The sequence below is a fragment of the Camellia sinensis genome, chromosome 9 (assembly GCF_055761805.1).
Source record: "Camellia sinensis isolate YWXY chromosome 9, ASM5576180v1, whole genome shotgun sequence".
Taxonomy (NCBI): domain Eukaryota; kingdom Viridiplantae; phylum Streptophyta; class Magnoliopsida; order Ericales; family Theaceae; genus Camellia; species Camellia sinensis.
The window spans coordinates 18,664,877-18,809,055 of record NC_138969.1 but is presented as its reverse complement, the minus strand read 5'-3'; the positions used below and the strand labels follow the sequence as shown (position 1 = coordinate 18,809,055).

Below are 144,179 nucleotides of genomic sequence, written 5' to 3'. Positions count from 1 at the left end.
AAATTGAGAAAAATCAATCTACATCCATCTGCTTAGTTAGCGGATACAAATTGAGCAAGTCGTGTAGATTGGCAGATGGATGCGAAACAATTAAGTAGTTCGGGCCTTAGTGTTTGGGGCATATTTTCGAATTGCTTTCCAATAATTCTCTTTACTATTTTGGGCCTTATTTGGTACGAATTTTTTTATTCTTCATTTCTTATAATAAAAATAAAAATTCAACTTTCATTTTTCATAATTAAATAGCTAATGTAATTACTAAATAAAAGGTATTTTTTTAACACAAAAAGCGTAACATTATTTTCTTAAGGGTGTTGGCAGATTGGGTTGGGTTAGGTAGCCTCTCATCAACCATCTGTCCAAACTTAGGCAGATTGAGAGAAATACATCCGCATTGATTCATTTGGACCATTGAAACCATCCATTTTTTGACGGAGTAATTCAGGTCATTCGATTTTAACAGGTGGATGAATGCTTGCCCAACCATACTTCTCATACCCCATCTTGTATAATCTAAACTAGGCAATACTTTCTCCACTTTTTATTTTTTATCAATGAAATTTTTTTACTAATGAAAATATGGACAGGAAAAGCAGAAGAAGGGCCAAGGCACCCAAGCCATGTTGCGCTAATAACTTTACCAAAAAGACAAGTTAGCAAAGATGTCAATGGATAAAACCACAACAACAAAAACCATCAAGGCAAAGTTCAAAAATCAAAAACAAAACAACAGAGCAGAGCAACCAAAAATCAAACCCATACTATCTCATAAATAATCCTGAAATAACCGCAAAGTTGATAACGATAACCAGGGACGGATCCAGGATTATGAGTTTGGGGGGGCCCAAGTACGTTTTGTTGGAAATGGTTTGGAAAAATTCTGGGTAAACCATAATTTTTTTCCAACTTTGGTCTATTTTTTAGGTGGGTCTCGTGCGTCGATTTTCGTGGGTCAAAGTGGTAACGTGTTCTATGACGCGTTGTGATTCACGTGGTATATTTGGTTTCTCAAAACCATTACCGAGTGAATGGGAAATTGAAGCCAAAGTATGCTCCATGAAAATGGAGTTTTGGTGGAAAATCCTTAAAAGTTTGAATAAGGTTTGTCCCACATTGATTTGGTGGGAAGTTTTGAATGGGTTTATAAGGCATGGGTTTGGTACTTGGGGTGTGCCCCAAGGGGTACCAAAGTGTTTTAGAGAGGGAGGTTATGGGCAAAATGGCTAGACTCATTGGACCAAAAATCACTACACACGCACACTGCCACCGTTCGTCCGGGCGGGCTGGACTTGGGCGTGGGTGCGTGGTGTGAGGTTGGGTTGGGCTTGTCCGGCCCAATACCTATCTTTTCATTTGGATTAGTACTCCAATTTCGTACTCCATCTTTTGCTATAAATCTCTGCATTTTGCTGCATTCATTTTCTTGTAAGAAAGAGTGTAAACACTTAGTGTGTTCGTAAGGCAAACAATTTGTAGTGCTACTATTGTTTGTAATTGTTCATTTCATCCTGGGAGATAGACGTCCACATTCTGAAAGCATCGTAGAGAGGACGAATCTGTCTTAAGGATACAGTGTCAAACACTGGACTTGATCAGATTATTAATTCGAAGAAATTAATCAAGTAAGTTGCTTAATTTATTATTCTGTTTTATTTGTCTATTTAAATCAGATTTGAATTTTGTTTTGGTAACAAATAAAATCTGTTTTTATTCATTTATTTTTATTTCGAGTTTGATTTTTGTAATCAAACAAATTCTCTCATTTCCTTTATTTCTTTATATTCTGGTTGTTGTTTAGTACACAACAGAATTTAATCTATTTAAATACAGTGAAGATTGTCTAACAATCTTAAGACAGAATCATTTTTGGTATATTCATTGTATTTAATTTTCTGTGATTTCATAAAGACATATTCTGGTTGGAAAAACAAATAGTGATTTATGCTATTTGACAGATAGTAGTAATATACTGTCTCTTTTCTTTGACAACTAGTAGTAATATACCGGTGTCATTAACAATTGCAAAATATTAATTTGTATTACAGAAAATTATTGTGGTATTTTATTTTTCTAGTTTAAGTAACAAGGAACATAAAATTATTTTGTGTAATAATTTATTTTTTGGTTTTAGTAACTAGAAAATTAATTTGTGTTTTAATTTTTTCTGATTTTTGTAATCAGAGATTATGGCTACTGCAACTGAAACTGCAACCGGAAGTGGTACTCCGATTGTTATACCAACACCGGTCCCTGTCCAGAATCATGTTCATGTACCAATAAATCATGGAGAAAAATAGGAAAAATTTAATGGTACTGAGTTTAAGAGATGGCAGCATAAGATGCTATTCTATCTTACAACTCTTAATTTGGCCGGTTTCTCCATAAAGAGGCTCCAGCACTTAAAGAGGGTGAAAGTGATCGGCAAGTTGTTGTCGCTGTAGATGCTTGGAAACATTTAGATTTCCTGTGCAGAAACTACATCCTCAATGGCCTTGACAACATGCTGTATAATGTTTACAGTCCTCTGAAGTCAGCAAAAGAATTGTGGGATTCTTTGGAGAAGAAATACAAGACAGAGGATGCCAGCACGAAGAAATTTGTTGTCGGTAAATTTCTGGACTTTGTTATGATAGACTCCCAAACGGTAATTTCTCAAGTTAAAAGTTTTCAAATAATTTTGCATGATATTCATTCAGAAGGTATGTCTCTTAGCGAGTCTTTCCAAGTCGCTGCTTTAGTGGAAAAGTTACCACCGGCTTGGAAAGATTTTAAAAATTATTTAAAACATAAACGCAAAGAGATGACCATGGATGAATTAATTGTAAGATTGAGAATTGAGGAAGATAACCGAAAGGCTGAAAAGAGGAATGAAAAAAATCCTATTGAGTCCAAGGCTAATGTGATTGAACAAGTTCATAAACCACATAACAAAAAGAGGAAGTTTACTGGAGATGGTCATAAATAAGGCGATAGCAACAAGAAGTTCAAAGGAAAATGCTATAACTGTGGCAAAACTGGACATCGAGCTTCTGACTGTCGCCTCCCGAAGAAGGATCATAGAAGTACAAGCAAGAAGAATACCAATCAGGCCAATGTAACTGAATTAGATTACATCTCTGATGGAGTGAATGACATCAACCTCTCTGTTGTGGTGTCTGAGGCTAATTTAGTTGGAAATCCCAAAGAGTGGTGGGTTGACACTGGAGCAACTCGTCATATTTGTGCAGACAAGAAAATGTTCACTACCTACAATGAGGCTACAAATGGTGAACAACTTTTCATGAGAAATTCTTCTACTTCTACTGTGGCTGGACAAGGGAAAGTGATCTTGAAGATGACATCAGGGAAAGAACTGACCCTCAACAACGTACTGCATGTACCTGACATCTGGAAGAATTTAGTTTCTGGTTCTTTGTTAAGTAAAAATGGTTTTAGGCTTGTTTTTTAGTCTGATAAATTTGTATTAATAAAGAGTGGTATGTATGTTGATAAGGGATACATGAGTGATGGTCTTTTCAAACTAAATGTAATGACAGTTGTACCAAAAGTTGCTATGAACAAGAATAACACATCTTTTGCTTATATTCTTGAGTCGAATTTATGACGTGGTAGATTAGGACATATGAATTTTTATGCTTTGCGTAAATTAATTGGTTTAGATTATATATCAAAGTTTGAAATTAATCCTAATCATAAATGTGAAGTTTGTGTAGAAGCGAAACTAACTAAGGCTCCATTTAAATCGGTTGAAAGGAAAATCGAACCTCTAGAATTAATTCATACTGATGTATGTGATCTAAAATTTGTTCAAACTAGAGGAGGCAAAATGTATTTCATAACATTTATCGATAATTGCATAAGATATTGTTATGTTTATTTACTTAGAAGTAAAGATGAAGCCTTAGAAATGTTTAAACTCTACAAAACAGAAGTTGAAAATCAACTTGGTAAAACCATTAAAATGGTTAATATGATGCACCATTAAATGAATTTTGTGCACAACATGTCATTATTCATCAAACTACAGCCCCTTATTCTCCACAGCAAAATAGAATTGCCGAAAGGAAGAATAGAACCCTAAAAGAAATGATGAATGCCATGTTACTAAGTTCAGGCTTATCACAGAACTTCTGGGGGGAAGCAATATTGTCAGCTAATTATGTTCTTAACAGAATACCCCATAAGAAAACTAACAGCACTCCTTATGAATTGTGGAAAGGTCGACCGCCTTCCTTTAAATACTTAAAAGTGTGGGGGTGTTTGGCAAAGGTTGAAGTTCCTGTTCCTAAAAAGACTAAGATTGGACCAAAAACAGTAGATTGTGTGTTTATTGGTTATGCTTAGAATAGTAGTGCATATCGGTTTCTGACTTATAAATCAAAAATACCTAATATAAATGTGAACACTATTATAGAGTCAAAGAATACTGTATTTTTTGAACATGTCTTTCCTTACAAGAAAGGACAGGAATTAAGTTCACTGAAAAGAACTTATGATTATACACAAAGTCAAGAGACTAATGACAATCAAACACAAGAGACTAGTAATGGTCACGACCAACAGGATTTAACTGATGATGAACTAAGACGAAGTAAGAGAGCGAGAACATCAAAATCCTTTGGTTCAGATTTTCTGACATACCTGTTAAAAAATGAACCTCAAAGCTTTAAGGCAGCAATGACCGGTCCTAAAGCACCTTTGTGAAAGAGGCTATTAATCATGAAATTGAATCCATTATACAAAATCATACTTGGGAATTGGTGGATCTTCTACCAGGTTCTAAATCTCTTGGATATAAATGGATATTCAAGAGAAAAATGAAAGCAGATGGTTCAATTGACAAGTATAAAGCAAGACTTGTAGTTAAAGGTTACAGACAAAAGGTAGGTCTGGACTATTTTGACACATATTCTCCTGTGACAAGAATAACATCCATTCGCATGCTTATTGCTATAGCAGCGTTGTTTAATTTAGAAATACATCAAATGGATGTTAAGACAGCTTTCTTAAACGGTGATCTAAATAAAGAGATCTATATGGAGCAACCCGAAGGGTTTGTAGTATCAGGGCAAGAAAAAAAAGTTTGTCGGCTTGTAAAATCCCTTTATGGATTAAAACAAGCACCTAAGCAATGGGATGAAAAATTTGATCATGCAATACTTACTAATGGGTTTAAGATAAACGAATGTGACAAATGCGTCTATATTAAAAACACTGACCAAGGATATGTCATAGTTTGTCTTTGTGTGAATAACATGCTTATCATTGGAAGCAGTCAAAACATGATCAAGTCAACTAAGCAAATGCTTAACAAAAGATTTGATATAAAAGATATGAGGGTCGCATGGGGGTCGTAGATGTTATATTAGGAATGAAAATTACTAAAATATCTGACGGATATGCATTATCTCGATCTCATTATATTGAGAAAATTCTTGATAAATTTATTAAGGATGATTTGAATGTAACTAGAACACCTGTAGACATCAGTCTTTATTTATCAAAAAATAAAGGTGATGCAGTGTCTCAGTTAAAATACTCCCAAATTATTGGAAGTCTGATGTACCTAATGAATTGTACTCGCCCTGATATAGCTTATGCTATCAGTAAATTGAGTAGGTACACTAGTAACCTCGGAGAAGACCATTGGAAAGCGATCATTCGGGTTCTTGGATATCTAAGATTCACCCGTGATCATGGTTTGAAATTTACTCGATATCCAGCAGTACTTGAAGGTTATTGTGATGCAAATTGGATATCAGATACTAAAGATTCAAAATCCACAAGTGGATATATCTTTACTCTGGGAGGCGCTGCTGTTTCTTGAAAATCTACGAAACAAACATGCATCGCACAATCCACAATGGAATCCGAGTTCATTGCTTTAGACAAAGCAAGAAAAGAAGCAGAATGGCTTCGTCACTTCTTAGAAGACATTCCAATGTGGCCAAAACCTGTGCCAGCTATTTGCATTCATTGTGATAGTCAATCTGCAATAGGCAGGGCACAAAATCATATATATAATGGCAAGTCACGACATATTCACCGTCGACATAATACCGTAAGGCAATTGTTGTCAAATGGAATAATCTCAATAGATTATATAAAATCTAAAGAGAATATTGCGGATCCGTTAACCAAAGGTTTGACAAAAGAGCTAGTGTATAATTCATCGAAAGGGAATGGATTAAAGCCTATTACATAAGAGTCGTCATAATGGTAACCCTACTTATATGACTGGAGATCCCAATAACTAAGTTTAAAGGGACAACTAAGTTATGTATGGCTCGTCAGAAATCACCAAGGGATTAAGAGTTCCTACCCATTCCTATGGTGAGAGTGATATCTGCAGCATATGTTGTCTGCAGGGACATAAGGATAAGCTTTGCTTTTAATGATTACTTATATTTTGATTAAGGCATAAAATCAAGACGAGTATAAAGAGATACTCACAATAAGAATCACCTATATGAGTGTTGAACTGGGGCTGGTTCTATGAGAATGATGAGACTAAATTCTCTAGAAACACTCATGAAAACCAAGAGCGTTTAAGGCCAAAATGAACACAACAGTGAGAACCACGATGTGTTAGAAGATATTTTGTGTGAAATCTATGGTCTTGGCTTACACAAACGGCTGAACAATTCAAGGCATCACGTCCATTGGTTAGCTAGTAAGTCCGATAGGTTATCACTAGAGAAGGTTGAAGGCCGAAAGCTATCTATCCTGATGCAAGATATTTTCGACTTATACTCTTTCGATAAAGTCTGCATATTGTTCCATTTCCGTTGTCATCAAATTCCATTCATGTGGGGGATTGTTGAAAATGGTTTGGAAAAATTCTGGGTAAACTAGAATTTTTTTCCAACTTTGGTATATTTTTTAGGTGGGCCCCGTGTGTCGATTTTCGCGGGTCAAAGTGGTAACGCGCTCTATGCGGTGTTGTGATTCACGTGGTATATTTGGTTGCTTAAAACTATTACCGAGTGAATGGGAAATTGAAGCCAAAGTATGCTCCATGGAAATGGAGTTTTGGTGAAAAATCCTTAAAGGTTTGAATAAGGCTTGTTCCACATTGATTTGATGGGAAGTTTTGAATGGGTTTATAAGGCACGGGTTTGGTACTTAGGGTGTGCCCCAAGGGGTACCCAAATATTTTAGAGATGGAGGTTATAGGCAAAATGGGCTAGACTCATTGGACCCAAAAATCACCACACACGCGCGCGCGGGCCACTGCCATAAACTGGTCCGGTTTTTTCTGTACACCCAAACAGGTCCCTTCCTTTTTTTGAACCCAACAGATTTAAATCCGTTTAAATTCAAAACCAAACAGGTTTTAACCTGTCCAAACAGTGCCTATCTGTTTAAATTGAACAGGTTTTGCACCTGTTTAATTTAAAACTAACAGCCACAATTTTGCCTATAAATAGACTAGCCCCCCATTTGGATTAGTACTCCAATTTTCGTACTCCATCTTCTGCTATAAATCTCTGTATTTTGCTACATTGATTTTCTTGTAAAAAAGAGTGTAAACACTTAGTGTGTTCGTAAGGAAAACAATTTGTAGTGCTGCTATTGTTTGTAGTTGATCATTTCATCGTGGGAGATAGACGTCCACATTCTGAAAGCACTGTGGAGATAACGAATCTGTCTTAAGGACACAGTGTCAAACACTGGACTTGATCAGATTATTAATTCGAAGAAATTAATCAAGTAAGTTGTTTAATTTATTATTCTGTTTTATTTGTTTATTTAAATCAGATTTTAATTTTGTTTTGGTAACAAAATAAAATCTGTTTTTATTCATTTATTTTTATTTCGAGTTTGATTTTTGTAATCAAACAAATTCTCTCCTTTCATTTATTTCTTTATATTCTGGTTGTTATTTAGTACACAACAGAATTTAATCTATTTAAATACAGTGAAGATTGTCTAACACGTTTAACCTCTAACCAATAAAATTTGAAGTTCAATACCAATTTCTACTAACATGAAAAAATACGATAAAATATTGAACTATATATTCCTTGTTAACATAGTTGAGTACCAAAAGATGATCATACAATTGAGAATAATTTTTTGCCCATATTCACTTACAAAAAATAGTAACTATTTCTACATGCATTTATTTACTAAAATTAGGCATCTTCAATTGAGCTCGACGCTCTTTCATAATATCAAAAGCATGAATGATAGAGACTACATCAAACCCTCAAGCAATGTCTTTTTCAATGTACGTAATCAAGTAACTAGCCAGAAAACTATCTTCCATCATATTCCTAAACGTCATAAAATATATGGCAGCACAAAATAACATTTAGATTTTTATCCAAATTCTTAGAGGAAATCAACAAATCATAACCTAAAAGTCTATTCAATTATCAAGAAATCACACAATACAGTACTTACCATTTACAATAAATCATAGTATTAAAAAAAAATTCACAATATTTAGTTAACAATTGTACCAATAACAATTATCAGATATTCATCGCAACTCCTGGCTTCTCCACCCTATACCAGCCTCTCTGCCACAATTTCACCCAAAAAAACAACCAGCTTGTATTGGCCCCACATTGTCATTAAATTATTATTTATTTTTAAAAAAATTCAAAATCAATTGCTAACCCAAATAATGTTAGAGGTGGTGGGTTCTGATGTGTGTGTTGAAAGAGTGTGTGTGTATTTATTTTTTCGATTGACATAGTAAAATAAAAGAGTGTTTGGAGAGAGGAGCGAAATCTATTGACAGTGGGGGTGTAATTGTGGGTCATGTGATGTAGGAAGTTGGGGATTTGGGTTGTCAAGTTTGGGATACCAAAACTGAAACTTGGGTTGAGGATTTCTAGTTGTCTGCAGGCTTATGGGTGACCAATAACAACCAATAACAAATTAATGGCAAATTAATTGCATTATTCAGTCTAAAATCACAATCAATCATAATATTTAGTCTAAAAACAGAATAATCACATTGAAGCTGAAGGGATATCAGATAACTTACCAGTGAGAGTCAACGGTTCCACCGTCCACGCCGACCAGCTCTAACGAAGTCCGACAACAAAGCTTCTCCGTTTCTTCCCTCATCTTTTTGCTCATCTTCTCTCTTTCGAATCGCAACAAGTCTCTCAGATCAGTTGTGTACTTTTCTTTTTTTAATCTTAGTGCTTTGTTCGAACAAACTTCTCCAGTAAGCCTTATAGTTTATATATTTGTAAAAGTTTCATATTTTACACTTTGACCCATTAAAGTTTCTAAAATTTTGCTTTTATCTTGACCTAATTTAAAAAATACACATACATAAAATTTAAAATAGATTATTATTATGTTAACTAATTCAAAAAAAAAAAAAATCCAAATAGTTTAAAAAATAGGGGGGCTACTCTATATAATTTTGAAATTATCTAAAAAAAAATTGGGGATGCGAACTCCTCTAATTTTAAATTATTTTAAAATTTCTAATGTAATATATGATATTTTTCAATTTTTTGGGGGTGCGGCCGCCCCCTCCGCCCCCTAGATCCATCCTTGACGGTGGCACAATCTTATATATTAGTCAATAAAAAATTATAAATAAAAGTAGTTGGATATCTCTAGTCTCTTAATAAAAGAATCATAGACACAATAATTTACTTTATAAATATTTCACTCTCTGGGAGTAGAATTTACAATTATGGAAAGCATTTATGAAAAAAACCAGTACATGTCTAAGAAAAAATTATTATTATTTAGCAATATCAACATACCCAATATTTATTTATTTTGGTAAACCAAGAACAATTATATTAAATAGATAAAACCCTCCAGATTACAATATTCTGGGGGTAAACTACCCCACTAGCATCATCAAATATTTGTGTTGCAATACAAGAAGGAGAAAAAGGATAAACAAAAATTCTTTCTATAGAGTTGTTTCTTTGATTAGCAAGAATAGCAGCACAATCATTTGCTTCCCGAAAGATGTGATTAATTGTTCTCACCTCAAGGTATTGCATGAGGTAGTTGCAATTAGGGATAATATTGTTAAGTTGATAATGTTCATTTGTGTCCCCCAAAAATGAGGAGCTTCAAAAGTGGAGTATCAATTTCAATTTTTAGATTAACATTGTTCCTCTCCGCAAGATTAAACACATCTCTTATAGCCCAGAATTCTGCTTCAAATACTAGAAGAAAATCCAATGTTCATACTAAAGCGTGCAACCCAAAGCCCCAACTGGGCTCTAATAATCCCACCCGCAAACGCGAAGCCTCGATCACCCATCTGTGTTTAATTTGAAAAATCCTCTTTTAAAATGTGTTCGCTTAGGGGATTTGAGAAAAAAATTTAAAAAATAAAAGAAAAATGCGTGTAAAATTAAGTAAAATATAAGTATATTTTATTCATATTTTTCCTTTTCCTTTTCAAATTTCTTTCCAAAATTTTCAACTAAATACAACCTTAATGCTATGTTTGGTGGGAGATTTGACGAGGAATTTGGAAAGGGAAATGAAAAAGGTAAGTAAAATATGAATAAAATATACTTATTAATTCACTTAGTTTCACACACGTTTTTTCTTTCTCTTTTCAAATTCCTCTCCAAATCTCCTAATTAGATACAGCATAAGTGAAACCCATCCCCCAGCAGTACCTATAGCAACGCTATTAGTACTTTAAATTGTTATACTGTTAATAAAAATATTAGAAACTTCAAATACTAGAAGAAATCCAATGTTCATACTAAAGCGTGCAAGCCTGGATCACCCCATCTTTGTTTAATCTGAAAAATCCCCTTTTAAAATGTGTTTGCTTAGGGGATTTGAGAAAAAAAATTAAAAAAATAAAAAGGAAAATGTGTGTGAAATTAAGTAAAATATAAATATATTTTATTCATATTTTTCCTTTCCTTTTTTAAATTTCTTTCCAAATTTTCCAACCAAATACAACCTTAAGAGAAACCCAACCCCCAACAGTACCTATAGCAACTCTATTGGTACTTCAAATTGTTATACTGTTAATAAAAATATTAGAAACTTCAAATGAATTATTAAACAAAAGGATAAATTACAAATAGACTCTCTGAGATTTGCTTAAAATACGAATTGTCCCCTGTGATTTAGAAAATTACCAATATCTCCCTGTCAGAATTTTTTATTTAATAGAATTAATTGAAAAAGTAAAATTTCTAACCGTTCATCTATACAATAATAAAATTATCTGAATTATTAATTGAAATAAAATTTTAACATTATTAAAAACTGTTAATTAACTTGATAATTTATTAATAAAATGACCTATTTGTTATGAAATTAGAAACCTTATGGGGCATAATGTAATTTCTAGAATCACAGAGGGTAATTTGTAATTTAAGTAAACCTCAGGGAGTGTGTTTGTAATTTACCCAAAACAAAAATGATATAAATTTTAAAAGTTTTATTAAATTTTTGATTAAACGTCTTACATTTATACCCATACGAGATATTTGATAAAATTTCTAAGTCTCTAGCATTACTCATTATTAAATACTCATGAGTGTGAGACCCATATTATATCGGGTCCACATAGATCCCACACCTAAATGAGTATTATATAAATATTTGATAATTTATTTGAAATTCTTAATATTGCTCTCTTTTTAGCTTGATTGAGCGATTATGTTGATTACTTTGATTTTAAAAACTTGATTGGTCTTGAATGGATGTGATCTCAAAACAGGAGAAGCTCTCTTCTATATTTTATCTCTCCATACTTTTTTATATTCTTTTTATAAGTTTCAATCTGAACTCGCATCGATGATCTAAACTGTCTATCTTGTAGGCCCCACAATAAAGGTTATCTATGCAAAAAATCAACTTTATCAGAAAATTGTAAATACAAAAATAAATTGATTTTGTTTTATAAAATGAATGGTAAATATAATTAAATTTAAACCATCTATTTTATAAAACAAAATGCGATTTGTTCCTATGTTTCTAGTTGTCTGATGAAACTAATTTTTTTGCATGGATGACCTTCATTGCGGGGCTTAAGAGATAGACGATTTGAATCATTAGTATGAAGAGATGAGTTATGGAGGGAAGTTTATCTCAAAATAATAAAGCAAAAAAAATATGATTTGTATTTAGAGAGATAAGTAAAGCTATAATTCTCATAAGGTAAACTACTAATAGGTCCTAATAGTTGAATTTAATTCCCATCAAGTCCTATTAAAAATAAGTCGTAGTAAAATCGTCCTTAAATATAATTTTTTTGTGACAATTTTTTATATATATCGCTAAAAATTGACAATTATTGACTTTTTTTTTGTCACGATTTTTATAAATTGTTGTTAAAATTTACAATTAGTGACGTTTTTCTATGAAATTTTTTTCAAACTGTCACTGAAACTGAAAGTTAAAAATCAGTAACGTTTTTTTTTAAACTGTCACTAAAAATTATAATTATTAACATTTTTTTATGTCAATTTTTAAACTGTCACTGAAAATTAACAATTAGTGACATTTTTTAATAGTATTTGATGAAAAATGCCATTAATTCTCACAGAATCTATTAGACAATAAGTTCACCTATTAGGACCCACAGTAAGTCCTCCTTTGCATATTTTGGCAAGTAAATGATTTTTTTTTTCCTTTTTAAATTATTACTCAAATTCATTATTCAAATACTACAAGGCCATGTTTATTTAGACAAGCTGAATAAAGGGGGATTATAATCCATTGAACTATTAATCGTGAGATATATAATTCCTGGACTATCTGGTTGAAAATGGTATGTATTTCATATTTATTTTCTCATGTGATTAGATATCTAGAAACGACTATTCTATTGAATCTAATGTTTGATTGGAATATTATGAAGAATGATAAATACTCAATAGACTATTTTACAATTTTCAATTGTTTACTAAATAATAACAATACTAAATCTATCTTTAATATTTAATTTTTTTTTGCTAGATTAAATAAAAATTTATTTAATTTATTATTTTAATTAAATAAATAACACATCAATAAAAAATTATGTTAATAAAAAAATCTAATGAAATTAAATAAAATATTTAAAAAATTAAAATAAAAAATCTATAAAGATTTATTAAAAAAGTTAAATAAATAAACATCAATAAAAATTAAATTATTTTATTTTTTAATTGAAATTTTTATGTTTTAGTTTATTTTACTAAATAAATACGAAATCAAATTCTTGAAGAGCAAATGTGTTATTTTATAATTTAATCTCATGGGATTTCAATTCCACTATTTCTATCCCACATCACCCTAGGACATAATAGTCCAATACTTTTAATCCGTCAGATAAATTCTTAACTAAACAATGGACTCTATAGTAGATTTGACATGGCGTCTAATCCTCCCAAATAAACAGTCCAAATTTATTTTTATAATCTCTTGGTGATTCTCGTAACCTTTCATCTTTATTTGAACTAACAGTTCCGTTTTGTAGCTCAAATTTATTTTGGCCCGAGTGGCTCGACTGCCCAAAACGAGACGTCGTTTTGGGTAGTTTTTTTTTTTTTTTTTTCCCATTTCTCTCTGCAAATGACGAAGGAGGAGGAGGAGAGAAGAGGGAGCTGTGTGAGAAAAAGAGCGCATATCATCAACAACATATCATCAACAACAACAACAACAACAACAACAGACAGAACAGAGAGAGATAAATCTATACACATCATCAACAACACACACACACACACACACAGATAGATCTATACACACACAGAGAGAACATAGAGAGAGATAGATATAGACACACACACACAGAGAACAAAGAGAGAGAGAGAGAGAGAGATCTATACACACACACACACACACAGACATACACAGATCTGTGTATCCATAGATTTGTTGATGATGGTGCCGGTGATGGTCTCTTCTCTGTTCTTCTCTACGTTCCCTCTTCCTCTCTCTTCTCTCTCTTTCTCTTTCTCTTATTCTCTCTTCTCTCTCTTTCTCCCTCTGTTTCAGAATATAAGAGGGAAAAAAAACTGCCCAAAACGACGTCATTTTGAGCAATTGAGCCACTTGGGCCAAAAAAATTTCAAGCTACGAAGGATTATTCTTGAACTAATCTCTTGGTGATTCTTGTAACCTATTATCTTTATTTCAACCGTTAACTAATAATTATGATCTTTTGATAATTCGAGTAACCTTTCATCCTTACATCACTTTATGATTTTCCTTATTGTTATAATCTTTTGATAATTTTTGTAACCTTTCATCTTTACTTCACTTTATCATTAGCAATGGAGAATGGCTACTATCACTTCTGTGAGGCGAATAGGGTTCACTTTGGGTCATAACTCAATGATATGAATTATTCACTTTTTAAGATATGTTAAGTAAAATATTTTTGATAAAAAAATTATGTTAATTGAAAATTAATAATTACAATTTTTATAATAATATTCTAATTCTAAATCTACTTAAAATTTTATATTAAAAGATGAGCAATTCAAATCATTGTAAGACCTAGAGTAGATCCACTCCTATCTCAGTCGTCACCCTTCATCGGTTATGAGAATTGAGAGGTCTTCACAAGGGTGCAAGTTGTATGTGAACGAGAATATAAAACTGAAATGATCTTAGAGATACACCTTTGATTGCTTCCTAAAGTTCTAATTCTCTATATTGAGTGGTACTACATGCACCAATTAGTGTATTAATTAGTGTACCAACCCTAGTTTCGACATTAGTATTAACTTCACTTATTATACAAATTACAAATACCAAAAATATCTTAAATTATGCCACATCATCAATTGGTACACTAATTAGTGCACTAATTGATGCATATAGCATTAGTCCTTTACATTTATAAATGAAAGATTTGATAATTAATGCCACATTAATTCCAAATTTAAAATTTTCCCTTAAAATTTTAGGGCGTTTTCAATAATGTATTAGACAAATAAATATTCATAATTGTAGAAAAACATAATTCCATACACTAAATTTAAAAAAAAATATATTTTCCATTTTAAATGTTTTTTTTGTAAATACATAGGAGAGTAATTATATTATGAAAAATATTTATATCATCAAACAGATCACTAGCCCATAATAGTTAGAAAATCATTGTTATATATAAATGAAAATCTTAATAATCAGTGATACATTGATTTAATTTCCCTAAGTTTAAGATTTCAACTCAATTTTTGAAAAGTTTATGAGGTTTGGGGCTAAAATAGCCACAAAAAACAAAATAAGCTATTTTAGCCACAACAATCAAAACATCACATTCAACCTATAATCATTACACTCTTCTCTCACAAAAAAGTCAAAAAGCCAAAAAGCCAAAAAGCCATTCCCAAACCCAGCTTTTTAGCCTAGGCTAAAATAGCCAAAAAAGCCAACCCACTTCCCAAACGGAGTCTAAATAAGGAAAAATATATTATTATTCATAATTAAAAATTAGACCTAATAATTTGACACTCTATTAAAATGTTTAAGTTAACTCTCTATTTCTCATTTATTCTTTAATTATTAATTAATCATTTCATGGACACATTACTAGATGTGGAAAGTGTCTACAAATTAAATTGGGTAAATTACACTTTGCCCCTCTAAAGTTTCACCTATTTCCCAATTTGGTCCTTTAAGTTTAATTTGTCTTACTTTGGCCCTTCATGTTTGCAATCTTTCACACTTTGGCCCTTTAAGTTAATTTTTCCCACTTTGATCCTTCATGTTTGTAATCCATCCCACTTTAGCCCTTAATATTTGCAATATATCCCACTTTATTCATACCATCCAAAAAACTAACAGAATCTGCCATATCACTAACACATCAGCTCCATGTGTGATATAAAAAATTCACTAAAAATGCTGTGGGGACCGAATATTAGGAGACGTAAATAGGCCGAATAATTAGACCAGGAGAGTCGAATTATATATATCGCATTTGGCCCTATTCGGCCAAATAGCCGGCGGAGTAAAGGGCCGAGTGGAAAGCGGTTTGCAGTTAAAGAAGCCGAATAGTCAATTATACAACGAATCAAAAGTGGGCCCAACCCCGAGGCCGAAGAAAGAAAAGATATAAATAGAAGAACATTAGCCAGAAAGAGATATGTGAGAACCATTATGCTTAACTTAAAATACAAGTAATCCAGAGTGTAGAGACTGACTTGCCCGTCGGAGTGCTAATTCCGGCACCCCCGACCGGAGTATTTATTCATTTTCAGGTGATTAGCTGAGGATCATGAGCGCTCTCCAGGATCAGAAGAGTATTTCCAAACCACTTCCCCACAATTGGCGCCGTCTGTGGGAATACTCAAGCACATCTATGGCGGGGGTGGTGGAAGATCCTCAGGCAGTCACTGTCGACCCTACACCGCAAAATGAAACCACTCCAAGCAACATGCTTGGGCTAGAGAATATTACCGCAAGAAGGGCCTTGAACTTCGGTTCACCCTCGACATCAGCACAAGAGGCAATGCAAGCGATTATGGAGCAAGCAAAGCAAAACGAACAGAGGTTGGAGAACATGATCGCTGAGAACGAACGTCTCCGTCAGGACTTGGCCTTGGAAGTAGCGAAGTCCAAACAAGCTGTACGCCAAGATCTGAAACGACCCCTGAGGGTAGGTGGTCGACGACCTCAAGCCCAACAACAGGACACTGACAGTGACTCTGACTCATTGTCTTCGGAGCCCAAAAAGAAGGGTCGACTCGAAGCTACCAGTTCCTTTGAAGAGAGTGTACGTATAAGGCATAAGCAAAAGAGAAACAGTTCAGACGAAGAAGACCAGCATGATCCCTTTGTATGACGGATTGCGAGGGCGGTCTTGCCCAAAAAGTTCAAAGTTTCGTCGTTCACTCTCTATGATGGAAAATCAGAGTTTGGGACCATTGGCTGTCAGGTGGTATTATAAACTGGAGCCGGCTTTGATCAAAAGCTTTCATCAATTACAGAAATCCTTCAGGGCCAGATTCATCACCAACGAGGTCTTGCCGAAACAAGCTGACTCTCTCTGGACAATGCAGATCCAGCCAGGAGAAACACTAAGAGCGTATTCGGCACGCTACTGGGAGTGCTTTAATCTTGTTGATGACGCTTGCAACGACTCCATGGCCATCACCGCCTTCAAAATGGGTTTGCATCCTGACAGTGCTCTCCGCAGCTCCTTGACTAGAAAACCCTCCAAAACAGTCTGGTCGTTGATGAAGAAAGTTTAGGAATACTGCAAAGTAGAGGATGACGCCTTGCGGGTTAAAGCCGAAAACGTGGCCAACAAAATGGCCCCTTCTAAAATTGCTCAGCCAATAAGTTCTGTACCACCTCAAAGCCCCAAACCGCGACATCGGGCTAAACGAGATAAGAGACGGGATTCTCGCCGATCAAGCGACCAATGCTTCCACCAAGCAAGTGAACAACTACAAGTCGATAGCAGGCGCACAAGGCGTGCCGACAAGAAATATACGAAGTTGACAGAGCTGATCAGTGCGGTTATGTCCAAAATCCAACACCTTCCGTTCTTCAAATAACCATCAAAAATCGTGGGACCTCCCAACATACGAAGACAGGATAGGCGGTGCGAGTATCATAAGGATCATGGCCATGATACTGAGAGTTGTTATGCATTGAGGGATCACCTGGAGGAATTGGTACAAAATGGTTGGCTACAACAATACGTCCGAAAAGGCAACCCAACTAAAGCAATAGCCTTAAGACAGGATTCACCTCCGCTCGGCGTGATCCACATGATATATAGCCTGCCAGCGACATCCGCGGTGCATATGATTCAGTCGAATCCCAACCCTCAGAATCAATTCACTCCGGCTAAACGGCACCATGAAGCTGTAAACATTGCTTTTGATGATTCAGATTTGGCCGGAGTGACACTTTCGCACATTGATCCCTTGGTAATTGAGTTACGTGTAAACCAGTTCACCATTGAGTGCGTACTCATTGACCCAGGGAGCACATCAAAAGTTATGTATTACAAGACATTCATCAAACTCGACTTCTCTGAATCGGACCATTCTCCGGCTCCTTATCCACTATTCGGCTTCAACGCCAATCCAGAATACTCGTTGGGAAAAATTGCACTACCCGTTCAAGCGGGCTCCCGAACAATGGATGTAGAGTTCTTGGTCGTCAAGCTGCCATCGTCGTATAATCTCGTCATGGGGCGATCTTGGTTGCATACTATGCAGGCCGTACCAAGCACCTATCATCAGCTGCTACGCTTCCTGACGGAACGCGGCATTGAGCAAATCCGTGGCTCCCAGAAATCGGCACAAGCATGTTATCTCCTTGCTTAAAAAACACCAAAGGAGTTGCAAGTGAACTCTATTGAGGCGACGGATCGGGAGAGCCTCAATGATGTTGGGCGGCTCCCTAATGAAAAGGCCACGGAAGCCCTAGATCGAGTTGAAATCAACGGAAACCCAGACAGGTTCTTCATGGTCGGCGCCTCCGTGAATCAAGCCGACAGACAGCAGTTAATTTCCTTCCTGCTCGGTAACCTTGATGTATTTGTGTGGACTCCATATGAGATGTCGAGTGTAGATCCGTCTGTTTCGCAGCACTGTTTAAATGTTGACCCTAAGTGCAAGCCGATCATTCAGAAAAGTCGGCGATCAGCCGCAGAGCACACTGCCACCGTCGTTGAAGAGGTTGACCGATTGCTTGATGCCGGGACAATCAGGGAAGTGACCTACCCTACATGGCTCTCAAATACTATGGTTGTGAAGAAGAAAAATAGGACTTGGCGAGTCTGCGTCGATTTCACGGACCTAAACAAAGCCTGCCCCAAAGATTATTTTTTTCTCCCCAAGAGAGACCAACTTGTAGATGTTACGGCACGTCATCAGCGTATGAGCTTCCTCAATGCCTACAGAGGTTACCATCAAATTGCCATGCATCTTGAGGACCAAGACAAAACTGCATTCCTCACCCCAAGAGGAACCTATTGCTATAAGGTTATGCCTTTTAGGCTGAAGAATGTAGGGACAACTTACCAGAGACTAGTCACCACCATGTTCAACGAGCAACTCGGCCACACTATGAAAGTGTACATTGACGATATGGTGGTCAAGTCCAAGGAAGAGCAGAATCATATAGCCGATCTAGAAGAGACATTCGGCATTCTACGCAAATATGGAATGAAGCTGAACGCTTCTAAATGTGCGTTTGAGATCAGCTTTGGAAAATTCTTGGGTTACATTGTCAACCACCGAGAAATCGAAGCCAACCCAAGGCAAATCACAGTAATCCTGGAACTCGACTCCCCTCGATCGGTCAAAGAGGTTCAGAAGTTAATGGGGATGGCCGCTGCACTCAACAAGTTCATCAGTCGTTCCACGGACCGCTGCCGACAATTCTTTCATACACTATGGCAGGGTAAGGCTTTTGAATGGTCCGCCGAGTGCAAATCTGCTTTCAATGGCCTCAAGACCTACCTCCGATCAGTTCCACTTTTGACAACGCCTTCGGCAGGTGACCCGCTCATTTTGTATCTGGCAGTTTCCGACCGGGCCGTCAGTGCCGTACTGATAAAGGAAGAGTTGAGAGAGCAGCGACCAATGTATTATGTGAGCAAGGTAATGGTTGACGCCGAAACACGCTACCTTCCGTTGGAAAATCTCATTCTAGCCCTCGTCATGGCAGCGAGAAAGCTGATGCATTACTTTCAGGGGCATACCATCGGGGTGCTAACGGATCACCCTCTTCGGTCGGTACTCCGTAGTGCGGAAGCATCAGGGCGTGTTTCAAAGTGGGCTCTTGAACTCGGCCAGTACGATATTCAGTTTCTGCCTAGAACCTTCATCAAGGGACAGGTGATTGCCGACTTTGTGGCCGAATTCACTGGGGGTCTTGCCGACTTCACGTCTGATGAAATTCGACCTAAGCCAAGCTGGAAAATTTATGTTGGGGACATTTGGCAGTTGTACTGTGATGGATCATCCAATCAATCGGGCAGCGGAGCTAGAGTAGTAATCATGGCTCCCGACGGTGCAATAATTGAGCAGGCCGTCAAACTCGGCTTCGAAACAACAAATAACGAGGTCGAATACAAAGTCCTTCTGGCCGATTTGCAGAATGCACATCTTTTGGGTGCTTGGCGTTTGCTGGTATTTTGTGATTCAAAACTGGTGATCAATCAACTAAAGGGGGAGTACGCGGCCAAAAATGACCATATGGTGGCTTACATGAAATCAGCTAGCGCCTTGCTAGCAAAATTTGACCATCATGAATTGAATCAGATAACACGTGATCAGAACACATGTAGACGCCCTAGCTTGCCTAGCCTCCGCCATTAATTCAGAGATTAAATGGAACATCGAAGTAGGTTTCATCCCGAAGCTGAGCATTGGCCCTTCGGAGGAAATCCAGATCAATGTCATAGAGTCAGGATCAAGTTGGATGGACCCCATTGCTGCATTCTTGTCTTCCGAACAGCTCCCAGCGGACAAGAAAGAAGCGCACAAGCTGCGAAACAAAGCCCTGCGATACTACTTGGATCCACAAGGAAAGGAAAGCTTTATAAAAAATCCCTTTCTGGTCCATACCTGAAATGTGTACACCCGGACAAAGTCGAAGAGTTTTTGACTGAAATACATGAAGGTAGTTGTGGTGCCCATTCTGGCGGGCGCTCTCTGGTCCATTGAGCTATAACACAGGGGTATTATTGGCCGACAATGAGAACTGATGCCGAATGCTATGTGAAAAAATATGAACAGTGCCAGAAGTTCTCTCCGTTAGCTCATCTGCCTGCTGAAGAGTTAAGCTCTATCACCAGTCCCTCGCCATTTGCCCAGTGGGGACTTGATATCGTAGGACCATTGCCGAGGGTCCTAGGGAACAAGCGATACTTGATCGTCGCAACAGATGTGACAACACTCACCTATGATTAGTGCTAATCAATGATTAAGCATGATAAGTGATTGATCGGAATGAAATTCTGAACTGATTGCATGAGCGTATTGTTTAAACGCATTTCTATCTGTTTGATTACTTAATTGATCTGTTCATGTTTTAATTTTGAATTGCAAATTGAAGGCCTTATCGGCGGTCGAATCTAAAATTGATTAGTGTTTTGTGCTAATTAGAATTTATGGGATTTTATGGTAAGTTTAATTAAAATTCAACTTGGTATGATTAAATTAGAATTTATAAAGCTATATTGCATAAGTTGGTTTTAATTTCAATATTGCCCTTGAGTGGGCTCATTTGTTGCTCATCATACATACACGTTGATGCATCATTTCCTTCATCACCATTTGAGACCAAAACCGAAAGAGAGAGAGAGAATTGGGAGAACATTGGTTTCATTGAGAATTTAGCTTGGAGACTTAGAAGAATTGAAGGGAATTTGCATATTTGAGCTTCCACATCTAGAATTCAAGACATAAGGTAGAGAATTCATCTTCTTATTTGTACATTTGAGTTGTTCTTGCTTGGTTCATGGGATTATTGGAGGTTAGAGTCAAATTATGGTTTAGAGGGTTGAATTGTGAGCTAATTCATGCATGCATGTCCTTATATTGAAGTTTTGAGGATGTTTTCATGGAAATTCCTACATGCATGTTTACATTTTGGTTGAAGTCCATGGATTCATCATGTTTTTCCATCAAATTGCCAATTTAATCTTGATTTGAAGTGTTGGAATTTAAAGGAGATCTTGCATATTGTGTTTATGTTTTGTTCTTGGAATTTGGGTTGAAATTGTATTCAATTGTCTCACTTTTGGGCCTTGATTTTATCAATTGATCTTCAAAACATGTCATATTGTTGTTTTCAAGTGTTTTCCAGAAAATGGGCCCAAGAGGTTGAGTTTTGAGGTGTTGAATTCTTGGTTTGAGCTTTAGAGGCAAATCTGGAAAGCCCAGATTTTGCCTTCCACGCTCGAGCGAAGGATTCCACGCTCGAGCGACCATCCCTTGTTCAGAGCTCCGCTCGAGCGATGGAATGCTAGCTCGAGTGTAGATTGCAAGCTCTCAGGTTTTTGGTGCACGCTCGAGCGAGAGAACCTATGCTCGAGTGAGGACTGTGTCTTACGCTCGAGCGAGCATTGATCGGGGATTTTTAACATCCAGCACTGTTTGCATTTTTACAGACCGCTCGAGCGAGGAAGTCCACGCTCGAGCGACCCCATTGTTTTGACAAGCTCGCTCGAGCGAAGAAAGCCATGCTCGAGCGAGACCCCTATTTTCTAAAAATTTTGAAAAGTGTTTTAAAGTGCATCTTTGCATCCTCATTTCATCCTAGGCATTCCTAGGCCTAGTTTAAGGCATCTTAATGAGGATATTGATGTAGAACCACATCGAGTCAAGATAGGGACTAAGTTGTTGATTCCCAAGTGTGTAACTTAGTGTGTGTTCGTTCTGTAACTGTGTAGGGTTGTCATCCGAGGACGCTCATTAGCTGCTTATAGCCTAGTGCTCTATGAGTAACAATGTTGTAAAGATATGTTCAATTATGATTATTTTCTGAATGATCAACTGTTCTGCTTATTGAAACGTTATCTTTTAATGAATGAATGTTTGTCCTATTTATAAACTATGTTCGTGGCATCTATAGCAATTTACTGTTACTGTACTGTTACTGCTACTGTCACAGAGATCTCTGTCGATTCCAATATTTGGAACCAATACTGTATACTGTTATGATGGCCATCAATTGACTGCTTGGACTGTTAAGACCTACTGTACTGTTTGTTATTGGATGTACCACATATAACTGATATGACTGGTTTATTACTGAAAGGACATTCATTCTTAACCTCTTTACACAGCTGTTATTCACTAGGTTTTAGCTTACTGTTTATATTTATATGTATGTGTTCAGGCACCGGATCGATGCTAGGAGCGTCGGGTTAGCTCTCGTTTTGTCAAGCCAACCATTGTGCCTCACTGCGAAGTTCCAAGTCATCTCAAGCTAAGGCTGTTTTGGGGTGTCCCAGTTTCCCCTTCTGTCTCTGTTTGTAATAAACGTTGTGGACTTGTACTGTACAGTTATGGTGAAGGGATTAGGTCCCTAACCTGAATGTTTTTATGTATCTGATTGTATATATGTTTCTGATTATGAATGTGGCTTGTTTATGAAAGCCTCTTCGCATTCAAATTGTCACAGCTCATTTGACATCTTTTATTTACTGTTTTGGCTTCCGCCAGCCCCTTTCTCTGTATTTCTGTCATTTCTGTTACGCAGGCCTTTGGTAATCACGGATTACTGGCTGGTTGCTGTCGCGACCCAAACCCGCCCCTATAGGTTTAGTACCGTAACAGGCCAATAATCCGAGATTACCGAAGGCCTGCTTAACAGTAAAACAGTACTACAGAGCACAGGGGCTGGTGGAAGCCAAAACAGTAATTAAAAGATGTCCAATGAGCTGTGACAGTCTGTATGCAAAAAGACTTCTCATACATGTTCACATTCAAACCATAACAATATGTATATACATCATATACAGATATTCTGGTTAGGGACCAAATCCCTACCATGACAGTACAGTACAGATACACATATCATTCAGTCTATATAGTGTTACAAAACCAAATACAAAAAAAAAAAAAAAGAAAAGACTAAAACACCCCAAAAAGCCCTAGCTTGAAGGACTTGGAACCTCGCAGTGAGGCACGGTGGTTGGCTTGACAAAAAGGGAGTTTAGCCCGACGCTCCTAGCAACGGTCTGGTGCCTGTACACCTACATATATATATGAGCAGTGAGCTAAAACCCAGTGAATAACATATGCATAAAGAGGTTAAGAATGAATGTTCTTTCAGTATTGAAAACAGTCATTTATCAGTATATCAGTCATTCAGTTTGTGGCTCATAATTCATGCCATAACAGTCATTAAGAAACTATAATAGTCATATGTGGTACATCCAATAGCAAAACAGTACAGTAGGTCTTAACAGACCGAACAGTCAGTTGATGGCCATCATATCAATAAACAGTAGTAGTTCCAAACATAGGAACCGACAGAGATCTCTGTGACAGTAGCAGTACCGTGCAGTAATACTAAATTGCTATGGATGCCACGAATACAGTTCACAAATTGGACAAACATTCATTCAGTAAGAAATATCATTTCAGAAAGCAGTACAGTTGTTCATTCAGAAAATATTCATGATTGAACATATCTTTACAACATTGTTACTCACAGAGTTCTGGTCTACAGATAAGCTAGAGCGTCCTCGGATGCCAACCGTACACAGTTACAGAACGAACACACACTAAGCTACACAGTTGGGAAACAATAACTTAATCCCTAATTTGCCTCGGTGTGGTTCTACATCAATATCCTTATTAAGATGCCTTAAACTAGGCCTAAGAATGCCTAGGATGGAATGAGGATGCAAAGATGCACTTTAAAACACTTTTCAAAATTTTCAGAAAACAGGGGTCTCGCTCGAGCGTGGCTTTCTACGCTCGAGCAGACATGCAGACAAAGGGGCTCCACTCGAGCGTGACTTCTCGAGCAGACTGTAAGCTATAGTAAAAAATACTAGATGCACAAAAATCACGCTCAACGGGCGCTCGATCCACGCTCAAGCGTGAGACACAAGTCCTCGCTCGAGTGTGAACTCTCTCGCTTGAGCGGACTGTGAACACATGCAAAGTACTGGATACATGCATTTCACGCTCGAGCGCCACTTTCCTCGCTCGAGCGGACGGCATGAACACAAGGCGTACACTCGAGCGTAGAGTTCCTCGCTCGAGCATGAGTCCAAAATCTAGAATTTCCAGATTTGAACCTCAAGCTCAAAAATAACTTTAAATGTATCAAATTCGATCCTTTTGGGCTAATTTTCTGGAAAACACTTGTAAACTCATAATATGACATGTTTCAAAGATCAATTTGAGAAATCAAAGCCCAAAGGTAGTTCAATTAAACACAAATTCATTTTAAACTTTAAGAACATGATCAAACATAACATGCATGTGTTCTAATGAGTTCAAAGCTTCTAATAAATGCTCCAATGAGCCAATTCCCTAAAAAAAAAGATGATTTCATGATCTAAAATCAAGATATGGACATGCATGTAACAAATTTCATGAAAACAACCTCAAAATGCTAGAACATGTACATGCATGCATTATTTAAGCTTCAATTCAACAATCTAAACCAAAACTTGACTTTAAGACTCTAACCTTCCAAGGACCATGCAAGAACTAACTTAACTCACAATTAAGAAGACAAATTCCATACCTAGGTTCCTCAATTACAAGAGTGAGAGCTTAATTATGCAATTAACCTTCAATTTCTTCAAGTCTCCAAGTCAAGTTTGATGAATTCAAGCCTATCCTCCTACTCTCTCTCTCTCAATCGGTTTGTCTCTCAAAATGGCTGAGCAAGAGGTATGTCTAAGTGTATTCAAGCCTCAAGGTGTTGGAGAAAGTGGCCCACTAAGCATGGCAATTTGGTGAATAAGTCCAACTCTTGTAAATTAGCATTATTTAATCTAATTTAAACATACCAAATCACATTTCAATTAAATATACCATAAAATTACATAAATTCTAGTCAACACATAACACTAATCATTTTCAGATTCGGCCGCCGGTAAGGCCTTCAATTTGTAGTTTAAAACATAAAACATGAATAGATAATTTAGCAGTCAAACAGATAGACATGCATTTAAACTAATACACTCAATCAATCAGTCAGAATTTCAGTCAATCAGTCACTTAACATGCTTAATCCTAGATTAGCACTAAACAGTGGTGAGGGTTGTCACAGTTGCGATGCTTAAACCCATAGGGGCGGGTTTGGGTCGTGACAACAGATTACTTCATAAAATGGGTCGAAGCTTAGGCATTAACGCACATTCGAGATACTGATGTTAAGCGCTTTGTATGGAGAAATATCATAATACAATTCGGCATTCCAAGAGCACTTATCTCAGACAACGGCACCCAGTTTGATTGCGGCGTCTACCAAGAGCTATGCAACAAGTATGGTATCCGGCTTTATTTTTCCACACCGGCTTACCCCCAAAGCAATGGTCAAGCCGAAGCCTCTAACAAATCCATCTTGGACGGCATCAAGAAAAGGCTGGAGAAAGCTAAAGGCAAATGGGTCGAAGAATTGCCGAGTGTATTGTGGGCTCATCGAACTATGCCGAGGCGATCCACTGGAGAAACGCCGTTTGCTTTGTGCTTTGGAACCCAGGCGATCATACCCCTGGAGATCAGCCACCCAACCCTGAAATCGTGAGTTTTTGATATGGGCCGAAACGACATGATGCTGGTTTTGGATTTGATTCTGATCGAGAAACGAAGAGACCGTGCCCTTGCGTCCATGACACGATACCAGCAACAACTCTTTAAGTCGTACAATCAACATGTCCAGCTGCGCCGCTACACACCAGGAGAGTTGGTCCTGAAGAAAGTACTTCCAGCTACCAAGAAACCGGCTGATGGAAAATTGGGTCCTAACTGGGACGGCCCCTATCAGGTTGATTCGATCGCGAGAGTAGGGGCATATCGGCTCAAAGACATGTCCGGAAGGAGTCTATCACGGCCTTGGAATTCAACGCACTTGCGAAAATTTTATCATTAAACCCAACATGTGGGGAATGATACTAGTTTTGAATGGTTCACCATGTACACAGTCCGCTTTTGTAATGCAAAGATTCCTGTTTACATACTGTAAAATCCAGTTGCAAAGTGTTTCGATAAAGCCTCTAGATTCGGAGCGCCCTTCGTGGATATCATGATTGGCCAAATAAAGTCTCCAGATTCGGAGCCCCATCGGCGCATGACGCCATTGGGCCGATAAAGCCTCCGGATTCAGAGCGCCCTTCGTGGATATCACGATTGGCCAAGATTTAAGTCTCCAGATTCGGAGCCTCATCCGTACATGGCACTTTTGGGCCGATTAAGACTCCGAATTCAGAGCGTCCTTCGTGGATATCTCGACTGGCCAAAATAGTCTCCCAAATTCGGAGCCCCGTCTACGCATGGTGCCTTTGGACCGATTAGTCCTCCAGATTCAGAACGTCGTTTAGGCATAACACTTATGGGCCGAATAATACTCCAGATTCGAAGCGCCCTTCGCGACGAAGGTTAAAGTGGAATGCTCCGTTAAGTTGCGCCGGCAAAAACCATTTACACATCGAAGCATATAGACATTCAAAATGAAGTGCTTATTTAACTTGGGCCGGAGCAACAGCATAAACAAATTAAGACATTCGAAATAAGATGCCTAATTAAGCATGTAAAAATTCAAAATGAACCACAAACATTTAAAATAAAACATTTTATTCAATTAGACAGTAATTACATAATCTTGCACGCAATCTGCGTTCGAACATTACAATATTTATTTTTATACGGCGTCTCCTTCGTCATCACTCTTCTCGACTTCGAAGGCGGAAAATGGAAAATGATCGCGTTGGTATAGCGGCAACGCCGAATCAACGCCTGCTGCTCGGAGAGCCTCCGCGGCTTGAAATGCCTTGATCCAACCATGCTAAAATCCACGATTTTCACATCGACAAACTTCCTCGGCGAGCTTTTCCCTGGTCTTCTCTATCCCAACCTTTCGGTCATCGTGAAAGCCTTTTTCATAACCCATAGTCCTCACATTTTTTACGGCAAACATGCTTGTCATATCTCGGTCGGCAATCGCGTGACTTAACTGCCGTTGGGTCACTCTCTCCTCCATGATCGGGTTAGACTGACCTGCCGCATGCGCCTCGGTGGTTTGAGCCTTCCTAAGCTCCCTAAGCTCACGCTCGGCCTTCTCCGCGCGAGCCTCCAAACTTCAAATTCGTTCGTCTTTCTTCTCTATCTCTCGTCACACGGCACGCAGGCGCATGCCGACTTCATAAGCGGTATACAGCCCTTTCACCGCCCCATGGATGTCTTTTCGAAATACTTCGAAATCCTGTCGACCAACCATCGACTGCTGGACTTCCGGTGGAAAGATCTGTCGAGCGAACTCGACTGCTACACCTAGGTCGTTGACGATAGAATCCGCCTCCGTCATTGGTTTATTCCCCACGAAAACTACAAAACTCAACGATCGCGGTGTCTCGTCAGGTTCGTTTCTCGGTCGCGGTCGCGGGAAGCTTCCCCGTTGTTGTTTTTCTTTTCGGGGTGATCTGTTTCGACGACTTGGGGGCTGACGTTTTTCCCGTTCCCTGGACGTCCTCCCTCCCGTGCGCGTAGGCTCACTGCCGCGATTCATTGTAGTGTCTAGCTCAGCCAATGTTCGTCCCTCTCCTCTGCTATTGAAAAACAGTCTATTTGACATTTGCACTTGTCTAAAGCTAGTTCAGATTAAGTCTGAATGCGATAAGTGGAACCACTAGCGCGAAGAACTCACCCCATTTATTCCTAATGTATGCAGCGCACCCGAGGCGACTTCATTAATGCTAAACTCCAAAAGCCCGATGCCGATCAGATTACTCCATGAATTAACAGCATTCGGCTTCGGAGCTCATGCACTGGCTGGGGTAAAGGCATATTTATTAATCTGATCGGCCAAATACCTAAGCCTGACGCCGTTCGATTCATGCCACAGCCACTCCATGAACTAACAGCATTCGGCTTTAGAGCTCATGCACTGGCTGGGGCAAGTGCAGATTTATTAATCTGATCGGCCAAATACCTAAGCTTGACGCCGATCGATTCATGCCACAGCCACTCCATGAACTAACAGTATTCGGCTTTGGAGCTCATGCACTGGCTGGGACAAGGGTAGATTTATTAATCTGATCGGCCAAATACCTAAGCCTGACGCCGATCGATTCACGCCACAGCCACTCCATGAACAATATTCGGCTTAGGCAAGGGTAAAATTAGTAAACTGCCTAGCTATCTAATCGGCAAGTATACGCGAATGTTTTATCCAAAGTACAAAGGAAATTAAGCAAAAACTGTACAAAGGAAATTTAATAGCAAAGTACATTCATCAATAGCAAAAAACAATATCATTCATCAATAGCAAAGTACAAAGAAAATTTTCATTAGTGAATTGGGCACAAACTGTAGCCATTTTACATGTGAAAACTACTAAATAAAAAGCTACAAGTTTGCAGGCAAATGCGTAGCAAAAACTTAAAAACTACAGCCATACAGAAAAACTACTAAACAAAAAGCTGTAGCATTACATTCAAAATCTTTAAACAAAAATAACTACTGTCGCCCTAATCAATCCTCGGAGTCAGACTTCAACGGCTCAACATCCACTTTCTCGTATGGAATCGGCATAGCCAATGTCACATTAGCAGTAGCAAGGGTTTTGAGCCAGCCGTGTTTGAATCCCTGATTCTCGAATTTGGGGACTTCTTCCACATAATTGGCAAGGGCAGCTCCTTGCCCAGCCTCATACGCCTTCGAAGCCTCAAAATCGGCTACTTCCTTCGTCTTCTTTGATTCTGCCAAGTCTGCCTCAAGTTTGGCGATCGCCTCTTGCGCTAACTTCAGCGCAGCTTCGCTCACATTCGCCTTCTGCTCGGCAGCCAATCTGAGCTGGTTTGCATTTCTGGCCCTCTCCATCTCAGCCTCGGCCCTTACAGCTTCCATTTTTGCCCTCGCCACTTCGAACTCGGCCCGACTCCTTTGGCCATCAACTTCAGATTGTAAACGGCCAATTCGTTCGATGAAGTCGTGCTGGCGACGACTTATCTCAGCAATCCTTCCGATCGTCTGCAAAACAGGAGATTAAAACCAAAATATATGCATAAAAGGGAAATATATGCATAAAAGGTAAACCAAGATATTTACTAGAAGAGTCGATTGAGCGGCTAACGCTATTGCCAAAAGGTCTGGTTCCGAGTGAAAAGTCGCCTTGTCAAACGACAATGAAACTGATGAAGCCATACTCAGCGCCACGGCTGGATCTTTCATAGCCAACGCGTCAGAGGAGATCGACATATTTTTTATCTTTGGTTGAACCACAAAAGGAATAACTGTATCCGACTCCTCTAGACGCGGCTGTTTGTCGGCAGGGTCTTCTCCAGAGCCGGCCTCAAACTCGGCAGGACATTTCTCCGCCCTTCGTTCTTCCTGGCTTGCCAGCACGATCGGCTCCGACTCGGCATCTCGTGTCTGAACTGTCTCCTCAATCACAGGCAGGGGAGGCTCAACATCGGTGACGGGTGGCACTTCGGATCGAATGGCCTCTGCTCTTCGCCGCGCGGCCATTCATTCGGCATTGGCCTTTTTGGCGAGTTGTGTGAGCGACAACTCGGCCATATCTTTAGGGTACGCGCCGAGAAGGTCTTCTAATCCAATAAAAACGTCGTCGTAAACTTTTTCTCTCCCCAAGGTGGACGGAGGGTTGGCTGAACTGAGGTTGGCTTCCTCAAAGGCTACCCTTAAAGCCTCGTCTACTTCGGCCTTGGACTGGCCTGATTCTTCAGCGACCTCAACTTCCGCACTCTCCGAATTGGATCCTTCGAAACCCATTTGGTGAAAGTTTTTGAATTTGGTTAAAATAGCCGTAAGAAACTCTTCACCCTTCGGAATCGGGATGTTTTCTGCTGCCGAGAAAGTCGTGTACGTCGGCTCGTATCGAAGAAGAATATGGGCTGCTCTCCCTTGTTTCTGAAGGCTTGGACAGCCAAAGTATTTCAACGCGACTTTGATCTCTGAAAGAACGCCGTCATCGGTCGAGGTCGAGACTTTCTTCAAATCGTTCCCTGCACAAACCGAACCATGAGATCTCAAAAATGAAGCTCTATAAATAAAATAAAATAAAATAAATAAATAAATAACTAAATAAATAATAAACGCAAAAAACTATACGGCCACCTGGTTCGCCCCTCCGTCTAGGAATAGGATCAAGGCGATCCTCGCCTTCACCGAATTCCCAGTTACCTTGGACAACGACCATAACATCGTCAACTCGCTTGCTAGAGCTGAAAAGCATAGTCACTAGTTGATGGTCGATGTCCTTGGCCCTAAGGAAATAGCGTCCATGCCGACCAGAAGACTTGGCTAAGGCATAACAATGCCGAATAGCAGGAATGTCGAGGTTGATCCTAAGGCGACGGTTTAGCTCTATTATCCCCATTACGATTCTAAAAAGTTGACATTGGGTTGGGATGGGACTAGACCCCAATGGCGAAGGACAGCCCTAACGAATGGATGAAGCGGGAAACAGATTCCGCCCTCTGCAATTGATAGGAGAGGAAAGACGATTGTGCTTTCATCACCCCTCTCCATATCGAGAGTGCCGTCTGTCACAAGCGACAGACGAACATCATCAGGGATAGAAAAATGGCGTCGAAAGCCAGAGATTCGATCCGCGGAGAGAAGGTCTTTCAGATGCTTTGCCATTACGATCAGCCTATAGGAATGTAATAAACTAAAGGCAAACTAGGAAAAGGGACTCAAAGCAAAGAGGAAGCAGAGAGGGAGAAAACTTACAAGAGACGGAGAGGACAATGAAGGATGGAAGTTGCAGAGGTGAGTCGGAAGGCAATCCAAAAACTCTTAAACGTGCAAAATGTGTGTTCGAAAAGACGACAAGATTTTAAATCACAATAAATGGAAGCGTACGAAGAGGTGGGAAGTTGAAATGGTAACTGAGAGGCGTGTGCTCTGACATCTGCATCGAAATGAGGTTAACTGCCGAATTTCGGCTCTGACTTTTCGAGTTCGAAACCAAGCACTCCAGCTAACTGTCGTTAGTGAAGTGCTTGGGGGGCAATTGTGGGAGCCGAATATTAGGAGACGTAAATAGGTTGAATAATTGGACCAGGAGAGTCGAATTATGTATATCACATTCGGCCCTATTCGGCCAAATAGCCGGCGGAGTAAGAGGCCGAGTGGAAAGCGATTTGCAGTTAAAAAAGCCGAATAGTCAGTTATACGGTGAATCGAAAGTGGGCCCAACCCCGAGGCCCAAGAAAGAAAAGATATAAATAGAAGAACATCAGCTAGAAAGAGGTATGTGAGAACCATTATGCTTAACTTAAAATACAAGTAATCCAGAGTGTAGAGACTGACTTGCCCGCCAGAGTGCTAATTCTGGCACCCCCGACCGGAGTGTTTATTCTTTTTCAGGTGATTAGCTGAGGATCACGAGCGCTCTCCAAGATCATAAGAGTATTTCTAAACCACTTCCCCATAATGCAAAAAATAAAAAATAGAAAACAAAAAAATTGGAATTCTTTTTAGTCTTTAGTGAACTTTTTTTTTTCAAATTTATTTATAAACATTATTACATTATAGATGCATCTAGATTAGATGTAGCTAAAAACATAAAAACAAATTTAACTAAAAAAGGAAAAAAAAATTACTAAAGACGAAAAAAAATGAAAATATACTGACTCAAACACTTGTATTGTCAATTCTGAAATGAAAAATTTACTATCATTTTTTTTCGTCTTTAGTGAACTTTTTCTCTTTTTAGTTAAATTTATTTTTATTTTTTTAGCTGCATTTAATCTAGACGCATCTATAATGTAATAATGTCTATGAATAAATTTGAAAAAAAAAAAGGTTTACTAAAGACTAAAAAACAATTCCAATTTTTTTTGTTTTTTATTTTTTATTTTTTGCATATTAGTGAATTTTTTAAATCACATATTGAGCTGATGTGTTAGTGATGTAACAAATTCTGTTGCTTTTTTGAATGGAAGTTAGTTTAGGAGTAAAGTGGGAATGATTGCAAACATGAAGGCTAAAGTGAAAAGGATTCGAAACACGAAAAGTCAAAGTAGGAAAAATCAAACTTAAAATACCAAAGTGAGAAGGATTGCAAACATAAAGGACCAAAGTAGGAATAATTGTAAATATAAAGAGGCAAAGAGAAAATAAAATTTAAAAAGCCCAAAATAAGAAATAAGTAAAACTTTAAGGGACAAAGAGTAATTTACTCAATTAAATTTGTATATCATTTTCGTAAAGGGAAACACTAACATACTGATTTTAGAGCAAATGATGTGTATTTTCCTATTTTATAAACTTAAAAATAGAAAACAATTGAATCCATACGTTTTGAATTCCAACCAAAACACGAGTAAAATTTCAACATAATTATGTCATCATTGACCCATAATGTTACCATCCACTCTTAATATAACCATAAGGAAATTATTCAATACTCTTAAAATATGTTTAAATGGTATTTTAATATTTTATTTAATTGAGAGATTTAAAAAAAAAAATTAGAAATTTTTTTTTTTTGTATAAAATTAGATAAAATATAAGTATATTTTATACATATTTTACCTTTTGTTTTCTTTTTTTTTTCAAATCATTTTTTAAATTTTCTAACTAAACACAGCATAAATGATCAGTTATTGATTTAAATGGTAGAACTCATCACTTTTATATTGGACTTTTAAAAAATAAAATGTTAAATATAAATTAAATAATATTACATGTACTAATTAATGTATTAACTAATATATCAATTGATAATATTACAAAATTCAATTTATTAATGAAATAAAAGCAATACTGCTAGAGTATTGAATAATTACTCGAAAAGTAAACCTCACGCCAAACCATAAAATGTTTATATATATGGTTTGCACATAACCAACAATAGTACTCTCAAATCTTTCCCATACCCAGAACAAAACAAAAAAGCAAACAATGGAGGAAACTTCACCATCACCTTTTTTTCTTCTTCTTCTTCTTCTTCTTCTACTTCCTCTATCAATGGCAGCGTCAGACTATGACACTTTTGTTCAATGTCTCTCAAACCAATCAATCCCACAAAACCAAATCTCCACCATAGTCTATGCTCAAAACAACCCATCATTCACCACCATCCTCCAATCCTACATTCGAAATCGCCGCTTCGCCACCGCCGCCACCCCAAAACCACTCATCATCATCACCCCCCTCTACGAAACCCATGTTCAGGCCGCCGTTCTCTGCTCCAAACTCACCGGAAAACAGCTCAAAATCCGCAGTGGCGGCCACGACTACGACGGCCTCTCCTACGTCTCCGCCGCCGGCGTCCCCTTCATCATCCTTGACACGTTCAACCTCCGCTCCATCTCTCTCGACACCACCACCAACACCGCCTGGGTCCAATCCGGAGCCACCCTTGGCGAACTCTACTTCAAAATCGCATCGATCAGCAAAACCCACGGTTTCCCCGCCGGAGCTTGCTCCACCGTCGCCGTCGGCGGCCACCTCGGCTGCGGCGGCTACGGCAACATGTTGCGAAAGTACGGGTTATCGGTCGATAACGTGCTCGATGCTCGAATTGTCGATGTTAATGGCCGGGTTTTGGATCGGAAAGCAATGGGTGAGGACTTGTTTTGGGCGGTGGCTGGTGGCGGCGCCGCCAGCTTTGCGGTGGTGCTGTCCTATAAAATTAGGCTTGTTCCAGTGCCCGAAACTGTAACGGTTTTCCGGGTTGAGAAGACATTGGAACAGAATGCGACAGACATTGTTTATCGATGGCAATTCGTGGCGAACAATACTGATAATGATTTATTTGTTAGGCTTCTTATACAACCAATTGTTAACAAACAAACCGGTAAGAAAACAATTAGAACATCCTTCATTTCATTGTTTCTTGGTGATTCAAATAGACTCATGACGGTGATGAACAGAGACTTTCCTGAATTGGGTTTGCAAAAACAGGATTGTATGGAAATGAGTTGGATTCAATCTGTGCTTTACTGGGCAAATTTCGACCCAAACAACTCCACAAATGTGTTGCTAGATAGAACCTATGCGGCTACATTTTCGAAAAGAAAATCAGATTATCTCCAAACTCCGATTTCCAAAGTCGGGTTGGAATCGATTTGGAACAAGATGATGGAATTGGGAAAAACTGGATTTGTGTTCAACCCATATGGAGGGAGAATGGGTGAAATCCCGGCGGCCGCGACACCGTTCCCTCACCGGGCCGGGAACATATTCAAAATCCAGTACTCATTGAATTGGGATGAGGAAGGTGTTGCGGCGGAGAACCAAAATTTGAATCAAGTTAGAGAGCTATACAGTTTCATGACTCCATTTGTGTCAAAGTTCCCTAGAGAATCATTTCTGTGCTACAGAGATGTTGATATTGGAATCACACAGAATGGGAAGGATAGTTACAGTGAAGGTAAGGTGTTTGGGGAGAAGTATTTTAAGGGTAATTTTGATAGGTTGGTGAAAGTGAAGACCATGGTTGATCCACAGAATTTCTTCAGAAATGAACAGAGCATCCCTCCATTTTCATCTAAGAAGTGATCATGAGAGGAATGTAGAGATGGCGAGAGAGATTGGCGTGTCTCAGTTTTAGTTTCATGCTAATTGCTTTGATTATACCAATCAGTAAAAGTTTTATTCATTGTTGTGCTACCTAAATGCATGGCAATAATTTAACATTTATAAATGAAAGATTTAAAATTTAAATGAGAGGTCTTCACAAGGGTGCAAGTTGTATGTGAATGAGAATATAAGCATTTCCCTAAACTAAAATGAATTTAAAGATACACCTTTGATTGCTTTATGAAGTCCTAATCTATATTAGATATTAAGAAAAATGAGATTTTTTAATAAGAGGAGTTGTGAAACTCTAAACTTTCGTACTTCTTTTTAGAATTCTTATTTTTTAAATAATTAAAAAAACGTCAATAGGTTTACTTTTATTGAATTATTAAAAAATCTTATTATGTCTTGATTTACACATTTCAAAAAGAAACTTAATTAATCCATTTATAAATTTAAATTTAAATTTAGAAATTTGAAAATGAAAGTTAACTAATCAGTTTTAAAATTTCTTAAAAAATATTCTAGCTCTTATTGAATCATTTAAAAAAAAAAATCATATTATATCTTAATTTACAAAATTCAAATGAAAGTTAATTAATTAATTTATAAATTTAAATTTAGAAATTTGAAAAGGAAAATTAACTAATCAGTTTTTAAAAAAAAATTAAAAAAATCTCAGAGTTTATTGAATCATTTAAAAAAAAATTGTTATGTCTTGATTTACACATTTCAAAAAGAAATTTAATTAATCTATTCAAAAAATTTAAATTTAGAAATTTGAAAATTATCAGTTTTTTAAATTTAGATTTTTGTACCACTAAAATATATGAATCAATTCACATCTTCCATAGTTTATTTCTCTTAATGTTTAATTTTTTAAATATTTAAAAAAATCTTTTATTAACTAACTTTTATTCCCTTATAATGTGATTGATGATCCCTTTTAAGAATTTACTTATCCCATCAAATATTATATAGGTTTTTTTTAGACAGTGTGTATATCAATACAATAAAGAATCTAAACTTCCTTTCAAACATTGATGATGTAGCTGGTTCATGGTTTTGGGTAGATATTTTGAAAGAAAAAATAAAAAGGTCTTTGAAATTAGGTAAAATGTTTTTACATTTTATTCACATTTCACCTATCTTTTTCTTTTTTCATTCCAATTTTCAACTCAAATCCATGAATCAAACATTAACATAAAGTTTGGTTCATATTTTCCATACTGAAATTTTGAATTAATATTACTTTTTAAAATTGTGTTTTACAAACCCTTATTACACATGTCTTTCCATATAATAATGATTGAAATTTATTTTAGTTACTATATCAAAAATTAATTATAAAGTCAATGAAAATATATAGGTCTTAAAATTTTGAAGTAAAAATTTTATGTCGGAATTTGTTAAAACGTAATTTTCTTAATATTTACAATTTTTTTTTTATTGATTGATAAAGATTTTTTTTATTTTATTTTTTATTTTTATGATATTGAAGTATTAGAATATGATGTATTATATCTTAAGCCAATAATCATTGGAAAAAAATCGATTTGAAATAAATTTTCTAGACTCATTTTTAATATTTAATTCAATATTGGAACCTCCAAAATAACTCATACCAGTCACAAATTGATAAATACAATTTTTAATGATTATGTGAAGGTCGCATTAGCATACATATAAATGAAATGTATTTATATTTTATTGTAAATATAATCTTGTAATTTATTCTTTAATTTTTACTAATTAAATTATAACATGCAATTTTTTATTAAGAATTTAGAACACACAATTAAATTAATGACATAATAATAAAAATCTTCTCTTATATGTAACTCTAATAAAAATAAATAAAATTTAATTGATTATAAACTATTTTTACTACTTAATTTAAATAAAATTTATATTATTATTTTAATTTAAAAACTAATTTTTGATTATTTATTTACGCACAACTAATACGCTAGTAGTAAGGTTGTATATAAATATTCACTTTAAAGGCCCAATACTTCAGCTTAAAAAGCCCACCGCTTTTGGCCCAAAGTCTTTGCCTTCCAAAAAGCCCAATCAAGGTACAACCCACCACCTTATGGAAATTCCAGTAACTTGATGACTATCAGCTGGCCATGGCCCAAAAATTCATTTATTTCAAGGCTTGACAAATAAACAAGTTAAAGGCCCACAATTTATTTTATTTTTTTTAGAGTTAATTACAATTTATCTCCTGTAGTTTGATCCAAAAACATATTACCTCATTCTAATTTAGAAATATATACTTAACTCCTTTGAAATTTGGAGTGAAATGTAAAAACTAATCTGTTAACCATATTTGTAAAATATCTATATTACCTTAATTTTTTACTCAAATTTTCTTTTATATGCCATTACAACTTCAAAACCAGAATTTTCACTTTCTTTCCTTCTTTTTTTCTTTCCTTCTCTTGTCCTTTCTGGTTTCTTCACCTGCTACCTCATGGCCAACACCTTTTTCAAGCTAAAAGAATCAATTCAAAAAGAATTTTTCTCAAGTAGACACCCATTGATTTTTTTTTTTTTTCTTTTTCTTGAAATAGAACTTAGAGAAAATCTTGTCCATCGTCCAAAACCCAAAACAAAAATTCAAGCCATATTGTATATCATAATCAAAAAAAAATTTCAAATTAAAACCATAGACGCATACATATACTCTTAAATATATATATATATATATATATATAATAATTGAAACAATCCACTCATTATTTCTTTGGCTACATCACCAGCCATTTATGTTCTTTCCCTATCTCTATTTCTTTTTCTTCTTATTGTTATGTTTTTCCTTTTTTTTTCATGAAAGTAGCCATGGCTGTCCCCCAACCAAACCAAGCAGAAAGACCACACATGCCCATATATATGAATTGGGATCCTCCCCTTCATTTTGGTCCTTCATTCCCTCCTTGTAAGGCCTTCGGGCCCACTTTGAGGCCCAATTTTGATAATCCGAACCGTTCATATTTTTAGATTTATTTAGTATATCATACCTGTAAAAAATCAAGTTGATCGGATATCAGAAAGTATGTGTTCGAAAAACTATTTATTAAAAAATAGTTTGTAGTCCCAAGTGCGTCTCTTCTGCAACCATACTGAAAATTAAAGAAAAATGAGAGGGAAGAGATAATGGGTAGTGACAAGAAAAAATAGAAGGGAAGGGTGGAGTGGGTTGACTGATGCTGTACAGCATTAACAGGCGGTAAAAAATAGAATAATATTAGGGATTATAAAAAAATATCATAAAATATTTTATGAAAAAATTTTATTCTTTAATCAGTATATGGTGTTTTCTTATATGTGTAATCTAACGATAAAAAATCTTTCATGATCATTTTCATAATACGTGGCATTACTCTAAGAAAATAAATTAAAAATTAAAAATGTCGGTTATCAATCTAATTTGGGCCCAATATTTGCCACACTCGTTTAAGTGAACACGTGCGGTTGTTAACTTGGACAGAATCCGTTACTTTACACTTTATTTCAAACAACAAGGAGATTAACGACTCGTTTAGTAATTTTTTAATTTTTTAATTAGAAGGTGGTATAAAAAAAATTAATTAATGTGTTTGGTTTGAGTTTTTTAGATTAAGTTTTTTGAAAATTAAGTTTTTTGATTTTCGAATTTTTTTGTTTTTAGTGAATATTTTTACATTTTAAACATTTTTTTTTACTTTTTTAGATGCACCTTACTTAGATGTATCTAAAAAGTAAAAAATTTGTGAAAAAATATTTTAAAAAATTAATAAATACATAAAAATACAAAAAATGTACATAATTTTCTTTTTTTTTGTACTTTTAGTATTTAGTGAATTTTTAAAAAATTTTTTCACAATTTTTTTACTTTTTAGGTATAATTATGTTAGTCATGTCTAAAAAGTAAAAAAAATTACTTAAAATATTAAAAAAATTCAGTAAAATAAAAAAACACGGAAAATAAGAAAGTAGAATTTTTGGAAAAATAGAACCAAATATAGTGGTGGAATAATTTTTTAGCTTTTTACGAAAAGATGTGCAAAAAGTAAAGAGAAAATAGAATCTTTGACTTTTTGATATGAATTGTTGACTTTTTAATTTTTTTAGTGATTTTTTAACTTTTTAGCTAAAAAAACCACTTGCCAACCGAGGCCTAAGGGTATATTTTTAACTATGAGGTGATATTGTGTTTTTCGACCAAATTACAAGGAGGTAAAATATAATTATTTATTTATTTATTTATTTTTCCAATCAATAGAGGTAAATTATTAATTATAAATGTAAGAAGCATCATATCTAATTAGAAAATGAAAATATCTATTTATATATTATATAAGAAAAATGGTGCTTTTAGTGATGAATCTTGTGAGAGTTTCAATATCTCATAGTAATTTTCTTAATTTTCTTAATCTTAAATAATTAAGAAAATCTCCATTGGCTAGCTTTTATTTGATAATCCCACATCGGAAAAAAAGGAAAAAAAATGAGTTGTTTTATTCATATAAAGAGAATCTTATACTCCCAGCCCGTTTAGTGAGGAGCCTTGTGAGAGTTTCAATATCTCATACTAATTTTCTTGATTTTATTAATTTTAAACAATTAAGAAAATCTTCATTGGTTAAGTTTTATTTGATAATTCCATATCGGGAAAAGAAGGAAAAAAAAATTATTTTACTCATATAAAATGAATCTTATACTCCCATCCCATTTAATATTGTAGTGTTGTGCATGTTTCAATTCAATATAGTTTAAATTTTAAAAATTTTAATTAATTAATTAATTATGACCTAGCCGATTAGGCTAAATCATTCTTGATTTGATTGATTTGTTGGTTTAACCGCGATTTTAGCAATTTTATCAAAATATATTGATTAGATTTGTTTGGTTCGAAATAAACTTAAAGAATGAAAGACTGAATCTTATGCTGTCATTTATATAAGTAAAATTAGATTTTTAGTGAGAAGCCTTATATATCTCATACTCATTTTTTTTCTTAATATTAAACAATTAAGAAAATCCACGTTGGCTAGCTTTTATTTAACTTTTATTTTACAATCTCACATAGTTTTGATTTTAAAAATAATTTTGTATGAGATTTTGAAACTTTCATAATATTTAACTTTAAAATAATTACAATCTCAGATTGAGAAAAGAAAGAAAAAGTGAATTGTTTCACTTATATAAAGTGTTACAATCCTACGTCGAGAAAAGAAATAACAAGTGAGCTGTTTCATTTATATAAAATGAATCTTATAAAGGGAGTTTTAAGGGAGAAGCTTTCTAAAAGCTCCAAACCCTCATTTTAAAATTATTGAATTTTCTTAATTTTAAACAATTAAGAAAATTTTCATTGGTTAGATTTTATTTACCCTTTATTTAACAATCCCAAATCGAAAAAAAAAGAAAAAAAAAACGAGGAGAAAGTGAATTGTTTCATTTACATAAAGTGAATCTTATGTTCCAATTTATATAAATTATTGAAATTTCTTAATTTTAAACAATTAAGAAAATCTCCATTGGTTAGCTTCCATTTAATTTTCATTCAACAATCCTACATCGGAAAAACAAGGAAAAAGTGAATATAAATTATTGAAATTTCTTAATTTTAAACAATTAAGAAAATCTCCATAGGTTAGCTTCCATTTAACTTTTATTTTACAATCCCACATTGGGAAAAGAAGGAAAAAGTGAATTGTTTCACTTATATAAAGTGAATCTTATGCGTCCATTTATATAAGCCAAAGAATATTTTTAGTGGGAAACCTTATAATCAATACCATTTTTTTCTCTTAATTTTAAACAATTAAGAAAATCACTATTAATTAGCTTCCATTTAACTTTTATTTTATAATCCTACATAGACTTTTATTTTAATTATCAATATCTATAAAATATCATCACCTGGTCTCATCCAACACATCAACCCCCTACTATCAACAATTACCTCTAGTCACTGACAACAACCTTCGACCTTCAGCAACTACCTCTAACCTTCAGTAACTCTGGCCACCATTTTTTATTACTAGCAATTACCTCTAACTTCATGCAACTTTCGTTAATATTTTTCTGACCATTTTTCAACCAAAAAAAAGGCTCATCTCCACCACATTACTACTGCTACCACCTCCTTAGTTCTAATAGTAACAAGAGAGAGAGAGAGAGAGAGTAAAGTTTTACTAGAAAATAGTTTACATTAATCTTCACCATTATAGATCAATATAAAATCAACAAAAGAATTAAAGATACATTCAGTGATAATTTTCACTAAATGTATTAGTGATAAATTTATCACTAAGTGATTTGTAAAAAATTACAGACGCCAATTCACTCCTTTACATTCACACTTACAGTCACTTACTCACAAGACACTCGCATCCTACATACATATACAAAACCAAAGATTGATAAATTTATCATTGAAGAATAAATTAGCAGCAGATCTGATTTAAAAATAAAGACACAGAGAAAATGAGGAGGGGTAAGATCTAAAAAAACCACTGTTGCTTGGAGTCATTTAGAATCGATTTTACCATTGAAACAACTTTTTTTCTTTCTTCTTTTTTTTGAACGGGAAAATTGAAACAAATAGATTGGTATAGATCTAGAACTAGATCGGTGAATTAGCAATGGTCAAGTGGAGATCGGAGATGTAGAGTGTAAATCGGTGATGGTGGAGATAGTTGGTGAACGGTGGCGGTAGATTGGCGATGGTAAAGTACAAATCGTTGGTGGTGGTAGTGAATGGTGAATTGAAGATGATGGTGACGGTGGTGGGTCGACGACGACGGTGGTGGTGATTGGTGGACGATGATGGTGGTGGTGGTCGGCGATGATAACAATTGTGGTGGGAGTATAAGGCTCTTGGAAAAATATTGTAGAGAGAGAAGATCAAAGGATCATGGGAAAAAGGAGAATATTAGAGTTTATTGGTGAATACAAAAGATATGTAGGAACTATAAGTAATTAAGGTCATTAAATGAGACTGGATAGTAATTATCTTAGGTTTAAAAAATATATATATTTAAAAGACCTTTAGGGTTTTAGTCCAATTCCGTTTGGGTCGATGGTTTGTGGCTAAAATAGTCACAAAAGACAAAATAGGCTATTTTAGTCACAGCAAACAAAACATCACATTCAACCCATAATTATTACACTCTTCTCTCAAAAAAAAGTCAAAAAAGTCAAAAGTCCTTTCCAAACTAAGCTTTTTAGCCCAGACTAAAATAACTAAAAAATTCAAAAAGCTAAAAAGCCAACCCACTTCCCAAACCAACCCAAAGAATCAAATCCCATACAGCCATTTTATTGAACTCCAAATTCCAGCAACTGAAGCTACTGTGCACTGAAAAATATTCTCTTCAAAGGCCCAATATTTCAGATTAAAAGGCCCACCACTTTGGGGTCGAAGTGTTTTCTTTACAAAAAGCCCAATAAAAGTACCACCACCCACCACTACATCGGAATTCCACTAAGTTGATGATTATCAGCTATAGCCATGGCCCAAAAATTTACCCTCTCATGGTTTCGGTTTAAGGATAGAGAGAGAGATTTAGAAAAGAAAAATAAAAAATATGTAAAATTAGATGAAAATTAGATATATTTTATTTATATTTTACTATTCTTTTCTTTTTTTCCTTTCTAAATTCCTCTCAAATCTTTGAATCAAGTATAGCTTCAAAGTTTTGTTTTTATTCATTAACAATTTAAAGATCCACAGTTTTTTTTTTGGTTAGTTAGTAAAAGATTAATTATAAATAGAAGAAACATCGGTCTTGCTTGGTTTATTTTTGAGAAATATAAATTAATGAGTGTTTTTATTTTTGAGATTAATTACAAATATAAAATAATTTGACAAAAATATAGATTAAAAAAATATTTTTAAATTTTCAAATATTATTTCTAACCTCACAAAAGATAAAAATATGTCAAAATAATGAGTGTTTTTTATTTTTTTTAAAAAAATTTCATTAAATAAAATTTTAATTTAAAAAAAAATTCTTAAACAAACTTTTAAAAATCAAACTAAACATGACATCTTATCTAATTCAACAATTAAAATCTAACCATAACTAAAAAGTCGATGGCTATCCCATCCAATAACAATCATAAAAAATAACTCAAACTTCCAAGACGGACCAAGTCCAACCATCACCACAAAAATTACGTACAGCCCTGATAAGTCCAATAACTACCACAAAAATTACGTAGTTGACTCTCTCTATTATTAAAGTTATGATTAGATCTTAAATTTTTGCAGAGAAAAATGAAACGAGAAGGACAAAGTGATAAAATTTTAGTTTTTAAATAGATTTTAATAATTAAATTTAATTTTTATCAAATTTTATTGAAAATAAATTCTAATATAATCAGTTCTAAAAATAATTTTTTATAACGATTTTTTACACATGTTGCTAAGGCCCCGTTTGTTTTAGGCTATAGGGAGGGTATTGGGACCAGTAATACCAAGGTATTACTAATGCCCTTGTTTGTTTGCAGAGATAGCCTTGGGACTATTAGTCCCTTGGTATTACTAATACCCTTAGAAGGGGGATTAGTAAGGAGGAGGTAGAGATGGTATTAGAAAATAGTGAGGGGATTAGAAATTTTTTTTATTTTTTATATATTGGGAATTTTTTTTTTCAATACAATGTTTAATTTTTTATATTTTTATATTTTTATATTTTTTTATTATTTTATATAAAAATAATTTAACAATTTTTCATTATTGATCCCCTCACTATCAATCCCTCCATTCTATCTCCCAAAACAAACGGGGCCTAAAAATTGACAATTAGTGATTTTTTTTGTCACGATTTTTAAAAATTGTTTCTAAAATTTACAATTAGTGACGTTTTTCTGTGAATTTTTTTTTCAATCTGTCACATAAAGTTGAAAATTAATGACTTTTTTTTGACGATTTTTTTATACTGTTGCTAAAACTTATAATTAGCAATATTTTTTGTGATAATTTTCAAACTGTACTTGAAAATTAACAATTAGAAACTTTTGTTTAATGGTGTTTGTTGGAAAAATACCATTAATTCTCACAGGATCTATTAGATAATAAGCCCATTTATTACTTTCTTCTATTAATTATATCTCAAATCCAAAATTAAAACACAACTAAACAAATGAAAAAATATTACACTTCTTGTTCTATAAATCCGATTCAAGCTGGTAAACTTTATTGGACATGAACCAATAAGTTTATTGGAAAAAAAGAATAGATCATAAAAAAGTAATTCCACGTGTAGTCACAAACTAAAGTATATAGTATAGATTATGAATCTGATCCACACACTTCATTTTCTGCTCACTCTTTGGAATGCTCTTTCTAACTCGTAATTATTTAGGCCAACATAATAAAATGTAAATCATACTTCTTTTGCCCAAGATTTCCTAATCACCATTCTTTGGATGGAATGCTTTGTTCATTCCTAAAGAAATTGCCAGGATCAACCTTGCTCTTTACTTGCACCAATCTATCGAAGTTGTTGTTGAAATATTTGGAGCCCCAAATGCTTGCTTGTGCATAGCTTGTGTTTCCCAATTTGTTGTTCACTCCCACGTCAAGATCTCTATAGTTCATATATGCAGCTCTTGGAAACTTTGAAACATAGGGAGCCATGTAACTATAATGCCTTCTGATCCAACTTATATGCCTTTTGGAAGCTTCTTCTCCCTCTTCTAGCCAATACACCAAGTGTTGGATTTGGTAAATATTCCCAACCCTATGTGGGAAAGGAATTGAAGACTCAGAAATCTCATCCATTTTTCCACCATATGGGCTAAAGATCATCTGAGCCGTCTCTGCCTCTTCTTCATAAAACTTTTTCCAAATCTTCTCCCACCCGGTCACTGGAATGGGCTCCTTCACATAGTCTGATTTTGCTTTGAAGTACAACACAGATGTTTGAGTCCTATTCAACAAGACTTCAAGGGGTTCTCCATTGGTAAAACCATGGAAATAGAGGATCGATTTGATCCAGCTCATTTCAGTGCAGTCTTGTTTGGTCAATCCCAACTCAGGGAAGCTTTCTTGCATCAATGGGATGAGCTTGTCAACTCCACCAAGGTACAAAGACTGGAATGTAGCCTGGATTGTTTTTTTCTTCCCATCTTGGCTAGAATTCACTCTCCTTACGAAGGCTCTAATGAATAATTCTTGAGGGAACTTGTGGGCAATGTATTGCCACTTATGAACAAGATTGGTTGCATTGTGCTCTAAAGTCCTATCAAGTGTGAAAACAGTGACAGTTGATGGAACAACCACCAACTTTACTTTCCATGATAGAATGACTCCAAAACTAGCCCCTCCACCTCCTCTAATAGCCCAAAAAAGGTCTTCACCCATGGATTTTCTGTCAAGAATGTTGCCATTAATATCGATAATGCGAGCATCAATGACATTATCAGCAGCAAGGCCATACTTTCGCAACAATGCACCGTACCCTCCCCCACTAAAGTGTCCACCAACACCAACAGTAGGACAAACACTGGCAGGAAAAGCTAGGGTTTTACTTTTCTCAGCAATTCTATAATAAAGTTCCCCAATAAGAGCGCCAGATTCAACCCAAGCAGTGTTGGTTTCAGCATTGATAGTGATGGAACGGAGGTTTCTAAGATCAACAATGACAAAAGGGACCTCAGAAACATAAGAAAGACCCTCATAGTCATGCCCACCACTTCTAACCCTAATTTGTAGTCCATGATTTTTGGAACAACAGATAGTTGCTTGGATTTGCGATTCGTGCAGTGGTGTGATAATGACTAGAGGTTTTGGTGTTGATGGTTCTGTGAATCTCAAATTTTGTATTGAGAATTGCAAGATAGATAAATATGAAGAGTTGTTTGGAGTGTAAATTAGTTTTGAGATTGAGGTTGTGTTTGGAGAGTGAAGGGAAAGACATTGGAGAAAATCTTCATGAGTACGAGCCCATGAAGTTGAAAAAAGAAGAACAAAAACAAGAGAAAGCAACAAGGTGGTGGTAGTTTTCATCTTTGTTGTTTTCTAGAGTTCGCGAATAATAAGAGGACACAAGTTTTGCTATGTATAGTTAGCTAGTTGCCATGAAAACTAAGATAACGTGAACCCCTGGAGTGTTCATCTTATCGTTTCAGAATTTTGTGCCATATATATGACTTTTCTAACCACTGCGTCATGGCTTTCCTCATCAAATTGGGCCGCATAAAATTCCAAGCTAGCCAAATACGAAGCAACCTTCTTTGCATGCATTTGAGAATTAAAATTAAATAATATGTGTGGTCCAAATTTTGCCTAGAAATATCAATGTATAATCCAAATTCATTCTATGCATTACCTTACAAAACGCTAATTAAATCTCAATCACATTGTTCAACTCTAGATAAAATGCTTAACAAACATTTTGGGTGAATAGCTTTATTGATTGAAATTTGACCAATATTACAATTACAACAGTTTTCTTATGAAATCTTATACATGTTCCCCCCCCCCCCAAAAAAAAAAAAAAAACACATAATCGATACGTTGCTATATAGCTTAAGACCCCCACCCCCAGTGACTCCCAGTAACCCCTAGTGCCACGGGTCACTGGGGGTGGGGATCTAAAACTTTATTCTTTTATGAAAATATAGAACTACTATTTGATTAGTTTCATGGAAAATATTATATTGAGAGAAGTTAAATATTAAGCTTCCGTTTGGGACATGAGTTGATTTTTTAACTTTTTGACTTTTTAACTATTTTAGTTTGGGATTAAAAAATCTTGTTTGAGATATAGGCTTTAGAATATATATATATATATATACAGTGGCGGAGCCAAAAAATTAAATTAGAGGGGTACTTATTAATTATAATATCAAAAATTTTTACAAAAATATTTTACGCAAGTTTTTACGATTGATTTCGAGAAATATCAAAAAAATAATGTTATTTATAACTAGTGTATCATGCACAATATAAAAAAATATGGATATAAGTCTTAAAATAAATTATAGGGTAAATTACAAATACACCCTCTGAGATTTGATTAAAATACGAATCGCCCTCTGTGATTTTGGAAATTACATTCCACTCCCTGGGGTTTATAATTTCATAACAAATAGCTCATTTTATTGATGAATCATCAAGTCAATTAGCAGTTTTTAATGATATTAGAAATATGTCTCAATTAATAATTTAGGTAATTTTATTATTTTATAGAAGATCAATTATGAATTCATTTTTTTAGTTAATTCTGTTAAATAAAAAATACTAACAAAGAGGTATTTGTAATTTTTCAAACAACAGGGGCAATTTATATTTTAAGTAAACTCATGGGGTGTATTTGTAATTTATCCTAAATTATAAATTATTTTTTCGCACAAAATTTGATTAAAAATTCAATATAATGGTAATACCATGTCATCATTAGTATGTGATACAACCAAATAATAGTAAATAAACACATATAGAGTGAACCTCCATGTCAAATGTAACTAGCAATACAATAAATTTCATATTTTTATAGTGACAACACCGTTACATTCAAAAAAATTTGTAAAATTTTCATAAATATTATGATTTATAGTAGTCTCTTCATTTTCAATCAAAACAACCATAATTGTTCTTATAATTTTTAAAATGTCATTGATAATTCACTCTAATAATATTTTTATTTAAAATATTTGTAAAAAAAAAAAAACCTTAAAATCCAGGGGGCATGTGACCCCCCTGGTCCACAAGTACCTCCGCCACTATATATATATATATATTTTTTTTGTGAGAGAAAATAAAATGATTATGAGTTGAATGTGACATTTTGTTCTATTTGACTAAAATAGCAAATTTTATCCTATATAGCTATTTTAGCCCAAAGTAGTATCCCAAACATAGCCTAATTAACAACTTTAACCATCTTATACTTGTCAAAATGCTTTAAAAAATGTTCCAAAACATTAGGCATACTGTAGTAATCCATGTACTTCTAATTATGATAATTTTACTCTTTAATTTTGTATTTTAATTCAAATGCGTCCAAATCCTAACTAACCATCATGAGAATTTTTAATGAAAAATGGTCACATGCTCCTCATTTTAATCTAAAATTATATGGGTCTTTTTGACTATTTTGAATGAAGTGCCCTTAAGCTAAACTATAAAGAGGTAAAACGGATTTTGTCTTAATTTTTTTTTTTTATAGTTTTTTTTAATAAAATAATTAACCAATATTTTTTTGGATGGACCCAAGACATAAAAATCATGGCACATGCATACCTCTTTTAAGACTCAGGATATTAAGATTGAGATTATGAGTTTAAACTTGAGATTATGATTCTCTCCATTCCTAAATTATAATAGAAGATGCCTATTACATTATCTAAAGATTTGTAATGATTCTTTCTAAATTTAAAATATTGATAAATTCTTATTATTATCTTACCACTCTTATATGATGTAATGGACATCTTTCATTACAACTATGTAATGGAGAGGATCTTAGTCCTTAAACTTGAGAGGGCAATTATGTTGGGTTAAACATTATTGAAATGATAGGTTTGTGTCAATCAATACTTCTCATTAGGGTTGCTCGTGGATCGGGTGGCCTCTCATCCGTCGTCCGTCCGAACTTAGGTGAATTGGAAAAAATCAATCCATATCCATCCGCTTAGTTAGCGGATACGGATTGAGCAGGCTGCGTGGATTGGCAAATGAATGCAGAACAATTTAGCAGTTTGGGCTTTCGTGTTTGGGGCCTTTTTTCGAATTGATTTCCAATAATTCTCTTTACTATTTTGGGCCTTATTTGGTCCGAATTTTTTTTATTCTTCATTTCTTATAATAAAAATAAAAATTTAACTTTCATTTTTCATAAATAGCTAATATAATTACTAAATAAAAAGTATTTTTTGACACAAAAAGCATAACATTGTTTTCTTAAGGGCGTTGGCAGATCAGATTGGATTAGGTAGCTTCTCATCCACAATCTGTTCAAACTTAGATGGATTGAGAGACATACATCCGCATTGGCCCGTTTGGACCATCGAAACCATTCATTTTTTGACGGATTAGTTTAGGTCATTTGATTTTAAGTGGTGGATGAATGCTTGCCCAACCATACTTCTCATACCCTATCTTGTATAATCTAAACTGGGCATACTTTCTCTTCTTTTTATTTTTTATTTTTTATTTTATCAATGAATTTTTTTTACTAATCAAAATATGGATAGGAAAAGCAGAAGACGGGCCAAGGCACCCAAGCTAGGGGTGTAATTTTGGCCCGCGGCCCGTGGGTGGCCCGAGGTGGGCCCAGCCCATTTAGGCTCGAGCCCAAGCCCAGCTTGAGGCCTTGGGCCAAGGCCTGGGCCATCGTTTTAAAGCCCGGCTCGGCCCATGGGTCCGCCTTGTGGCCTGGCCCATCGCCCCGGTCAAGACTTACCCAAAAGCTCAGCCCGTCCGGCTTACCCGAGGCCCAGTGTTATTTTTAATGGAAAATAATAAAATTTTGATAAAAAAAATTATAAAAAAATAAAAAAATTTGTTTAAGCCCTCCCAAAGCCCGAGCTCAGGCCCAAGCTCAGGGGCCCCGCCCACTGGCCCGCCCAAAGCCCAAATACCCCTGGGCTTGGGCTTGGGCTTAGTTTTCTGGTCCGTGAGCCAGCCTGGCCCGATTTTTTGACAGGAGCCCACAAGGCTCAACATAGGCCGGGTCGGGCCAAAATTACACACCTAACCCAAGCCATATTGGCCTAATAACTTTACCAAAAGGACAAGTTGGCAAAGATGTCAACAGATAAAACCACAACAATAAAAACCATCAAGGCAAAATTCAAAAATCAAAAACAAAACAACAGAGCAGAGCATCCAAAAATCAAACCCGTACTATCTCATAAATAATCTTGAAATAACCGCAAAGTTGATTAATAATGGTAACACAATCTTATATAATAGTCAATAAAAAATTATAAATAAAATTAGTTTGATAGCTCTAGTCTCTTAATAAAAGAATCATAGACACAATAATCTACTTTATAAATATTTCACTCTCATGGAGTGGAATTCACCATTATGGAGAGCATTTATGAAAAAAACCAGTACATGTCCGAGAAAAATTATTATTATTATTTAGCAATATCAATATACCTAATATTTATTTATTTATTTTTGGTTTTGGTAAACCAAGAACAATTATATTAAATAGATAAAACCTTCAAGATTACAATATTCTAGGGTAAACTACCCCTCTAGCATCTTCAAATATTTGTGCTGCAATACAAGAAAGAGAAAATCGATAAACAAAAATTCTTTCTATAGAGTTGTTTATTTGATTAGCAAGAATATCTGCACAATCATTTGCTTCCCGAAAGATGTGATTAATTGTTCTCACCCCAAGGTATTGCATGAGGAAGTTACAATTGGAGATAAAATTGTTAAGTTGATAATGTTCATTTGTGTCCCCCAAAAATGAGGAGCTTCACAAGTATCAATTTCAACTTTTAGATTAACATTGTTCCTCTCCAATGCAAGATTAGGCACATCTCTTATAGCCTAGAATTCTGCTTCAAATATGTGCGGGGGTGATTTCCGCACTATGAAGAAGGGTTGAATTTCGTGGATGAACACCGTGCTCCAGGAATTGAAGATCTGTACAGAGTAACAAACGGTGAGGCTGCCCGACCGGGGTTTGGTCGGAAACCCCTCCGATGGTAAAGTCAGGGACTCAGGGAGAGGAAAAAGAGAGAATACAAAGAGTATATGTGTTGAGTGTGTCCATTTTCGGATCCCTTCTGAGTGAATAGTGTTCACCTTTTATAGGAGAAGGTTGTTTGTCGTTCAAGTCCTTCTCTCTCCGCCATCTGTCCAACGTGTCTTATTCGTGGTCGTCTCCTATTAGAGGAGGACGACCACTCCGCCTGACACTCGGGTGCAGGTCTGTTTTGTTTGTCTCATTAGCGGACATCTCTCATTGGAAGAGGACGACCACTCCGCCTACCATTCAGACGCAGGTCTGTCATATATGCTCCTTGTCCCTCTGCACCTCCATGTCTCCACGTTATGTTCATACAAAGGGAGAGGAGCAGAGTTGTTTGTCTCTAGTGGACCCAAGAAAGATCTTCAGTGAATTGGCCTTCTCTAAGTTGGTCTGCTCTTGAACGGTTGTCCAACCAGGAGGTCCAACATGTTGCTCAACCCACTTCGGAGTGGTTCTGTCCATCCAGAAGGTCCAATATGTTGCTCAACCCACTTCGGAGTGGTTCTGTCCATCCAGAAGGTCCAATATGTTGCTCAACCCACTTCGGAGTGGTTCTGTCCATCTAGAAGGTCCACCATGTTGCTCGACCCACTTTGGAGTGACGCTCGTACATTGGGCCGAACTCCTATGATTGTCTTACTTCGGAGCAAGTGTTGGCCATAGGGCCGAGGTCTGACCTAGCTCCACCTTGGAGTGAGTATTGCATTGGGCCTAACACCAAGACTTGATTAATTTTCACCCACTTCATTTGCCCCCTGGCTTGCGCTTACGTTTGGCGAAGCGGAAGCCAATTCTGTCACCAACTTCGAAGTTTGGGTGATCACAACTTAATTTGAGCTCCATGAGTTGGATTAAAAATTATTGTTCAGTCTAACGTATGCGTCTGCCCAATGTTTTGTAGCTCGGTTGTGCCCCCAAACTAAATGTGTTTTCACTAGCCTCGTAATTGTCTAGCTTGGTGTTTTTTTTTTTTCTCAGTCGGCTGAGCGTCATTGCTTGACTTGAAAAAAATATATATGCAGAATAGTATATATATATATATATATATTTTTGCAGTGTTCGTTGATTGGGCCGAGCAACACAACGACGCTTCAAAGCAGGCCAAGTGTGCTTTATCACAGCTTTGTTCTAATTTGAAAGACATTCGCTATCTTTTTGCTCGGTCCTACTTGTAAGAGATAAATTGGTGTTGGTCTCAATGCTTGGTCGACCAAGTCCTGCCCCTCCACTCTGCTCGGTCTCGAAGCATAGCTTGCTAACATTGCTTGGTCATGCGGATCATGCACCATTTTCTTATTTGGACATGATTAACACGTCCATTTGTTCAGCTCGTTTCTTCATATATTAGTCGGTCGTTTTACCTTCAGCTTAAGGATTGTCCGTCACTTAGTTAGTTGGCCGTAGCAGCTTGTTTGCATAATTTTTGTTTTTCAACACCGAGTTGCTTGATCGGCCCTAGCAACTTTGGCGTTGCGAGTTTGCATTTTTTAATTCGGTTTCTCTACCACCAAGCTACTGTCAATGTTAGCACCTCTTATCTTGAGAGTTGTCTAGCACATAGTCGTTATAGTCTTGGTATCGACTTCGATAATATTGACTCTCGTCGGGCACTGCACTCCTTCGACATTTGCTTGTTGTTTGTAGTGTATTTATTTGGTAGAATGTTGCACTTCCAACTTTGTTTGTTGTCAATCTTTTGGTTGTTTACTCGAGCTATGAAACTTGGTCTTGCTTAGCTAGTTTTGACTTGCTTCCTTTGCTCGGTCCATTTTGGAGTGGATGTTAGGCATCCAATCAGCCACTATTGCTTGGTCCACTTTGGAGTGAGCATTGAGCGTCCGACCAACTTTCATTGCTCAGCCTTTGTTGCTCGGCCTAGGCATTGGGTGTCTGACCAACTTCTGCTGCTCGGCCCAGTCGTTGGGTGTCCGACCAACTTTTGTTACTCGGCCCAAGCGTTGGGCGTCTGACCAACTTCTACTGCTTAGCCCAGGCATTGGACGTCCGATCAACTTTTGTTGCTTGGCCCAAGCGTCGGGCGTCCAACCAACTTCTATTACTCGGCCCAGGCATTGGGCGTCCAACCAACTTTTGTTGCTCGGTCCACTTCAAAGTGAGCATTAGGTGTCCGGCTAACTTTCGTTGCTCGGCCCACTTCGGAATGGGTGTTGGGCATCCAATTAACATCCATTGCTCGACGCGCTTAAGAGTAGGCATTGGGTACCCAACCAACCGTTGTTACTCGGTCGAAGCGTTGGGCGTCTGACCAACTTCTATTGCTCGGCCCAGGCATTGGGCGTTCGACAAACTTTTATTGCTCGGCCCAGGCATTGGGCGTCCGACAAACTTTTGTTGCTCGGTCTACTTTAGAGTGAGCATTGGGCGTCCGACCAACTTCCGTTGCTCGGCCCACTTCAAAATGGGTGTTGGGCGTCCAATTAACTTCTGTTGCTCGGCCCAAGCTTTAGGCGTCTAACTAACTTCTATTGCTCGGCCCAAGCATTGGGCGTTTGACCAACTTCTATTGCTCGGCCCAAGCGTTGGGCGTTTGACCAACTTTTGCTGCTCGGCCTACTTCGAAGTGGACGTTCGGAGTCCAACCAACCTCTATTGCTTAGCTCGCTTCAAAGTGGGCGTTGGGCATCCAACCAACCTCTATTGTTCATCCCTCTTTGTAGCTCTTCCACTTCGTATCACCTTCGTTAGGCTGAGGTCCTTTTGTAATGAAACTTTAAGTTAATAAAGTATCTTCGAAATTTGCCAAGTGTTGGACTTGTAACTCGAACTTTCAATTTCTTCATGTTTATGTTGTTTGCCCCCAGCCGAGCAACAAGGATGTAGCCTTACATTGTTCGTTGTTCGACTAGACTTCGCCTTATGCCTTTGAAAAGTTAAGTTGCTTTTCCAGTCGAGCAATAATAGGGAAACCTTGCAATATTTCCCGTTTGGCCTTAATTGAATTAGTTGTCTTGCCCCCAATCGATCATCATTGTTCGGCCGTTACTTGACTCGGTTACACCTCTGTTTATCCCACTTTGGAGTGGAGAGCAAGCTTTGACCTAGCTTCTGTTCAGACTTCATTGTAGAGGGCTCGGTTTAACCTAGCTCTTGTTCGGTCCACTTCGGAGTGGCATTTGTTCGGCACACTTTGGAGTAGACGGCTAGGTTGAACCTATCTTCTTTTTGGCCTACGTTGGGTGGCCTCTATTCAACCCACCTCTTAGTGAAGGACTAGCTTCGATCTAACTTCTGTTTGGCACACTTCAGAGTGGCTTTCGTTCGTCGCACTTCGGGGTGGACAGTTAGGTTTAACCTAGCTTCTATTCGGCCTATATCGGAGTGGCCTTTGTTCGGCCCACATCGAACTGGTCAACTAGGATCAACCTAGACCTTTGTTAGGCCCACACTAAGGTGGTCGGCTGGGATCGGTCCAGACCTTTGTTAGGCCCACGTCAAGGTGGTCGACTGGGATCAGCCCAGACCTTTATTAGGCCCACGTCAAGGTGGTCGACTGGGATCAGTCCAGTCCTTTGTTAGGCCCACGTCAAGGTAGTCGACTGGGATCAGCCCAGACCTTTGTTAGGCCCACACTAAGGTGGTCGGCTGGGATCGATCCAGACCTTTGTTAGGCCCACGTCAAGGTGGTCGACTGGGATCAGCCCAGACCTTTGTTAGGCCCACGTCAAGGTGGTCGACTGGGATCAGCCCAGACCTTTGTTAGGTCCACACTAAGGGGGTTGGCTGGGATCGGCCTAGACCTTTGTTAGGCCCACATTAATGTAGTCGGCTGGGATTAACCCAAACTTATGTTTTGGTTGTACCATACCCTTGTTTGTTGTTTTCTCCATCAATGGAGTCTTTCCTTCCAATAAATGGAACAACTCAATTGCGAGGATATGGTAGAGCTTCACCACATCTAAACTTTGTTTCGTCAATACAGATCTCATATTTCAGAAGACTCAGGAGCATCTATCCTTTGTCATTCGTCTTCTCCATCATTGGAGTTCTTCCGTCTAGTCGGTGGGACAACTGAATAGTATTGATACAAATCTAGTATTTTGACACTGTTAGGATTATTGGTTTTTTATCATTCGTCTTCTCCAATTGGAGTCATTCCGTCTAGATGATGAGACGAGTCAGTAGCAATGATGCGGTGGTGTTCCATCGTATTTGGACTTTGTTCTTCGATGCAGATCTGGTCCTCCAACACTTTCATAAAATATAGTCCTTTATCGATCATCATCTCTTTCATCGGAGTCCTTTAGAATGAGGCATTAGAACGACTAAACAATAGTACAGTGGTGTACGTCGTGTCTAGACTTCATCTGTCGGTGCAGATCTGGTCTCTCTATATCCATTAGTGCAGATCTAGTTTTCCGGCACTCTTCGAAGTGTTAATTTGTTATCCTTTGTCTTCTCTGTCAACAAAGTCCTTTTCCACAGTGGCAACAAAGGTATCTCTTTCGTTCCCCTCACCAGAGCTTGTCATAGAACAGTGTGGTACTCTCTCCCTTTAGTCGCGGTTGTCTCTATCAAGGGAGCTATGTTGGGGTGACTCGCCGACGATGACATGACGTTGCTTTACTACATCGGTGCTCTATTCGTTAAGGTCTGCAAGGTCTTCATGCCTTCTAGGGAATGCTGGACCATTATCTTTGGTTCTCTCTGTCATTGGAGTCCTCTCTGCTAGCCCAGAATGGGGTGTATCTTCGATTCCCATCGTCGGAGGTCGTCACGAAGAAAACAGTGGTTTTCCCACAGACGGCGCCAATTGTGCGGGGGTGATTTCCGCACTATGAAGAAGGGTTGAACTTCGTGGATGAACACCGTGCTCCAGGAATTGAAGATCTGCACAGAGTAACAAACGGTAAGGCTGCCCGACCGGGGTTTGGTCGGAAACCCCTCCGATGGTAAAGTCAGGGACTCAGGGAGAGGAAAAAGAGAGAATACAAAGAGTATATGTGTTGAGTGTGTCCATTTTCGGATCCCTTCTGAGTGAATAGTGTTCACCTTTTATAGGAGAAGGTTGTTTGTCGTTCAAGTCCTTCTCTCTCCGCCATTTATCCAATGTGTCTTATTCGTGGTCGTTTCCTATTGGAGGAGGATGACCACTCCGCCTGACACTCGGGTGTAGGTCTGTTTTGTTTGTCTCATTAGCGGACATCTCTCATTGGAAGAGGACGACCACTCCGCCTGCCATTCAGACGCAGGTCTGTCATATATGCTCCTTGTCCCTCTGCACCTCCATGTCTCCACGTTATGTTCATACAGAGGGAGAGGAGCAGAGTTGTTTGTCTCTAGTGGACCCAAGAAAGATCTTCAGTGAATTGGCCTTCTCTAAGCTGGTCTGCTCTAGAACAGTTGTCCAACCAGGAGGTCCAACATGTTGCTCAACCCACTTCGGAGTGGTTCTGTCCATCCAGAAGGTCCAATATGTTGCTCAACCCACTTCGGAGTGGTTCTGTCCATCCAGAAGGTCCAATATGTTGCTCAACCCACTTCGGAGTGGTTCTGTCCATCCAGAAGGTCCACCATGTTGCTCGACCCACTTTGGAGTGACGCTCGTACATTGGGCCGAACTCCTATGATTGTCTTACTTCGGAGCAAGTGTTGGCCATAGGGCCGAGGTCCGACCTAGCTCCACCTTGGAGTGAGTATTGCATTGGGCCTAACACCAAGACTTGATTAATTTTCACCCACTTCAAAATACTAGAAGAAAATCCAATGTTCATACTAAAGCATGCAACCCAAAGCCCCAACTGGGCTCTAACAATCCCACCCGCAAATGCAAAGCCTGGATCGCCCCATCTGTGTTTAATTTGAAAAATCCTCTTTTAAAATGTGTTTGGTTAGGGGATTTGAGAAAAAAATTTAAAAAATAAAAGAAAAATGTGTGTGAAATTAAGTAAAATATAAGTGTATTTTATTCATATTTTTCATTTCCCTTTTCAAATTTCTTTCTAAATTTTCCAACCAAATACAACCTTAAGAGAAACCCAACCCACAACAGTACCTATAGCAACTCTATTGGTACTTCAAATTGTTATATTGTTAATAAAAATATTAGAAACTTCAAATGATTTATTAAACAAAAGGATAAATTACAAATATGTCTCATGAAGTTTGCTTAAAATACGAATTGCCTCATGTGGTTTGAAAAATTACAAATACCTCCCTGTTAGAATTTTTTATTCAATAGAATTAATTGAAAAAGTAAAATTTCTAACTGTTCACCTATACAATAATAAAATTATCTGAATTATTAATTGAAATAAAATTTTAACATTATTAAAAATTGTTAATTAACTTGATGATTTATTAATAAAATGACCTATTTGTTATGAAATTAAAAACCTTATGAGACATAATGTAATTTCTAGAATCACAGGGAGTAATTTGTAATTTAAGTAAATCTCAGGAGATGTGTTTGTAATTTACCCAAAACAAAAATGATAGAATTTTAAATGTTTTATTAAATTTTTTATTAAACGTCTCACGTTTACACCCATATGAGATATTTGATAAAATTTCCAAGTCTCTAGCATTACTAATTATTAAATACTCATATGAGTGTGAGACCCATATTATATAAGGTCCACATAGATCCCACACTTAAATGAGTATTACGTAAAAATTTGATAATTTATTTGAAATTCTTAATATTGCTCTCTTTTTAGCTTGATTTTGCGATTATGTTGATTACTTTGATCTTAAAAACTTGATTGGTCTTCCTGTAGCAGTAGTAGGGGGTAATTTGTACTTTCCGAATCTCTCTCGATACATGTCATCTTCCTGTACCTTTAATTTCATGCTGTTAATGAAATTTTTCTTTGCCGATCAAAAAAAAAAAAAAAAACTTGATTGGTCTTGAATGGATGTGATCTCAAAACGGGATAAGCTCTCCTCTAAATTTTATCTCTCCATACTTCTCCATATTCTTTTTATAAGTTTCAATCTGAACCCGTATCAATGATCTAAACTCTCTTACTTGTAGGCCCTACAATAAAGGTTATCTATGCAAAAAATCAACTTTATCAGAAAATTGTAAATACAAAAATAAATCAATTTTGTTTTATAAAATGAATGGTAAATATAATTAAATTTAAACCATCTATCTTATAAAACAAAATGCGATTTGTTCCTATGTTTCTAGTTGTCTGATGAAACTAATTTTTTTTTGCATGGATGACCTTCATTGCAAGGCTTATGAGATAGACAATTTGAATCATTAATATGAAAAGATGAGGTATGGAGGGGAGTTTATCTCAAAATAATAAAGCAAAAAAATATGATTGGTATTTAGAGAGATAAGCAAAGCTATAATTCCTATAGGGTAAACTATCAATAGGTCCTAATAGTTGAATTTAATTCCTATCAAGTCCTATTAAAAATAAGTCCTAGTAAAATTATCCTTAAATATAATTTTTTTGTGATAATTTTGTGTATATATAGCTAAAAATCGACAGTTAGTGACTTTTTTTTATCACGATTTTTATATATTGTTGTTAAAACTTACAATTAGTGACGTTTTTCTGTGAAATGTTTTTCAAACTGTCACTGAAACTGAAAGTTAAAGATTAGTAACGTTTTTTATGACGATTTTTTTAAACTGTCACTAAAATTTATAATTAGTAACATTTTTTTATGATAATTTTTAAACTGTCGTTGAAAATTAACAATTAGTGACATTTTTTAATAGTATTTGATGGAAAATGCCATTAATTCTCACAGAATTTATTGGACGATGTGTCCACCTATTAGGACCTACAGTAAGTTCCCCTTTGCATATTTAGGCAAGTAAATGATTTTTTTTTCCTTTTTAAATTATTACTCAAATTCATTATTCAAATACAAGGCCATGTTTATTTGGACGGACTAAATAAAGGGGGATTGTAATCCATTAAACTGTTAATCATTGGATATATAATTCCTGGACTATTTGGTTGAAAATGATATATATTGCGTATTTGTTTTCTCATGAGATTAAATATCTAGAAAGGACTATCTTGTTGAATCTAATGTTTGATTGGAATATTATGAAGAATGATAAATACTCAACAGACTATTTTACATTTTTCAATTGTTTACTAAATAATAACAATACTAATTCTATCTTTAATATTTTAAGTTTTTTTGCTAGATTAAATAAATAAAACATCAATAAAAAATTATGTTAATAAAAAAATCTAATGAAATTAAATAAAATATCAATTAAATAAAATATTAAAAAATTAAAATAAAATATCTATAAAGATTTATTAAAAAATTTAAATAAATAAACATCAATAAAAATTATTTTATTTTATTTTTTAATTGAAATTTTTATATTTTAGTTTATTTTACTAACTAAATACGAAATCAAATTCTTGGAGAGCAAATGTGCTATTTTATAATTTAATCTCATGAGATTTCAATTCCACTATTTCTATCCTACATCACCCTAGGACACAATAGTCCAACACATTTAATCCGACAGATCAATTCTTAACTAAACAATGGACTCTACAATAGATTTGACATGGAATCCAATCCTCCCCTCTAATCCTTCCAAACAAACACTGTCCAAATTTATCATTATAATCTCTTGATGATTCTTGTAACCTTTCATCTTTATTTGAACTAATCTCTTGGTAATTCTTGTAATCTATTATCTTTATTTCAACCGTTAGCTAAAATAATTCGTGTAACCTTTCATCCTTACATCACTTATGGCCTTAGAATAGTGTTATATGTACAATTAATATGCTAATTAATGTACTAATTGATAATGTGACATAATTTAAGAGGTTTTTGAGATTTATAATGTAATTAATGAGTAGGGTCATTAATAATATCATAACTAGTATTAGTACACTAATTAGTACACTAATTAGTACATTAATTAGTGCATGTATCACCTCTGTTTTCCTTATTGTTATAATCTTTTGATAATTTTTGTAACCTTTCATCTTTACTTCACTTTAAGGCAAATTACAAACACTCCCCTCGAGATTTGGTGAAAATACAGATTCCCCCCTGAGGTTTGAGAAATTACATCCCACCCCTAAGATTTATATTTTCATAACAAATTGCCCCATGAGGTTTTTATTTTCATATAGATTCCCTCCTAATTTTTCTTAATTTGTTATGAAAATTGACCATTAGGGGGCAATTTGTAATTTTTCAAATCTCAGGAGAGAATTTGTATTTTTACCAAATCTCGAGGGGTGTTTGTAATTTACCCTTCACTTTTATCATTAGGGATGAAAGATGGCTGCTGCCACTTCTGTGAGGCGAATAGGGTTCACTTTGGATCATAACTCAATGATATGAATTATTCACTTTTTAACATATGTTAAGTAAAATATTTTTGATAAAAAAATTACGTTAATTAAAAATTAATAATTACAATTTTTATAATAATATTCTAATTCTAAATTTACTTAACATTTTATATTAAAAGATGACCGATTCAAATAATTGTAAGGCCCAGAGTAGATCCCATCCCTATCTCAGCAGTTGTGAGAATTGAGAGGTCTTCACAAGGGTGGAAGTTGTATGTGAATGAGAATATAAAACTTAAATGATCTTAGAGATACACCTTTGATTGCTTCCTAAAGTTCTAATTCTCTACATTTATAAATGAGAGATTTAATAATTAATGCCACATTAATCCCAAATTTAAAATTGTCCCTTAAAATTTAAGGGCGTTTTCAATAATATATTAGACAAATAAATATTTATAATTGTAGAAAAACAAAATTCCATGCACTAAATTAACAAAAAAAAAATTATTTTCCATTTTAAATGTTTTTTTTTTTTTTGTAAATACATAGGAGAGTAATTATATTATGGAAAATATTTATATCATCGAACAGATCACTACCCCCACAATAGTTAGAAAATCATTGTTGTATATAAATGAAAATCTTAATAATCAATAACACATTAATTTAACGGTCCTGCTGGAGACCCCCAGCAACCCCAACCTCCACGTGGGGGGCTGGTAATGGCCGAAAATAAAAAAAAAAAAAAAAAAAAAACAATTTTTTGGGCCAATAGGAGAAGACCCCCAGCACCCAGCTGGGGGTCTAAGGCATTTTTGTTAATTTAATTTCCCTAAGTTTAAGATTTCAACTCAATTTTTGAAAAGTTTATGATTCTAAATAGATTTTAAATAAGGAAAAAGATATTATTATTCAGAATTAAAAATTATACCCAATGATTTGACACTTTTAAAATGTTTAAGTCAACTCTCTCTTTCTCATTTATTCTTTAATTATCAATTAATTATTTCATTGACACATCACTAGATCCGGAAAGTGTGTCTACAAATTAAATTGGGTAAATTACACTTTGCCCCCCTAAAGTTTCACCCATTTCCTACTTTGGCCCTTTAAGTTTAATTTGTCTCACTTGGGCCCTTCATGTTTGCAATCCTTCCCACTTTGACCCTTTAAATTTAATTTTTTCTACTTTGGCCCTTCATGTTTGCAATCCATCCCACTTGGCCCTTCATATTTACAATCATTCACACTTTATTCCTAGACTAACTTCCATCCAAAAAACTAACAGAATCTCCCACATCACTAACACATCAGCTCCATGTGTGATGTAAAAAATCACTAAAGTTGCAAAAAATAAAAAATAGAAAACAAAAAAATTGGAATTTTTTTTAGTCTTTAGTGAACTTTTTTTCCTCAAATTTATTCATAAACATTATTACATTATAGATGCATGTATAGATTAAATGCAGCTAAAAAAATAAAATCAAATTTAACTAAAAAAAGAAAAAAGTTTAGTAAAGACAAAAAATATATATATATATATATATATATATATATATATATATATATATATATTGACTCAAACACATGTATTGTCAATTCTAAAATAAAAAATTTGCTATCTTTTTTTCGTCTTTAGTCAACTTTTTTCTTCTTTTAATTAAATTTATTTTTATTTTTTCAGCTGCATCTAATCTTGATGCATCTATAATGTAATAATGTTTATGAGTAAATTTGAAAAAAAAAGTTTACTAAAGACTAAAAAAAATTCTAGTTTTTTGTTTTTTATTTTTTATTTTTTACATCTTTAGTGAATTTTTTACATCACATATGGAGTTGATATGTTAGTGATGTGACAAATTCTGTTATTTTTTTGGATGGAAGTTAGTCTAGGAGTAAGGATTGTAAACATGAAGAGCCAAAGTGGAAGGATTCTAAATATGAAGGACTAAAGTGGAAAAAATCAAACTTAAAAGGCCAAAATGGGAAGGATTGCAAATATGACGGATCAAAATGTGAATGATTGTAAACATAAAGGGTCAAAGTGGAAAAAATTAAACTTAAAAGGCCAAAGTAAAAAATGAGTAAAACTTTAGGAAGATAAAGTGTAATTTACCCAATTAAATTTGTATATCATTTTTGTAGAGGCAAACATTAACATACTGATTTTAGAACAAATGATGTGTATTTTCCTATTTTATAAACTTAAAAAAAGAAACAATTGAATCTATACGTTTTAAATTCCAACCAAAACAGGAGTAAAATTTCAATACAATTATGTCATCATTCACCCATAATATTACCATCCACTCTTAGGTGGTTTGAGATGCTCTAAATAAGTGTATTTTTTTGACTTTTTATAAAAAGATGTGTAAAAAAATAGAGAGAAGATGTTAATTGATGTAACCCAAAAAAAATAAAAAGATAAATTAAAATAGGTTATGCCAAACAAGACTTTAGTATAATTGTGTCATCATTCACCCATAATATTACCATCCACTCTTATAACCATAAGGGAAATTATTCAATATTCTTAAAACATGTTTAAATGGTATTTTAATATTTTGTTTGGTTAAAAGATTTGAAAAAAAAAACAAATAAAAAAAATTATATAAAACTAAATAAAATATAAGTATATTTTATTCAAATTTCACTTATTTTTTTCTTTTCCCTTTTCAAATCATTTTCTAAATTTTCTAACTAAACACAGTATAAATAATCAGTTATTGATTTAAATGGAAGAACTCATCACTTTTATATTAGACTTTTAAAAGATAAAATGTTAAATATCAATTTATTAATGAAATAAAAGCATTACTGCTAGAGTTTTGTATAATTACTCGAAAAGGAAACCCACACCAAACCACAAAATCTTTGTGGTTAATACTATATGTACTTGAGAGGAGAGATTTGCACCGGACAATACGGACGAGCTACGGTAACGCTGGTGTGGCAAACCTCACGGTGCCGAGCTATCTTCTAAATTGGCGCGGCCCTCCGGCCTGTCGTACACGGCCGAGATAGGTTGGTCGACCAGGCATGGTCTAAGGCCTGGCCGAGCTATGACTGCTAGACGTTTGGCGGTAGGCGCGCGTTAGCACGGTACAACCGAGCAAATGACGGTCCGGAATAAGTCTAGGTCGGGAAAAGGACCAGTATGCTCCACCTTCAGTTAACCCGGAGAGTTTGGACCAGGATGGTGGTCGGCGTGCGCCCGACCGGATAGCTCGGAAGCTCGGTCGTGTTCTCTGTGGTAGTGATTTTCTCCAAGGAATAGGCCGATTTTGGTATGCCGGTTAGGTGTGCCACTTGGGCCAATGGCGTAAGGGAGAGGAAATCTGCTCCAAGCACGCGTCAATACCGTTTGGTAGTTTTGCACGTACTGGATGGAGGATTTGGTCTTTACACGCGTAAGGTGATGGGAGGCGAGCACTGCCACATGTCTAGGGAAGGACAGCAGAGGTAGTGCGCGCACAATCCTGAGGCTGCCTGGCCAGCCTAGAAAAAGGAAGAGAAGATGAACATTAGAGGTAAGCAATTAATGCAACTTTGAACGACTCTCTCTCTCTCTAACAGTATTCTTCTTCCTCAAGTGATCTGACTTGATCGTCGGAGGGTCTATTCGGCAACCCACCGCCAGGCAGCTCACCGTTTCTTTGTTGCCAGGTTAGACGCCGTCACGTGAAGCATGAGTCCAAGGAGTATGGAAAGCAATGAATATTTCGTTCCCGTACAGTACTAATTAATATATTAATTAGTATATTAACAAATGATGTAATTTTAAAAATTTTGAATATTTATAATTTATATAATAAATGTGGTGAATAATAATAATATAACACTAACCGGTACATTAATATATATATTAATTGGTGCATATAATACAACCGAATCATTATTTACATGGTTTGCACATACCCAGAACAAAACAAAAAAGCAAACAATGAAGGAAACTTCATCATCACCTTTTCTTCTTCTTCTTCTAGTACTTCCTCTATTAATCGCAGCCTCAGACGATGACACTTTTGTTCAATGTCTCTCAAACCACTCAATCCTACAAAGCCAAATCCCCTCTAGGGATGGCAATTTAATCCTGGCTCCCCGACCTCAATTAATACAATTTTTTTCCGAAAAATATCCCCAACAGACCAGGGATGGTATTCAAAAAAAAATCTCCGGTCATTTTCGGGCCGGGGATGGTGATAAGAAATTCCGCCCCGGCCCCGTACCCCGTCCCCGTTTCTGCCTCGCCTAATATATATTATGTATTCATCTCTCTCTAATAGATATTATATACTCACTCACCTACATACCCACTAATATATATCATCTCTCTCATCTGCTAACAATTCCAAAACAAACACGCCTCCTCTCCTCTTTCTCATTTCAGATCTCTCTCTCTCTCTCTCTCATTCTTCCTCTGCTTCTCTGTCTCTCGTCTCTCCGCCTCGTCTCTCTGCCGCCATGATTGATTCTCTCTCAAGCTCTCACTCTCACACTGTTCTACTCTCTCACTCACTCTCGCACTGTTCGCAACGCCGATCGACCTCATCCGTCGTCCATGGCCTCCGTCGTCGCAGTCACAGCCATCCATCGCCTCCGCATCTCCGATCGTCCTCCTCCTCCTTCGTCCACCACAGATCTGTATGTGTATCGTCCTCCATCTGTATGTGTTGATGATCCGATCGTCCACTCTCTCTCTCTCTCTCTCTCTCTCTCTCTGTGACACAAATCTCAGATCTGTTTGTGAATGTATACATGTATTGATGATTTTTTTATGTTAATGTTGTTGTTGTTGTATGTATTTACATTTTGTGTATGTATACAGGTATACATGTATACGTGTATGTATACATGTATGTATACACAGATCTCAGATCCGATCTGCCCATTTTTATTTTTTTTTGGTTTATGATCTATTGATGATTTTGTTGATATGTTGATGTTGAAAATGATACGTTGATTTTGATGATTCTGTTGATGATGATGTTGTTGTTGTTATTGATGGTGGTGTTGAAACAGATTTGGGGGGCGGGGAATTTTCGGGTTTAGGGAAACCCGATCCCCGTTAGGGGGCAGGGATGGGGACAGTGGTAGGTTCCCCGTCGGAGATCGAGGCCGAGGCCGGGGAGATTTTCACAATCAGGGATCGGGGACGGGGAGTGTGATCCCCAGTCCCGCCCCGCCCCGTTGCCATTCCTAATCCCCTCCATAGTCTTTGCTCCAAACAACCCATTCTTCACCATCTTCCTCCAATTCCACATGCGAAACCGCCACTAATCATCACCCCCCTCTTCGAAACCCACATTTCGGCCGCCATTCTTTGCTCCAAACTCACCAGAAAACAGCTTAAAATCCGCAGCGGCAGCCACAACTACGAAGGCCTCTCCTACGTCTCCCCCACCGGCGTCCCCTTCGTCATCCTTGACACAATGTACCTCCGCTCCATCTCTCTCGACACCACCGCCAACACCGCCTGGGTCCAATCCAGAGCCATCCTCGGCGAACTCTACTTCAAAATCGCATCCATCAGAAAAACCCACGGTTTCCCCGCCGGAGCTTGCTCCGCTGTCGCCGTCGGCGGCCACCTCGGCTGCGGCGGCTTGCGAAAGTACGGGTTATCGGTTGATAACGTGCTCGATGCTCGAATTGTCAATGTTAATGGCCGGGTTTTGGATCGGAAAGCAATGGGTGAAGACTTGTTTTGGGCGGTGGCTGGTGGCAGTGCAGCTAGCTTTGGGGTGGTGCTGTCGTATAAAATTAGGCTTGTTCTGGTACGCGAAACTGTAACGGTTTTTCGGGTTCAGAAGACATTGGAACAGAATGCGACAGACATTGTTTATCGATGGCAATTCATGGCGAACAAGACTGATAATGATTTATTTGTTAGGCTTCTTATACAACCAACTGTTAACAAACAAACCGGCAAGAAAACAATTAGAACATCGTTCATTTCATTGTTTCTTGGTGATTCGAATAGACTCATGACAGTGATGAATAAAGACTTTCCTGAATTGGGTTTGCAAAAACAGGATTGTATGGAAATGAGTTGGATTCAATCTGTGCTTTACTGGGCAAATTTCGACCCAAACCACTCCACAAATGTGTTGCTAGATAGAAACTATGCGGCTAAATTTTCGAAAAGAAAATCAGATTATCTCCAAACTCCGATTTCCAAAGTCGGGTTGTAATCGATTTGGAACAAGATGATGGAATTGGGAAAAACTGGATTTGTGTTCAACCCATATGGAGGGAGAATGGGTGAAATCCCGGCGGCCGCGACACCGTTCCCTCACCGGGCTGGGAACATATTCAAAATCCAGTACTCATTGAATTGGGATGAGGAAGGTGTTGCGGCGGAGAACAAAAATTTGAATCAAGTTAGAGAGCTATACAGTTTCATGACTCCATTTGTGTCAAAGTTCCCTAGAGAATCAATTCTGTGCTACAGAGATGTTGATATTGGAATCGCACAATGAGAAGAATAGTTACAGTGAAGGTAAGGTGTTTGGGGAGAAGTATTTTAAGGGTAATTTTGATAGGTTGGTGAAAGTGAAGACCATGGTTGATCCACAGAATTTCTTCAGAAATGAGCAGAGCATCCCTCCATTTTCAGCTAAGAAGATATGATCATGCGAGGAATGTAGAGATGGAGAGAGAGATTGGTGTGTCTCAGTTTTAGATTCATGCTAATTGCTTTGATTATACCAATCAGTAAAAGTTTTGTTCATTGTTGTGCTACCTAAATGCATGGCAATAATTTAACATTTATAAATGAAAGATTTAAAACTTAAATAAGAGGTCTTCACAGGGGTGCAAGTAATATGTGAATGAGGAGAACATAAGCATTTCGCTAAAACTTAAATGACCTTAAAGATACACCTTTGATTGTTTTATGTAATTCTAATCTATACTATGTATTAAGAAAATTAATAAGAGTTGTGAAACTCAAAACTAGTTTTTTTAGAATTTTTATGTTTTAAATAATTAAAAAAAAATCTTCTACTGATTAAATTTTATTGAATTATTAAAAAAAAAAATCTTATTATATCTTGATTTACACATTTTAAAAAGAAAATGAATTAATTTATTTATAAATTTAAATTTAGAAATTTCAAAATGAAAGCTAACTAAACAGTTTTAAAATTTAAAATATATATATATATATATATATTCTAGCTCTTGTTGAATCATTTAAAAAAAAATCTTATTATAGCTTGATTTACACAATTCAAAATGAAAGTTAACTAATCTATTTATAAATTTGAAAAGGAAAGTTAACTAATTTTAATTTTTTTTAAAAAAAAAATCTTATAAATTTTATTGAATCATTTAAAAAAAATTATTATGCCTTAATTTACACATTTAAAAATAAATTTAATTAGTCTATTTAAAAATTTAAATTTAGAAATTTGAAAATGATCAGTTTTAAAATTTAGATTTTTGTACCACTAAAATATATGAATCAATTTACATCTTTCATAGTTTATTTCTCTTAATGTTTATTTTTTAAAATATTTAATAAAATCTTTTATTGGCTAGCTTTTATTCCCTTATAATGTGATTGGTTATTCATTTTAAAAATTTACTTATCCCACCAAATATTATATATAATTTTTTTATGTAACAACCCGAAAATATAAGTTGTCCCGTAAATTTTATATTAGTATTATAGTTATATGTGATGATATATTATTAAATAAATAATAATAAATATAGAATCTAATTTGACATTGGATTATCAAATATGTGATTAATTAGGAATTATTATTTGGGGCCAAATTAACAGAAATATGGAATTATAATACTAGTTAATCCAAATTAAAATTAAATATAAAAATAAGAGTAAATAAATAATAATAATAATAATAATAATAATAATAATAATAATAATAATAATAATAATAAGTGTAGTAGTAAAATAAATAATTAATTTTCTGTTAGTATACGATAGAGTATAATTTAATTAAAAATTAATTTATTTATATAATTATATTAAAAAATTGGGTTAAAATATAATTATCTTAAATGTATGAATTAATGTAATTTATTATTAAATCTTGGAGAGGGATATGCGGGCTACGTTCTTACCTCCCTATTTAGGGAGGAGGTGATCACTGGGTTGAAAAGAAAAGGGGAAAGAAAAAAAGAGAGAAAGGAAGGGAAAGAGGACAGGGAGAAAGGGAAAAGAAAAGAGGGCGAAGGAACATCTATGAGAAAGTAGTAAAAATAAAAACAAAATAGTAAATGTCAATATTAAGGCGAGTTATAGAGCAATGGTAGAGGGCCCAAATTCTGTGGCTCAAATGTAGCTCAAATGGCCAAAACGACGTCGTTTTGAGTACAAAACAACATAAAAATGGCCAAAACGACGTCGTTTTGGCCATTTGAGCCACATTTGAGCCACAGAATTAGGGCCCCCAAACATTTTTCCGAGTTATATTATACCTTGAATTATCATAATATATTTTACGTATATTTTAACTTATCATAATTTTATACAAATTATATTTTATTAGTTATATTAATACAAGTTATGTTTGGAAGTTAAGAAAATCACTGAAAGTGGAAAGAAATAATGAGATATTAATTTTAAAGTGAGTTATATTATATCTTGAGTCACCATAATATATTTTACGTATATTTTGACTTACCATATTTATTTTATACAAATTATATTTTATAAATTATTATAAATTATATTAATATTTCAATTACGTAGATTAATTTCTAAACTCTATTTATTAAAATGAAACCCATGAATATGTTTGTTTATATTTTAAAGAATATTTGACAATGACCTTATAAACAATTATGTTTTGTAAGTACCATCACGGGAGTCTCACGCCTTGGGAGACTTAAATAACCATTGGTCTCTGTTTGATCTCTTTGTAACCCTCTGTCTCTCATGGATGCATTGACCCTCTGATTTCTAGTGTGGAGCAAAGTGCTGTACGGAGCTAAGTGCTACACTGTTGTAAGAGTCACCTCTAGAGTTCGTACGAGCCACCTCTTGAGTCCATACATCTGTTCTGTTTTGTACCGTGGTTATGGTTATTTATTTACATAATCTCAGTTTTGCTACTTAAATGATTATTTGTTCAGACTAAGTTATCTTAAATATTTTAGTTACATAACTTTTCATGGTTATTTTGTGTCCCTTATACTCTTGGCATAATATTTCTCACTCTGCTATGTGTTTATAGTTGTTTACCAATTTTCAAGAAACAATGCAATTCAGAAATAGCTTTTGGAAAGTTTTAGACGCGGGGCTGCGGAATAGACACACACACAGCACTTTTATGATATTTTTATATGTAAATATTAGCCTTTTTTGTCAATAAATTTTGTAATAAAAATAGAAACTCCGATGATTATTTTGGTACCCTCACTTATTTCCGCTCGCGTTTATTAATTTGTTCAAGAATTGGCCGGAAGTAACTTCAGTTACCGACCATCAGGATGTTTAACCCTTGGATACGGGGAGCGGGTCGTGACATTTTAGATAGTGTACATCAATACAATAAAGGATCCAAAACTCCTTTAAAACATTGATGATGTGTTTGATTCATGGTTTTGGGTAGAAATTTTGAAGAAAAAAAATGAAAAGGTGTGTGAAATTAGGTAAAATATTATTATATTTCATTCACATTTTACCTATTTTTTTTTTCTTTTCTCATTCCATTTTTCTATCTAAATCCATGAATCAAACATAACATAAAGTGTGACACATATTTTCCGTACTAAAATTTTGAATTAATATTACTTTTTAAAATTTTGTATTACAAACTCTTATCACGCATGTGCTCTCTATATAATAATGATTTAAATTTACTTTAGTTACTATCTCAAAATTAATTATAGAGACAAAGAAAATACAAATATGTTAGAAATTTCAAAAGTTCTACTAAAATTTCTATCAAATATCTCACATGGGTGTGGGACCCACATTAAGTGGGTCCCATGTGGTTCCTATATTCCTGTGAAATATTTGATAAAAATTTTGATAAAATTTTTGAAATCTCTAACATTATTTAAGAAAATATATTGGTCTTAAAATTTTGAAGTAAAAATTTTAGGAAAAATTACAAACACATCTCTTGAGATTTACTTAAATTACAAATTACCTTATGTGGTTCTAAAAATTATATTATGCCTCAAAAAGTTTCTAATTTCATAACAAATAGATTCTTTTATTAATAAATGATCAAGTTAATTAACAGTTTTTAATAACGTTAAAATTTTATTTCAATTAATAATTCAGATAATTTTATTATTGTATAGGTGAACAGTTAGAAATTTTACTTTTTCAATTAATTCTGTTAAATAAAAAATTCTAACAAGAAGGTATTTGTAATTTTCCAAACCATAGGGGCAATTTGTATTTTAAGCAAATCTCAAGGGGTGTATTTGTAATTTATCCAAAATTTTACGTTGGAATTTGTTCAAATATAATTCTCTTAATATTTGTAAAAAGAAATTATTGATTGATAAAGATTATTTTTTTTATGATATTGAAGTATTAAAATATGATGTATTATAGCTTAAACCAATAATCATTGGGGGGAAAAAAAATTCGAACTAAATTTTCTAAACTCATTTTTAATATTTAATCTAATATTGGAACCTTAAAAATTAAATCATACCGATCACAAATCGATATATATAATTTTTAATGATTAAGTGAAGGTCGCATTAATATACATATTGAGTAGAGTAACTTCTAGGTAACTTTTAATGTTTAGTCGAGCAAGCAAGGGTACTCAATTCATAACCTTCTCATCTCGTACCTAAGTTCCCGAGCCGAGATAATTTTGGTGATGATGGACACGTGGCCTTCGACACGAGTCATGGGTTTCTTAAATTTTCCAAAAATATTTAGGTTGCGACTCTGTATCTAGCAAAGTAGTCTATTTTTGTCAATTTGATTCAAAATTAATTTTTCAAAAGATTTACTAGATTTAAACACTTTAGTATTTATCTACCTCACATTGCACTTTGTTTTGTACCTTTGAGACCTCTTCAGCTGCTTGAAGAGCTTTGAATTTCGAGGCTGAGCTTCATACTAGTTGGTAAGCGTAAGTCCAAATGAAGAAACCGCCGAGCTGCAAAACATATGGGAAAGATGAGAAAGATAGATATCTATCACAGATAGGAATAACAAAGTTGAAATATTAGAGACTGTATGATGTGATTTGAGCAGATTCTACTGATTTGGATTCCTACTCATTTTATATCGACAAATGCCAACATAAATAGGAATGCTTTGTTTAAATTTTAGAAAGTATTTGGTAATGACTTTATAAATAATTATGTTTTGTAAGTATCACTACGGGAGTCCCACGCCTTGGGGGACTTAAATAACCATTCGCCTCTGTTTGGCTACTTTGTGATCTTCTGTTTGTCATGGATCCATTGACCTCTGTTTTAACTGTCACTTCAATGAAGTGATTTAGAAATACTCTAGAATTCAGTCAGACGTATTTGATCATCTGATTGCTACCTGAAAAGGGGATAAACACACTGGTCAGGAATGCCGAAATTAGCACTTTGACGGACAAGTTAGAATTCTCTCTAATTTACTTTTATTTCAAGTTAATTTTTCTAACTTGAGGCCACACATGGTGTAGCAGTATTGGATGTCGGCTAAAGTTACCCTAATGTTTTCTTTTTTGGCTAAGGCTATTATGCCGTTGATAACTCGGTAAGAGTTGATGGCGAGTTGCATGAGGTTCAATTTGTAGTAATTGAGGATTTCTCAGAAAAGGATGTCAAGTGGAAGCCTAAGTCCACACTCTATAAAAGTTATAACTGGGAAGGGCATGGAGTTGACTGTAGGCATGATGGAGTCATGGGTTCCTCATATTTTCCGAGTCAGTGTAACGCCACATAAGTACATGAATGAGAAAAGGCAGAGGATAACAGGTCAGAGCAACCAAAACACTTTGGAAATAATCAGATTATAGCCAAAGACTTTCTCAAAACTTGGTTTTCTACCATTTTGGGAATAAATGGATTAAACCCAAAGACTTCTTTAAATCCCAAAGGTTTGAAACCAAATCCATTTCAGTTGCCATTTCTGAATATAAATCAGAAATACTCTTTAGTCAAAGCTAAACTTCGGTTTCTATTATAGAAAACTAAAAAACTATTAGTGTTTGACTCGTGTTTGACTCATTAAATGTTTGTTTAAGATTAACTTGTGGTAATGAACCCCTAAGAGATTAAATCATTAAGTATGATATCTCAATCTCATACTTAAACAAACAATTAGTTTGAACCACTTTCAAAGCAAAACAAAAGCCAAGAAAGGAAGGAGGTTGCAAAGGTGATTAAAAGTAATCACAAGTATGGAAAGCCATAAATAAATGTTATCAACCCAAACAAGATGGTGTCTAATGCCTAGAACACAGGCCACAAATCAATCCTAATTCGCTTTCATGTAAGAGTTATGATATACGATAATTTATAATTTTGAATAGACAAATTTTTAAGCTTTACAAAATAAGAAAAAAATAAGTATATTAACAAATATAATTTACTACTATCATATGGCAAATTGAAATTATGAAACTTATAAAACAAAATGTATTTATATTTTATTATAAATATAATTTTTGTAATTTATCCTTTAATTTTTACCAATTAAATTATGACATGCATTTTTTTTTATTGAGAACTTAGAACACACAATTAATGACATTATAATAAAAATATTCTCTTACATGTAACTCTGACAAAAATGGAATGTGCAGCGAAATGGGCCTATTTTGGGGCCCATTTTGATAACCCGATCCGTTCACATTTTAAAATACATCAAGTAGAACATGCTTGCAAAAAATCAAATTAATCGGATGTCATTTACCTATTCATCTACTCACATTTGTATTTACAAAAGTAAATAAAAATTATAATTTAAAGTATTAAAATGAATATAAATGTGAGTGGATGAATAGGCAGACGACATCTAATTAACTTGATTTTTTAAAGCATGTTTTACTTTATGTATACTAAAATGTGAACGGTTCAGATTATCAAAATAGATCCTGAAATGGGCCCATTTCGCCGCGCAGCCCGCACAGCAGCATCTCCATTCCTGATAAAAATACATAAAATTTAATTAATTATAAAATATTTTTATTACATAATTTAAATAAATTTTATATTATTTTTTTAATTTAGAAACTAATTTTTGATTATTTATTTATGCACAGGTAATGTGCTAATATGGTTGTGTATAAATATTCACGTTAAAATACTTCAGCTTAAATAGACCACCAAATTTGGGCCAAAGACTTTGCCTTCCAAAAAGCCCAAGAAAAGTACAACCCACCACCATTTGGAAATTCCAGTAACTTGATGACTATCAGCTAGGCTTGACAAATTAATAAGTAAAAGGCCCACAAAATTTTTTTTGGGGGGTTAATTACAATTTACCTCCTTCTAATTTAGAAATATGTAGTCAACTCCCTTGAGATTTGGAGTGAAATATAAAGACTAACTCTGTTAATCATATTTATAAAATAACTGTATTACTCTCATTTTTTCCACAAACTCAAAATACAACTCTATTATCAAATCATAATTCTAAAACTCTACCAAATGCAACCTAAAATTTTCACTTTCTTTCCTTCTCATGTCCTTTCTATTTCTTCACCTGATACCTCATGGCCAACACCTTTTCTAGCTAAAAGAATCAATTCAAAAAGAAATTTTCTCAAAGTTACCCATTGATTTTTTTTTTTAATTAATTAATTAATTTATTTATTATTATTTTTTTTTCAAATAGAACTTGGAGAAAATCTTGTCCATCGTCCCAAAACAAAATTCAAGCCATATTGTATATCATAATCAAAAGGTTTTTTCAAATTAAAACCATAGCCGCATACATATACTCTTAAATATATATATATATATATATATATAGATATAATAATTGAAACAATCCACTCATTATTTCTTTGGCTACATCACCAGCAATTTATGTTCTTTCCCTCTCTCGATTTCTTTTTCTTATTACTAGTTGGCCCCCAAGGCAGGTTGCACGTGGGGGTCGTTCTACAGTTTAAGTACAAATATTTTTCAAATTGTGTTTGGTTTATGAATTTGAGAAGTGAAATGTAATTAGACCTTATATTTAATTTGTCTATGTTTTGTTTTTCTCTTTGCGAATTTCTTTTGAAATTGATAAAAATCCGAACATAAGTATATGTCATATCAAATGTAAATATATTTTTGCATTTATATTAGAAAAAAAAATAAAAAATCATAAGCATATTTCTATCTAAAAAGAAATATAGATACATTTTTGTTTTTCTGAATGTACCAGATTTCAATTATGCCCATATCTTTGGCTATTGAGTAAGATGTTGTAAGTTGAGTAAGATGTTATATTTGGGTCTCCCTTTAATCTGACAACAAAAAATTAAGATGCATATAATATGTCCTTCGCAAAAAACAATTCAGAAAATAAAACTAAAAATATCCCTAATGCATTCCTATGGTGCTGACTCACCAAAGAATCAATAACCAAGAACTGTCAGCAATCTGCATACAAAAACCTACAGCTACTCTCAGTTGTATCATCTCCAGAATTACAAAGCTGCACTTCTTTCTTTTACAAATTCCTCCTTTTTTCAACATTCAACAAATTCACAAGCATACAAACATACCTACAACATCTTACTCAAACATACCTTCGATTGATTGTTCTAAAAGTTGAACGCGTGACCATGGAGACTCTATCTTTGGCGGGGGAGAATCAGAACTTAAGAAAATATAAAATTATAATATATTCTTATACATATGGTATACATTTTTGAGAGAAGAAACCATAGTCTTTTTCTACTATGGATTTACCTTTCCTCTGTTTTATCCCCTCTTCTACTAAGAACTTCATTTCAATTTATTAATAATAATATTATAATTTTTTGGAGGGGACTTATTAGTGAAATCCGTTTTGTGTTCTCCTCGCCTGTTGATAAAATGTCAGTAGTCTTCTTGGTTTAACAAGTTTGTGCCCATTTCAATTTTGGGCCTTTTTGTGCTTACTTGTCTATTAGCTAGACTTTCATTAATAGATAGAGGCAGCCACGGTATTTCTATATTTGCACACACTAGAAACCACAAAGAAATGTATATTTGCACACCATGTGTTTGTTCTACCCACAAGACTTTCATAAACTACATGCACAATCAATTTGCATGGTTGATTTTGTTTCTTTCTATTTCTTGAGTGATGTTTTCATTTTTGCAGGAACACGTTTTGTTTAGAGGACAGCAGAATAAAAATGGCCTGGACAGATTTCATTCATCATTCCAACTTATTAAAAGTCCTGGAGCCAATTAACTCCTTCATATGCTCCATAATATATATATTTATGGAGCAAGTAACTCCTTCATATGCTCAATAATATACATTTCATCTATCATGTATATTTCTATCTTTTGAGAACCATTGGTGGCAATTTTTTGACTTTTAAATCATGAACATGTTACATTAATTAATGTACATTATACTTCTAGTTTTCTTTACTAATCTTTGAACTTGTGTAATTGCACTGCCTCAAGTTTATATTTAGTAGGCTCATAATTCATGATTTGAAGTTGGATTTCTTTTAAGTTTGAAGCACTACACTTCTGTCCAAAAAATCAAAAAATCAAAAAATCAAAAATTCACACCAAGGAAAACAACCCAAATCTAAATCCAAATTCAAGACATATAGATATAAGACTACACACGAAAACAACTTTAGATGAAAATCCATTTCAGAATAACTCCAATTTGCCAAAGAATTATTGATTGGTCATATAAAATAGAGAGAAGGAAATGAATGGGGGAATCCAATTTGATTGCTTTGTTTTGGGGTTGGTTGCCTTTTTTAGGATTCCAAACTTGTGCGCTTTGAATTGTCTTTTTGGAAATCATTTCAATTTAAATACCAGAACGAAAAAAGCTTTTAGACTTTTTTTTTTTTTGGGAGGGAGGCGCCAGGGGGGGGGGGGCGCTAGGTTGAAAATGATACATACACACTTAATTCAGCCTTTTAGAATATTTGAATAGGTGCTTAGCAGGGTATATCGAATTAATATTGTTGTTCCTGAATGATATAAACTTGAAGATGTGCACTTTATTTTTCTTTTCATGGGCTTTAAATGTGTATTGAATTAGGATATGAAGCTTTTGACCATTTTTATTAGGCTTTTTGGGTTGTTCTTTTTTTTCTTTTTTCTTTTTTTATGTTAAACTTGTGCTCTTTGGATTGTCAATTTGGAAATCATTTCAATTAAAATACCAGAACGAACACTACATTACAGTTTTTTTTTTTTTTTTAAAGGGGGGAGGGGGGGGGGGGGGGCGCTGAAAATGAAACATATACACTTAAAGAAGACTCATGAACTAAAGAAGGTTGAAAGAAGAAAAGAAAGCCATTAAAGAAGACTCCTGAACCAACCTTTCCAATCCAATCAAGAGAATCCATGTAATTATATTTAAGATATTATACTGAACTGGTCTGTTTGCATCTTGGCAAATAATATTATTTCATATCGATTGAATATAAGTTTATAATATGGAAAATTGATAGTTACAATTGATTTTCATTGTTTCATTTCAAAGGTTCCAAACTAAAAGAATCAATATTTTTAAAACTCGCAAATTCAGCAACAAAGACAAATTGAATAATAAAAGAAACAAGTACAACAAAAGTAATCTTGCCCTTAGCCTTGAGAACATGTAAACCCATATTTTTTTAAAAAATTTTCCGAATGAGAACATGTTAGGCTTGTGGTCCATAAGCATTTCACTTTATCATCATGGTAGGTGTTATGGTTATGGTGCTTCACACATATGGTGAGAGGGGGGGGGGGAATGGAAAAGGCCTTTATCTGTTAGTATTGGACGCTTGTGAAAATCAATATCCATTGGTGTAGGTACATGATGTAAACTTCATGAACCATTTCCATCCAACGATCAAATTGGGGTGATGACCAAAACGTCTCTCTTGTTTTTTTTTTTTTTGACACTCATTCACCATTCAATTGTTTCAATGATGTTTGGTTTCTCTTCTCTTTGTTTTTGAAGTAAATGTTGGGGCTGTCACAAGTTTAATGGAGTGGATTGGATTTTGGCTTCTTTTTATTGCTTTCACACATAACCTGGAATCAATTACGTGGGATTCTTCTCTTTTTTGATTTTGAGTTAGTAGGTGCATGATTCATGATTTGAAGTTGGATTTCTTTTAAGTTTGAGGCACTACACTTCTGCCCAAAAAATAAAAAAAATCAACAATTCACACCAAGGAAAACAACCTAGATCCAAATCCAAATTCAAGACATATAGATATAAGACTACACACCAAAACAACTTTAGATGAAAATTCATTTCAGAATGACCTCAATTTGCCAAAGAATTATGATACATAGTTATTGATTGGTCATACAAAATAAAGAGAAGGAAATGAATGGAGGAATCTAATTTGATTGCTCTGTTTTTGGGCTGGTAGCCTTATTTATGATTCCAAACTTGTGGCTTATTTCACAATGGATCCTAAATGTGTATTGACTTATTCTTGGTTTCTAGCTTATTTGTTTCAAGTTTATATTTAGTAGGCTCATAGTTCATCATTTGCAACTGGTTTTTTTTTTTTTTAAAGTTTGAGGCACTACAATTCTACCCACAATGGGAAAAGGGGAAAAAAAACCAGAATAAATAGATACCAAACTCCACACCAAAGACAACAACTCAAACCCAAATCCAAATCCAAAACATATAGATATCAAACTCCACACCAGAACCAAAACTGCTTTGGATGACCACGCATTTGAGAGTAATCCCAATTTGCCAAAGAATTTACCAAAAGGAACACTCCTTTACAAGTTAGTAATTTTTTTGTTTTTTTGGAGGGGGGGCTGAAAATGAAATATCTACACAGATTACTTGTTTGTTTTATATTTTTAACTAATATATCATACATTTCTGTTGCTTTGATTTCGATTTTTAACTTAGAAAATTAGATGGGGCTTATTTTTTATTCAAAAAGTCTGAACTCTTTATTTATTGAGATATATTAACAAACACATGGTGTGCATCTATTGAACATGTGGCCAAGGTTGAAAAATAGTGTGGTTAAATCTTGTGCATCACACTTGTAAATAGTAGACATCAAATTATAGATGTACGTACCAGAATTTGCAACGGCAGGACCACAGCTTTGGATGCCCAATTTTCACAGCGTTATGGCAGCAAGAACACCAACAGTGATGGGCAGAAGAGGATGACCGAAAATCCACCCACAAGATATATACATATATATCTTGTAAACCCCATATTTGAAGCGGTAAAATTTGTTGTCTTCTTCATTGTCGGTGTCACTAATCTGCATTCCACGTGGGCAACACTTTGGGAAATAGGCAAATCGAAGACCACCGTTTTGGAGAATTTCTACGAGGAATCGTATTGGAAATGAAGCAGCAACCGAAAGGAAGTCGGCATTTGTACAAATGAATGATGGAATTTGTTTGTTTCTACTCTCGTGTGTGTGGCTAATCTGAAGGCCACGTAGCCAGTCCAAATCTGTTTTGCAAACAAAGAAGAAACCAGTATTACACCATTGCAAACAAAGAAGAAACTAGTGTTACACCGTTACATCATTCTTACATTCTTTTTATAGATGTTATAGATTATTATTTTTTCCTTTTTTTGTCATGAACGTAGCCATGGCTGTCCCCCAACCAAACCAAGTAGAAAGACCACACATCCATGTACGTACATAGATGTGTGTGTGTCTTCTGCAACCATACTGAAAGTTAAAGAAAAATGAGAGGGAAGAGATAATCGGTAGGGAAGTGGGGATGCTGCTGCGCAGCCTGCATAGTAGCATCTGCTGTGCGGCGATTTGGGCCCATTTCAGGTCTATTTTGATAATCCGAGCCATTCACATTTTAGAATACGTTAAGTAGAAAAAATCAAGTTAATCAAATATCATTCACCCATTCACCACTCACATTTGTATTCATTTTAATCAAGTTAAAATACATTTGTATTTATTTTTGTAGATACAAATATGAGTGGATGAATGGGTATACGATATCCGATTAACTTGATTTTTTATAGGTATGTTTTACTTGACGTATTCTAAAATATAAACGGTTCAAATTATTAAAATAGGCCCCGAAATGGGCCCAAATTACCGCACAGCATCCCCACTGCCGGTAGAGCAATGGCAAGAAAAAATATAGGGAAATGATGGAGTGGGTTGACTACTGCTGTACAGCAATGAAAGGCGGCAGGAAAAAAAAAGGGATAAAAATGTCATTTTATCAATCTAATTTGAGGCCAATATCTGCATCGCGCGTTTAAGTTAACAAGTGGACGGAATCCATTACTTTACAATTTACTCCAAACAATAAAAGGGTTAAATGTATATTTCTAAATTATGAGGAAGTTCTGTGTTTTTCAACTAAGGCCTCGTTTGGGAACAGACTTTTTTAGTAATTTGTTGACTTTTTAGCTAAAATATGATGTATAAAAAACTAATATGTTTGAGATGACTTTTTGACTTTTTACAAAAAGATGTATAAAAAGTAAAGAGAAAAGGGAATCTTTGACCTTTTGATAGGGCTGAGCAAGGAATCCGTGAAATCCGTAATCCGATCCAGTCCAGTCCAATCCGATAGGTTTGGATTGGTTTTTTGAATCCGTGGTTCGGTTCCGGATTGAATAATTAAAAATCCGTAGTTCACGGATTGGTTCCGGATTGAATCCCACGGTTCCGGATTGGAACCGATCCGGACCGTATACAAATAGTCTATATTTTTATTATACATCCTCCCCCATAGTATCTTTTCTTATTCTACGTAAAATCTAAACTCAAACCTAAAATCGTATAATATCTTCTTTTATTACTTTTGTTTGTTAGTTTTAAGTTTTAATTTGCAATGGTTTAAATACTTATGGTGAAACCAGTTTTCTTATGGTTGTTTAAATTCTAGAACAGTATGTCGTTATTATAGAAAAACATGTTGCTATTATGGAACTAATATAGCGCTATGTTTATATTTTTATGAAATTCAAGTGTTATATATATATTTTTGTTATTTAATTATGTGAATCCGTGGTCCTAAACCGATCCAATCCGTATTTAAATGGATTGGTTCGGATTGGTTCCATGATTTAAACGGATTGGATTGGTTCCAATTTTTTAGGAACCGTAAATAACGGATTGGTCCTGATTTTATCCCAATCCGGTCCAATCCGGACCATGCTCACCCCTACCTTTTGATATGGGTTGTTTGGCTTTTTGATTTTTTTAGTAGCTTTTTGACTTCTTAGCTATAAGGGACACTTGTCAAACGAGGCCTAAATTACAAGAAGGTAAAATATAATTAACTCTTTTTTTTTTCTTTTTTTTTTTTCAATCAATACACTGCAACATATAAGAGTTTTAGAGACTAAATGTTTTGGTCTGTAAAAGTGAAAATTTTGTTCTAAAAGATATTTATAGGCCAATTTCTATCGTCATGATGATAGTCGTTAAAAGGTCATCCCGAAACTAGAAAATAAGACTTTTAGCGACAAAATTTTGAAAATGTCACTAATAAATAGACTTTTAGGAATAAAATAATTTGGTCTCAAAATAATTTATTTTTTGAGACAAAAAATTTAGTCCCAAAAGGATAATAATTCATCACTAATGTCTAATTTTCGTTGTTAAAAATATAATAACGACCATTTTCGCAACAAAAATATTTGGCATCCAAAAAATAATTTTGTCCTTATATTTTAGTCTCCTAAAATCTTAATTTTTGTAGTGAAAAGGGATAAATTATTAATTATAAATATAAGAAGCATCATATCTAATTAGAAAATTAAAATTTAACAATAATTAGAAAGTGAATAGTTACCAGACCCAATAATCGCCGCAAGAAATAACCCAAAACTTTCAACGCAGACCAAGACAAACCGCCACCTCCACCAAAATTGCATACAACCCCTGAAAGTCCAACGGCTACCACAAAAATTAGGCCAAATTTGGTGACGGTTGGCTCTCTCCATTATTAATGTGATTAGGTCTCAAATTTAAATAGGGATTTGTTGAGGAAAATGAAATAAAAAGGAAAAAGTGACAAATTTTAATTTCAAATTTTGTCACTTTTTTCTTCCTTTTTCCTTCTTTTCTTCTGCAAATCATATCTCCAATCCAACATCCAAACACAACAAAATTTCAAGTTGAAGGTAAATGACAAGTTCTTGTTGGAATACATACTTATAAAGGAAATCATATTATTCTAAACAAATGAAATCATATTACACTTCTTATTCTATAAATGCAATTCAAACAAGTAAACTTTATTGGACATGACTACTCTCTAATCATACAAAAACCACAAAGTTTATTGGAAAAGAGAACACTGGATCCATCTAAAAAAGTAATTCCAACAGTAGTCACAAACTATATATGGAGTCTATTATAAGTCTAATTTACATACTTCATTTTTTGTTCATTCTTCCGAATACTTTTTCTGATTTGTAATTACTTTGGGCGACATAATAAATGCGAATTATACTTCCTTTGCCCAAGGTTCCCTAATCACCCTTCTTCCTCCATGAAAGGAAGAGATGGAATGCTTTGTTCATTCCTGAAGAAATTGCTAGGATCAACCTTGCTCTTGACTTGCACCAATCTATCGAAATTGTTGTTGAAATATTTGGAGCCCCAAATGCTTGCTTGTGCATAGCTTGTGTTTCCCAATTTGTTGTTCACTCCCACATCAAGATCTCTATAGTTCATATATGCAGCTCTTGGAAACTTTGAAACATAGGGAGCCATGTAACTATAATGCCTTCTAATCCAATTTATATGCCTTTTGGAAGCTTCTTCTCCCTCTTCTTGCCAAGACACCAAGTGTTGGATTTTGTAAATATTCCCAACCCTATGTGGGAAAGGAATTGAAGACTCTGAAATCTCATCCATTTTTCCACCACATGGGCTAAAGATCATCTGAGCTGTCTCTGCCTCTTCTTCATAAAAGTTTTTCCAAATCTTCTCCCACCTGGTCACTAGAATGGGCTCCTTCACATAGTCTGATTTTGCTTTGAAGTATGACACAGATGTTTGAGTCCTATTCAACAAGATTTCAAGGGGTTCTCCATTGGTAAAACCATGGAAATAAAGGATCGATTTGATCCAGCTCATTTCAGTGCAGTCTTGTTTTGTCAATCCCAACTCAGGGAAGCTTTCTTGCATCAATGGGATGAGCTTGTCAACTCCACCAAGGTACAAAGACTGGAATGTAGCCTGGATTGTTTTTTTCTTCCCATCTTGGCCTGAATTCACTCCCTTTACGAAGACTCTAATGAATAATTCATGAGGGAACTTGTGGGCAATGTATTGCCACTTATGAACAAGATTGGTTGCATTTTGCTCTAAAGTCCTGTCAAGTGTGAAAACAGTGACAGTTGATGGAACAACCACCAACTTTACTTTCCATGATAGAATGACTCCAAAACTAGCCCCTCCACCTCCTCTAATAGCCCAAAAAAGGTCTTCACCCATGGATTTTCTGTCAAGAATGTTGCCATTAACATCGATAATGCGAGCATCGATGACATTATCAGCAGCAAGGCCATACTTTCGCAACAACGCGCCATACCCTCCCCCACTAAAGTGTCCCCCAACCCCAACAGTAGGGCAAACACTGGCAGGAAAAGCTAGGGTTTTACTTTTCTCAGCAATTCTATAATAAAGTTCCCCAATATGCGCGCCAGATTCAACCCAAGCAGTGTTGTTTTCAGCATTGATAGTGATGGACCGGAGGTTTCTAAGATCAACAATGACAAAAGGGACCTCGGAAACATAAGAAAGACCCTCATAGTCATGGCCACCACTTCTAACCCTAATTTGCATTCCATGATTTTTGGAACAATAGATAGTTGCTTGGATTTGCGATTCATGCAATGGTGTGATAATGACTAGAGGTTTTGGTGTTGATGGCTCTGTGAATCTCAAATTTTGTATTGAGAATTGCAAGATAGATAAATATGAAGAGTTGTTTGGAGTGTAAATTAGTTTTGAGATTGAGGTTGTGTTTGGAGAGTGAAGGGAAAGACATTGGAGAAAATCTTCATGAGTATCAGCCCATGAAATTGAACAAAGAAGAACAAAAACAAGAGAAGGCAACAAGGTGGTTGGAGTCTTCATCTTTCGTTGTTTTCTTGTTTTGTGCAATAATAAGAGTATACAAGTTTTGCTCTTTATAGTGCTTAGTAGGTTAGATAGTTGCCATGAAAATTAAGACTTTTGGTTTGGTTCATAAATTTAGAATGAGATTTAGGAAGGATAACAAAAAAGGTGTTTATTCATATTCCACTGGTCATTTCTGTCCTTTTTTTTATATTTATTTTTAAATTTTTATTAAAATCCATGAATCAAACACAACGTAAAATAATATGAACATTATTTTAGAAATCTTGTGCCATATAGATGACTGTTCTAGCCATTTGAGTCCTGGATTTCCTCATTACCCATAAAAATATAATAAAGATTTTCATTTCCCTCGTATTTTTTTTTTTTTATACCAATCAAGTAATTATAAGCACCCAAAATTTTACTCAAAAGAACGTTGGTTCTAATTCAACTATATTATTGTAATCTAATATCTATTATTATTGGGCTTTGATATGACCTTTGAGATGGTTATTGTGTTATTTTAATTTTTGACTTTTAAATTGTAACACATTTAATCTTGAATTTTGAATCTTGTTCTAAATAAAGACAATTGAAGATACCATTACTCAATTTTCAAGATAGAGTCGTCAATTTGATAAAATATAAACTAATTTGTCAAAATAAATATCGAAAAAATATTTTTGAATTTTTGAAAATTATTTCTATCCACCAAAGATAAAATTATGTAAAATTGATAAATCTTTTATACATTTATTTTTTTTACTAAATTAATTTTTATTATGTGTTTGGATGATGATCATGTAATGGATGATTATTTTTATTTTCATTAAATTAATTTATATTTTTTTTCCAAAACTCAAATATGGCGACAATTTTAATATCATTATTCAATTAATCTATTAAATTAAACAATCCAAAACTAAAAATATTTCATATATTAAATATATTGATTACACATTAAAAGCCTAACAACCACACATTATATGATCATCATCTAAACACATAATAAAAATTAATTTGATAAAATAAATAAATGCGTAAAAGATTTATCAATTTTACATAATTTTATCTTTGGTGGGTAGAAATAATTTTAAAAAATTCAAAATTATTTTTTCGACATTTATTTTTTTCAAATTAGTTTACATTTTATCTGTAAAGATCCTAATTTTTGGTAATTACACGTGAAACCTTGAGCCTTAGCGTAATAACATTTTAGCCCCTAGTTTCGTAAAAGTGTGCAAAATGACCCAATAAAGAATAATTTTCATGTATATTATATAATTAAATCCTAGAACACCGCTTTATAATTAAAAATACCCTAAAACTTGGTTTTTATATATTTACCTCCTAGTGTATAAATTAATTCATAAATTTGATTTTTATTTCTATTTTTGTTTTTGTTGTTATTTCATTTATTGTTTATTATTTATTTGAATTGAATATTATTATTTATTTGAATATGTACATAAGTTTTATAAAAAAATATTTTGGTGGAATCCTTATTGTAAGATTGTATGTGTTACCTGATTTGTTCTGTATATGGTTGATTGGTTGATAGAAGATATGGGGAGATGTGTGTGTTTTTATTGGACATTCCAAGCTCATGGCGTGTCATGTTAGGTGAGGAAGCAATTTACGATGGTGAAGGTTATCCCGAAGACAATCAAGATGTAGTGTAGGAGCCGTGGTTCACTTGAAGATTTTGACTAGTAATTTTTTTTTCCTTTTGTCTTTTGGTTTTACAATGTTTCGTCGTCCTATAGCGGGACACAAATGAATTATCTATGTTATAACTCTACTTATATGTGTATATTAAAATATTTTGATTCTCTATCCTCTTTGAGTTGTATTTTGTACATCCCCTTTTCAGTCTCGAATTTTGGGGCATGGCATTATCAAATTGACGACTTTACTCTTGAAATTAAGCAATAATATCTTCAATTGTCCTTATTTGGAACAAGATTCAAAATTTAGGGTCAAATGTGTCATAATTGAAAAGTCAGGGACTAAAGTGATACAAGTCCCAAACTAGAGGGAATGTTAATGTAATTCGCCCATTATTGTAATATAGAATAGTTAATGATAAAAAATTAAAATTTTCTTTTTTTAAAATTTGAATAAAAAATTAAAAATTAAAAACAACCATTTCACAACTTAAATTTATTTAAACTGTATTTGCCTATTAAGTAATAAGCATAAATTATGTCAAACAATCTAATACAACTTCAATCAAAATAACTAAAAACAGCTCATATAATCTCCCAAACAACACCATATGTAGGAGAACTATGAAATAGATGTATAATCTTATAATTGAATAATTGAATAATTTGTTGTTGAATAATTGAATAATTTGTTGTTGAATGCTCTTGGTAAAACTATTACTTTATCAACAATTTATTGCACATCAATTGAAATTTCCTGATTAATCAATAGTCATGGTTTATCTCCATTTTTCCAACATTAAATAAGGGGTAATTACATCTCAGTGGTCACATCCTTCTCATTTTAGTCTAAAATTGTGGGCTCCTTTAAGAATTATTTACTTTAGTTGACTTCAATTTAAAAATATATATTAAAAAAAAAGATATGATGATGTGACACAAGAATAATTACACCTCAGTGGTCACATCCTTCTTATTTTAGTCTAAAATTATGGCGAGCGGATCCTCTAGAGTAACCCTCTAGAGTGATCTCCTAAAGTGAGCGGATCGGACGGTTGAGAATACTCCTCACCAAAACGACGTCGTTTTGGTGAGGAATTTCAAAAATGGATTTCGCCGAAAACCTAACCTCCGCCGCCATCCCCACCTTCAACTCCTCCGCCTGCCGCTCCTTCTCTGCCGCCCACGGCCTCGCCGTCCGCTCCATTGCCATCGAAGTCGAAGACGCCGAACTCGCCTTCTCCACCAGCGTCGCTCACGGCGCAAAACCCTCGTCTCCGCCTATCAACCTCGATGATCGTGCTGTCATCGCCGAAGTCCAGCTCTACAGCGATGTGGTTCTGCGCTACATCAGCTACAAAAATCCTAACCCTCCTGAAAACACTAATCATCCTGATTCTTGGTTTTTGCCTGGGTTTGAATCGATGGATGAAGGATCAGTTTTTCCGGTGGATTTTGGTATCCGAAGGCTTGATCATGCGGTTGGGAATGTTCCGGAGCTAGCTCCGATGATTGAGTATGTGAAAGGGTTCACTGGGTTTCATGAATTTGCAGAATTCACAGCTGAGGATGTTGGGACAAGCGAGAGTGGATTGAATTCGATGGTTTTGGCGAGCAACAATGAGATGGTGTTGTTTTTTTTTTTTTTTTTTTTTTTTTTTTTGGAAAATCCTCACCAAAACGACGTCGTTTTGGTGAGGACTATTCTGAACCGTCCGATCATCCACTTTAGGAGATCACTCTAGAGAGTTACTCTAGAGGATCCGGACTCAAAATTATGGGCTCCTTTAGGAATTATTTACTTTAGTTAATCTTTTAATTTAAAAAAATATAAAAGAAACAGAAATAATAATGTGATAATTTTAATTATTTTTTTTATATGACTATTTGAATAACAAGAAGTAATTGTTTGTTTCTATTTTTCAAAAAATATTTTTCAGAAAATTTTACTTTTTTATTTTTGGTGTTTTTTTGTTTTTACTGAATTTTTTTTAATATTTTAGGAAATTTTTTTATTTTTTAGACACACCAAATATAAATATACCTAAAAAATAATAAAATTGTAAAAAAATCTTTTAAAAATTCACTAAATACCAAAAATATAAAAAAAATACAAGAATTTAGTATATATTTTTATATTTTTATGTATTTATTAATTTTTTAAAATATTTTTTCACAATTTTTTTACTTTTTAGATACATCTAAGTAAGATGCATCTAAAAAAATAAAAAAAAATTAAAATTTTTAAAATATTCACTAAAAATAAAAAAAAATGAAAATCAAAAAATTTAAATTTCAAAAAACTTAATTTAAAAAAATCAAACCAAACACGCTGAATTGTACCGAAGCCAAATTATAAAGAGATAGATGAATTTTGTCCTCATTATTTTAGTATTTTTTTATTATTTATATTCACCAATATTTATTTTGGATGAACCCAAGCAAATAAAAATCATGGCCAACTGCATTCCACTTTAAGACTCGGGTTTAGGTATGGTCACGGGTCAAATTCGCACCCTCGGGGGTGAGATTTAAGCGAGATAAATCGGTGGGCGATGGGAGTGGAACAGGTTCTATTCCGACCCAAGGAAATTAAATAGGTAAATAAATAATCGAAATACTTGATAATTTTTTTGAAAAAAAAAAAAAACATTTCTCGAGACTTTTATTTATTTTATTGTTGATCAGACAATTATTAAAACAAAATACAAGAAAAGTCTACATTAAGTCTTGTGCTAGTTCTATTACACAAGATTACCACAGTTCTTTACATTCTATCACCCCAAAAAGGAATTACAGCTATAAGCACATGATAAAATGAGAAATATTATACTGAAGGTATAAGGCCTCGTTTGTTTTCAGAGATAGAATGGAGGGGATTGATAATGAGGTGATTAATAGTGAGGGGATTGTTAGTGAGGGGATTAATAGTGAAGGGATTAATAGTGAAAAATTGTTAAATTATTTTTATATAAAATAATAAAACAAATAAAAAAATACAAAAATGAAAGATTAATATTTAAAAAAAAATTCCCAATATATAAAAAATAAAAAAAATAAAAAAATTTCTAATCTCTTCACTATTTTTCTAATACCATCTCTACCTTCTCACTATGAATCTCCCTTCCAAGGGTATTATTAATATCAAGGTATTAGTAGTCCCAAGATCATCTCTCAAAACAAATAAGGTATTAGTAGTCTCAATTTCCTTCCTATAACCCCAAACAAACGGGAATCACTATGAATAATTATTTAAGCCAAACAGAGAATAGTGTGATTCGAGTAAATCATTTAAATAACAAAAACAAAATGTAGGATTATAGCAAAATAACCGTAACCACGGTACAAAACAGAACGAAACAGAATAGAGAGTCAATGGATCCATGACACACTCACAAAGTGACTAATCAGAGGCCCATGATTATTTAAGTCTCTCAAGACATAAGACCGTCAGAGGGTCACTAAAGTAAATTCAGAGGCTAATAGTTGTTTAAATCTCCCAAGACATAGGACTGTCAGAGGGCCACTAAAGTAACAATTCAGAGGTCCATGATTGTTTAAGTCCTTCAAGACATAAGATCTTTGTAGTAGTACTTATAAAATACTTGCTCAAAATATATTTAATAAACGATTATACCCATGAGTTTTCATTTTAAACAAATAGAGTTCATAAATAATTAACTTAATTGAAATATTAATATAATTTATACAACATAAGTTACATAAAATAATTTATAATAATTCAAGATATATAAAAATATATTTTATAATAATTCAAAATATAATAGTACTAACTTTAATATTAATCATTTACTTTTACTTTTTCGTTTACCAAAACTCTCTCTTTTTATTAACTGATCACAATTCTCTGGTTCCCTCCTCCTTGCTCCATGCACCTATTTATAGGTGCTTTGCCATCACTTGGTTCACCTCATTTGGGCAATGGTGACCACGTGGTGGTACTACGTGGCAATTCCTTTAAATGTTTTTTAGAAAAAAATTAAGACTCTTTTTTTTCTTCACCCTCATTCTTTCCAATATATTGAGATTGATCAATTTTTTTTTTTTATCTTTTATTTTTTGTTTTTCTCTCACTGACATGTGTCTATAAGAAATTATAAGAGTCAAGAAAAAAAAAAAAAAAATCTCTATCATTTCTGATGTTTTTTTTCCAGGCTCATCTCCTTAAGGTAGGCTTATCCTTATCACTAATTAATTAATTAATTTATTGATTAAACATAATGACTATTAATTTAAATTAAATTATATTTTAACACATATAACTATGAAATTAAATATATTAACATAGTATTATAATTAATTAACCATTTGAAGTGTCACAAGGTCAGAGCAGGAGGAAAATTAATTTTATAAGTTAAAAATTGAAAATATTAATAAAAATTATAGATGATTTAGGATATTACGAATAATAATTTGTGCTTAATGAGAATTATATTATATAAGATAGAAAATTAATGAATAAAAATTAATATTAAGTATAATATTTTAATATTTTAACTTTATTATAATAAAAATAAATAAATAATGTATATTATATACATATAACTATATTTAATAAATGTAACCGGGACGGGGTTCAGATGGAACAAGGTAGGGGAAGAGAAACCCGTCCCCGCCCCACTTCTTAATTGGGACGGGAAAAATCTATGCGGAACAAGGGAAAATGACCGTTCCTACTCGGGTTATTAATATTGAAATTATGAGTTTAAACTTCCGGATTTATTATAGTTGAAGATCTCACGATCCATTATAGGATTAATTTGGACTCATTTCAGTAATCTAAACAATTCATTTCATATAACTAACTACGAAGTTTATTCATATAAAAAATCAAGTTAATCAAACATTGATTTTCATACCATCAAATCACTTTTATCTATACGGCATACATAAATTGTCCATTTATTATAATATATAATTTGATCATGTGATTACTTATGTAAGATCAACCTAATTTTGTATACCTATATTCTTCTCAGCTTATTGTAGACGTCCCCCGAACGCTCCCGGGAGGGTGAGCTCCCGTTCTGTTCATTTTGGGGTCACTACAGCTCAGGACTCTTCAAATTGTCACGGTTCTAAATCTGAACCAAAGAGTCCAAATCCAGCAAATCGTTTTGAGAAAACAGATTTTTGAAAGAAGTGCCGAACATGGACTGCTTTGCCAGATACAGAGTCGCCACCTAAATATTTTGTTTTGGGAAATTTAGGAAACCCTGACTCGGTGCCAAAGGCCACCTGTCCGTCATCACCAAAGTTGCCTCGGCTCGGGAACTTGGGTACGATTGGGGAAGGTCACTTCGTGAGCACCCCCGCTCGCCCGATCAAAGATCGGCCTCTACTAACCATGATATCTAGTTTTGAAAACATTGTGTGTTCTTATTCCGGTTATTAGCCTAGATTACTATGTGATGCGCACAGCATACAAGTATAGACTGGATCGTCTGAATTGGAACAAAACATTTCGTGTTTGTTTCTTTGAAAATAGTTTGATGGTGCTACCCGCAGGTAGGCTTAAAATGCAGATTTTGCCACCCTCGGGTGGGCTTAGAAAAGATGATTTTACCATTATCTAGTGGGCTTAAGACAAACAGTTGATGATTTATTCCAATCCAAACAACCCAACCTTCACCCACAAGCATTCAGGCAGTTATATCACATAAGAATTTAGCCTCATGGTAAGCATGTTATTCATGGCATTCACTCACACGCATGCAAGGATGCTAAAGCATAAAACTTACCGAGTACTCCAAGCCAAAACAGAAGTTTATTAGAAATCATGCATGATCCTAATTATACAGAAATGCCTAATGCAACACATGCAAAAATGCAACTATAGCAGGCTCGGCTATTCTAAACATGGCATATGAAATGCTACAGCTAACATGTATTCAATTTGGAATTGAAAATACAATGCACTTAGTATGGTGCGCCGATCCCAGTGCATGCAAAACAGATGAATGATGCAAAATATGCTGTCATACTGTATGCTAATTGAAACATGCCCTAATCTAACCATTATAAGCAGGTAAATAAAAGGGAGAAAGACGTGGGTTTGGGAGACATACAACACACTCACGCACACTTATTACAGTTATGCCCTCGCGCAGAGATCCGAATAAATATACAGTCCCAAATAAAAGAATATTACAGTCTAAATAATACAGTCCGAATAATGTACAAATTCCTAATTAATTAACAAATTAACTAAGAAAGCTGTAAAACTGGCGTGCAAGCCAGGGACTGCCTCGCTTCTGATGAATGATGTATGTTAGGCTGCTTTGCGCGGAAATCCACCGGGATGCCCCAATTAGCCTCTGTTTAGCAGTTATTCTTTGGAAAGCGTGCCAAGCTTCGAAAAGTTGCTAATTCTTCATTTTGCTGCAACAGAGAGCAGGAAAGAGGCATAGCAATGTATTTTCACAAATATATGCATGCCTCGATCCTTGTGCCACCAATCACGCATACCGAGGCATGATGGCCAAGGAGTCGAATTGCACAATTTAATATGAAATGAATGCACATGAAAACACAACAAGACCTAACTCCATCATGGATGATCCGGAGTGTCAATGACTGGAGAATTGAGATACATTCCGTCACTCGGAGTACGAAATGTACCTCGTTTCCCGTGCTCGGGGTTACTCCTATCCCGAACACGATGCAATATGCATGACATGCATGAAATGCAACTAAGATACAATCCTAACATATACAATGTCATGGAATGGCATACACGCTATACAAGGTAATACACGACCGAGCATACACAATGCTATGGATGAAATGGCATACGCAATGCAATAATGGGCTTACACCAAAATGAGAGAGCCTCAGCCACACTCACATAGGAGGCCATCAGATGAAAACAAGACACCTCGAAATGCGTGCACGCGTGCACGCAAACCGAGAATTGACCCTCAGGCACCGAAATGCCACTCTAATGAGACATGGAAAAGACATGGAATATGACATGCAAATATGCAAAAATCAGTAGCAAAATGAGGGGGAAAACAGCCCCGAAACAAGGCGAAATGACACCCGATGCATGGAATTTCTCCCGAAATGCAAAACTAGGTACATGAAATGGCTTACAGCTATACAAAGCATGCATAATTGGTACATGGAATGAAAATACAGAAGCAAGGAAGCCCCAAAATAAGCATTTTTACAGTTCAAAGCATGGCCAAACAGCAAACACAAATAGGGAAAAACTAGCATACAAAAATGGCCCTAAATGCGAGATAAAGAAGTAACTCACAGCTGCTGACCCCAAACAGATTAGGGTCCTTCAACAATGTTGAAGAGGGACCCAAAATATGACTTTTTACAGTTCTGAAAATCGTCCAAAAACAGAAGCAAGATAGGCTAATAAATCATGCAAAAATGGGGACCAAAAGAGAGATATAACACAAAGCGTATAAAATATGCCTCAAACAGTGAAAGGCCCTTAATGAAACATAAATAATGGACCAAAATAAGACTATTTTCAGTTCTGTAAAAAGACCAAAAACAGAAGCACAATGGGCTGCCAAAGCATGCAAAAATGGGGACCAAAGAGGGATATAACATGACAAGTGGCATATGGAGGTCCCAAACAGTGATGAGCCCTTCTTCAATGTTGAAGAGGGGCTCAAAATAAGCCTATCTACAGTTTACATCATGCTCCAAAACAGATCACATATAGGCCAAAAATACTATGCAAGAAAATGGCATTCAATGGGGATAATGAAGCAAGTGCAAGATGGGGACCTCAAATGGTGAGAGGCCCTTAAGAAAAAGTGAAAAAGAGCTCAAAATAAGGCCACTTTCAGTTAGGGCCAGAGCTCAAAACAGTAAGCATATATGCCTAAGGAATATTGCAAAAATAAGCTCAAAAAGGGAGGAATGGTACTCACCCTTGAAGACAAGCCTTTGGTTGCTTCTTGGCTTGAGAAGTGGTGCCTCCTAGCTGCTGGAAAGCTCCCCAAACTGCTGGAAATGGAGTAGTGGTGGTGGTGCTTGGTGGTGATGAAGAAATGAGGTGTAGGACTTGGATGTTTTGCTTGAAAGGGAGAGATAGAGGGAGATTTGGATGCAAGACTTGAAGGCAATTTTTTCTAACCCCTAATACAAGAGATGGCAGCTGGTTATATGGACCAAGGAGAGGGGGAGCATGGGAGGAAAGGGTGGGGGAAAAGGACCAAGTCCTTTCCCCAAAGGCTGTCCCCCGGATTTAGATCTTTTTTGGGGGAAACAGCTATACAGCTGTAAAGTACACTTTGTGAGGATCATGACCGGCCAGCTTTTGGAGTTGCAGGTGGCCGGCCGGCTACCCCCCATGGCCGGCTGGCTAGGGGTCAAAAAGCTCAAGTTGATTTTTTGGCCGGCCACCACAAAAAGGTGTCCTCCCAGGTGCCCTCAACACAATCCTCTGGTTCAAAATTGGAAACAGTGAAACATGAGAGAAAACAAGCCATTTTTAGGAAGGGTTCAAAAGGGTCAGGTGGAATTACTGGCCGGCCACCAACTTTTGCTGTCCTCCCATATGTGTACAACACAAATATGTGGTTCAAAGTTCAAGAAAATGGTCCAAGGTTGTTCAACATTGACTCGGAAGTGAGAAAAAACGGGCGTCGAAGGGCGCCGGAGGAATAAAACTGGTTGCTGAGACAATTGCTGGCCTCCCACCCTTCTACGGTCTTCCTGGTGATAAAACAGAGGTACCTGCCAAAAATGAACGAAAACCGATGCAAAACGAATGTTTGGGGGCCAAAACGTGCAGTTCGGGGCCCCGAAAACTGCCTGTTAAACACCGAAAGTGGTATTCAACCATGAAGTGGGTCTCTCAGACCTCAGTGTCCCTCAAAAGGGAGTAAACAAGATATATGCCAAAATTTAGAGCAAACGGAGATGGTTAAGCGGTCCCGAACCGAGGCACACGACCAACGGTCCCGAAAAATCGGAAACCGGGCTCCGAAATGGGCAAAATGGCCTACGGCCAGAAAATGTAGCCCATGGCCACTGAGAGATGGTCTACGGGACCTCTCCCTCCCCTCAAGAAAAGAAACAGAGAAAACCGAGTCTGGTTCGCAAATCGAGGCAAGGTACAAAAGAAGGTTCGGAAGTCCGGAGGCAGGTCTCACGGCCGCGACTCTGAGGCTTCTGAACGAGCACGATATGCAACATCACCAAGCGCTCAATCGGTGACGTCTGAATCTTAAGGTCGGTCAAAAATGGGGTGTCTACAGTTGCCCCTCTTTGACAGAACTCGGAAGTCACAAGTGACGGGAGTGAATGTCAAAGCCCAGAGACGACCCATTTTTGACAAGGCCGAAGACTTAGACAAACGTACAAGATAACACAGAGATGTGCCCGCAGGCAGGGGCAAAATGCAAATGAAAATGCAAGAAGCCGAAGGTAACTTATGATCATGTCAAGAAAGCTGTAATGAAGCATACCATGCAACAGTTTTAAGCAAGCGAATACAAATCTAACTACATTTCATGCAGAAAGGATGTGAGAAAATTACGCAATTCTCATTGCGTCTCACGCGGAGAAGGCTAAAAGCGACTACTGAGAATACCCGGAGTCTCACAAACAACATCTCTCTGCGTATCACACATAGGAGAGGAAGAAGGTAAACCTCTCAGCGTATCACACGCAAAAGAGGAAAGGTAAACTTCTCAGCGTATCACACGCAAGAGAAGAAAGGCAAATTTCCCAGCGTATCACACGCAAGAGAAAACCTCTCAGCATATCACATGCAAGGGAGGAAAGATAAATTTCTCAACGTATCACACGCAAGAGAAAACCTCTCAGCATATCACATGCAAGAGAGAAAAGGGAAATTTCTCAGCGTATCACACGCAAGAGAAAACCTCTCAGCATATCACATGCAAGAGAGAAAAGGTATGAATGAACACCGGAACTCATCCGAATGTTCGAAACCAAAGATGCCTTAACGCATCGCATGCGAGAGGAGAAAAGACGACAATTGCAAGTGAAAAGGTGCATAACGATGCAGGTGAAGTGTACATAACAATGCAAGTAATGAGCATAATAATGCTAGATAGATGTGCATAACAATGCAAGTAATGAGCATAATAATGCTAGATAGATGTGCATAACAATGCAAGTAATGAGCATAACAATACTAGATAAATGTGCATAACAATGCAAGTAATGAGCATAACAATGCTAGATAAATGTGCATAATAATGCAACGAATGAGCATAACAATGCTAGATAAATGTGCATAACAATGCAACGAATGAGCATAACAATGCCAGTGGGACACGCGTGACAACACCCGTTTGAAAAAAAAAAAAAACGAATAAGGGAATACAAGCCTTAAGTAGACCAAATTCCAAACGCAACCTCCGATTTACCTCTCGGAGGGGTCATGATACATTCCAAAAAGGATACACCTCGTGCATGCCGACTGACGATGAGCTACACATCGAAGACATGTGTTGAAAATTCCGCAGAAACATTTTGAGCTGAAAAGAGTGGGTTCTTCTTGCACCTTCTTGATTGTACTTCCAAACCGTAGTTACTACCTTTCCTTCCTGGCCATGTTCACAACTTTCCCTATTCTCCAACGGGGTGACAGATTAGGTTGATTCAGTATCCAGAATCGAGGCGCATTCACATGTTATCTCAATCTATGGGGCTGCCATACAGATTTCAAGCCGAGGATAGACCCCTGGGTATTTAAACCAGACTTTAGTCTCGGAAATTCCGAACCTTTGCGTTCTAGGCAATAGCCGTCCGAACTCTATTTTCCACTGTCACAGTTGGTCTCCTAGGAACTCATTGCAAACACAGCCAAGATGCATCTGGCAGGGGCTGGTTTTCTGAGGGAGCACTTCGATTGCCATTCTGGCATTGAAGTAGGCTTGAGTTTGGGAGTAGAGGCACACTCATACTTCGGAGCATTGACAAGGCCTGAAGAGATACACACGGAATGTAGTCCTGGAACTTACTGAAGTTGAAACAAACTCAGATACCCGACATTTTCCTCTTTTGCTTTTGCTTTGCAGTCCGGAACCATATATAGCTTCAGATAGGTCCTGGTTCTACTGTTCTCACATGACCTGGGTTGAATCCTGCGATTTTATGAAAGAACAAATTCTGTTTTGTATAAATGTGGAGAATGGCACGGCACTCAGAGCACAAAACGATTTTATTTTTGAAATTCAGAGATGAGCTTTCGACCAAGTATTGAGCCTATGACTGAACACAGCAAAACGACTCAACAAGGAAATAAAAGGCACACAACCTAGTCACATCGAGTAACACTCGAAACGACTCAAAACAAGAATCGAGATAAAACAAAAAAGACACGATACTCAGACGTGCACAGGGAGCCTGTTTCACCGGGTAGTGTTTCCCACCCTTTCTCATTTGTAGTTCTCACATCACTCGGCCCTCAAGCTCTGTTTTTCTGAAAAGAAAAAAAAAAAAGCCCTTTTCTCACTTTTCCTCTCATCGCACATCTCTCTATTCTTCAATCTCTCATTTTTCATCCCTCCCCTGGGTGGTTGATGGATAAACAGCAAATTGTGGGCTCGTGCCCCTAGCATTCTACTAGATTCTCTTTCTTCCGCTCACAGCTAGTGAATGCCTCCCACGGAAAGGTTGCGCTACAACTGGGTGTGTAGCAAATTTGGAGCTAACATCAGTTGATGATGCTTTGCTGGGGAGTTTGGACGTGATAAGATCTGCCCAGATGATGGAGTGGAATATCTTGCCCCATTCTAGTTCGTGCTTCGCACTTTGCTTGATACCTCGTTGCTTGGAGGATGTGAGAGCTTTCTGCTCTTTGTTGTGCCCTTTTCTGGCAAATATGGTGACAATGGGAAAGACAGGAAGCCTGACTCAACCGCGCCCCTAGTTCATCATCTTGACCATTTTTTGTTTTAGTTTTCTCCTAAAAAATTTTGACCAAAATGAGAGTTAGATTAACATACTTGTTCGATTTTTGATTTGAAAAGCATGCAAGTTAGGTTATGAGCATTGAAAATTTTCCTTTTTTGGGTCCAAGGAATGGTCCAGTTTTGGAAAAGATGGAATAATTTTCGAGAGATCAGTCAACCTCAGTAAAAATTCTCGAAAATTGTTTTTGCAAACGGCCACTGCTCAACGAGCACGGAACCTACCCTTGAGATGCACAACCTCAGATCTGAAGGAAAATTGCCCCTTTCCTGAAGGACACTGCATGGCAACGGAAAGTTACCCCTTGTTTGAACGGCACCGCAGCGCATTGAATGGCAACGGAAAGTTACCCCTTGTTTGAATGGCGCCGTGGCACACTGAATGGCAACGGAAAGTTGCCCCTTGTTTGGATAGCACCGCGGGGCGTTGTAGTCAGTCCTCAGAGTGATGAACACAACCAAATTCTTGGATACAGAGAAAGCGAAAATGATCAAAACCATTACATGGGCACAGTCAATTCGAAGTGTTTTATGGCTAGACTTCAGAATGAAGTTGCCTACGTATCCCAAAGATGGGAATCAAGCCTCACGTAGTTCGGGGTTAAGGTACACTCGGGTATTAACCTCTCCTTTTTATGCTCTAACTTTTGCCAAGGCGCCTGTCGGAGGTTTTCGACCTTGCGAGCTTTGTTCTTCTTTCTTTTTCATTTCTTTTTTCTCTTCTTTTTTTTTTTGCATTTTTTTTTTCTTTTTATTTTCTTTTCTTTTGCATTTTTTGCTTCTTTTTTTTGTATTTTTCTCTTGCTCTAACTTTTGCCTGGGTCGCCCTTCCGGGTTTTCGGCCCAGCAAGCCTCTCAAGGGTAAAAGCTTAACAAGTCCATGCCAGATGGTTTTAGGATCTCGAAGCCATCCGTATCCAAGAGAGTGGCTGCTGTATCGATTTGCAGAAAGATCCATCTTCGGCTCTTCGAGCATATCGGACATTTCTACCCCAGTTCGAGGGGTGCTTCTGTTCTAGCTTCGCAAGCTTCTTCTGATAAGGTCTGATCTTCTTGATCTGACTTTGGTGCCTCTTGTTCGAGGGCTGTTTCAAATCTGGCCACGTAGGCCTCATATCGCGGTTGACCGTTGAACATTCTGAATCCAAGGTCAAGGTTTGAAAGCAAGGGCTCAAGTCTCGAGGCTGAGAGCGATCCTAAACTGCACAATCTTAAGAGCGATTCCACACAAGTCTTCGCAGGACCGCGCAAAACATTTTCTTTTTTGAAAATTTTTAAGAAAGCGACAAATCGCTCGCGCTGAAGATGGTGTGGGACCAATCTGGATCAAGCCAGGATCCTTCTCAGTACTCACATTAACAAGCGTGATTTCGATCATTAAAGGCTTAGCATGCATCTCTTTCTCTCGAATGATCAAAGTTTTGCAAAACCCGAGGAATTCCTTCCTCTTCGTTTTCACCGCAGTGTTCAAAAAGTTTTGAAAAACTTAGGTCAATGCAATGATTTTGGGGTGCAGAAGAATAGGCAAAAAGTACTGCCGTTTCATTCAAAGCTTTTGGCACAACTGGCACAAGGCAGGAGCGAACACGAGAATGTAAAATCACTACTATTTATTCAAATCTGTTGGCACAACTGGCCCCCTGGCAGAAACAGACTCAAAACAAAACGAAAAGACAAACATAAAACAAAATGGTGACGCTCGAGGTAACACCCCTCCGGAATCACCCGACTCCTATACAACAGGACTGACTCGATACAACAAGACAGACCCGAAACAAAAGAGACTGACTCAACAAAAAGACAGACTCAAAAGCAAAACAACAAGACTGACCCAATACCTAAGTCGGCATGTACAAAAACCAGCATTCACAAATGCTCAAAACAGTGCGTGCCATACTCCATATCTGAAATAAACTGAACGCCGCCCGCAGGTGGTTCATCCCTCGATCACATCACATTATCCCCTACAAGTTCACTGATTAAGTGCCGATAGACTTTGCAGGACCTGGTGCGGGGATGACCCCATTGTCGATCAGATCTTGTATTTCGTGGCGGAGACGAAAGCACATGTCAGTGTCATGGCCAGCTCGCTGATGGAAGGCACAGTAGTCGGCTGGGTTGTGTGAGAGAGGGAGGTTCTTTGGTAATGGTTGCGGTTCCAGGGGCTTCAGATGCCCTTTCTTAATCAAAGCCCCTAGAGCCTTTGACAAAGGCATATAAAGTGGGGTGAAAACCTTCTTGGCTTGGGGTGGATATTTGGCTGCTTGCGAGCTACTCCCGAATGCACCGGTGAATGGGGTAGCCTTTTTTGATGTGGTGGTGGTGACCGTGCCCACTTCAGAAGATCTTGCAGCTGCATCACCACTGGTGGTCGCATTCGAACTGCGGGTAAACGCCCTCCTGGGCTGCTCCTTCTCCTGGTCAATGAGGCCCTGCTTCATAGCATCCTCGATCTGTACTCCCATCTCATGTAAGTCTGAAAAGGTGGGGAAGGGGAGAACGATCATTTTCTGCATAAGCTTGGGCTGGAGATTGCGCACAATCATCCGAATTTGATCTTTGTCAGTGGGCCTAAGGGTCATCATTGAGGCCTTGGTCCACCAGCGGGCCACGAATTCTGAGAAGCTCTCCTTGGGCTCCTGCCTCATCGTCTCAAGATCACGGGTCGTAATCTCGATTTGGGTATTGTATGAATATTGTGCAACGAAGGCCTCGGCCATCTCCTCCCAGCTTCGTTTCACTGAATCTTCCAATTTGGCATACCAGGTGACTGCAATACCCGACAGGGTCCTGCCAAAAAGGGAGAGCTTTTGTAATCTTGTCAAGCCCATCGGGCGCAAAACATCTGAAAACAAGCTCAGGTGGACCATGGGATCTCCTGATCCATCAAAACGGTCGATGTGAGGCATCTTGAACCTGTCCGGCAGAGTTACAGCTGCGTCGGTGTACCCGTCCTCAATGTCTGGGATGGACTTTACCCCCTGGGATTTCTTGAACAACTTTTCAAGCTTGCTCAACTTCAACGCTGTGGGGTCAACCTCGAACTCGAAGGGAGAGTCCGGTAGATTGGTAGGTGTTTTGGATAGTTGGGGTAAAATTGGGGGCGGAGCCGGCCCGCCAAGAATGTCCGTATCATCCTGGACGTTTGGCGTCTCCCCAGGTGCTGGAGCTCCTGCTGGGGGAGGAACTTGTTGTGAAGCGGACGCGCCGCTTTGCTGTTGCAGCTTGGTGATGAGCTCGGCCAGCTGAGCCATGATCGCAGCCTGCTGTTTGGCAAATTCCTCCTGACGGGCAGCATCCTGCTGCATGAGTTTCATACTTTCTTGCATCTGGCGCATCATTGCCTCCATCCCTGACATTCTCTGCTGATCCATCTGACTGATTGGTATCTATCCCTGCAGTAGAAACTGAGACCTCAGCCTGACTGTTCACTGGTGGGGTGGGTAAGGGCCACTGATCTGGTAACTGCTGAACCGGTGATTTGTGCCCAACTAGCCCCTTTTACCTTGCCTCTGGCAAAGGAACACTGATTGCCCTTGAATTGAATCTCTGACCTGACAAAGTCTATCAGCACAAGTTCGATGAACCTCGGGGGATATCGGAGCCTTCTGAAGCTATGGTTCCAAGACCTACCTTGCAAAAGAGAAAACAGACAGTACCTCAGCCTGATTTCACGATAACCCACATGAGCAAAGCTGAGTGAGTGTACTCTCTACTGAATTCTGCCCCAAAATCTGAGTCTGATACCCACAGGTAAAGCTGACTCCCAAATACTGATAGTAATGCCCACAGGCCTGATGCCCAGACTTGCAAACTGATACATGCATTCCTGTAGAGACGCACTCTAAAGCACATAACAGATAAGTGAGAGCCAAAACACCCCTATGTTGGGGTAGGGTTTCCCTGTCCTATTTTGTCAGGAGCTAGGATTTCACTACGCACGCAGCGGTTTGTAACAACCTATCGGGTAAGCAACCTGTCCTAGTTTGGAATGGTCACTATGGATCCGAATATGCACTAGGTCGAATGGTCAAAAAGGGTGCCTCGGTAAAACCGGGGTCTGTGTTCCCATACTGGCAGAGCCCACAACCGGTTAGCCTTATGGTCATGCCTTGACAAGACAAGCCTCTGGCAAACCGTTCAGGAATAGCAGATGGCAAACACGGTGTCCTAGGCGCACCAATGCAAATGCAATGCAAAGAAACACACAAGTGTAGTCAAAAACAGATATCACGAGTTCGAGTCAAGTTCTCTAAATCCCCAGCAGAGTCGCCAGAAACTGTAGACGTCCCCGAGCGCCCCGGGAGGGTTAGCTCCCGTTCTGTTCATTTTGGGGTCACTACAGCTCAGGACTCTTCAAATTGTCATGGTTCTAAATCTGAACCAAAGAGTCCAAATCCGGCAAATCGTTTTGAGAAAACAGATTTTTGAAAGAAGTGCCGAACATGGACTGCTTTCCCAGATACAGAGTCGCCACCTAAATATTTTGTTTTGGAAAATTTAGGAAACCCTGACTCGGTGCCAAAGGCCACGTGTCCGTCATCGCCAAAGTTGCCTCGGCTCGGGAACTTGGGTACGATTGGGGAAGGTCACTTCGTGAGCACCCCCGCTCGCCCGATCAAAGATCGGCCTCTACTAACCATGATATCTAGTTTTGACAACATTGTGTGTTCTTATTCCGGTTATTAGCCTAGATTACTATGTGATGCGCACAGCATACAAGTATAGACTGGATCGTCTGAATTGGAACAAAACATTTCGTGTTTGTTTCTTTGAAAATAGTTTGATGGTGCTACCCGCAGGTAGGCTTAAAATGCAGATTTTGCCAGCCTCGGGTGGGCTTAGAAAAGATGGTTTTACCATTATCTAGTGGGCTTAAGACAAACAGTTGATGATTTATTCCAATCCAAACAACCCAACCTTCACCCACAAGCATTCAGGCAGTTATATCACATAAGAATTTAGCCTCATGGTAAGCATGTTATTCATGGCATTCACTCACACGCATGCAAGGATGCTAAAGCATAAAACTTACCGAGTACTCCAAGCCAAAACAGAAGTTTATTAGAAATCATGCATGATCCTAATTATACAGAAATGCCTAATGCAACACATGCAAAAATACAACTATAGCAGGCTCGGCTATTCTAAACATGGCATATGAAATGCTACAGCTAACATGTATTCAATTTGGAATTGAAAATACAATGCACTTAGTATGGTGCGCCGAGCCCAGTGCATGCAAAACAAATGAATGATGCAAAATATGCTGTCATACTGTATGCTAATTGAAACATGCCCTAATCTAACCATTATAAGCAGGTAAATAAAAGGGAGAAAGACGTGGGTTTGGGAGACATACAACACACTCACGCACACTTATTACAGTTATGCCCTCGCGCAGAGGGTCCGAATAAATATACAGTCCCAAATAAAAGAATATTACAGTCCAAATAATACAGTCCGAATAATGTACAAATTCCTAATTAATTAACAAATTAACTAAGAAAGCTGTAAAACTGGCGTGCAAGCCAGGGACTGCCTCGCTTCTGATGAATGATGTATGTTAGGCTGCTTTGCGCGGAAATCCACCGGGATGCCCCAATTAGCCTCTGTTTAGCAGTTATTCTTTGGAAAGCGTGCCAAGCTCCGAAAAGTTGCTGATTCTTCATTTTGCTGCAACAGAGAGCAGGAAAGGGGCATAGCAATGTATTTTCACAAATATATGTATGCCTCGATCCTCGTGCCACCAATTACGCATACCGAGGCATGATGGCCGAGGAGTCGAATTGCACAATTTAATATGAAATGAATGCACATGAAAACACAACAAGACCTAACTCCATCATGGATGATCCGGAGTGTCGATGACTGGGGAATTGAGATACATTCCGTCACTCGGAGTACGACATGTACCTCGTTTCCCGTGCCTGGGGTTACTCCTATCCCGAACACGATGCAATATGCATGACATGCATGAAATGCAACTAAGATACAATCCTAACATATACAATGTCATGGAATGGCATACACGCTATACAAGGTAATACACGACCGAGCATACACAATGCTATGGATGAAATGGCATACGCAATGCAATAATGGGCTTACACCAAAATGAGAGAGCCTCAGCCACACTCACATAGGAGGCCATCAGATGAAAACAAGACACCTCGAAATGCGTGCACGCGTGCACGCAAACCGAGAACTGACCCTCAGACACCGAAATGCCACTCTAATGAGACATGGCAAAGACATGGAATATGACATGCAAATATGCAAAAATCAGTAGCAAAATGAGGGGGAAAACAGCCCCAAAACAAGGCGAAATGACACCCGATGCATGGAATTTCTCCCGAAATGCAAAACTAGGTACATGAAATGGCTTACAGCTATACAAAGCATGCATAATTGGTACATGGAATGAAAAGACAGAAGCAAGGAAGCCCCAAAATAAGCATTTTTACAGTTCAAAGCATGGCCAAACAGCAAACACAAATAGGGAAAAACTAGCATACAAAAATGGCCCTAAATGCGAGATAAAGAAGTAACTCACAGCTGCTGACCCCAAACAGATTAGGGTCCTTCAACAATGTTGAAGAGGGACCCAAAATATGACTTTTTACAGTTCTAAAAATCGCCCAAAAACAGAAGCAAGATAGGCTAATAAATCATGCAAAAATGGGGACCAAAAGAGAGATATAACACAAAGCGTATAAAATATGCCTCAAACAGTGAAAGGCCCTTAATGAAACATGAATAATGGGCCAAAATAAGACTATTTTCAGTTCTGTAAAAAGACCAAAAACAGAAGCACAATGGGCTGCCAAAGCATGCAAAAATGGGGACCAAAGAGGGATATAACATGACAAGTGGCATATGGAGGTCCCAAACAGTGATGAGCCCTTCTTCAATGTTGAAGAGGGGCTCAAAATAAGCCTATCTACAGTTTACATCATGCTCCAAAACAGATCACATATAGGCCAAAAATACTATGCAAGAAAATGGCATTCAATGGGGATAATGAAGCAAGTGCAAGATGGGGACCTCAAATGGTGAGAGGCCCTTAAGAAAAAGTGAAAAAGAGCTCAAAATAAGGCCACTTTCAGTTAGGTCCGGAGCTCAAAACAGTAAGCATATATGGCTAAGGAATATTGCAAAAATAAGCTCAAAAAGGGAGGAATGGTACTCACCCTTGAAGACAAGCCTTTGGTTGCTTCTTGGCTTGAGAAGTGGTGCCTCCTAGCTGCTGGAAAGCTCCCCAAACTGCTGGAAATGGAGTAGTGGTGGTGGTGCTTGGTGGTGATGAAGAAATGAGGTGTAGGACTTGGATGTTTTGCTTGAAAGGGAGAGATAGAGGGAGATTTGGATGCAAGACTTGAAGGCAATTTTTTCTAACCCCTAATACAAGAGATGGCAGCTGGTTATATGGACCAAGGAGAGGGGGAGCATGGGAGGAAAGGGTGGGGGAAAAGGACCAAGTCCTTTCCCCAAAGGCTGTCCCCCGGATTTAGATCTTTTTTGGGGGAAACAGCTATACAGCTGTAAAGTACACTTTGTGAGGATCATGACCGGCCAGCTTTTGGAGTTGCAGGTGGCCGGCCGGCTACCCCCCATGGCCGGCTGGCTAGGGGTCAAAAAGCTCAAGTTGATTTTTTGGCCGGCCACCACAAAAAGGTGTCCTCCCAGGTGCCCTCAACACAATCCTGTGGTTCAAAATTGGAAACAGTGAAACATGAGAGAAAACAAGCCATTTTTAGGAAGGGTTCAAAAGGGTCAGGTGGAATTAATGGCCCGCCACCAACTTTTGCTGTCCTCCCATATGTGTACAACACAAATATGTGGTTCAAAGTTCAAGAAAATGGTCCAAGGTTGTTCAACATTGACTCGGAAGTGAGAAAAAACGGGCGTCGAAGGGCGCCGGAGGAATAAAACTGGTTGCTGAGACAATTGCTGGCCTCCCACCCTTCTATGGTCTTCCTGGTGATAAAACAGAGGTACCTGCCAAAAATGAACGAAAACTGATGCAAAACGAATGTTCGGGGGCCAAAACGCGCAGTTCGGGGCCCCGAAAACTGCCTGTTAAACACCGAAAGTGGTATTCGACCACGAAGTGGGTCTCTCAGACCTCAGTGTCCCTCAAAAGGGATTAAACAAGATATGTGCCAAAATTTAGAGCAAACGGAGATGGTTAAGCGGTCTCGAACCGAGGCACACGGCCAACGGTCCCGAAAAACCGGAAACCGGGCTCCGAAATGGGCAAAATGGCCTACGGCCAAAAAATGTAGCCCACGGCCACTGAGAGATGGTCTACGGGACCTCTCCCTCCCCTCAGGAAAAGAAACAGAGAAAACCGAGTCTGGTTCGCAAACCGAGGCAAGGCACAAAAGAAGGTTCGGAAGTCCGGAGGCAGGGCTCACGGCCGCGACTCTGAGGCTTCTGAACGAGCACGATATGCAACATCACCAAGCGCTCAATCGGTGACGTCTGAGTCTTAAGGTCGGTCAAAAATGGGGTGTCTACACTTATCATATAAGATGAACGATTTAAATTATTGACATAGTTAAATATTGATCCCATAATGCATCAACTTCACTTTTAAAACTGAGATTTTCAATTTTATCAAATCTGAACTTCATCTAGTATGGGCATACTTTCTCAATTGTTTTTTTCCCAATCTATACGTCAATGTTTGAGATTGTGAGTAAGGTGGTCACGGATCGATTTTGGATGGTTTGGATTGTGGTTTGCACCCGCCCACATTTCTGCGGTTTGGGAAAAATTGAACCTGCAACCGCTTGCAGTACAGGTTGCGATTCATGCAAATATGATGCGGGCAATCTACGGATTGGACTTTTTTTCTTTAAAAAGCAAAACTTGGGCCTGTTTTTCCGCCATTACTTTAGAACATCAATAATTAATGAATTAAAACTAATAAAATTAAGAACACAACAAAATCAATTCCTAACACAAACAAAACATTCAAAATCCTAAATTTTTAAATCAAATCATAAACTAATAGAAGCACACAATGAAAGTCTCTAAATCATCAATGTGTTCATGTTAAAAACAGAAAAAACCAAAGACTTGGCACTCCCATTTCTATCAATGATCCAACATTCGTTTAAGATGGTGATACTGGTAAGCATGTATATATATATACATACACACATACAATGCAGGTAGACATAATTATATTTAAATCATTGAAAAAGAATATGGCATATAGCATATTTTCATCCATTTATAAATATGTATTATAAGTATTATCTAAAAATATGGACAGAGAGGAGCATTATAAACTCAACTTATGGGAAAACTCCACTTAAATCTCTTCTGCCCCCACCACTTCCAATCCAAGAAAAGTGGTGAAGTGAATGTTTGATAATCAGTTTGATTCATCACATGGGTTTGGCCACAAATACAGTAATATACCATCAAATGCGATGTAATTGCATCATAAGAAGACATACTGCAATTAAGGTGTGAAAGAGAGACTGTTAATACCGGTGCCAAAACAAGTAGATGTTGGAACAATCTTCTGTGTAAATAAAATAAATGAAATAAATCAAAAATAAATAAATAAATAATATACCGAATTTATTTATTGAACCGAATTAGAAGAAAATTCAAAGACCAAGTCGAGTGTGTGACACTCTGTCCTTAAGATAGATTCGCCCCGCTACGATGCTTACGGTTGAGTGGCGTCTATCTCCCAGGATACAATAATCTTCACAAACTTGTAGAAGCACTTCAAACAAATTTGCTCAGCGAACCAAACATGTGTTCTAACTCTCTGAATATTTATTCTAAAACTAAAATGAAGAATAATGCATAAAATAAAATCTGGACAGCAAAAGAGACCATTTCCGACTGAATTTCGAGGTGCAAAAAATGCTGGACAGTGCTGGTATATATAGAGCCGAACAGGTGCTGAATTTTGAACTGAACAGATGTGGTTTCAAAATGAACAGGTGCAGCCCAGAATTGAACAGATAACTGCTGGAATGTTGATCTGTTTGAATCGATTCAAACAGTGCAGTTTCGGACAGAAATTGCTGGCAGTTTTATTCAGTTAAACTGTTACAAATTCGAACTGAAGGAGACTCGAGTGTTTGGACAAAAATTTTGAAATTCAAATTTGAATTAAATTCCCATAATAATTTTTGAAAGAATTCAATTGAATTTCATCCAAAAAATTAATACAAGAACCGACCCGACCCACAATCGCGCCCGGCCCGGCCGGACGGACGGCGGCGCGCGCGTGTGTGTGGTGGTTTGGGCTAAGGTTCACTTTGTCCATAACTCCCCTCTTCTACAAACTTGGGGTGCCCCTTGGGGGCCAACCCAAGTATTGTAGGCTAGAGCTTATATACACAAATAAACTCTCTTAAAGTTTCAATGTAGGACAACCCTTTCCAAAGAAACCCACATTTACTTCCTTAAATTTCCTATTCCACGAACCCGAAAACGACGTCATGTCCCCATTTACTCATAAATGGTTTTGACGAACCGTCTTCATCATGTGACTTGTTACGCGGCAAGGAACACTTCACCTCTTCGGACCCACCCCAAAAGACATTCAGGGCCCACTCAATTTTGGGCTCAAAGTTGGCCCAAAATATGCTTATATAAACCAATTTTTCCAACAATCCCCCACATGAATGGAATTTGACGGAGAGAAAATGCAACAACATGATCTAATTACAGAGAGTACAAAAATTGGAAATATTCTGCAAAGGATAGGTAGCTTTTGGCTTTCAACCTTCCCTTGTGAGACACTATCGGATTTACTAGCTAACCCGTGAACATGATGTCTTGAATTGTTCAGCCGTTTGTGTAAATCAAGACAATAGAATTCACACAGTATATCCCCAGACACAGTTTAGTTCTTACTATTGTGTTCTTTTTGGCCCTGAACAACCTGGTATTTCATGAGTGCTCTAAAAAATTGTAGCCTTTCACAAATCTCATAGAACCGGCCCAATTCACACTCACATAGGTGATTCTTATGAAGAGTATACTGCCATACTCCACTAGGTTAACCTAGATATAAGAATCATTAAAAGTTTTACTTAACCTAAAACGCCGCAAACATCACTATTTCATCATAGAAATGGGTAGGAGTTGGACTCCCCAGTGATCCTTCTAAGTCATTCACAACTCAGTTGTCCCTTTGAATCTAAATCTTGGGATCTCCAGTCAACTAGGTTGGATTACCGTTGTGGTAACTTTTATTTAATAGGCTTTAGTCCCATTCCTCTCAATGAATTCTCAACTAACTCTCTTGCTAACCCTTTGGTTAGTGGATCCGCTATGTTGTCTTTAGACTTGACATATTCTATGGAAATAATTCCATTAGAGAGTAGTTGTCTTATGGTATTATGTCGACCACGAATGTGTCGTGACTTACCGTTATACATATGACTCTGTGCTCTACCAATTGCTGATTGACTATCACAATGTATGCATATAACAGGCACCGGTTTTGGCCATATTGGAATATCTTCAAGGAAGTGGCAAAGCCATTCTGCTTCTTCCCTGGCTTTGTCTAAAGCTATGACTTATGATTCCATAGTAGACCTAGCAATACAAGTCTGTTTGGAAGATTTCCAAGATACAGCCGCCCCACCAAGAGTAAAGACATACCCACTGGTGGACTTTGAGTCTCTAGTATCCGATATCCAATTTGCATCACAAGATCCTTCAAGTATTGCTGGATATCTAGTATAATTCAACCCAATATTACGAGTAAATCGGAGATACCTTAGAACCCTTATAATTGCTTTCCAGTGTTCTATTCCCGGATTACTCGTATATCTACTTAATTTACTTACTACATAAGCTATATCCGGGCGAGTGCAGTTCATCAAGTACATTAAGCTTCCAATAATTTGGGCATACTCTAATTGAGAAATACTTTCCTGTACATTCTTAGATAGATACAAATTAATATCTACAGGTGTTCTAGCAAGATGATTATCATCGTTGCTAAATTTGTCAAGTATTTTCTCAATGTAATGAGATTGTGACAAAACATATTCTTCTGATGTTTTGGTAATTTTCATATCAAGAATTACATCAGCAATGCCCATGTCCTTCATGTCAAAATGTTTATTCAACATTTTCTTAGTAGTTTTAATCATGTCATTATTACTACCTATGATGAGCATATCATCTACATAAAGACATACAATGATATAACTTTTGTCAGTGTTTTTAATATAAACACATTTGTCACACACATTAATTTTAAATCCATTTGACATCATTGCCTTGTCAAATTTCTCATGCCATTGCTTAGGCGCTTGTTTTAAACCATATAATGATTTAACCAATTTACACACTTTCTTTTCTTTTCCTGGAACAGAAAACCCTTCTGGTTGTTCCATGTAAATTTCTTCATTTAACTCATTATTTAAGAAAGCGGTTTTCACATCCATTTGATGAATTTCTAGATTGTATAGAGATGCAATGGCAATTAGCATTCTAATGGATGTTATTCTAGTAACCGGTGAGTATGTGTCAAAGTAATTAAGACCTTCTTTTTGTCTAAATCCTTTGACCACAAGTCTTGCCTTATACTTGTCAATTGATCCATCCACTCTCATTTTTCTTTTGAAAATCCACTTGTACCCAAGAGGTTTACAACCTGGTGGTAAGTCCACTAATTCCCAAGTGTGATTTTGCAAGATGGATTCAACTTCACTGTTGACAACTTCTTTCTATAAAGGAGCTTCAGGACTGGACATAGCCTCTTTAAAAGTCAAAGGCTCATTTTCTAACAAATATGTTAGAAAATCTGGACCAAAAGATTTTGAGGTTCTAGCACGTTTACTACACCTAAGTTTCTCTTCCTCATTTTGATCTAACTCTTGTTCTTGATCATGTTCTTGATCCTGATTAGTAATAGCATTATGAGATCTTTTATTGTTACTAGTCTCTTGTCCAATCTTATTTGGAAATACATGTTCAAAGAAAGATGCATTCCGAGATTCAATAATAGTATTTACATGCATTTCGGAATGTTCTGATTTATGAATCAAAAACCGATATGCACTACTAATCTTAGCATAACTAATGAAAATGGAATCAATGGTCTTAGGACCTATCTTAGTCTTTTTAGGACTAGGAATAGCCACTTTAGCCAAACATCCCCACACTTTTAAGTATTTGTAGGATGGTACTCTTCCATGCCACAATTTATAAGGTGTTTGATTCACTTTCTTTCAGGGTACTTTATTAAGTATATAATTAGCAGAAAGTATTGCTTCCCCCCACAAGTTCTGAGGTAATCCAGAACTGATTAACATGACATTCATCATTTCTTTTAAAGTCCTATTTTTCCTTTCAGCAATTCCATTTTGCTGAGGTGAGTAAGGAGCGGTGGTTTGATGAATTATTCCATGTTCTTTACAAAACTCACCAAAAGGTGATTCATATTCACCACCTCTATCACTTCTAAGTTTCTTAAGTTTCTTACCAAGTTGATTTTCAACTTCATTCTTATATTAAATGAAAGTTTCCAAAAATTTATCATTGGTTTGAATTAAATAAACATAACTATATATAGTATAGTCATCTACAAAAGTGATAAAATACTTTTTCCCACTTCTAGTTTGAATTGATTTAAAATCACAAATGTCACTATGAATTAATTCAAGTGGTTCCGTACTTCTTTCAATTGAATGAAAAGGAGTTTTAAATAATTTTGCCTTAACACAAATTTCACATTTATGATTTGAATCAATTGCAAATTTAGGTAAACATTCCATATTAATTAATCTACGCAAAGATCCATAATTAACATGTCCTAGTCTACCATGCCATAAATTTGAAGACTCAAGTAAGTAAGAAGAAGATGTATTGTTATTAATAACTGAGGGTACAACAGTCATTACATTCATTTTGAAAAGACCATCAGACATGTAACCTTTTTTCTACATACACCCCGTTTTTGGTAAGTACAAACTTGTTACTTTCAAAAACTAGCCTAAACCCATTCTTACTCAACAAAGATCCGGATACAAGATTCTTGTGAATGTCCGGTACATGCAGCACATTGTTGAGAGTGAGTTCCTTTCCTGATGTCATCTTGAGAACAATCTTTCATTGTCCTTCAACTTTGGAAGTTGAGGAGTTACCCATAAAAAGTTGTTCACCGTTGCCCACTGTAGAATAAGATGTGAACATCTTTTTGTCGGCACAGATATGGCGAGTAGCACCAGTGTCCATCCACCATTCTTTAGGATTTCCGACAAGATTTGCCTCGAAAACAACTGCAGAAAGATTTATGACATCTACACCATTGGAAATTTCATCCATTTCGGTCATTTTGGCTTTAGCAACCTTCTTACTTGATTTTCCTTTGCCTTTATGTTTGTAACGGCAATCTTTGGCTCGATGTTCCTCTTTGTTACAAATGTAACACATGCCATTAAACTTGTACTTCTTAGTTTCCCCTCCTTTAGATATCATTCTCTTATACCATCTTCTAAAAACAGTTCCTGAGAACTTTTTTGGCTTTTCACCGTGATTTACTGGTACTGTTACAATAGGAGAGGGGGTTGGCGTCATTGCAGCCACGACAGTAATACTTGTTTGGGGATTAGTTTCAGTAGCCATCAATTCTAATTTATAAAACAAAATTAGAATTAGAATTTACACTACACAGAAAAATAAACCAAATTCACAGAATTAAATTCTGTAAAAATAAAAGAAACATGAATATAACTTTTATTTTCCAATTAATTTGGAAATAAAATAAAATTTTATTCAGCCAAATTAATTCCACACATGAAATTAAATTCTGTAAAATAAAAGAAATAAGAAAATAACTTTTATTTTTCAATTAATTTGGAAATAAAATAAAATTTTATTCAACCAAATTAATTCCACACAGGAAATTAAATTCTGTAAAAAAATAAAAGAAATAAGAAAATAACTTTTATTTTTCAATTAATTTGGAAATAAAATAAAATTATATTTAACCAAATTAATTCCACACAGAAATTAATTTCTATAACACTTCAATAATTAAAAAACTAAAACAGAATTTTAAGTAATGAAAACTCAGAAAATAATTTCTAAAACCCAAAATTAATTTCTGAAAAAATTCCACAAAAATATATTCTGAATTGTTAATGACACCAGTATCGTACTACTAGTTGTCAAAGAAAATAGATAGTATATTACTACTATCTGTCAAATAGCATATAATCACTATTTTTTTTCTAACCAGAATATTATTTTGTTAATCCACAGAAAATAATTTTCTTAAAAGAAGAAAGAGAAAAGGAAACAAACGAAAAAATTCTGTAAACAGAATAAATTCGAATCTGTCTTAAGATTGTTGGAACAATCTTCTGTGTAAATAAAATAAATGAAATAAATCAAACAAAATAAATAAATAACGTACCGAATTTATTTATTGAACCGAATTAGAAGAAAATTCAAAGACCAAGTCGAGTGTGTGACACTATGTCCTTAAGACAAATTCGCCCCGCTATGATGCTTACGGTTGAGTGGCGTCTATCTCCCAGGATACAATAATCTTCACAAACTTGTAGAAGCACTTCAAACAAATTTGCTCAGCGAACCAAACATGTGTTCTAACTCTCTGAATATTTATTCTAAAACTAAAATGAAGAATAATGCATAAAATAAAATCTGGACAGCAAAAGAGACCATTTCCGACTGAATTTCGAGGTGCAAAAAATGCTGGACAGTGCTGGTATATATAGAGCCGAACAGGTGCTGAATTTTGAACTGAACAGATGTGGTTTCAAAATGAACAGGTGCAACCCAGAATTGAATAGATAACTACTGGAATGTTGATCTGTTTGAATCTGTTCAAACAGTGCAGTTTCGGACAGAAACTGCTGGCAGTTTTATTCAGTTAAACTGTTACAAATTCGGATTGAAGGAGACTCAAGTGTTTGGACAAAAATTTTGAAATTCAAATTTGAATTATATTCCCGTAATAATTTTTGAAAGAATTCAATTGAATTTCATCCAAAAAATTAATACAAGAACCGACCCGACCCACAACCGTACCCGGCCCGGCCGGCCGGACGGTGGCGCTGTAGACGTCCCCGAACGCCCCGAGAGGATGAGTCCCGTTCTGTTCATTTTGGGTTCACTACAGTTCGGACTCTCAAATTGTCACGGTTCTAAATCTAAACCAAAGAGTCCAAATCCGGCAAATCGTTTTGAGAAAAATAGATTTTGAAAGAAGTGCCAAACATGGACTGCTTTGCCAGATACAGAGTCGCCACCTAAATATTTTATTTTGGGAAATTTAGGAAACCCTGACTCGGTGCCAAAGGCCACGTGTCCGTCATCACCAAAGTTGCCTCGGCTCGGGAACTTGGGTACGATTGGGGAAGGTCAGCTATGAGCACCCCCTCTCGCCCGATCCTAAGATCGGCCTCTACTAACCGTGATATCCGTTTTTGAAAACGTTATGTGTTCTTATTCCGGTTATTAGCCTAGAATTACTATGTTATGCGCACAGCAAACAAGTATAGACCAAATCACCTAAATTGGAACAAAACATTTCATGCTTGTTTTGAAAATGGTTTGCTATTCGCAAGTAGGCTGAAATGCAGGTTTTGCCACCCTCAAGTGGGCTTTAGAAAAGATGGTTTTGCCACTATCTAGTGGGCTTAAAACTCACAGTTTCAATGCATTATCCCAATTTAGTTAATTCAACCTCCAACCAAAGGCACTCAAGCAGTTATATAGCATAAGCATCTAGTCTCATGGTAATCATACTATTATGGCAACACTCACACGCATGCGGTATGCTAAAGCATAAATGCTTACCTAGTACTCCGTGCCAAAACAAGAACATGTTAGCAATCATGCATGATCCAAGTCCATGTTTAAATGCCTAATGCAACGCATAGGGAATGTCACTAGAGTAGGCTCGACTAGTGTATAAATGACATGTTAAAATGCACAAGTAGTACGTATTTAAGTTAGATTTGAAATATTTATGCAGTTAGTATGATGTGCCGAGCCTGGTGCATGCAAGACTAATGAATGATGCACGCATACATAGCATAAGGTATGCTAAAGTAAACATGTCCTAATACTAACCATCAAAGCAGGTAAGTAAAAGGGAGAAAGAAGTGGGGGTTGGAAGACAAGCACACACGCACCCACACTTATTACAAATTCACCCTCGCTCGGAGGGACCAAAAGAATAATACAAATTAATTAACCTACAAGCTAATTAATTATTACAGACCACCTAATTAATTAAGCAAATTAACTAAGCTAAGAAAGCAGTAGAGGCCTCGGGAAGAGGATCCAATGCGTGCGTGCTCGGGTTTGCTCGGAAATCTAACGCCATGCACAAGTTTGCCTCTGCTTTGATTGTTCTGCTTTTCTGAAAATTGCACAACTCCCAAGGTTGCTTCTCTGAGTGTTGTAGAACACCACCGGCTGGGTGGGATCATCACCGGCCATTTTGAAGTGGTCATCGACCATCAATTGAACTCTCGGCCAAACATTATTTGCTGGTCGGCACTAAACACTGCCGGCCGGCCAAATATTCCTGCTGAATCTATTTTGACAGCAGCAGAGGACAGAACTTGGCATGACAATGTATTTCAAGCAATGTATGCACCAATCACACCCCTTATCATATTCATGACTCAAAGGGATATGATTCTCGATTCTCGAACCACTAATCGCGCACTTCCATGCATGATGGCCCAAAGAATCAAGTGTGCATTTTGATTTCAAATGAAATGCAATGCACATAAACAAACCAAGGGGCATTCAACCTCTATCATGGCTTGATCAAGAGGTGAAGCATGCATGCAAATGCAATGCAACCTAAGTGTGTTAACTAGGCATGCAACATGAGCATATGGGAAGCATGCAAGGCATATAACAAGCATGCAAGTTAAATGAGCACACAAGGCACAATGTCAACACACAAGCATGCAAAACATATGGTATGTTAAGCAACCAAAACAAGGAGGAGAATACGTGCCAAATGCAACATCATTTTAACATGCAACAATATGTCATAAGCTAAGCATGCAACAACATGCCAAAGGGTGGACTTAGACCAATATGGACGAGCCTCGGCCATGTCTAAATAGGAAGCCAAAATGCTACGGAAAGGAGGCAAATACACACACAAACAATGCATGCAAAAATGGCCCAACGCTTAAGCATTAAAGAACATCTTTTAAGCACACTTAAAAGAGGATAATCATGGACAAATGGCATGCACATCAAACTTTGAAAATCATGTTAAGATGACACCAAATCCAACTACCAATGCAAGCAAGGCATGCAACCAAGCCCAAGAACTTAAACTATGGTTAAATGACACATGAAGCAAATGACCAAAGCGGACCAAAACAGTCCCAAATCATGTTAAGGCAAGTCCTAAAAACCACCTAGATGGCATCTAAATGATCTACACATGGAGGCATGCACAAATGCTTAAACATGGAGCATGCAACACAACCTCTTAGAGGCATCAAAGAGGCATCAAAGGCAAGGATACAAGCAGATTATAAGGACTGAAATATCATGATAAGTGGTTCCAAACCACTGAAACAATGCAAGTAATGCATGCTAGAGAGGCCAAAGCTTAAGGCATTCAAGAGGGATTGCGTGGTAGCTATACAAAGCAAGACATGAATGACTCAAATGACCTAAAACAGTCCCTTAGCGCATCAAAATATGCATGTAAGCTTCACAAGGCTAAGGCTAAATCATGCTAGAACAAGGATCTACACCTAAAGCATGTTAAGGCAAAAATGTGGCATTACAAGACATGTATGCAAGGCATGCAAGGTGTGTCCAAACCAACTAAAAATAGAGGCATATTATGACACAATAAGCACAAAAATCAGTTGAAGCATGGCCAACATACACCTAAACAAGATGCTCCCTCGAGAGGCAAAAATAGCCCTTTTCAAGGACAACAGGGAGAGGGGGTGGCCCTCTCCTTCTTAGGACCTCAAGGCACCATCCTCACCTCTGAAATCCCTCAAGATTTCAGTGGTGAGGAGGCCCAAACACAATGGTCCCGGAGCTCAATCGAAATGGCACAAAACAAAGGTCAAACAAGCCTTAAGAGGGGTCAAACAACCCCAAAGCTTGAAACACCCTAACAAACTATTTACAGCACTCAAAAACAAGACTTTTCTATGTTATATGCTAAGCTCAAAAATAGATGCAAGATAGGCTAAAAAGCTTTGCAAAAAAGGGGTAAAAATGGACAAAAGTCTTACCCTTGTAGCACAGCAGCAAATCAGCAACTTTTGGACCAAAAAAAGGCTTCAAATCACCCCAAGAATCACCTCCAAGGATCTCAGCTCAATAAGGGGAGTAGAGAACTAGGTGTTTGTGTGCAAAAGTGCAAAGAAAATGCACTTTTGAGCACAAACAAACCCTAAACCTTAGAGAGAGAGGCAGAAAATATATATATAGAGAGAGATTTTTTGCTCCAAGTTGTATATCTCTTCCTTCTTCTTCCCTTCTATGTGAGAGAGCTTGATTGATATAGATATGTATCAATCTGCAGCTCCTCAGAACACCTACGTCCAGGTATGGGCTGGGGTATCACCTAGAATGACAGCTGCCAGCTGTCTACAGAAATATCTGTTGAAAACCACACTTGGCCGACCGGCCATCAAAGTGGCCGACCGGCAGTCAAATTGGCCGACCGGCCATCACATTTGGCCGATGGCAACAAAACACAGCCGGTGGCCTCAAGCCATGGCCGGTGGAATGTGGGGATGTCCCAAAAGCCATTCCCTGCCCTCCAAAGCAAAAACACAAGTGTTTGGTGCAAAACCAGACACAAAACGGTAGAGTCGAGAGATCCTGAGGCAAGGCGTGTAGCCGAGGCCTCCGGGAACTCAAGATGAACACAAACATGGATGATCACCGAGTGTTCAAGCGGTGACGTCCAAGTCTTGAGGACGGTCAAAAATGGGGTGTCTATAGGCGCGCGCGCATGTGTGGTGGTTTAGGCTAAGATTCACTTTGTCCATAACTCCTCCCTTCTAAAAACTTGGGGTGCCTCTTGGGGTCCAACCCAAGTATTGTAGGCTAGAGCTTATATACACAAATAAACTCTCTTAAAGTTTCAATGTGGGACAACCCTTTCTAAAGAAACCCACATTTACTTCCTTAAATTTCCTATTCCACAAACTCGAAAACGACGTCATATTCCCATTCACTCATAAATGGTTTTGACGAACCGTCTTCACCGTGTGACTTGCCACGCGGCATGGAACACTTCACCTCTTCGGACCCACCCCAAAAGACATTCGGGGCCCACTCAATTTTGGGCTCAAAGTTGGCCCAAAATATGCTTATATAAACCAATTTTTCCAACAGTAGATAATCAAGAAATTGAAAGATTAACGAGGGCTGCCAACTACACCCACAAACATATGCCTTAATGAAGCCAATCTCATCTGCTGACCATGAACTCTACTCTTCTTCAATAGGGGTTCTGGTGATGATGAAACCGAGGATGTCACTGCCCACAAATCGTTCAAGCTATCACAGCTAAAATTCGCATCGATGACACCATTTGGGTTGTTGGGTATGGATTGATACTTGCGCTTGTGCGTTTGGCATTACTTTGATTGACTATTGTTGCCAGGAAGTTCCAGGAGAGAGGAAAGAACTTTCTAGAGATTGAGAGAGTGCGAAGACAGAGGCTAATGCTGAGAGATTAGGGTCTGGTTAGGACAAAAAAATGTAATATGAATTTGTGAGATATGTGAGGAGATTGACCGTCTAAGATTTTTTTTTATAAAAATATATATATATATATATATATTTAGTGTGGGCAGGTACTTGCGGGTGTGAGTGAAACCCTCAATCCGTTCGCAACTTGCAATGAAAGAATAATCTAAATCACACCTTACCCCATCCTACACTCGAAACAGCCTATTTGCATGCAGTTCAGATTGGGTTGAGCGATTTCTGCAAATCAGATAACTCTATGCCCAATCCTAATTGTGGGTTTAAATTTGAAACGCTTGCTCTGCACAAATAATATCAAATGTTTTTTTTTTTTTTGAATTTTTTTATCAATGGATTTTTTTTGCTACTCAAAATATGGACAGGAAAAGCTGAACTTGACCAAAAGGAGAAGTTCGCAAGATGTCAACAATAAAACCACAAATCAAAGGATTTGGAGGTACTGCTGTAAGCCAAAACGACGTCGTTTCATCAAGTATGCATATTCAATAAATAAATAAATAAAATAAAAATTAGTTGTTAAGAGGGCTTGAACCTAGACAAGTTGAAGAGAAAGAGAGTCTTCAACCACCGTGCTAGTCTCCTTATTAATATTTTGGACATATATTATATTTATTACAATTTTTATTCCAACATAAAAATAAATAAATAAATAAATAAATTTACAATTTGCTATAATTAAAATACAAAACAACGATTCAAGACAAAGCGTTGGGTCTGTTAGGAGCGGGAAGCGTTTGGGTTCTTTGCTGTCTCTCCACCATTGCTCTGTCATTCCTCCACTATGCCTCCACCATTTGCTCCGGCGTTCCTCCGACGATCCTCCACCATTGTTGTACCGTAGCTCCACCATCACCATTGTCATTGAGGTTGCTTATTTGCCTTGTAAGAATCTTCACTCAGGTTTGAAAATATATATATATATATATATATTGTAATAAATATTTTGTATTTATTACAATTTGTTACGCGTATATATATATATATATATGTTGATTTATTTTCATATCAAATAGAGATAGTGTTTTGGATTGGGGATTTTACTATAATATTATAGGATTCTGTGAGGTGTATGTATATGGTGATTTGTATCAAATTGTGCAGATTGGACTTTGTTATCTATTATAGGATTATGTTATTGTGCTTTGGATTAGGGATTGATGCTCTGTTAAATTAACTTCGCAATTTGATAAGTATAGGAATCTGTTATTGTATATGGTGATTTAAATCTTGGCATTTTCATTACCTTTTCACATAATGCAAGTTATAAAATTTTATGAACACTTTTAAAGGTGTATTCTTTTAGTAATATAATTGATTTGTGTAATGTATAATAAACCACATCAAGAAAGTAGACAATTTTTTAGAGTATGTGGTAATTTATCTTATTGTTCATGTTATTTTTGTGTTATTTTTATTGTTATTAGACTTTATATTTAGTAGTGTCGAAATGGAAGATGGTGCATTTGAGGAGTTGGCCAAGAATTCCATGCCATGTGTTGGAATGGAATTTGATTCGGAGGAAGTTGCATATGAATTCTACAATGAATATGGAAGAATTGTGGGATTTAGTATTAGAAAAGATTACCATACAAAAAGTAAGAAAGATGGCATCATGATTAATAGAAAGTTTATTTCTTGTAAAGAGGGAGAAAAGGAAAAAGATAAACGGTACATGATAGTAAAACATCCTCAACATGAGACAAGAACGAAATGTAATGCATTCATGTATATATCTTTTAGACGGGACTTGTCAAAATGGGTTCTGATGAAGTTTGATGATAATCACAACCACCTTTTGCATATTCCTCAATATACACATATGATGCCATCTCAGAGAAAGTTGGGTGATGCTCAGGGTATAAATGTCGATGTAGCTGATGATACTGGTATATCACTTAAGGTATCACATGATCTTATTAGCGCCTTAGCAGGGGGGAAGGAATTTGTAGGGTTCACGTGAGAGGACCAAAAAACCTACTTGCGTGCAAAAAGGCAACGAAACTTGCAATATGGTGAAACATGAAGTTTATTGAGAGATTTCCCGGAACAAGCCACTGAAAATCCATATTTTTACTTTGCATTTTAGTTAGATGTTGATAAGAGGATTACTTAACATTTTTGGGGCTGCTCATTAGATGATTACAGATTATGGCATTTTCGGTGATGTTGTGTCATTTGACACAACATTCCAAACAAACAAAGAGTACCATCCACTTGCTTTATTTACTGGCTTTAACCACTTTAGAATGATTGTGATTTTTTGGGCTGCATTATTATATGATGAAACTACAGCATCATTTGAGTAGTTATTTAAAACTTTCTTGTATGTAATGTCAGGGAAAAAGCCTGTTAGTTTTTTCACAGATCAAGATCAGGCAATGGCAAAGGCAATTTCTAAAATCATGCCTGAGGTATTTCATGGATTGTGCACTTTTCACCTAATGCAAAAATACTTTGAAGCATTTAGGCTACTTGTTTAAGGGTGGTTTAAAATTTGGTTGCAATTTCAAAACTTGCACTTTTGGTTATGAGGATGAACATGAGTTGGTTGAAGCTTGGGATTCTTTGATTCATAAATATAACTTGAAAGAGAACTTGTGGATAAAGAAGACTTGGGAACTTAGAAAGAAGTGGGCGCATGTGTATATGAAGTTGGTATATACTGCAAGAATGCGAAGCACTCAACTTAGTGAAAGCTTGAATGCAGAATTGAAGAAGCATTTAAAAGTTGGCCATAACATTGTTCAATTTTTTACACACTTCAATCGAGTTGTTATGGATAAGCGGTATGAAGAAGTAAAAACTATATATGATTCAAGACAACAGTTGCCGAGAATAAAGTTGAGAATGTCTCCTATGTTAATTCAAGTTGCTAAGTTGTATACCCCTCTTATCTTTGACTTGTTCCATAATGAGTTAGACACATCCCTTTGTTGTCAAGTGACGCGATGCCATGAGTTAGGAAGAGAAGTAATGTATGTGATTGGCTTATATGGATAGGATAGAGAGTATATTGTGAAAGGTAATGTGGAAGTTAATGAGTCAGGAGGAGACAATATTTGTTGAGAAATTCATTGCACTTGTCAAAAATTTGAGAGTTTTGGAATTTTATGTGGTCATGCAATTAAGGCACTTGATGGAATAAATATTATGGAAATTCCTGAAAGGTATATATTAGGTCGATAGAGACTAGATGCAAAGGATTGCGCAATTGAGAAAATAGTTACAGTGGTTGAGAATGACCCTAAGTTGATGATAGCAGCACGCTACAGAGATCTTTGTCCTAGAATGGTAAAACTAGCAGCTTGATCATCTGAATGCAAACCTGCCTATCAATTAGTTGATGAAACTCTTAGGGATTTGTGTGCAAACGTAGACAATATGATGACTTCATTAGATAGCTCAGGTGTTTCTGGTAGTGGAGGCAATATTGAAGTGGGTACCAAAGAATTTGTAGTTGATCCAAACTTTGCACGAGCTAAGGGCTTAAAAAAGAAAGAAAGGGGACACAAAGGTGGGAGTAGATTAAAACCTTGGCATGAGAAGACTACTAAGAGAACAAGAGTTGTTTCGCAACCTACCACCTTACTCAGGTATTGAATTTACCGAAGTACTTAATTTCAAATTGGCTAGATTTATTTTTAAATTTTGCAATGTACTGATAAATGTTTTACAACCTCTTTAGAGTATTAGACAGTCAAGCGACACTAGAAAGATTTAGAATTCATCTTCAAACCACACACCGGTGAGATCTTATTCTTTTTATTGAAATCATATTACTTAAGTACATACCCGCCTTACTCAGGTATTGAATTTACCGAAGTACTTGATTTCAAATTAGCTAGATTTATTTTTAAATTTTGCAATGTACTCATAAATATTTTACAACCTCTTTAGAATATTGGACACTAGAAATATTTAGAATTCGTCTTCAAACAACACACCAGTGATATCTTATTCTTTTTATTGAAATCATATTACTTAAGTACATAATGATCATAAAACTACTAATAATATTTTATGGACTAGGGTGTTGAGATACCCTATTGGCCACAACTAATGATTTTCGGATATAATCTGCTCATACACGATGTTAATTTTGCATGCCTGCCAACTTATCCACTGTCAACGCCTTTGTCTTCTCAAGCATTGTACAATCCACAAAGTTCTCAGGTGTATAATATACTTGTTTGTAATCTAGATTTTTGTTTTACATATATGTGTATTTAATTCCAATGCATTTCCTTATATCTTTTTTTTTTTTTTTTTTTTTTGGTTACAAGGATTAGGATTTGATCTGGCAGAGCACAGTCCCATGGTGGCTAAGTCAATCTTTCGTAATGATAGTTTGTTTGATTTTTTCAGTCATTCGAAACCACTCCCGCAAAGTTGTAATGTAAACAATTGTCTAGTGGGCCGCCCTTTTGCTTTATTTTTGAGAATTAAGTTGAAATGGATTCAAGGTTTATTTAAGGAGAAGCCACTGTTATTGTGTTTTATTTTATTTGTGTTTGATACATAATAGAGCATCAAATTGTGCAGATTGGATATGGATTTAAGGTTTATTTAAGGAGAAATTACTGTTATTGTGCTTTATTTTATTTGTGTTTGATACATAACATAGTATCAAATTGTAAAGATTGGAAATTTTTTTTTCTTGAAGATGGAAAGGATTTTTTTTTTTTTTAATTTTAGAAGCTTTATTGCGGCTGCAAATTGTAAATTTTTTTATGCAGGAATACAGATTGTAGTAATAGTAGATTGTAAATATTTTTTTATGCTAGAATAAAGATTGGAGTAATAGCAGATTGTAAATTTTTTTTTGATGCTGGAATACAGATTTTAGTAAAAGCAGATTATAAATTTCTTTTATATGCTGGAATACAAATTGTAATAAATACAGTATATGTCCAAAATATTACTGAGGAGACTACGAGAAGACTAAGTAACAGTGGTTGAAGACTCTCTTTCTCTCCAACGTGTCTGGGTTCAAGCCTTCTTAACAACCAATTTTTATTTTTATTGAATATGCATAATTGATGAAACAATGTCGTTTTACCCCCGAATCCCAAATCAAACGTATACTATCTCAAAAATAACTTTGAAATAAATACAAAATTTATTAGTAACAATAACATAATTCTACATGATAATTAATAAAAAAAATTATAAATAAAATTAATTGAATATCTCCCGTCTCTTACTAACATAATCATAGACTCAATAAGTTATTTTATAAATATTTAACTTAAATGGAGTGGAATATACATCATTATGGAGAATATTTATCAAGTAAATCATTACATGTCTAGAAAGAAAAAATATATATATATATATTAATTGGGTACATCAATAAATATCTAATATTTAGTTGGATAAATTACACTTTGCTCCTTTTATATTTAATCTTTGACTCTTAAAGTTTGTTTTTCTTACTTTGACCCTTTATGTTTCAAGTTTTTTTTTTAGTTTACTCTTAAAATTAATTTTTGTTTAAATTTAGACAGAAAATGTCACGATGATTGCGACATAAAATAAAATATATTATTATATTAGTATTTGAATTTGTGTCAGGTGTGGTAATTATATGTAATAAAATATTTTTATACCACGCGACTGTTAATGTATCATTTTCTATCTAATTTTTAACAAAAGTTAGTTTTAGGAATAAACTGGAAAAAAAAAATTGAAATATAAAGAGCCAAAGCACAAATAAATAAATAAATTAATTAAGAGCCAAAATGATGAGTGACCAAACATAAAGGTGGTAAAGTATAATTTATACTATTTTGTTTGCACGTGGATGATGAAGTTAATATAAAAAATAAAAATAAAAAAAATAAAAAATAGAAACTCTAAATGAATAATTGAGTGATTGTGTTGATTAACTTCGATTTTATAGTCTTGATCGGTCGTGGATGTGATTGTATTTGTACATGGAAAATGTTATGAATCTCAAATAATCTATTAAATTATCTATTAAATATCTCACATGGGTGTGGGATCATACAAATCTACATGTGTGTGAGTCCCACAGTCATCTGAGAGATTTGGTAGAAAATTTAATAGATTATTCGATATTCTTAACATCACTCTTTGTACATCATGTCAAAAAGTAAAAATAATAGAGGAAAAATATATCATTTGTATTTAGAGAGATAAGTGAAGCGCAAATATGTAATTTGCATATTGAGGCAAGTAACATTTTTGGCAAATTCTCACTCAAATTTAAAATTTAAATACAATTATTGTTATTATTGGTGATTCTGGTAATCTTTTATCTTTATTTCAATCACTCGCTTATTATTATCATCTTTTAGTAATTCATATAATCTTTCATCTTTATTTCACTTTATGGTTTCCCTTATTGTCATAATCTTTTGGTAATTCTTGTATGGCAATCACTTCTGTGAGAGTAATGCGATTCATTAAGTTCTACTTTGATGAGTTAAATCATTTACTTTTTAGGATACGTCAAGTAAAATATTTTTATAAAAAATAATGTTTATCAAAAATCGATAGTCCTATGATTAGGCTGATCTGATTATAGAATTACTGATATCTGATCAATGTGAGTTTAAAAGAATATTTTACTTGACATATTTCAAAAAAGGTAAATTATTCAAATTATCTTTTAATTGTTATACTTTTAGTAAAAATGTTAAAAGATCCTAAAGGAATTACTCAAATACTTACATAAGCACCCATACCATAAGTCCACACCTAAATAAATATTATGCAAATATTTAATAATAAAGTAAGTATTATATAAATATTTAATAATTTAAGGTTGTTAGCATTGATCTCGGTTGTGCCATTGTGTGTTGATTACTTTGATTTTATAATTTTGATTGATCTTGAATTGATGTGATTGTGTTTGTATATAACGTTAAAAAGTAAACACAATAAATGAAAAATATATAATTTGTATTGTGCAAAGTCTAGTTGAATAGTAAATTATTTATACTTGGCTTAACTTAAAAACAAAACAAAATTTTAAAATTTGATTTTTGAAAAATGCTTCAGAGCTCGAAATTTCTGAAGCTCGATTGGCCCGAATTCAAAACGACATCATTTTGATTTTTTTTTTCTTCTCTTTTACCTGTGAAACAGAGGGAAGAAGAGAAAAGAAAGGAAGAGAGAAACGCTATCACCGGCCATCCTCCCCATCACTGGCGCTATCACTGGCCATCCTCACCATCACCGGCCATCTTCTGTGTGTATACACAGTTAGATCTATATATATGCACAGATCTATATTGATCTGTATCTCTCTCTCTCTCTCTCTTTGTTCTGTGTATCTCTCTCTCTCTCTCATTTGTGGGTTTAATTTTTGGTTTGATTTTTGGGGTTGATTTGTATTGGTTTTGATTTTTGATTTTTGATGTTTGATATTTTTTTTTTTTTGATTTTTTCTCTGTTTTCTCTTTTTTCTTTTTTTTTGATTCTGTAGAAGAAGAAAAGGAAAAAAAAAAAGGGAGGGGGGGGGGTTTGATTTGTATTTGTATTTGTATTTGGTTTTGATTTTTGATGTTTGATTTTTTTTAAAATTTTTCCTATCCTCTCTATTTTTTTGATTAAAAAAAAAAAAAACTGAGAAAGAACAGATACAACAGAGGAAAGAAAAAAAAGAAAGAAAAAAAAAATCGTTTTGACACCTCGAGCCTTAGAGGATTCGGGCTACCTAACGGGACTGTTGATTTTTATAGTACAAAAAATATTTTTGAGCCAAGCTCAAAATATTAACAATTTTTAAAATATATTTAAATTTTAATTTATTTATAAAACAAGTTAACCTGAAATTAATTTTTAAAAATTGTCCAACTCGAATAACATAATTTATTTTACCACTCTAAATATATGTTTCTTAATTGTACTAGTCCATCAGCCCGTGAGAGTCCGCAAGTCGACCCAGCCCAAGCACATCAAAATAAAATTCATTGGGCTACTTAGTATGCAGGTGGATCCATCACATACAATTTCACATGAAATGATTCTACTTTCTTATAGTTTTTGCCATTTTTCATAACAAACGAAATCAGTCCTAGAGAGTTGTATCGGGTTGTATGTACGTAGAACAATACTGAAGCAAAGAAGGACCTGAAAGTCAATTTCTGATTGAAAACTCAACCATAACACTCAAGATTTTCACAAATTCCATTTCCAAAATGATGCAAAAAAACTATAAGAAAGTAGAATTCATTAAAATAAAATTTCGTTGGCTTTTTTTCATATAACAAGCTAAATCAATTATATAATAAACACATTAGTAAACTCAAATCAGTCTTAATGCATTTCACCAAAACAATGTATATAAATTTATCCCTCAAACACTTGCAAGACAGCAACAAATAATCACCCAACTGGAAAAAAAACAAAACAAAATAAGAGCTCAAAATAAATCAAATTACAGAGCATTATTGATCGTGCCAAAGAATGTTACTCCTAAAAGAATTTCCACAAAAAAGAAAATATGCCCCCACTCTCGTCTGTCCATCTCTCGCTTCTCATTCCCCAAGCCAATAAGGTTGTATATATAGAACATTTAGCACATATATCTCTCAAAAGCTTTCACTCTTCTTGGTCTTGTATCGATACAAAACCTTCTTCTTCTTGCTCGAGTTATTTTCAATTGTAAGCACAATTTTTCCAGGTTCATTGTTCCTGAAAGTGTTGCGAACTGGTCCTTCGTTCAATCCCATCTTCTTAGCCTTCTGAACAATAATGGTATAAGAACCCTCGTCCGTGGGGATGAATTCCTCCTTGTAGCTCACTTCCCAACCCAAAACTGTCAGATCCCAGATGAATGTGGTTCCAACCTGTTCACAACACATCAAATATCACATTTTATCCAAGAATCGTACTCAAAGTTTAAAAAAACCCATTGTTTTCATTTTTTTGTCCTAAAATAGTTTCTAAAAATTGGATAACAAAGTTTTCTTGTTTCTTAAATTGGGTTGTTTTCAGATTTTTATTTTTCTTTTGAAACCAAACAGGAATGTACCTCTGCCATGGATATTTCAATGGTTTCTTTTGATCCAGCCTTGATGATAAGTTCTGAAACTCCACCATCTTCAATTGAAAACTCAAAATCATTGTCCCTCTTGAGGCCACCATACTGGATGGGAATTTCCTCCACTGGAATGTACCTGTCCCAAGATTTGATTTAAGTTTCATTAGACCTTAATTAACCCGTGCTATTGAGCCTTAATGATGTTGTTAATGAAAAGAAATTACTTACCTCAGTAGAGTCTCAGTGACCTTCCCAGGACGGGCAACAACAAATTTGCTTTTGGTTCTTTGTGTTAGGAATGGAGACAAGAGGGCATTGAAAGCATAGAACCAGAAAGGAACATTGATGAATATCTACAACCAAAACAATTTGTGACCCATCATCAATACCTTAGAAAACTTCACAGATTCGGATCTACAATAACTAATCAAATGAAATATAAATTTTGAAATGTGTGTCTTACATTTCTCGCTACGAATTCAGGGTAGTTGTCCTGCAGAAGCCCAACAGCTCGCTTTGTAGCGACGCGAAGCTCCTTCTTCGATGGTCCAGGAGAGTTCTTGAGATCATTGATTTGAAGCAATGAATTGACACCACCAGCCTTGAAATCAAGCTTCTGAATCCCCTTCTCCATCAACTGGAACCTCCATCTCAAGAACACCTCGCGCTTTTCCTCAGTCCCAAACGTCTTTTTGTAGAGCTCTTCATTGTCAAGAGCCCCAAAAATGTTGTAACAAATTGGATGGCCTTCGCGATCAACACCGCTCATATAGGCAACAGGGGACAAATCAGTGCCCAAATCCTCATCCAAGATTGAATCAGCCTTGAAGTCCTTCCTCCATTGAAGCGTTTTTTCGAGCATCTCATATGCATCATTGACCTTGAACTCCCTAGCCCTCAAAAACTTCAAGAGAAGCACATCAGTTCCCTCGGCGCCTTTACTAGGCAAAAGGGGTACTCCCCAAAGAGAGATTTCCCTATCAACTTGAGCAATTTTCTCTTCAACCACCACCAAATCAGCCTTTTTCTCTTCCTCATTTTCTTGGGTTTTCACACATTCAACAGTTTTTTCTTCACTACCCTCTTCTTGTTTCTTCTCTTCCTCTCCTCCTTCAACTTTTCCCTCCTCAACTTTCAATTCCTCCTTTTCTTCACCCTCTTGTTTCACTGATTCAACAACAATCTCTGTCTCCTTCTCTTCAACTTTCTCTGCTGATTTTGCAATCTCTTTGGGCTGCTCTTCTTTCTTGAAGAGATTGTTTCCAAGGATAGCGGCTTCGAGCTTCAATTTCAGATCATTCAAGGCCTTCTTTTCATTCTCTTTCAGGTCAGAGAGAAAATTGCTCTCTTCCCTGAAAGAAGAGCTCTTCTCAACTATCTTAGGCTTGGATTCATCAACTTTCTGTGTCTCTTCAACAACCTTCAAAGCCTCCTCTGGTTGTTCTGAAACAACAACCTCAACCACCTGGGTTTCTTCAGCCTTAACCTCAACAGTCATGGTGGAAAGTCTGTGAAATTGGGTAAACAAGGAAAAGTAAGAAAATTGAAATTTTTCATCAGAAGGAAAATGAGAGAAAAAATGAAAGAAAACCCAACATACCTTTAGATTAGCCCTCTGATTTTTGTCTTTGAAATTCTTTCTCTGCCACTCTGTTTCTCTCTGTGGCTCTTGTGGATTGAGGGTTTGTTGTTGTTGTTGTTGTGAGGGTTGAGATGGGTTGTGTAACGGCTATATATTTGAGGAAGATTGGAAAAAGAGGGGACCCCACGCAACGGTCACATATGTGGAAGCCACCGCATAAGAGCCGTTAGGATTCTCTTCCAAGGGTTGTGCTAGTCTGGATGCCAGCACAATGTAGTCTGTCAGCATCATCATTTTGGGCCCACGCACAAAATTGTATCTATCACAAGTTTCATACCCAATCATTTTTAAGAATTTATGTTTCATTTTACATTAATACTATAAATTCAGATTTAATTATTCAAAAATAATTTAAAATTATCATTTTGTAATTTAAATTTATTCTATACATATGTTGCACACTACACAAATTTAATATCAATCACATAACTCTCATTCTTGATAAATTTGAGATACTTAAATGGGTTTATCATAGTATTATTATTATTATTATTATTATTATTATTATTATTATTTTAATTTTTTTTTATCAATGTGTTTAGTTTGAGTTTTTTTGATTAAGTTTTTTAAAAATTGAGTTTTTTAGTTTTCGTATTTTTTGTTTTTAGTGAATATTTTTAAAATTTTAAACATTTTTTTTTTTACTTTTTAAGGTACACCTTACTTAGATATATCTAAAAAGTAAAAAATTTGTAAAAAAATATTTTAAAAAATTAATAAATACATAAAAATACAAAAAATATATTGAATTCTCGTATTTTTTTTATATTTTTGGTATTTAGTGAATTTTTAAAAGATTTTTTTCACAATTTTTTTACTTTTTAGGTATATTTATGTTAGATATGTCTAAAAAGTAAAAAAATTGCTTAAAATATTAAAAAAAATCAGTAAAAATAAAAAAATACGAAAAATAAGAAAATAAAATTTTCTGAAAAATATTTTTTAAAAAGAAAAACCAAACTTAGAAAAACATGTAAAAATATATCAAAATTTGTAAGAATATTTAAAAATATGTGAAAAATATATTGGAATCATAAATATTGTAATATTTTATGATGTTGATTAGACTGTCATTATCATGACTTTTATTTTACCTTATAAGTAAGAGAACTTGTTCAATTCACGATATTGAGGATTTTTACAGTATGATATAGGATAATTTTTTTAACGTTCTTAATATTAAGATTTTATAAGATAAAAGATATATAATATTTTCATATTAATTGAAATTTTTCAACATTTTTTAGAGAAATTTCGTCTCGATATAGATAAATTTCGTTCTAATACAGAGAAATTTCTCTTATTTCACAGAGAAATTTTCTGATATGATTACAAAGAAGATTCAAAATTTTTCTGGTATGATTACATAGAAATTTCATCGAGGAACCTTAGCAAATAAAAATAAATATATTGAACCTCTCTTATTACCCAAAGTTAGATAAGGATATTTCACTAATTTTTCCTAAGATATAAATGTACGGTAAAAGTATGAGACCCACATAAATATGGTTTAGACCCACTTTTCATTTCACATTTGTGTCACTTTTTGTAAAAATCTTCTATGCATTCAAAAAATTTCAATTCTAAATCATTATTAAAATCAAATCATGTTAAAAAGACCAATCATAAAATATTGCATATAAATTCAAAACTTATTGAAATATTTATGTTCAAATAATAAATGTGTCTAATTTAATAAATTTGTTAAAAATAAAAATTTACTAAAATCAACACAAATTAATAGCCTTTTAAATTAAAGGTCTTGTCAATGAGACTGGGCATTGATTAACAAAATTTAAAATGGTTATATAATATTTGTGACATGTATTTTTATAAAAGTTGAACAATTATTTGAAATGTTCAAAATCTTTAGAATAATAATAAGTTGTTTAAAAGAATCTTTGGGTTTGAGATGAATAAATAAAAATTTTAATTTTTAATTTTTTTATTTTTATTTTACAATCCAATAGCTTTTATGTCACTCCCATATGTTGGCTAATTTTCTATGGGTTGAGTTTGATTTTACATTTTTTAAGTTTGGAAATACCTTAAAGTTCACTCTGTGAATTACATTTTACTCATACATAGTGTTAGACTTACATTATCACATAGTTTATGTAGTAAACGATTACGTATTAATATATTGCTAAACATTGTTCAGATTCTTTTTCCTTGTTGATAATTACAGCCAATTTAAGGGGTAGAATTTTCTAAAATTTTGGTTAGGTACATATAGGTTTTTACTTTTTTTTTATTTATAAAACAATATTACATCTACTTAAACTCTTACTAACAATCTTACTAAAACATACATGTCCAAGTATCATTGAATATTTCAATATCATTTGGCCTCTTGTATTTTTAGTAAGATTTTTAGTAAAATTGTTAGTATGTATAGAATTATTCTCTTTTTCTTCTTCTTTTTTTTAATGACCCAGTTTATTTTTATTTATTTTATTATTGTTATTTTTATTTATTTATTTGGCTTTTGGGAGTTTTTGAATGACTAGGGAGTGAGTTATTTTATGGGATTTGTTAATTAGTTGAGTCTCACAATCCTCAAAATTAGGAGTTGATGAATATTAGATGAATTCATATGATCTTTTCTTTTTCATGCACTTTTGCTGATATTGACAATCTTATGAATAATAATAAAATGTAAGAGGACAAAAAATAAGGCTTAAAAAAAAAAACAAATAATCATGATTCATATCAGACTATTATACTTATAGGTATTTGGTAATAAATAAAGAGTGGCTGGCTGATTTTTAAAATTTAGTTTCTATTTGTATAACCGTTTTTCTCTTAAGGTGGTGAATGAAAACAGTTTTCAATTCTTGAAAATTTCCCCATGTTGTTTGACAATTCAGCTTTTTTGGGTCAATTATTCTAACAAAGTTTTTTCACAAGTTTTATTAATAATTTGGTACAATTTTTTTGAATTTTAATTCAATAAATCGAACCGTAATCAACCGTTATTAATTATTCAAAATCAAAACCTAACTATCATCTGAAAAAAAAAAAAAAAAAAAAAAGTTTTGTATGGCTTTTGTTTGGTTGTGAAACGATTAGCCAACTGTCTAAGGAGGGTGTATGTAATCTGTCTTCACCAACTCTTTTATTTGTAAAAACATTTATATGCCTGTATATATTCCTTCAATCATATATGGCTAAAGTGGGGAACCATGTTGTCTTTTGACCAAGTCACAACTGTATTTGCTTCTTCTCTAACATTGTTTAGACTCCACACAAATTAAAATTAGTCATTTTATTACAAGGGTGGTTTATAATTATTATTTTTTATATTTATTTTGAGAGTATTGTTGGGATGGTTAAAATTCCTAGTGTGATTGGTTCGAAATTTAACTATTTTTCTTGTTATTTGTTTTTGTTTTTGTTTTTGTTTTTAACTAGTCACTTTATACAATGAGATTGATTTACGCTGTGTTTGGTTAGGGGATTTAGGGAGAGATTTGGAAAGAAAAAGGAAAAAGGTGTGTGAAACTAAGTGAAATGTAGGCATGTTTTATTCACATTTCACCTACCTTTTCCATTTCCATTTCCATTTTCAAATCTTTTCCCAAATCCTCTAACCAAACACAACATTAAAGTCTCAAGATATTAAATAATTATGCACCCTTTTTCTTGTTCATATACCTAAGTGTTTCACATATATTTTATCTTAATTTTTCTAAGAATTAATTGATTCATATGTTTCATCAAAAATAAATAGTATTACCTTCATTAAAAAAATATTCCAAGAAGTTTTGGTAATAAGATTTTTTTGTTTTTATTTTTGTTTTTGTTTTTATAGATGTTGAGATTTAAACCATGGTCTCTATTCCATAGTGACTCTTTTACCACTATATCATAAAACTAGTTAGGCAATATGTATAATATGATATTAATTTTATTTTTATTATTTTAATTATACACGCATTGCATGTGCCAATCTAGTGTGTGTATATATATATGGAGAAAAAAAACACACTAAAACACATCCAGCTACAAATATTGTTCTTCCTTACAAAACTGTTTATTAGGTATTTACCAAAATTATTAAGATATGAAAAATAAAATATAAATAAATAAATAGCAACTAATGATTGAACTTGAAAAATTAATTGTAGGACCAGTCAACTTTGAGCTGTACATACACAGACCAGTGTTTCATGGCTGCTGAGGCTTGATATATAATATAATATAATTACTGAAAATAGAATCTTAAATAAAAAAAAATTAAATATTGTCACAAGAATTGGTCAAACAAAACAGGTGATATCTTTAAAACCTGCAGACACGTGGCGTTGAGATATGGGCCGTGGTCATAAAAATGTAGTGGAGAATCATGTGACGCCGGTAACATTAGCACACTGTATCATGGGCCCTGTTTGGATACTTAAAAATTGTCTCCTGTGTAATGCTCTCTAGAAGCAAACAAATAAACTTGTCTTGTAAAATTGAAAAGATAAAGAGGAATATGAAAGGGCACACCAATTGAAGATTAACCCAATAATTTTTTTACGAGTTATACAAAGCCTAATAAAATCAATTTACAACAAAAAAAAATAAAAAAAAATAAAAAAAACAAAAAAAAAAAAAAACAAAACAAAATAATGATATACAAAAATTGAGAATTTAATCTCATTTGGCTATAAGAAAGTGTCTAATCAAAAGAAGTAGCTATGCAACCACTCATCATTGTTGCCATCATTTTTGCCACCATTACACGATTTTGAATGTGAATGTTTCAGTCGGAGGGCATAGAAAACAACCAATCCTTCATGTTAATTGCACCGAGAATGCTCAATCCGCCTGCTTAGTTACAAGACCGGTCTTCCTTGAGAACTGCCTGCCTATGTCCGTCTCCTCAAGGTCTCACTCAAGTCCATGAATTCACCCGTTACCCTGCTCACCGTGCATATAAATGAAATAATGTTTAGCCACATTCTGATGACAAACCAAAAAAACAAGCACACACAGAGAGAGAGAGAGAGAGAGAGAGAGAGAGAGAGAGGAGTTATTTTAAATATCTAATTGTAAAATCTATCTAAAGAATTATTTATGAGGAGATAAGCAAATATAACGAGAAATTTACTTGAATGCGTGCACATGTTATGTATGCAACACAATGTAGTAGCAGAAGAAGAGAAGACTAAAAAACCAACGCAAAATTGAAAGTGTGCTAAAAAAACAAATGGCATCAGAGGATCAAAAGGGTTAAATATGCTAACCGTGACCTGCAAAAGTGTACCATTCCCTAAAAGAATTTCTTGAGCAAATTAAGAAAAAGTTAAAAAGCCAAAAAAATTCACCTTCTTGGGAGTCTTTAGGGTTTTCATGTTTTTATTATCAGAACATAACAATTTAAACAACTCTTTGGATCCATGAAGGAATCCCAACCTAACAAGCATGCCACAGCAGCCAAACACAAAAATGTAGATCCATAATAAGATATCGCCACAAATCATCCAAAACTTGACTATGGTGATTAAAATTCCACAAAGTAAGTCACACACATCACAAGAACAAGAAGCTCCATACCTATTATATGACAAGAACGCGTCACCTATGGTACCGGCAACCTTATTTCGTACCTTTCGCACACAAACCTGGTTGCAGATAATTATAAAATGTACAATTATTATACCATGCTACCAAAAAATACTAAAGTTAGCAGACAGTAAGAGACAAACTCACTTGCACTTGATCCATGGGGCCAGCATCTGGATCCCTATTCCGATGAATAACAATCCCATTGTCACATTTGTTTATGAAGTGTGCACTTCCACTGATGTCGTACAAATTAGGAGGACTCCCAACCCAATGATGCAACTGTTATGACGTAAATGAGGATTAGACAAATAAGAATACTAGGCGGGAAATCAAAGCCTATGGTTGGTTACCTGTCTTGGATGTGCTACAAACCAAACATGACAAGAGTGATGTTGGGCAAATCGTTTGACCTTAGTTAGCATCTGACTCACATACTCTGTTTCAGTCCTGTCACAGATTAAGTAAATGCTTGGAGAACGCAGTATAAAAGGAATGCCCAAAAGTAGAAGTCGAGTATGAGAAAGCGCTGTTTGGTGCAGCTTATAGAGTCTGCTTATAGCTTTTATTTATTTATTTTGGGAGACTAGTGCACCTTCTGCTTATAGCTTATAAAGCAGAATAGTTTAAATAAGCAAAAGAAAACTGATTATCTTCAAGCTAGGGAAGGAGTGCTTTTATCTTCTACTTTCTGATTATCAACTTTCAATTAATAAAAGCTACACCCAACAAGACCTAAGAATCCAAAATGGGATTGACTTAGTTTTCTAATCTCTAACAATCCTTCAAAAGGATTTTTGTTATTTTCGTGATTTTTTTTTTTTTTAAATTATTTATTAAGCATCTTCAATATGCACAAAAGATGAATGACTCACTGGCTTGGAGGACGCTGATGATCAAGCTCATTGTATGGATCAATCACAAGTCCGTTCACCCCATGTCTTAGAACTGCTGCTTTTGCAAGCCCAAGGACCCAATTGATACTTGGAAGGCAGTCATTCTCACACCTAATCCACAAACCATAAGGTAAACAACTATGAGAATAATGAAGAAAATGCTAATAATATCACAACTAGCAGAGTAAGCTTAGTCGATAGTGTAACAATGTGATCAAAACAAGGAACTCAAAAGCACAAATTATTTAGAAACAAGCTCTGTTTCATAATAATTAAAATCTATGCTTAAGTATGAATATCTATCTATGCTGGAAGATTAATGGGAAAAGTGCAAGGAGAAGCTTCACCAACGTGAACTTGGGCTTTCAACAAAAATAGGATGACAAGGACGATGGTTTAACAGCCCAAGTGAGGTACAAAATTTGGAGATGGCCAACCAACACTGCTGTCTGGTCACTTGGTCGACCAAACCACATAGGGACCAAAACACTTATTTATATTGATCCATGGTCCATGCAAAACAAGCTTTAAACCAAACTGATTGCCCTACATCTTTGTTCTTGCATTAAATTCTACTTTTCTATTGAGGATGGGGCACAACTCATGCCAGTTAACCTGATAAGCTGAACACGTTAAACCTTAGAAAAGCTCAGCAAACAGTACAAACAAGGATATGACCAACAGAGTTGAAATACTTATATGTTCAACAGCTCACAGCATCATCTATGAAAATGACAATGAAGTGAATGGGAACAAAAAAGGGTTAGCAATCCTACAGCAAAAAAATAAGTAAATGACGCCAATGAAAACTAAAGATTCTTACTCACCTTATGAGATAAAATGTATCACTCAACCATTTCTTTCCTTGCTCTAACTCATCAACACTCATCCGTTCAACAGATTCACCATACCTATGATTAAGCCAGGAAGAGAGAAAGTAATAAATTTACAGCAAACAGTTGAGAATGTCACAGCAAAAATTCAAACTCAGTTCATCTAATTTTCTTTTGTTCCCTTTCTTTTCAGAGCTATAAATAATTTGATCTTCATGAAAAAGTGATAATGTTCTTCACAAGTGATAAGGTATCTTAATGTAATCCATAAGTTCTATACATGAGATTTCAGACCTGTTTGATTTACTGGATTAGAGGGGGATTGGAGGATGTTTGAATTACATTTAGGGCCTGTTTGATTTAATGTAAACCATAAATTATATTGGCATGTTTGTATTGTGTCATATGCATATCCCAAATCCATGTCCATGCTTTGTAGTAGCAATTTAACCCTTATAGACTCTCCTTTTACTAGAGGTAGAAAATGAAACTGAGTATGTCACCAAGCGCATCAACCAGCCCAATTACATCATGGTTCAAAATTAAGCAGAGAAGCAATACCATCATACGTTCTAAATGTAGTTAGGATCATTCAACTCCATGACAGTGAACTGCTTTTATATCTCTCACAAAAATTATATATATATATATATATATAATGACCAACTACAACGTGGTAGACTAACTAGTGAGCCATGCCATAAATTTACCTTGCATCAAAGAAGGGCTTTTTAATGTGTTTCTCCAAAAGCTTCCTTGCATGTTCCCGAACCTAAAGATCAATTGAACAGAACATGGATTAAGATGAATGCCAATAGAAAGACGGTGTGAAAACTTGGCATAGAGTAAAACAGACCAAAGGAAACTTATCAATTTCATGTATAAGAAATCACAGTATTAACTATTTTATTACCACAACTCATATTTTTCAATGATGGTTAAAATCCAAAACAGCATTTGGTACCTTTGGTAAATCACATCTTTAGGCATTATAAAATTCAAGGAGTTATTATGTAATTAGTATAACGCATAACTATTTAGTTTCTTAGAATTTGTTTTGGACCTTTTGGCTAATAAAGTTAACAATCCATCTTTCTGATAACCATCACATATTACCAAATACTGCTCATACAACAACAGCGGAGTGAAGAAATTCAACTTTACAAGTGGAGTTGTGAACTCATAGATCATGCTTGGGAAAGGTTTACATCCAAATCCAACAAATATATTCAATATTAAATAAGGTATCACTATACATTCATGTAAGATTTCAAGCCATGTATCCATAAATTCCATGCTTTCATCAAATGGAGAGTAGAAAGCTAGAAGAAAATGTAAACAATTGCTGCACATCAACTTTTGAAGCTAAACAAAATTGCTTTGTAATAAGATCCTCATAAAGGAAAGAGAATCAACCCTCACTGAGAACTATTACCGGTTCCCAAACATAGATATAGCTAAAAAGCAGAGATGAAAATGCTCCAAACTGAAAGATAAGTACACGCTTGTATAGCATAATGAACTTGCCTTATTTTCCATAGAGCAAAGTGCAAATTTCCAGCCAACACTAGCATTAAGATTGCTTAAAAGAGCATCAATCCATTCGCTCTTACCAGAATTTGGAACTCCAGTTACTATAGTCAACTCTCCAGGCACAACCTGATCAAATGAGAAGTTCAACAATTAGAATTGCTCATATCTCCTCAACAAAGTTACCTACTGACGTTTCTCATGTTCGGAATTAAAGAAGCAACACAGCCAATAAAGCATCCAACTGTTTAACTCCTTGATGACAAGATGGTATTAAACTATGAAACAAAAAGGGAAAATCGAACAATAAGATAACATTTGGTAAAATTTCCTGTTTTCTATAACGTAAAACTAAATGCTACCTAAAATGTAAGGAAATCAAACCAACAATGTATATCAAATCTCACAGAAATCTTCAAATTTGGAAGAAAACACTCTTTTTAGAAGAGGAAAAAGAAGGGCAGAAAAACATGGAATTTAAACTGTTGGGCAAGGGAAATTGACATTCAGCAGAAATTTGATTTGCATTATAGAACGTGTGACCTATATTTCTTATGTTTTTCACACCACTCAAGTGCTCAGATACTTCAATGTAATTAATAGTTCTACAGAAAAATATACTTACATTGTATATTTCATTCAGACCCCTCCATCCAGTTGAGACACCAAGCTCATAACCAAGAGTTCGATAATAGTATGCATCAATCTCATCAAAGTAATCTCTGAAGTTGAACAATCCTTTTATAGGATATAATTCAGCACTTTCAATGACTTCCTTCAGTATTGTGGGTCCCATATACATGAGCACCTACCAATGTACACATCAGTCACAATGTCGATAGTCTTCTCCCCAAAAATTTATAAAGTTCAATAACCAGAATGGTCTTCATCACAACTTTATGGGAAGAACTGAAAGAAAGGACCATCAAGCTCATGTATGCCAGGTCAAGCTGGATAGGGAGCAACCACTTAGAGCAGGTGATATAAGGTGATCAACAACAGATAAAATTTCTATGAGACCGTACCAAGGGGGCACAACACCTCATAAAAAGAGAAGAAATAAAAGAAAAAGAAAGAGTCCAAAAAATAGACCCTACACCTCATATTATTGACAAAGAATTATTATGGTTTAGACATTTAAGATTACCATACCATTAAGCAACACTTTGTACCCTTTTAGACATTTAAGAATACCGTTAAGCAACACTTTGAACCTTTTTCTAGGAAAGAAAATAATTTACGAAGCTCTTGTCATTAAAATAAAACGGGGAAAAGAAAATGGGAAGAATTGACATCAAACCTCATTTGCGTCTTTGAAATGATCCACATCATTCTTCTTTGGCCATTTGACTCGCCAGCATCTGTAAAACCCACAGAACAAGAAGTAACCAGTGATACAAAACTGGCATGAAGATTGCTTTCAAAGAGAATGTTGGTAAAAAATGACATCAAGATAGAATAATGCGAACCTTTCTCTTCCAAGGCGGCGTGCAAGTTCTTCAGCCAAGGCTTGACCAGGCAGATCCCCATCAGTTGCAAGTATGATGCGAGATGCCTATAAATATATCAAAAAACAAACGACTTTAATTCCTTGGCCAGAAGAAGAAAAATAGGTACTCCTTAGTAAGAAATGAGGCGGGCTTCGATTTTCGCAATTATTTAACCATTTACGACCAACCTTCTCTAGGTACTCTTTGCAGTTCCACAAATACTGATACTTTGTGTCCTAGCTTTACAAAAAACACAAGAGCATTAGTTTCAAACTTTAGGGAATGATATCATGGAACAGTAAGACCTAAGAGATAACTTAACTGGTAATATAAAACAATTTCACCTGATTTATAAAAGCAGTGAAGAGACTCTACCAATGAATATTTCCACCAACATAATAAAACAAGATAGAGTATGCAAAGAATCAAACTAATAATAAGACAATTAAAAAAGATACAGTCGGTGTGCTACTGAAGGTTCTACTTACTAAGGAGTACGAAGTGAAAAAAAGTTTTTACACTTTCTCTTTTTTTTTTTTTTTTTTTTCTCTTTCTATTTTTTCTCTTTTTGGATAAGTAAAAAGTATTTCAGTAAAAACATGCCGAAGGGGACATGACATGACTGAAGCATAAACAGTGCATACAAAACCAAAAAACTCCCATACAGAAATAAAATTTAAATTCTCTACAAAATTCAAAATAGTCCCAATGAAAGGAAAGACTTTCCATGTAATCCAGTTATATTTGCTCCTAACTTTATGATTAAGCATCTCCACTCGTTCATTTTATGAGATGCCACTCTATCCAATTGTGCTCTATTGTTTAAAATGTTGAGCTACCAAGAAACAAAGTGCACGCAAAAATAAACAAATAAATAAATAAATAAATAAGAAATCTGACATGGGAGATAATTGAACTAAAGATATAAAACAGAAGAACAGCTGGCAGAAGTACAATTATCCTTCAAGGTCTTTCAGACTGCACAATACCCTTTTACCTACAACACAGACCTCAACATTTTGCTTGGATTGTAGTGTAGGCATGTCAATAAGTACTTATTTTATTGACAGAAAATAAATTTGCATACTTATTTTGACCACAGTGATTAACTGTGCTGGTTAATGACAAGTTTCTTGGGCATACTTAAAAAAAGGTGCGGAAAAGCATCAAAGGAATTGACAGCCATATCAATAGAAAAAGAGAAGAAACAACCAAAAGTGAAACTTTATTAATTTGTTATCTTTAACTCATTGAAAATTAGTTCTTCCAAGCTAAGGGAAGTTTTCAAGGGCCCGCCCTTAATTTATGCATCCAAACAGTTTTTTAAGCTTCATATGCAATTAAATACATGTTCACCTATAAAGCCATGTTTTATCATAATAGCACGGAGAAGATAATCCCCCCGTGTATGAAATTCATCGCTATTGTAGAGTTGAAAGTGTAGTAACAAGTCGGAATTGGAGTTAATTTGGATCACCAGGAAGTCTTACACTTCTTGGATAATAAACCTAAAAAAGGCATAAAGAGATTATCATATGGACATGAAAAAAATTTAGTGACAGCAACAAATTTGGAAATTTTAAGGTTGATACAGACCTGCTCTTCAGATGGCAACTCTTTTTTGGAAACTGATGCGGGAGCACCATCAGGGACACTCACACAGTTTCGGAAGCCAGCTTCTTCCATTGCAAGCTTGTCCATCTCACCCTCAACCTACGATTACATATAAATAATAAACATCAATAGTGAATGAGTTGGAAGCAAATAAATAACCCATTGACCACAGAATAGCAAAGACAATTTCAACTGATAGAGAGCCATCGTGAAATATTACAATGATTATATCATTGGAATCCTTTATATCATCCAGTCCATAGAATATCTTTTCAGTATCTTTTTCCTGTAGATGAAGACCAGCAAAGCAACAAGATTCAAGTGTTGAAATATATCTCTCCCTGAAACACTTAGAGAACGAATAGTAATTTTGTATCTACGATAGTCAAATCGGATATCAATGCGCCGTAATAAAGCTATTTAATAAATCAATGTTTGTAACTTTGTATCTACATCAACAATTGTCACTAAGAACCTGCCAAAACTTTTTGTTGATGTCCCGGTACTTGCAGCTCACAAGCTCACCATTCCTTCGATATGGAAATGCAATAACAATCTGTCATTAAACTTTCCAGAAGTTAGTTGAAATGAAATTAATTAGCATACTTAACAGGAATGGAATATTTCCCAGATAAGAAGAATTACTACCTGCAGTCGCCATACAGAACCGAACCTTCTTCCTACTTTGGATGATTGAGAAGAGTTTAAACTTAGCATTTGCTTATTTTATCTTATATTTCATTATCTATTTATTCATAAATTTATGTATTTTGGTTTCAAGCATTCTAGAACTTAAACAATCTACAACAACCAGTGATGGATTTTGTTTTGCTAAAATAAAAGTCATAACACATCTACTCATCCGGACTTTCCTTCAGCTAATGTCCAACTCCACCACATGTTTACTAGTCTAATTTTCATTAGATCAACACTCAGATGTCAGAACAAATCATCTGAGATGTCTTGCACGCGGAGGTGGAACCACCCCAAAGAAAAAATAAAATACAGTCAGTACTTTTTGTTGGTGTGAGAATAGAACTTTGGGTGCAAATGCAAAAATTTGCTTTCCGGAAGACTACAGCCTTGATTACATGCATGTACATAAACTCATATTTAATTGTTTCGTTGACTTCAAAGTTCATACCTTATTAATAAAAATATTATAACAGGACCAATGGATATATTAACCTTAATATCAATATAACACAACAATCCTATAAAGGAACAGATACTACAATTTAATCAAAATATTTTCTCCTTTTTTTTGGTAGCAATCAATGTTAAAGTTGACATTAATAATAGTTATTAGTTCATATATCATGCGCAGTTACTTCAATTTTCGATATTATTTGTGATTTATATTTTTTGGGAAGCTTTGATAGGAAAAATGATTTTAACAATTTTGTTTAGCACCCCTTCCCCTTCCCCCCAAAAGAAAAAACCCTTGTGCTGCTCCTGACTGAAACCAAGTTGCCTAAGGATATGTAAGGTAATCTTCCAGTCTGAGAGTTACATTCCACCCCTTACAATAAAATAAAATAAAAGAATAGAGCCTAGCAGTATTTAGGGATCTCCAATTCGATCAACTATTTGCATGTAAAACAATATGAACGGATATTTCAAATGGCAGATTTCACCAACTGAAGAACTTTTGTAGCAAGGGTAAACACAGGAAACTTTAAATTACTAAAATTCTTATTCTTAAATATGCACAATTAAAAAGAACCCCGTGATTAAAAACTAAAATAAATAAAGGCACTATTTTCTCAATTCAGTATCTTGTGCACCTGATCACCATATCTTCTTTGCATAACAGCATTTCTCCGCAATGTTTCCCCTGATATCATTCGCTCAGCAAAGTATGCACATAGCTGAAGCAACACCGAAAAAAGGAAACAAAAAATCAACTCTATTTCATCACTATAATTCAAAAAGTAAATATTATCAAGATGCAGTGGGAATGAAGCTAAAAAATAACCCATATCTTTAAACCATCAAAGTGCCTGTGTTACATGGACTCTTTTATTTCCCCTACAGTACCTCTGTCCACCGGATATGACATGGGTAAGGGTATAGCATATGCGTCCGACACTCGTACCCAATTTGAACACTCAAATCCTTTAATTTGTGACAAATTGACAATATATGAATAAGAAAAAGAAATTTACATTTGTTAGTAAAGTAATATTTTTAGCCTCTCATATGAATTAAATATAGAAATTTCATGTTTTTCCTGAATCCTATTTAATTTCTAGTATATTTCTACACAATTTACAACATCTCATCTGAGAATATTATACAATATGCAATATATATGTGCATATGACGTGTCTCAGTACCCATATCTAGTGTTATTGAAGGCATGCCTAGGTATGCGCCTAGAACCAAGTCCCATCCAAGCCCAAGGTTTGCGCCAGTGTTCTAGGCCAAGCGACTTCAATAAGTTGCACTTAAGGCGTGAGACTGGGCCAAGGCACAGAAAAGCCCAAGGCCTCCGCCTTGAGGGCTTTTTTATTTTTATTTTTATTTTTTTATTGTTGTTTTGATTGGTTTTGTTTAAAATCTAAACATTGATTTAATATGGTGCAGCTATAAAAGATCCCTACTCGTAATTACACATGCCAATACTCGGCCATTCAGCCCCAAATCAACGATAGAAGAAAATTTAGTCCTAATTCCTAATATCCAAAGAACACTTTGATGTTGCCTACCTTCGTTATCCAGTCCAACAGCTCCAAAAATTCTTCTTCACGTTGCTACCTTCTTCTTCTTCTTTTTATTCCTCTCTTCTTACATTTCTCTCTCATTCTTTTCTCTTCTCTTCTTCTCTACATTGTTGTCTTCTCCACTTATCTTCTCTACGTTGCATCTTCTTCTTCTCTTCTTACATTTCTCTCTCATTCTTTTCTCTTCTCTTCTTCTCTACATTGTTGTCTTCTCCACTTCTTCTTCCATCTTCTTATGCTTATTCTCTGGTCTTCTTCCATCCTCTTCTTATTCATGTTTTACGTTAAACTTTGAAATAATGTTCATTTGTCTATATTAAAATAGTTGTGTTAGTATTTACATTTTTAAATGTTTAATATTTCATTTTGCTTATGCTGGATCCTAAATTATTTTCTTATATTAAATTGTATATATTTTTACGCACAATGTGCGCCTCACTTCGATAAAGCCCGCGCCGCGCCGCGCCGCGCCTCGCCTTGTGCCTCAGTGCGCCTATCACCTTTAATAACACTGCCCATATCCAATTTTGGATACGTATCTCAAGATCATAAGATTTAAATTTATGAAGGTTTGACACTTGGATACACACCCACACCCAATAGTCATATCCAAGTCCATGTAACAGGTCCTAGGACATTCTGTAAATTTAGTTAATTTAGTCATTGAGACTAATGAAACCATGCTAAGAAGTGCAGACAGATGACATAACATGAACACACTAACATAACAATTTTCAAAAAATGTAAGACACGATACATGGGGGACCCACACAAAATATAAAAATTTATGACTTATATATTTAGTCATATATACGAATATTTCATTCAAATATAATTTTTTTTTTTTTTTAAATGCAAACAAACATTATTCTAGAAATATAAAAGAGGAGAGATTAATATGTATAATCTACATTGTTTTTCTTTTATAATTGGATCCTAAGTCATGTGTCTAAGTCCCACATGTATCTCCCAAGCGTTTTTGGGTATAAAAAAATTAATGTTGTATATGGACGTGTCCAACACGTGTCAAGATATGTCCAAAACGGACACAACACCATCTTAGAAATGTATGTGCTTCCTAGGAACCATGTGTATTCTGATTGCCTATGCCAATCCACTTATCAGCAATTCAGCATCATCACATCCACATATGGCATTGGCATATATGATACCTGATTGCCAACACCACTCCACTTATCAACAATTCAGCATCCTCGCA

The 144,179-nt window shown here is 35.5% G+C and overlaps 5 protein-coding genes, 1 long non-coding RNA gene and 3 pseudogenes across 11 annotated transcripts in view; 4 read left to right on the top strand and 5 right to left on the bottom strand.

Moving 5' to 3' along the window:
* Positions 1-33,457: 33,457 nt before the first annotated feature.
* LOC114299920 (berberine bridge enzyme-like 19 pseudogene) lies at positions 33,458-35,267 on the top strand (annotated as a pseudogene). The gene has a single exon (XR_014339426.1). The product of XR_014339426.1 is annotated as a berberine bridge enzyme-like 19 pseudogene (transcript).
* Positions 35,268-44,267: 9,000 nt separating this feature from the next.
* Positions 44,268-46,581, bottom strand: LOC114299927 (tetrahydroberberine oxidase). Its single transcript, XM_028244754.2, has one exon. It carries the CDS (start codon positions 46,132-46,134, stop codon positions 44,539-44,541), a length of 1,596 nt encoding a protein of 531 aa, XP_028100555.1. The 5' UTR covers positions 46,135-46,581; the 3' UTR covers positions 44,268-44,538.
* An 18,094-nt stretch (positions 46,582-64,675) lies between these two features.
* LOC114299933 (berberine bridge enzyme-like 8 pseudogene) lies at positions 64,676-66,765 on the top strand (annotated as a pseudogene).
* A 4,247-nt stretch (positions 66,766-71,012) lies between these two features.
* Positions 71,013-79,402, bottom strand: LOC114299936 (uncharacterized). 4 transcript variants are annotated; one of them, XR_014339425.1, is made up of 5 exons: positions 78,773-79,402; positions 78,299-78,688; positions 72,840-73,210; positions 71,445-71,617; positions 71,013-71,219 (listed from the first exon to the last, which is right to left on the bottom strand). It is a non-coding gene; the product is annotated as an uncharacterized LOC114299936 (long non-coding RNA). The 4 variants fall into 4 exon arrangements; XR_014339424.1 differs by lacking the exon at positions 72,840-73,210 and having other exon boundaries at positions 71,414-71,617; positions 78,773-79,391; XR_014339423.1 differs by lacking the exon at positions 72,840-73,210 and having other exon boundaries at positions 78,773-79,389.
* A 1,972-nt stretch (positions 79,403-81,374) lies between these two features.
* Positions 81,375-83,395, bottom strand: LOC114299918 (tetrahydroberberine oxidase). Its single transcript, XM_028244744.2, has one exon. The coding sequence runs from the start codon at positions 83,313-83,315 to the stop codon at positions 81,705-81,707; it is 1,611 nt and encodes a 536-aa protein (XP_028100545.2). The 5' UTR covers positions 83,316-83,395; the 3' UTR covers positions 81,375-81,704.
* Positions 83,396-86,073: 2,678 nt separating this feature from the next.
* On the top strand, positions 86,074-117,595 carry LOC145799267 (4-hydroxyphenylpyruvate dioxygenase pseudogene; annotated as a pseudogene).
* A 1,515-nt stretch (positions 117,596-119,110) lies between these two features.
* LOC145799266 (protein FAR1-RELATED SEQUENCE 5-like) lies at positions 119,111-120,729 on the top strand. Its single transcript, XM_082888814.1, has 3 exons — positions 119,111-119,549; positions 120,001-120,074; positions 120,664-120,729. The coding sequence occupies exons 1-3, from the start codon at positions 119,111-119,113 to the stop codon at positions 120,727-120,729; spliced, it is 579 nt and encodes a 192-aa protein (XP_082744940.1).
* A 5,204-nt stretch (positions 120,730-125,933) lies between these two features.
* On the bottom strand, positions 125,934-128,501 carry LOC114299919 (Sec14p-like phosphatidylinositol transfer family protein). The gene is made up of 5 exons (XM_028244745.2): positions 128,277-128,501; positions 127,140-128,184; positions 126,905-127,029; positions 126,668-126,812; positions 125,934-126,482 (listed from the first exon to the last, which is right to left on the bottom strand). Exons 2-5 carry the CDS (start codon positions 128,172-128,174, stop codon positions 126,225-126,227), a joined length of 1,563 nt encoding a protein of 520 aa, XP_028100546.2. The 5' UTR covers positions 128,175-128,184; positions 128,277-128,501; the 3' UTR covers positions 125,934-126,224.
* A 4,296-nt stretch (positions 128,502-132,797) lies between these two features.
* Positions 132,798-144,179, bottom strand: part of LOC114299937 (toprim domain-containing protein) — a 13,253-nt gene continuing 1,871 nt past the window's right edge. For both annotated transcript variants that reach the window (XM_028244767.2, XM_082886250.1), the window contains exons 6-21: positions 142,022-142,105; positions 140,710-140,790; positions 140,455-140,520; positions 140,217-140,333; positions 138,809-138,856; positions 138,600-138,685; positions 138,431-138,491; positions 137,756-137,938; positions 137,128-137,259; positions 136,311-136,372; positions 135,595-135,678; positions 134,747-134,878; positions 134,225-134,321; positions 134,019-134,153; positions 133,863-133,930; positions 132,798-133,226 (exon numbers count right to left, since the gene is read on the bottom strand). In XM_028244767.2, the coding sequence (XP_028100568.2) occupies positions 133,175-133,226; positions 133,863-133,930; positions 134,019-134,153; positions 134,225-134,321; positions 134,747-134,878; positions 135,595-135,678; positions 136,311-136,372; positions 137,128-137,259; positions 137,756-137,938; positions 138,431-138,491; positions 138,600-138,685; positions 138,809-138,856; positions 140,217-140,333; positions 140,455-140,520; positions 140,710-140,790; positions 142,022-142,105 (1,488 nt within the window). In that variant the 3' untranslated portion in view covers positions 132,798-133,174. The remainder of the gene's footprint in view (positions 133,227-133,862; positions 133,931-134,018; positions 134,154-134,224; positions 134,322-134,746; positions 134,879-135,594; positions 135,679-136,310; positions 136,373-137,127; positions 137,260-137,755; positions 137,939-138,430; positions 138,492-138,599; positions 138,686-138,808; positions 138,857-140,216; positions 140,334-140,454; positions 140,521-140,709; positions 140,791-142,021; positions 142,106-144,179) is intronic.

Excerpts from the sequence above, each read along its gene's own strand:
- LOC114299918 (XM_028244744.2), bottom strand. The coding sequence starts at position 83,315 with ATGAAGACTCCAACCACCTTGTTGCCTTCTCTTGTTTTTGTTCTTCTT.
- LOC145799266 (XM_082888814.1), top strand. The coding sequence starts at position 119,111 with ATGGAAGATGGTGCATTTGAGGAGTTGGCCAAGAATTCCATGCCATGT. Across the intron at positions 119,550-120,000 it reads CGATGTAGCTGATGATACTG|GGAAAAAGCCTGTTAGTTTT; the intron begins GTATATCACTTA and ends ATGTAATGTCAG. Across the intron at positions 120,075-120,663 it reads TTTCTAAAATCATGCCTGAG|GATAGAGAGTATATTGTGAA; the intron begins GTATTTCATGGA and ends TTATATGGATAG.
- LOC114299927 (XM_028244754.2), bottom strand. The coding sequence starts at position 46,134 with ATGAAAACTACCACCACCTTGTTGCTTTCTCTTGTTTTTGTTCTTCTT.
- LOC114299919 (XM_028244745.2), bottom strand. The coding sequence starts at position 128,174 with ATGACTGTTGAGGTTAAGGCTGAAGAAACCCAGGTGGTTGAGGTTGTT. Across the intron at positions 126,813-126,904 it reads GTCACTGAGACTCTACTGAG|GTACATTCCAGTGGAGGAAA; the intron begins GTAAGTAATTTC and ends ATCTTGGGACAG. Across the intron at positions 126,483-126,667 it reads TTGAAATATCCATGGCAGAG|GTTGGAACCACATTCATCTG; the intron begins GTACATTCCTGT and ends TGTTGTGAACAG.